This window comes from Eublepharis macularius, chromosome 16 (genome assembly GCF_028583425.1).
Source record: "Eublepharis macularius isolate TG4126 chromosome 16, MPM_Emac_v1.0, whole genome shotgun sequence".
In the NCBI taxonomy this organism is placed as follows: domain Eukaryota; kingdom Metazoa; phylum Chordata; class Lepidosauria; order Squamata; family Eublepharidae; genus Eublepharis; species Eublepharis macularius.
The window spans coordinates 13,542,234-13,664,129 of record NC_072805.1 but is presented as its reverse complement, the minus strand read 5'-3'; the positions used below and the strand labels follow the sequence as shown (position 1 = coordinate 13,664,129).

At 48.2% G+C, this 121,896-nt stretch overlaps 2 protein-coding genes across 2 annotated transcripts; one reads left to right on the top strand and one right to left on the bottom strand.

Annotated features, from left to right (window-relative positions):
- Positions 1-932: 932 nt before the first annotated feature.
- MLKL (mixed lineage kinase domain like pseudokinase) lies at positions 933-23,754 on the bottom strand. Its single transcript, XM_055000685.1, has 11 exons — positions 23,653-23,754; positions 18,754-19,206; positions 17,048-17,143; positions 15,646-15,814; positions 13,877-13,974; positions 12,199-12,334; positions 11,952-12,036; positions 9,746-9,897; positions 6,428-6,477; positions 3,579-3,719; positions 933-1,426 (listed from the first exon to the last, which is right to left on the bottom strand). Exons 2-11 carry the CDS (start codon positions 19,202-19,204, stop codon positions 1,368-1,370), a joined length of 1,437 nt encoding a protein of 478 aa, XP_054856660.1. The 5' UTR covers positions 19,205-19,206; positions 23,653-23,754; the 3' UTR covers positions 933-1,367.
- A 17,463-nt stretch (positions 23,755-41,217) lies between these two features.
- Positions 41,218-65,929, top strand: LOC129344019 (cytochrome P450 2J2-like). The gene is made up of 10 exons (XM_055000489.1): positions 41,218-41,421; positions 43,215-43,377; positions 48,685-48,837; positions 49,412-49,572; positions 51,395-51,568; positions 53,051-53,189; positions 55,069-55,206; positions 61,645-61,694; positions 64,448-64,589; positions 65,132-65,929. Exons 1-10 carry the CDS (start codon positions 41,260-41,262, stop codon positions 65,317-65,319), a joined length of 1,470 nt encoding a protein of 489 aa, XP_054856464.1. The 5' UTR covers positions 41,218-41,259; the 3' UTR covers positions 65,320-65,929.
- The last annotated feature ends 55,967 nt before the right edge of the window (positions 65,930-121,896 follow it).

Here is a 121,896-nt window from a genome sequence, read left to right as displayed (position 1 = left end):
AGGCTCCATCCCCAAATCTCCAGGAATTTCTCATCCTGGAGCTGGGAACCCTAATTGTAGCACAGGTTGGCTTAACGCCAGGGCTCTTGCTTCCCTCCCGCTCTGACTGTGTTGTTTGCTCTTTGTTCTCATTGGTGTTCCATGTAGCCATTTAATCCTGATCGCCTGAGTACCTGGGCCGTTTGGCCTTTCCATAGTAATAGTCTGCACTCCTCACCCACCCTCTCTAACTCCATTGTACCTGTGTATAAATTTATTGATGTGTTTATTTATACACAGTCCACTTTTCTTGCCGAGACTCAACACAGTTTACAAAATTAAAAGCAATGCAATAAAAAACAGTATCACTTGAAGTATCATAAATAACTAGGGTTGCCAAACTCCAGATGGGACCTAGAGTGCTGCAGAATTGTAACTGACCCCCCCCCTCCGCCAAGGCTATAAAGATCAGTTCCCTTGTATAAAAGGGAAGTGTGTGTGTGTGTGTGTGTGTGTTTAAATGCTTGGTGTGATGCAGATGAAGAGTGGGGATGAGGGAGTGAGATGACTGGCTGACGACTAAGAGTGTGGGCAGAGTCAATGCTGTTTGTAGTTACTGGGCAGAGAGAAAACCTTCAGTCTGGGCAAAGCAGGCAAGCTGTGTACAGCCTGAGAGTGTCTAAGCATTTCTGAGAGAAATATTCTAGTTCAGTTAGGCAACCTGTGTAGAAGCCTGAACTGTGTGTGTCTGTGAGAGAACATTCTGTCTTAAGCAGGCAAACTGTGTGTGCATCTGTATTTGAGTGAGAAATTGATTATCTGAAGTGGGCAAACTGTGTGTGAGCCTGAGAGGGAAAGTTTGTGTATATCTGTGTGATTAGTCTATGAAGAGAAACTTTAACTGATAATTATTTTTGACATTATCAAGCTTAATTAACAGTATGAAACCGATATGCTTCTTGTAAAAATAAAAGTTTATTTTGTTTGTTTTCATCGCAGGGTGTCTGTAATTCCTATATATCCCATTCCTATCCTCAGGGCCACATAGTCCCACGAAGGAGCCTGATGCTTGGGCATGTTATTGAAGGGGAAATTTAAATTAATTAGTTTGGAATATAATTCCTGGTGGCAGCAATCTACCCAGAGGGTGTAAGAAGAGGATTAAAGGCAAAATCTAACGGAGAAAGAAAGGGGGGTGTAACAGGCAGTTTTACAGGATGGACTCTATGGCAGTACAACCCTATTGAACTCCCTTCCCCAGATCTCCAGGAATTTTCCAACCATGAGATGGCAACATTATTACAAAACAAAAACTAGGTCAGCAACACGGTTCCATAGTTTTTTCAGAGAAGTTCTCGTTTTCTGCTGGAACATCGCAGCTTGTCTTTTCATGACATCAATATGTCAGTTGTAGTGGAAGAGATAGTCCAGAGAGAATCCACAATTGCTTCAATACAAAAAAAAAAAAAGGCAAGATGATTTTTCAGAACGGAACATTCCAAATACCAATGTTTTATCTCATCTCTGGTTTTGCAGCTGCAGCCTCCAAGCAAGCAAGCAAGCAGGCATGAAGCCTGTCTGAGCCAGTGTTGCTTATGGGAAAATGAGGCCATAACGTGGACTGGACTAGTCAAACCAGGTTGGCCTTAACAACAGACAGCCACAAAAAGAGAAACCAACAGCCACAAAAAGAGAAAAGGGTCCCAACAAAGCCAATTACCACCAAGGGCAAGATGCCCTAGGAACCCAATAAATTATTTACTCAAAATATTATTATTATTCGTGTCTTGCTCACCATGTGAATAAAAGATATACAATCAGTCAAATATTTACAATGTGTACATATACAATTACATAAATACACACATATGTCCCATAATAGCTGCAAAGAGACAATGATAATTCTATAACTTCCTATACAAATTTGCTGGAGTAATGACAGTTCTTGGAATGATTCTTCCTCGTGTCCTCACACTCCAAATATGTGGTGATGCCAACAGGATGGTCAGTATAAGGTAAGTGTTCAAACACAGCAATGTCAGAAGAGCCTGATAGGATCCCTCTGGATCTCCAGGTAGGTGGCAACGAGCCTGCCAGCTTAGAGTTGCTCGTTTCGGTTTCCCTTCATCCTGGCCTCCTCTCTAACATAAAAGCATTAACAAATATAAACCACCCTTGCTTAGTATATTGAACATTGTATAGTATTCCTTACACACAGTGTAAAACCTTGTATAAAATTCTTACATACATTGCATAACATAACATTCAGAATGAACTGTACAACCCCATATGGATTAAACAGAGATCAATTTTGCAGTATTTTTGTAATTAACAGATTTATTGAGGTATGGTACCTTTAAGAGAAGTGAATGCAGGCATGTAGCCAGGATTACAAAAAGAGCTCGTTACTACAGACAAGCACCTGCTGTAAATTAGCGTTGATTGGAATTGGAAAGTTTCTATCTGGAGAGTGTGACTAGGACTATTATGTGCATGTAAGTATGTTATGCAATGTATGTAAGAATTTTATACAAGGTTTTACACTGTGTGTAAGGAATACTATACAATGTTCAATATACTAAGCAAGGGTGGTTTATATTTGTTAATGCTTTTATGTTAGAGAGGAGGCCAGGATGAAGGGAAACCGAAACGAGCAACTCTAAGCTGGCGGGCTCGTTGCCACCTACCTGGAGATCCAGAGGGATCCTATCAGGCTCTTCTGACATTGCTGTGTTTGAACACTTACCTTATACTGACCATCCTGTTGGCATCACCACATATTTGGAGTGTGAGGACACGAGGAAGAATCATTCCAAGAACTGTCATTACTCCAGCAAATTTGTATAGGAAGTTATAGAATTATCATTGTCTCTTTGCAGCTATTATGGGACATATGTGTGTATTTATGTAATTGTATATGTACACATTGTAAATATTTGACTGATTGTATATCTTTTATTCACATGGTGAGCAAGACACAAATAATAATATTTTGAGTAAATAATTTATTGATTTATTGGGTTCCTAGGGCATCTTGCCCTTGGTGGTAATTGGCCTTAACAACAGGCCAACATTATTTAATTTAATTTATTACATTTATATTCCGCCCTCCTCGCTTTCGCGGGCTCAGGGTGGATAACAAAAATACAAACATTAATACCATTAAAAACATTAAAAAACACTATATCTAATCATTAAAATTACAACAATGTATATAAATGTCATTTATTTCTTAAAGTGTTTGTATCTTCCCTCTCTATTTTGGCTCAAGCTGGTTTACAAAACTAAACTTAAAATACGCAAGACACAGTAAAACTCCCGATGGACTCCACAACCCACACTACATTAAAAGCTCTAGCATGTAAAATCACCTTGCAACACCTAAAAATTTCCAAAGACAGTGATCCACTTCATCTCGGAGAACCAGTTCCATAGTGTGGGAACTACGATGGGGAAAGCACGGGGTCTGTTTGATACCAGGTAATCCACCTTAAGTAGGCAACAGTCAGTAGGTGGCAGCCTAAGGACCATAGTTGGCTCATAGAGAAATACTGGAGAAGAGAGGGTCCTTTTCATATTGGGGGGGGGGGGGGTCCTACCTTCAGCTGTTGGGCGCTTAGAAGGCTGGAAGTTCCGGCACTGGTTGATGACCTCCTGCAGGTCAGAGGGGCAATCTTCTCCTAGAGGTTCTTGGTAGCCTTCCTTATACACTTTCTGATAGATCTCCTGTGAAGTACAGCCTAAAGCAGAAAGCAAAATCACACCCATATACCCACATACAGTAACAGCCCTTCTCCCTCCTATGGTTTAAATAAACATATTAAAATCTAAGGCAGCTTCTTGGTATAAACTAATCAAATCTGACCATTCAAGATCTCCCTACCTAGCCAGTATTTCTCATTACAACCTCAGAGTGTCTTTCACTGCTCTGCACTTCCAGATGATGCACACAGCTTTTTTGGCAGGGCGTTATTCTCACACCCCTATGGAACATCGCACCTGCATTTGTGGATTACCTACAGTGGAGAACCTTTCCCACTACCTACTTTATTGTCCATTCTATAGTGTACCCACAGCTAAATTCTTGGCCAGAATCCTATCAGTCACAAACACATACTCTGAAATCGAGAAGATTGTGTTTTTGTTATCTGACACTGATAATCATATGTCCTACAGAGTCTCTCAGTTTGTACTCTCAGCCAAAAAGATAAGATCTAAGGTACTGAATGAGGCTGTTGCATGATTCCTGGGATAGTTTGGTATACTGTACTGTTTTAATTAATTAACTTTTACAAACTGTGATAATGGTTTTAACTGTTTATTAGTTGATGTTTGGTAAATTGTGACGGCCTAAGGCTATAGACAATAAATTCTCTTTGGAAATAAACTTGCACATTCTGATGGATGCCACAGTAGGGGAAAAGCTGCTTTTGAAGAGGAGGCTCATCCATTTCTCCAGTTCCTTTTTCTGCAGCAACTTGCCTACCCCCTCCCCCTCTGTTGTTTTTCTCTCCATACAGAACTAGTGTTTATTTACTGTTGAAAATACATCTGCATCATCCCACAGGGGGAAAAGCAGCCCTTGAATGATGGGTGGAAGGGTGTGTGGTGGTCAAATGATGCCTTCCCATGCCTTCTAAATACAGCTGGGGAAACGTTACAGAATTGAGAGTCTGGGTCTTCTTGTAATCCAAGCAGTGGGGGGAAATGGCTGCAGGAAAGTTTATTCATTTAAATTTATACCATTACCAATCCTTCTTCCCAATGAGGAGCCAAAGTGGCTTACCACATTGATCTCTACTTCTTCCATGTTATTCTCTCGCAACAACAGCACCCCGTGAGGTAGATTACTGCAAAAGAAGTTACTAGCCCAAGTAGGGTTGCCAGGCCCCCTCAACCTCCGGGCAGGGGATAGGGGCTTAGCACTTACCTTGGGGGAGGGGGGGGGGTGCGCGCGTGCGAAGCGCGCGCGCACACACACACACACAGGCACAATGACGTCACTTCAGAAGTGTCGTCATCGCGCAGCCCCTGGGAGCATGTCCAGGCTCCGCAGGGGCTCAAAACAGGCCCGATCCGTGCCAAAATGGGCTGTTTTGAGGAGCAAGGAGTGCTCCTGCACTCCGCAGCTCCTGAAAACAAATCCCTTTGCTGCAGATTGGGCCCGTTTTCAGGTGCTGCGGAGCACAGAAGCGCTACCGTGCTCTGCAGTGGCCCTGATCCAGGACAAAACGGGGCCGATCCGGGTGGCTGCTGTGCATGGGAGCATGCAGCGCCACGGGGGAACGCGCAGGGAAGGTGTGCGCCCCCCGCTTGTTAGGTAAGTGAGGGTGGGGTGGGGGGAGCGGGGGCGGGGGATTCCCCGCCCCCACCGGGGGTCTGGGATCCCTAAGCCCAAGGTCACCCAATGAGTTTCCATGGCACAGTGGGATTTCAAACTTGGGTCTCACAGATCCTTTTCCCTGTGTGTGTGTGTGCCATCAAGACACATCTGACTTAGGGCAAACCTATAGAGTTTTAAAAGCAAGAGCTGCTTATCTTCTGAGATCTGAAGAGATCAGGCTACCTGGACCATCCAGGCAAGATCCAGTCCCAAACTAACCATTATACCACATTGTCTCCTGAGTTAGCAGAAAAAGGCCTCAAGTTGCACAGAACACGCAGCTGAAAAGGTCTATAGATGGGGGAACATAACCACTTCCCAACCCCCATATATGTCTGACTTCCTCATAAGGTAATACGAGCAAATATTTTCATTCAGCTTAGCCTGAAACGTGATTTGAGAGCAAGACTAACAGCTGAACCACTGGTGGGCTTTGCTGATATGTATATGTGTAAACCTAGATAGAAAAATCAAGATCACATTGTGGGTGAGCTATGCCCCCTGTGGCAAAGTTATATCTGTCTTCACTCTGCTAATCCTGAACTGTGAGAAGTGTACATGGATTCCTGCTTTACTACTGATATCCTTTTCTAGACTCTAAAAACAAACAACAAATTTTCAATGCTCATAGGCCAATGGAGGGAAAGGGCAATCCTGAGAGCATATCTCATGTGTTTGAATCTTGCTACACAACTGAGACACACAGCATTTCCTTTTGTTCAAGGTGTATATGATAGGATGCATCTGACGAAAACAGCTTTGGGTCTCGAAAGCTTATGCTACAATAAAGTTGGTTAGTCTTAAAGGTGCTACTGGACTCTTTTACTATTTTGCCACTACAGACTAACACGGCTAACCCCTCTGGATCTATGATAGGATGTAATCCTTCAGAGCACAATTGTGTATTCTGCTTAATACACTTCAGCAATGAATGCTACTCAGTTTTACCCCTACCAATGGCACAAGGTATGGTCAGCCCTGATCCTTATTACAATTCTGGATCTGCAGAATATGTTGTTGATGTTCCACAGCCCTATAATCTAATCCCTCCCATTTGTGTCTTACCTTTAAAAGGGATCTTGCCAGTTATGATCTCCCAAAGCACAACCCCAAAGCTGAAAATAAGTAAACAGGAATGTTAGATGAGCAGGAATTTTAAGCCTCTCTTGTCCCTCAAGGACGGGACGGGTGTTTTGATGGGTTCCTGCCTGCCATCAGCTACATCTGGGGGTTGAGAAATCATAGAAGCAAATAGGTGGACGGCACCAAAGCTTACCTAATCCCGCTGTCCGCTTTACCACAATCACTTGACAAAAACAGTTTTTTCTAACCAGCAAATGTGACAGGGGATGGGCACAGAGTTGCCAACCTCCAAGTGTGGCCTGGAGACCTCTTGTTACAACTGATCAGAAGAAACGGCGGGGGGTCTTTTAAGGCCTCAGATTCCTGCTGAGCAATTTGACTCTTTCCCCTTCCCAGACTCTGCCCATCCCAGGCACTGCCCCCAAATCTCCCCAAATTTCTCAAGCTAGATTTGGCACTCCGCAGACCTTGTGGCTCTGCTTCTCATTTTTTGTCACCCGATGTAGCTGTATCAGAGTGCAGAAGGAATTAAGATTTTAATTCGGAAAACTTTCAAGGAGCTTCCAAATGGATCCTCTGCTGTAAGGAGACCTGGTGGTCTCTAAAGAGCAGGCAAGTCAGGATAGTGATTGACAACACAACAAGCCTGATCATCGCTGACCTAATCCATTCCACCCTGTTTCCGTGAGGCAAAGCCACTCAGAGCCAAGCTACAAGTGACTTTTTTCACATGTACAACACTTGATCATTTTCGCAAGTTTTCCTGGGAACTGAAGTCCGAGTGTCCTTCCCCCCTCTGTTAGAATCGCTGCTGGGCAGCTGCTACTTTCTCTCAGGGTGTCCTGCTCCTGGGGAGCTGCTCTGGAGAAAGCGGCTGTGTCGGTGAAGCTCCAGCCGCAGTGACAGTGGAAGAATCTGCTGCTGCTCTAACATGCCCTCATTCCAGTTTTTCTCCAGGAGCTCAGGAGCAAGGGAAGGGCGGCTTTCTCCAGAGCAGCTCCCCGAGAGCAGGACACCCAGGGAGAAAGTAGCAGCTGCCCGCCCCCAAACAGTTGTTGAGAGCAGCCTTGTGACTGGAGGAACAATTTGCCGCCAGCTTTATCTGGCTCTTCAGGCAGCGATTCTAACAGAGAGAGGAAGGACACTGGGACTTCAGTTTCCAGAAAAACTTGCAAAAACAATTAAGTATTCTACACGTGAAAAAAGTCACTTGTAGCTTGGCTCCTAGAGCCAAGCTACAAGTGAGGAATGACACTTGCCTGGCAAGTGAACAGACTCACGTGTATTCCTCCCTGTTCACTTGCCATTCACTTGCGCTCCACTTGATCAAGTGGAGCGCAAGTGGAGGGCAAGTGAACAGGGAGGGATACACGTGAGTCTGTTCACTTGCCAGGCAAGTGTCATTCCTCACTTGTAGCTTGGCTCTCATTCACCAGCCCCTAACCACCACAAGCACATGCAGTTAAGGTTAAATTGCACGCCATGTAAATAGAGATTGCCCTGCAGAAAGATCTTTGCAGTCCATATCATTCCTAAGAAGGTCTATCCTTTTCAAGTTTATTCAATGGGCTTACTCCCAGGAAAGAGTTGTATTGCACTGCTAGGCATGTTACACCTTCCTTTTCACAAGAAGAATTTTTTAAAAAATTGTCTGAAGTTTATGCTGGAATAAAATGTTGTTAGTGTTTAAGATGCCCCCGTTTCTTTTTGCTGTAACAGACTAACAAAGCTACCCACGAGGAGCTAAAAGTCCACAAGTGAGGGCCCATGAGCAAAAAAAGAGCAATGATGTGCAGAGTATTTCCCCTCTCATCTCTCTCCCGTAAGTAATAACTCTACATGCATTCAGAGCAGCAACAAAGCACCCATAGGCAGTTTCCCTCTGCATTTTATTCAGCTCATCCCCCTGTGACACCTTCTCCCCAACCAGCACTGGAAGTAGGGTTGCCATCTCCAGCTTGGGAAATTCCTGGAGATTTGAAAGTAGAACCTGGGGAGAGTAGAGTCTGGGAAGTGGAGGGAACTCAACAGGGATGTGATGCTATAGAGACCACCACCCAAAGCTGCCATTTCCCTCAGAGGAACTGATCTCTGTAGTCTGGAGATCACTTGTAATTCAGGGAGAACTCCAGGCCCCACCTAGATGTTGGCAATCCTAACTGGAGGGCTTTGGGAGCAATTTTTTTTTAAAAAAAATCAGTAATTGACATATTGCTTTAGTGGTAAGCTACAGCAATGTATCAATTACCTATTTTAAGTTCTATGCCAAACAGGAGTAAAACCTCCACATGGAAGCAACATTTCTCAGAAAGATGGGTAGTTCATGTTGGAAATGCAATGTCTTGCGCACAGAGAAGGCAGAAGACACAGAATACCTGCAGGGGGCAGCAAATCGGACAGTTAACAGAATAAGATCTTTGGCCCTTTTCACACTACTTACTTGCTTCCGGAACATCGCGAAAAGTAGCGCAAAAAATGTGGAAGATAGCGTCTTTTCACGAGAGTTTTGTGCGATGTCGCACAAAACTCTCGTGAGAAGACGCTATCTTCCGCGTTTTTTGCGCTACTTTTCGCGATGTTCCAGAAGCAAGTAAGTAGTGTGAAAAGGGCCTTTCTCTCTTCCTCTCTTCTGTCCTTCTTGCGTGTCTCCAGATTGCCACTTTCTGCTTCTTCCCGGAATTCTCGCGTGTATTCCTCTCTGCAAGTGGAGCACAAGAGAACAGGGAGGAATACACGTGAGTCTGTTCACTTGCTGTTCAAATGCCATTCATCACTTGTAGCTTGGCCCTCAGTTTAGTAAGGTAACTAGCATCTATTCTGTTTCACTGCTTTCTATCAGAGTTGTTGTTCTCGAATAAACTCTCTTCATTCACTCCTTAATCAGACTCAAGATCATTCCTAAGATATACCATACCTTACAGTTCGGACAGCTGGAACCCTTTGGACTCACGAAATGGAGATTTTTTTCAGAGCAAAAGGGCAAAACGTATCTAATGGGAGGTGTGTGGCTAATATTCACCCACATCACCTTGTGTAATGTCTGGTTTACCAAGAATTGTCATGCAACATTATCACGTACAACTCTTCCTTGCCACGTCCAAGCAGAAGCCACTGAAGGAGGCTGAGAACAAAGGAACTCTGAATCCCAACAATGATGTGGGTTGATGGCAGCCACGAGTCCCCAGTTCTTGAGTGATCAAAGGAGGTTGCTGTTGACCGAAAGACCGAAAGACCGAAAGAAGACCGAAAGAAGCAAAGCGGCGAAGAGTCGACAGGGTGGCAATTCCTATGCAAGCTTACCTATAGATTTCACTTGGCGCATCATATATATGGTTCACTGATGCCAGGCCCTGAGGGGAGACGTAGGCTGAAGGAGAGACTTCTTTCTGTTTTTTCTCCTTGTGTTTCTGTCGGAAAGATGACTCTGTTCGAGACAGTTCGAATCCTGATAGCTGGAGGAGAAGGGAGAACACACTCAAACACCATTGCTAAAGGTCAAAATGTTAACACTCTTTGGGGGGTTAGGCTCCTGACAGCGTAATCATAAGCAAAGTTGCACTCTTTTCAGTCAATTGTAGTTAACACGTAGAATTGCACTGTGAAACACTAAAGTATGGGCTGTAGGGAATACCCCTTGGCAACAGCATTCATGTTTAGGGGAAATGTCTCTGTTGGAAACGTTTCTGCTTCCCCACCAAGGACTCCAATTTAATACAAAAAGCAGATACCAAAAATGTGCCCCAAGTCTAAAGTAAGGGGGGGGGGCGTTCAAATCTTAAAAGTACATAGAGAAAGTCTTGTAACCCCCTGAACGAGATGCGGGTGTTTTAATTGTGTTTGTCCCACAAAATGAGACATACAAAACCAAGCAGAATAATTGAGAGTATCAGAGAGAGCCACCGTGGTGTAGTGGTTAAAGTATGTGGGAGACCTAGGTTTGAATCCCCACTCTGCTATGGAAGCTTGCTGGGTGATCGTGGGCCAGTCACACACTCTCGGCCTAACCTACCTCGCAGGATTGTTGCAAGTATAAAATGGAGGAAAGGAAAACAACATGAGTCACTTTGAGTCCCCACTGGAGATAAAGGTGAGGTATAAATGAACTAAATAATTAAAAAATCATTGGGCCAGTCAGTGATTGAAGGACATTTCTTGATACATACAGAGCAAAGTAGAATAATTTAAACCAAAATTATATGTTCACATTGGGCTGGTAGTGCTCATATAAACCCCTTTTATAGGAATAAGTGGCTCTTCAGGCATATCTACAATACAAATTTATATCACTTTTATCAGGCATGTTTCCCCCAAAGAATCCAGATATGGGTGCTGGGAAACTTCTCTTAAGAGTTCCCTTGGCCATCACAGAATTAAAGCTTCTAGGGTCCAATGGGGGCCCTTATTAAACTAGTTAAGTCTGTAGAGAAAGGGTTCAAGCAGCGTCCTTGTTCAACCATAAAGTACAAACTGCAGGCTTATACAGCCTCGATTTGCCACAGGAATGTGTAGAGAAGAATGAGGGGGATTAACCCTTCAATTTCCATTACTGAAAGCTGGCTTCCTCACTCATTTAAAAAGACATATCCCTGGCCTAGTTACACAAACATTAAACTCATGCGTGACTGAAGGAAATCCCAACTCAACTTGAGTTTAACATGTGACTGCACTCACCTTCAAAATGGTTTAGGGGAAGGAAAAAGAGCTCCCTTGCATGCTTGTGGAGGCAGGAAATGCTCCATCTGTCCGTGCTTTTCATCCAACATGCTTGCTCTCTTTCCCTTGTTTTTTGCGCAGAAGAGGCATGGAATGGGCAGTAAGAGAAACAGCCCGCCGCCTAGCATTGCCAGGTACCCCTCACCTCCCGTCGAGAGGGTAGATTCCCCGGCACATACCTTTGGGGCCCAAATCAGCCCCAAATTAAGCATGGGAATGCTCCTGTGGGCGGTGCAACAATGTGCACACTGAGTATGCACACAGCATGCACCTCCGAGAGCTTGTCCCCTCCCACCAATCGCTGGGCAATCAGTGGACAAGGGGCCAAATCCCCGGAAGTTTGCCCACCACTGGCGGGCACCTGGAACCCTACCGCTACAGCCCCCCCCCGGCTCTTTTCTATCTGCGAAAGCATGCTGGATGGAAAGCAGAGACAAATGAAGCCTCTCTTGCCTCCCCAAGCATGCATGGGAGCCCTTTCCCCCCAGAACCACTTTGCTGGTGAGTGCGGTCACACGTTAAACTCGAGTTGAGTTGGGGTTTCCCCCAAGCCCACGTGTAACCAGATCCTCATGTTAAAACAGGCATTTTTTCTTAGCTAGCAACAAACTAGGGAACCTCCGTTCAAAATAATGAAACAGAGCAAAGGCTGAAAAGTTAAAACCCTTCTCCTTTCCCTGCATGGTCTCAAGGTAAATTGAGGCTTCATAATCTTGCAGCTTTGTCTCCTTGCGTGGGCCTGAAATGTGCTCTTCTAAACCTCCCCTGGGGCCAGGGCACATGAAGTTCTCACTTTTACATTGTAGCCTTCGGCAACCAGGAACTTGCTGCTGTTGATACAGCCGTGCAGCTGAGATTTGTCCCCAGTCTGGTGCAACCTGCAGCCAATAAAAGACAGAAGACACACAATGCCCCTTGTGTGCAAGATGTTTCCCCACATAAAGACTGAGCTGTATTTCCTTGTGTTGCCCCCCCCCCTACAAGATGGGCCCTCAGAAGAAGCCGTTGACTCCCCCTTTCCGCTAGGTGGGGTGCTGTACCTGTACAAGCCGATAGCAGCATGAAGTGCCATCTGAATGCGAATCTTCCAGGGTATATCTGGTTCGTTCTTCAATACGTCCCACAGGGTGCCTTTCTCACAATATTCTGTGACAATGGAGAATTCGGGTCTTGAACCTGGTACGGAAAGACACTTGATGAATAACTACAGTCTCTGGTTTCTCCTTTCTCATTGAGCTATCAGTTTGCCTTTGAGTTCTGATTCGGAAGCTGATGAAGCTGTTCTTAGAGTTCCGTTCAGGAAAAGCAAGGGTTTTTTTTCTGTTGAAGCCCCAAAGTTTTGGAATGCACTCCTCTAGGAGTTCAGGTTCATTTTCAAGGGACTGACCAGAATATTTCTGTCACACTCTTAATAACGGCTCTCCATAATTTTAAACCATTTTAATAACATACGCCATATGGAATTAAGTTTGGTCTCTGATGCCGTTTGATCTGATCTGTTGGTTTGATTTACTGATTGGCCATTTTGTGATTTTAGTGATTTATGGGGGTTTTATTGTAAGGATTTTTTATTGCTGTATACCAGTTTGTATTTTTTTTTAACTTGGAAGAGTTGTATTAAATATGGATAATAAATAAATAAATGGCTTCCATTCTGGTCTAGTCTGCCACAATGACAAACTTTGCGATTTTAAGAACACTTTCCTAGGTGTAAGCCTCACTGAATAGGATTCTGAGTAGACCTCCTTAGGATAGCTCTCAAAGATGTTTAACTCTAGCCTGACAACACTCAGGTTGGGATCTGCTGCAGCCTCAAGTCATGACTCCACAGGCGCCATTTTAGCTTGGAAAAATGTTAGCGTTCCCTGCAAAACAGGCCTTGTGTCATACCCAGAGGCTGAGCTTGGGGTGCCCAGCAAGCAAGGCAGCTTATGAATAGGTCAGGCAGTCTGAGGTCGTTCACGAGCCAGGCAGTCCAAAAGCAAGTCCAATGGCCCAAGTCAACACAGAGGCAGGTGCAAGTCTGGGAGTTGAGTCAAGGTTGTAAACCAAGAGGTCAGTCCAAGAGAAACAAGGTACAAGGTGGGGTCAGGAGCTCCTAGGCACAGAGGCGTCAGTCGCAGGGAGTAGTGAGCTAGGTTGCTTCCACGCCGAGCCCTGCTCGGAGTCCACCTTTTATCCTTGCGCTCAGGTAGTAAATAGGCTGTGGCGCAGGTGTTTCTTCTTCATCCGATTGCAGCGCCTCGCTCTCAGAGCTCAGTCCTGCCCAGTGCGGAGCTTGCAAGCATGTGCTCCTGCGTCTTTCCCAAACAGCCGCCCTTGCCCGGTTCCTCTGTCTTGTGGCTGGCTTGGGGGGCGGGGCTGAGGCCTCCCAGGTGCCGGTTTCTCCTCTGCTCTGTGTGAGCCCTCACCCAAACCAGCTTCCCCAGAGGTCCCTGGCTGCGTTACTGGCCACTCCACCGAAAGCTCTTCCAGTGCCGTGGCAGGGTCTAGTGCAGGCTCCTCTGGTGTCAAGGCTGGGTCTGCTGGCTCCTCTAACGCCTCATCCTCCGAAGAGGACTTGACTGTAGATAGTACGGTGCCAGGCCGAGGTTGGCCCACGACACCTTGGATGGCTGGAACCTGGTGAAGAGGAGCTCGCAAAACCATGTCCTAGTTCACACAAACATACACACACTCTTCCAAGCTGATGTACTCACAAAAGACAAAAGGTCTTACCGCTCTCGTCTATGCAGATGCCATACAGACGAAGGATGTGGGGGGACTCAAATCTTTTCATGGCTTTGATCTCCTTTCTGAACACATCCCTCACTTTCCTGTGGGAGGCAGCAGAGTGGTCAGTCTCTGTCAGGGCTCGGAGTTAAAACCTTTCTACCACATCTGCCCACCAGCCAGACTCAGGTGGGGACTGTAGCTCACTGGGATCAAAGTCAGGCCACATGGGATCAGCGGCGCAGTGTGGGTTAGGGGCAGCAGCGGCGCCAGGGTTTTCAGTGCCTGCAGCAGGCCGAGCTCCCCTGCGCGCGTGCACACACACACACGCACCAGCTGCGTCATCACGGGTGTGCGCGCGCCGCTGGCCCAATCGCTGCGGCGGGTGGCTGGGACGGTGCGTGGGTGGCCTCCAAGCTCTCCCGCTCGGTTGCCCTGCACCGCCGCAGATGCCTGCCCGCAGCTGCTGCGCCCGGCTGGGGGCGTGTGCTGGCGGCGGCAGTGGCGCAGGGTGGGAGGGCTAGGAGGCTGCAGCTCCGTGGCGCACGCTCCCACCCCCCACGCCTCCTCCGGTGCCCCCTCCGGCACCTCGCACCCTGAGGCCACCGCCTACCTGGCCTCAATGGGCGCGCCGGCCCTAGTTAGGGGCGCCCAGGGCAGGAGTTGGTGTCCCTGGTTCCGTGCGCAAAATGACGCGCACTCTGGGCCTTATGTGATTACATCACTTCCTGCTCCTGATATCATCATGCAGGGGCACTCCCCCGCCCCTCAGAGTGCTCCCACGGTTTGGGCTGCTCACCTCACCGCCCCTTACCACTTTACTGCAGCTGCCCATACCACTGCTCGTCACCGAGCTGATGCCGGCAGCTGATGCTGGTGGCAGCGAAGAGGTAAGGGTTGGGGGAGGCAAGCGGTCTGAACTGGAGGAGCAGAGAGGGGCGGGGAGACAAGTGGGGAGGCAGGCTGCTTGCTGTGCCGCCTGCTGCGCTGCCGGAGCGTCTGGCTCGCTGGGTGCCCGAGCTGGTGGCGGTGGCGTGGGCGGCTGTTGTGAAGGGGTGGGGAGATGAGCAGGGAGGCAGACTGCCTGCCACACCGCCTGCCATACTGCTGGCAAGCTGGCAACGGTGGCGCAGGCAGCTGTCGTGAAGGGGCGGGGAGGCGGGCCAGAAGTGCTCCCAGGGAGGAGCCATGGACATGGTGCCCCCTCAAAATTTTGTACCCATGGCAGCTGTCCCCCTGGCCTCCCCACGTTATGCCACTGCATGGGATGGTAGGGCCTTGGTAGGGTTACCAGCCCCTCACTAGAGGTGGGGGATCCCACGCTCCCACCCTTTGCCTCCACCACCACTTACCTAGCCAGTGAGTGGAAAAGGTGGGGGAATGCGCCTCCTGGGGTGCACTCCTGGGCAGCACAGCCCACTCATGCACACTGCAGTGGACAAATTTGGGGCCTAAATGGGCCGAATCGGGGCCGTTTGAGGCCTAAATGGGCCTGCTGTGGATCGGCCCACTTGTCTCTTCAGCTGACAAGAAGATTTGACAGATCAAAACCTGCCCCTCTCTGAACAAACAGCTTAGAAATAAACCTTCTTTCAGTGGTACATTTAGACTCTTCTTCGTGACCTTTAAAGCTGTCTGGAGGAAGGGGATGTTGGAGACCGGAATGAGTTGCTACTTTCCCCTGGCTGAGTGGTCTCAGGATGAAGCGGGCCTGTGTTTTTGTCAGTGGGGTGCACGACAAACCAAGGCTTCCGTTCCTTTGCAGAGCCACTCACTGTGTGCTGGTGATCACCGGGGTTTTGAAGACTTTGATAGCCACGGAGGACTTGTGGTACTCTCCTTTGTACAGCACGTGGCTTTCAAACTCCTTCAAAAAGGTCCACTTCGTGAGAAACCTCTTTTCTATCTCAGTTATTTCCACATCCATTATCGTAGATTTGGGTCCTTAAAAAGGAGGAGAAGGAAAGCAGTTAGAACCCGTAAGTAAATGAAATGGTCACATCACGGATGACAATATTTTTAGGAGCATTCGTGAGAAAGCATAGATCTCTTCTGATATTGCAGAGGATGCTATGGGGTACATGTCTCGGCTACATTATGGCTGCTTCCACGCACGTTGGATAATCCACTTTCAATACTCTTTAGTGAACATCTGAAACTGATTTTCCATGTGTGGAACAAAAAATCCACTTCAAAAGGATTGTGAAAGTGCATTGAAAGTGCATTATTCAACGTGTGTGGAAATGGCCTATATGTCTGAGGGTCACACTACAAGCGACGAATGACACTTGCTTGGCAAGTGAACACTCACGTGTATTCCTCCCTGTTCACTTGCCATTCACTTGCACTCCACTTGATCAAGTGGAGCGCAAGTGAACGGCAAGTGAACAGGGAGGAATACACGTGAGTCTGTTCACTTGCCAGGCAAGTGTCATTCGTCGCTTGTAGCTTGGCCCTGAACGAACTTCCACACTCCAGCTTTCTAGGGTATCTGGTTGGAAGCTAAGCAAGAAACAACTCAACTCACTACCAATGTCTATTCCCCTTTCAAATGGAATCAGGGCTCAATTTGTGCTGGGGACTCCCAGAATGTGTGAAATAACAGAAACATTTACAAGGGTGTCTAGGCATGTGTATTTCCTTCAGTAACAAACTGAACACACTAAAATGTAAGGCTTAGGGCTCCTGGAGAAGGCAGTCCAGAATCCAGGCAGGCTTCATCTCCAGTACCTCTGCACAGAATCATAAAACTGCAGGGGTGGGAAACAACAGGCTTTAATCTACCCCATAATGGAGGCATGGGGCAAGATCTACTCTCCACAGGCGTCTGGATGATAGAACCCCAAACAGACCTCACCACAAGAAGCACCGAATAGTTAGGAACTGAATAGGGTTGCCAGCCTCCAGGTAGTGGCTGGAGATCTCCCGGAATTACAACTGGTCTCCTGGCCACAGAGATCAGTTCACCTGGAGAAAATGGCTACTTTGGGGGGGGGGGTGGACTCTATGTAATTATTCCATGCCAAGGTCCTTTCCCTCCCCAAACCCCACTTTCTCTAGGTTTCTCCAGGTTTCACCCCCCAGGTCTCCAGGAATTTCCCAACTTGTAGCTGGCAACCCTAGAACTGAAAGAAGTGAAACCATCCCTTGAGGCGATGAGCAAGAAAAAAACCTTACTTTTATCCAATTTTTGCAAAACTTCTTCCAGTTTGCTCTGCATTTGTGTTACTCCATACCAGATGTTTTCTACGCCATCCCTGACTTCCTTACTGTCTGTAGGTAAGGAAGAAGGAGAAAGGACAGTACGTTACAAAGTTCATTTATACAATCAAGGATCGGACAAGGTTGTCAACCCCAGTCTTGTCATTTCAAGGTTGTCATCCTGAAAAAGAACCCTCCTAAGGAATCTGGATCACCTTCTACATAAAGGAAGTCTGAAGAGTTTGGAGCTTTTTAGCTTAGAAAAGAGGCAATTTGGAGGCTCAGACTCATAAGATAAACATCACATGGCTCACTCTGTCCATTAAATGCATTGCCAAATTTCTGCAGCTGGACAGGCTGGCTTATTTTTTATCTTGTGCTTTTCTTCTATGTTATCCTCACAACAACCCTATGAGATAGATTAGGTGATAACAACAACAACTGCACTTATATACCGCTCTTCTTGACAGAGTAGTGCCTCACCCAGAGCAGTGAACAAGTTAGTGTTATTATCAGAGGTCATTTCGTAGAAAAAGAGCAGGAGGAACTCATTAGCATACCTCATTAGCATAAGTCATTAGCATTTGCCATGTCTCTTGGCATCACCAGAAACGTGTCATTAGCATAACTGATTTGCATATGCCGCACCCCCTGACACCACCAATCCTGGCTGCTTTGGACCCAATCCTGGCCGTTCAGGACTGAAATTGGGTCCAAAATGGCAAAAAGGGGCTGAAAATGGCCGAAAAGGGGCCCAAAATAGTCAGGATAGGGCCGCTGCTGAACAGGAGAGTGATCCTGGAGAGTGATCCACCACCCGTCAGCGGCCCGATCCAGGCCGTTTCGGCCCCAATCCAGGATGAAATGGGCCCAAAATGGCCAAGGGTCAAGTGGGCAGAGCCACCTGACATGTGACCTCTTTGGGGAACTGCCAGAACTGCGTTCCTGTGCATTCCCTCTCGAAATGAGCCCTGGTTATTATTATCCCTACAATACATCTGGGGAGCTGGGACTGAGAGGAGTGGTTTACCCAAGGCCACCTACTGAGCTCATGGCAGTCGCGGGATTTGAACCAGTGGACTGCTGGTTCGCAGCCAAATCACTTAACCATTGTGCTACAGCAGAGAAAGATGGGCTCAGGATCACTCAGCCAGTGACATGGTAGGTTTGAATCTGGCTCTCCGCAGTACTAGTCTGGCACTCTAACGTCTTTGTCGTACTAATTCTGTCAGGATGTGCCCGTCTCCTTCCCACCCTCCGCTCTCATTCCACCCAGCTTATCATAAAAGTCCTGCAAGTCAGGTCAAGCAAGCCTTTATTGGCATATATAAAATATAAAATTTTTAAATACAGAGACTCCATACAAAATGAGATTAAAATACAGATAGGAGCAGGGCAACAGTGCAGCAAAACCAGTACAGAATATTCCTTGTCGTGGTGTATAGCCATGGCACTATAGAGAAACTTAGCTACTATTTCAGTTATTTCCCCATCTGGGTTGTCAAGCAGGAACTGAACTTTAAAATCATCAGAAAACTCTGAAAGTTGGGCTAATATAGGATGTAGAAGATCCCGGCATGGCGCCAGATAAAAAGGGCACTGGAGAAGAACATGGGAAACAGTTTCAACACAGTCCATCAAACAAGGACAACACCTGCTATGATAAGGAATTCCATGCATACTTTTGAGCATCTCCTCCCAGGACATCCTGTCAGCCTCAAAGTCTTGGTCGTTCTCCCGATGCAGGACGTCTCTCTGAAAACTTTCTTTGAAAGTTTGCTCCACTTGCAGTAGCAGCGATAGCCCTTCAGCGGCATCACTGAGATGCTCGTTCACACTTGAAAACTCTTCCAATATTTCACTCGCTTTTAGGAATTTCTGCAGCCAGTTCTTGCGGCTGTATTTCACCAGCAGCCTCTTGGCCTTCTCCAGGGAGCTCAACAGTTTTTGCAGCATGTCTTCCAGCTGGGGTGAGACTGTTTTGGTGGGCTGGGCCTGGAAGGTTTCGATGGGCCACATCAGAATATGAATGCGCTCCACAAGGCGCCGGCTTTGGCACTTACAGCATTTCACCTGCTCGCACTGAGCATAGATGGCTTGCGCAACACTCAGAACATCCTTCACAGTGTCCATGACTGTAAGGGAGAGAAAGGCATTGTGAGCAAAACAGGAAACATCTGGAGAAGATTGTGAAGGGGGTCTCAGGATCTGCACACTAGGCCTGCAGAGGTTCTCCAATGAGCATATTAGCTCTATGGTTGTTGTGGGTTTTCCGGGCTGTATTGCCGTGGTCTTGGCATTGTAGTTCCTGACGTTTCGCCAGCAGCTGCTGGCGAAACGTCAGGAACTACAATGCCAAGACCACGGCAATACAGCCCGGAAAACCCACAACAACCATCGTTCTCCGGCCGTGAAAGCCTTCGACAATACATATTAGCTCTGTTCGTCAACTAAACTTTTAGCCAGCCTGCCCTCCAAGGAACTTAGGACAAATCACACAGTTCTTCCTTCTCCATTTTATCCTCACAACAACCACATGAAGCAGCAGTAACAGTGGCAGCAGCAGCAGCAGCAGCAACAACAACATTCAGTTTGTATACTGCCCTTCAGGACAACTTAACGCCCACTCAGAGCAGTTCACAAAGTATGCCATTATTATCCCCACAACAATCAGCCTGTGAGGTGGGTGGGGCTGAGAGAGCTCCAAAGAGCTGTGACTAGCCCAAGGTCACCCAGCTGGCTTCAAGCGGAGGAGCGGGGAATCAAACCCGGTTCTCCAGATTAGAGTCCTGCTGCTCTTAGCTACTGCACCAAACTGGCAAGTTGAGCTGAGAGAGTGTGATTGGCTCAAGGTCACCCATTTGGTTTCATGACAGAGCCGGGATTTGAACCCAGGTCTTTCAGGTCCTACTTTGGCACTTCAGTTACTACACCACACTGGTATACTTGTCTATACTAAAAATTTAAACAGCCAACCAAGAAACAGTGGGAACTGTAGTTCCATGAAAGGTATGTGACCTATATGAGAGAACTTTCATCATCCTCATAAATTACAGTTCACAACGTTCTTTCAGACTGGTTTTAGCGGAATCCTAAGTGCAAACTAACACTTTAACAGTGCAGTTGTTAAACTGGTTTTTATGCTGTTATGATATTTTTAATTGTACATTCTTGTTGTAAGCCACCCTGAGCCCGCTTGTGGGAAGGGTGGGGTATAAACGGAATAAAATAAATAAAATATACATGAAGCTCCCTTGCCTTGAGTCAGACCATTGATCTAGCAAGGTCATTATTGTTTACTCTGACTGGCAGTGACTCACCAGGATCTCAGGGTTTCACCTTATGATTTTGCCATAGAGTTTCTGGTGATTCCTAGAGAGTTGTGATGCCACTTCTGGGTTTTCCTGGAAGTAACATCACACTGTTGCTTATGCCTCCCCATGTACCCGCCCTACCTGGTCTCCTACTGACAACCCTACTATACCAGTAATCCTACAGTGTACACATGTGCAATCTATGGCCTGTGTACATTTGATTGTTCTTTTATTATTATTGTTGTTATTTATTTATAGTTTGCCTTTCTCACTGAGACCCAAGGCAGATTACATACTGCAAGTGAATTCAATATAATCAATAGTTAGGACATTCACAGAGCAAAATACAATAAAATCAGCAGTTAGGGCTTTCAGTGAAAACAGATACAATTGAAAACTAGTTGAATACAGTATTGAAACTAGTTTTCAATACAGTTGAAAACTAGCCTAAAGCTTGAACACATAGATGAAACCTTTCTGAGTTAAAGCGTAAGTAATTAACATGATCTCTCTGGCAATGCTGAATTATATATGTTGAATAATTCTCAGGTAACAGTCAATACATGTACAGGTGAACGGGTCATACAGACTCCACATTTATCCAGGTACTGGCCTCCAGTTTCGTTTGCAAAGTGAACAAGCACTGGCTCTTTCTTACAAACAGAGGTACGCACATATAGGCAGAATGTATGCACATTTACTGTAATGTGAACAGGGCTACTATTAGCTTGGGGACAGCCAGTGTGGTGTAGTGGTTAGAGTGTTGGTCTAAGATCTGGAAGAACCAAGTTCAGCTCCCCACTCTGCCATGGAAGCTTGCTGGGTGACCTTGGGCCTGTCACACGTTCTCAGCCTCACCTACCTCACAGGGTTGTTATGGAGATAAAACGAAGGAGAGGAGAATTATGTAAGTCACACCTTTAGTCCCCATTGGGGAGAAAGGTAGGCTATAAATAAAGTAAATACAAATTTAAAAAAAATATTCAGTATTTAACTGTCAAGTGTTCAAGACTTGGCAGAGAAATGAGGACCTCCTACATAAGAACTTCTATTGCATAAACAGACACATAAGAGCTTCTATTGCATATTACTTGACTAAAAGCAGAGCAAAGTACTGCTGGCATAACAAAAGCAGGGTCATAGGGCTTTTCTCCATTGCTCTGTCTCTCTGACAATTTTTCCTGCTGCCTCAAAAGACCGTGAGAGTATGTGACCTCAGACCAGTCACATAATCTCAGCCTAAGCTATCTTGCAAGGTTGTAGTGAGGATAAAAATGGAGAAGAGAATGACGTTATAAGCTGCTTCGGTCCCCATTGGGAGAAAACCAGGATATAAATAGCTCAATAACCACAGAAATCAATAAATGTGGGGCCAGATGAGCAAACTTCCAAAGTGCATTTCACAAAGGGGATAAGCGTTTTGTCCTTTTTGCAGTAACAGCTTTTCAGGGATGTCTAGCTAACCAACTAGACAGGTCTGAGTCTGACATTCCACCTCTCCCCACCTGGGGGAGCAAACAAGAAGGGAAAATTTGCACAAAATTAGCATATGCCAATTTAGATGCCTAGATGCAAACAGACACAATCTTTACTATCACTGAAATAGAAATGCTGAGCTCTTCACTCAAGCCTTTACGAAAACCTTTGTCAGCAAAACCAAAACCTCATTGCAACCAGTTTTACTGGACGGAAGCAGAACATGGATATTTCAGAGTCAAGCCTCGATCAAGAGGGCTGTCATCTGAAGGAAAGGACGTTCAACCACCATAAATCAGGGATTGGCATCTGTAGGCAACTACTGCGGATCTCGAGCTTTACGAGGGTCCACCACTGAACAGGATCTGTGCAGAATCCCAGCTGGCCCTCAGTCTGTGGAAAGACTGCCCCCCACCAGCAAGGATTAGGTCTATTCAGGATGGCCGACATCCAAGTAGGGCCTGGAGATTTCCTGGAATAACAAATGATCTCCAGATCATATCAGACAAAATAGCTGCTTTAAAAGGTGGACTCTATGGCATTATACCTCTCCCCTCCCCAATCTCCTTCTTCCCATGCTCCATCTCAAAATTCCAGGAATTTTCCAACCCCCTTTGGTTGGCAACAAGTGGGTGGGGACCATGGGGGGGAATGACATCACACGGATAGTGGAATGTTGCTTCCAATTAGGTCTGCCAGTCCTGTGGTGAGGGCATAGTTAGTCGGGCACGGTTACACATAGCTTTTTGGTTGGTTGCTCCGTGCCTCTCTCGTTTTGGTATTGTTTAGTCCTGTGGTGAGGGCAGGGAATCCCCTGCTCTCAGCATCTGCCCCTCGCCACTACTTACCTGGCTGGTGGAGGGAAAGGCACAGGGAACAGGCCCAGGAGGCAAAGAACCTCCCAGGCCAGAGCGCAGCAGGAGCGCTCCCGATGGGCATGGCGATGTCACTTCCTCATGTGATGTCATCATGCCTGGGGATGGGCATGCTCCCATGCTTTGCAGGGGCCAATTTTGGCCTCCAGCAGACTGAATTGGCCCCACGTAAAGTGCGGGAGCAAGCCGGTGTTATGATGTCGCTTCCTGCAAGTGATGTAATCTCATCAGTGCTGGGAGCAGAGGGCAAGGTGTTATCTATAGGTGAGTGCTGAATACCCCTCTCCCGCTGGGAGGGTATAGAGACCTGGCAACCTTCCAATGAATACCAGAAAGTGATGTCATGTCAACAGTGTGATGTCAATGCAACACTTAGGACTCGGGCAAAACTGATTTTTAAAGAAAACTTCTTCCTGCTGGCTCTTAGTGGGCCAGTGGGTGACAGCAGGGAGACCAAGAGGTCTTCCAAACTCCCCTCCCGCCTTCTCTTGGCATGCACATCTTCCTCTTTTTTAAAGCCCAGTGAGTGTTTGAAGGATGGGGAAAGATAACAATCCATAGGAAAGGAGGCGCTAGCCAGATCAATGTGTCAGGGGTATGGGGGAAGCAGAGCTTGCTCTGTTCCTGTAATATGTCTGCCAGCTCCTAGTTAGGAAATAACCTGGAGATTTGGGGGGTAGGGCCTGGGAGAGTGGGGTTTGGAAGGGGCTGGAGCTCAGCAAGTTAAAATGTCATACAGCCTCTCCTCCAAAGCAGCTGTTTTGTCCAGGGGGGGCTGATCTCTGTCAGCTGGAGATCAGTTGTAATTCCAGGATATCTCTAGGTTCCACCTGGAGGTGGGCAAACCTACCCTTGTAAAGAGGCACCTGGAGAGTTTCCAGTGGCCAGGTTCCTGTGAGGCCCGATGCAAACCTACCTGGCCGATGTGTGTTTTCTCCTTCGTGCTGTGTGATCGTTTGCTTTCAGAGTTTCAGGAAACCCCTTCAACTTCTCTTCTCTCAGTGTGCGGCTCCTCCTTCCTGCAAATGATGACGAAGGGGGCTTGTGCAGTTGTGTGCAAGCTTTCTGCACCATAGATTTGCTTTCGTTTTCCATGCCCCCTGTGCATCTCTATGAGGTGGTTTGAGTCACACCCTCTGACACACCCAAATGAACAGCACGGTACTGTGAAGAAAGGTTGAAAAATAATCCGGTGACTCTGAACATTGAACCTGGGCTTCTAGAAGGCTTCTGGATGATTACTCTTGTGTTATCTGACTGAAGTGATTCCCCCATAGGCCATCTGCGCAAAGGTTCCCTGGTGCCCACAAAGCATCTCTTGACCAAAACAGGGCTTTTTTTCTGGGAAAAGAGGTGGTGGAACTTTGTGTATACCCTCGGAGAAAACGGTCACATGGTTGGTGGCCCCGCCCCCTGTTCTCCAGACAGAGGGGAGTTGAGATTGACCTCCGCGCCGCTCAGCGGTGTGGAGGGCAGTCTAAACTCCCCTCTGTCTGGAGATCAGAGGACGGGGCCACCAGTCATGTGACCGTTTTCGAGAGGTTCCGGAACTCCGTTCCACCGCGTTCCAGCTGAAAAAAAGCCCTGGACCAAAGCAAAGATCAAATCCTAGATTTTCTTCCACATCACTGGAGCAAGCGATGCACCAGAAGAACCTAGAAGAGCACATCACCAATATGTTTGGAGGAAGCATTAAGGTTGCCAACCTCCTGGTAGTGGCTGGAGATCCGGAATTACAACTGATCTCCCGATCACAGAGGAGAAAATGGCTGCTTTAGAGGGAGGAGTCTATGGCATTATAGCCCAAACCCCACCCTCTCCATGCTCTACCCCTTGGCTTCCCAAGTGTCCACTAGTGGCAGGCAAACTTCTGGCAGTTTGCCCCCATGCCTGCCAGTCACTGGCAATTGGAGGTGGCAAGCTGCCTGGTGATCACTTGCCACCAGCAGGCAATCTGGGCGAGTGCACAATGGATGTGCTCCAGGTGGATTGCAACAATGACACTTCTTGAGTTGTTGTCATTGTGCTGGTTGTTGTTATTGCGCTGGTTGCGGGAGTTCTCCCGAGCTTCGTAGAGACCTCAAACAGGCCGATTTTCAAAGAATCAGCCCCATGCATTTCCAGAATGCTGTTCTGTTGTGTTGTTGTTGTTATTGCCCTGTTTGGGGATGGGGATTAACAACAACAACAGCATTTGATTTATATACCGCCCTTCAGGACAATTTAACACCCACTCAGAGCGGTTTACAAAGTATGTTATTATTATCCCCACAACAAACATCCTGTGAGGTGGGTGGGGCTGAGAGAGCTCTGAGAGAGCTGTGACTAACCCAAGGTCACCCAACTGGCTCCAAACGGAGGAGTGGGGAATCAAACCTGGCTCTCCAGATAAGACTCCCACACTCTTAACCACTATACCAAACTCGCTCTTCACCTCCCAGCTCCAAACAGTGGTGGGAGAAAAATAAAATTAAAAAATGGCTGTCTGGCCTATGGCACAATGTCACTTCTGGAAGCAATTTCATGTCTTTCTAGAGGAGCGACTGTAGAGTTTCTGCCGATTCCTAAAGAGGTGTGATGTTATTTCTGGGTTTTCCCTGTAAGTGCTATCACGCTATTGCTGATGGCTGCCCCCGTGTCCCCACCCCCTGGGTATCTCACTGGTTGTCAAGTGGAGGAGAAAACACTATTATATAAAAGGTCATTGAGGGATCTGTCCAAAACTGGAAACACAGACCTCGCAACCAAGCATAATGGGAAAGCAGTGCACATTACCTGTGGTAGAGGTGTAGTGGTTATTCTCAAGGCTTTTTTTCTGGGAAAAGAGGTGGAACTCCGTGGGTTTCCCTCAGAGAAAATGGTCACATGGCTGGTGGCCCCGCCCCCTGATCTCCAGACAGAGGGGAGTTGAGATTGCCCTCTGCGCTGCTGAGTGGCGTGGAGGGCAATCTCAGCTCCCCTCTGCCTGGAGATCAGGGGGCGGGGCCACCAGCCATGTGACCATTTTCAAGAGGTTCCGGAACTCCATTCCACTGCGTTCCCGCTGAAAAAAAGCCCTGGTTATTCTGTCAGACTCGGATCTAATCCCCACTCTGCAATGAAAGCTTGCTGAGCGAACTTGGTCCAATCACAGGCTCTCAGTTTAATCTACCTTATTAGATGGTTGTGAGGATAAAAGGAAGGAGAGAATAAAAGGATAAAAGGAAGGAGAAAAGAATGATGAAAGTCACTTTGCGTTGCCATTATGGAGAAAGGTGGCATATAAATGAAGTTGATAAATACATTCACAATATTATTTATTGTTTATTTATTTATTTTATTTGACTTATATCCCGCCCTCCCCACGAATGGGCTCAGAGCAGCTCACATCATAATTAAAACACAATAATTTAATAGTCAACTTTAAAAGCAGATTTTAAAACTTATATTAAAATACTCTGGCGCCATTATATATAGACTACTTTGGATACTAATAAAAGACCTGCATAGGTCATAGCTGTGGGTAAAACGTATAGCCAAGGGCAGTCATAGGAGAGGTAGCGATCGTAGATAGGATAAGAGGGAACACCCGCAGGTCCTCAACCAAAGGCCTGGTGGAACATCTCCATTTTACAGGCCCTGCGAACACGCACAGCTGCGATTTCATGAGAACAGGGTGATGTACCGATTTCCCATGTATCTACAGCTACAGTTTCTTGTCTGTGTGTACAGAAGCAGTACACGCATGGAAAATCTGTGTGTTTCCTCATTCACATATTACATTTGCCAACCCTCTGATGGCAATCCCTAGGAGTGTTTCAAGGATGCAACCTAAGGACAGAGAGCGTCATAGACACCACCAAATTATTAGAAATAGTTGTATTTTCTTTCATAACAGAGTGTACCTAGGGCACCAGTGTAGTGTCCCTGTCACTCATGACAGCTTGGGGTATGTTTCCCTGCCTCACCACTACACCCCTGACCTAAGCTGAAGTCCCCTTGTGGCTCTTTTTTCAAATGTTAAAAAAAATATTATGAGACCCAAGTATGGCTGTCTTAGAGCAGAACTACAAGTGACAAAAGGCACAGGTTGGACACTTGTCAGCTTCCCTCAAGTTTTGGCGGGAAATGTAGGCAGCTTGGCAGAATGTTGGACAAGTGACAGTTGAAAAGTCCATTGGGCAGCAGTCGGAGAGCCAAGCTGCAAGACCAGGACGCCTACATTTCCCATCACAACTTGAGGGAAGCTGACAAGTGTCCAACCTGTGCCTTTTGTCACTTGTAGTTCCGCTCTCATATAATGTGTATGGACATTCCGTACGGAGTGTGTAGACCAAAAATCCAGTCCCCCAACTCTGTCACTCTGACCTGGATGGCCCAGGCTAGCCTGATATCATCAGATCTCCAAAGCTAAGCAGGGTTGGCCCTTCTTGGAACTTGGATAGGAGACCATCAAGGAACTCCAGGATTGCTATGCAGAAGCAAGCAATGATGAACCACTTCTGTTTATCTTTTGCCTTGAAAACCCTATGGAGTCAACATAAGTTGACTGCAACTTGGCAGTACTTTACTTGCACACAATTGGATCGCGTCAGGTGTGACCAAGAAATAGAACCCGGGATGGAATTTGCAGATAGGAGCCAACTTGGATTTTAATGGTTAGGAGCAGGGCTCATTTTGAGGGGAAACGCGCAAGAATTCAGTTCCAGTAGTTCCCCAAAGAGGTCACGTGTCAGGTGGCTCTGCCCACCTGACTCTTGGCCATTTTGGGCTCATTTCATCCTGGCTTGGGGCTGAAATGGCCCAGATTGGGCCTCTGATGGGTGGTGGATCACTCTCCTGTTCAGCAGTGGCCCGATCCTGACCATTTTGGGCCCCTTTTCGGCCCTTTTCAGCCCCTTTTGGCCATTCTGGGCCCACTTTCGGCCCTGAATGGCCAGGATTGGGTCCAAAGCAGCCAGGATAGGTGATGTCAGGGGGTGTGGCATATGCAAATCAATTATGCTAATGACACATTTCCAGCGATGTCAAGGGGCGTGGCATATGCTAATGAGTTGTGCTAATAAGTTTCTCCAGCTCTTTTTCTACGAAATGACCCCTGGTTAGGAGGATCAACAGGTTGAGCAAGCACTCCAACAGAATCACCAGGTACATCCTTTTATTACCTACTCCAGTAGCAATGATTACTTTCAGTTCTCCCCTTGCTGCCTTTAAGATGAGCCATCCTCAGAACAGGCAGAAAATCAATGCAGCTCCTCAGAGGCAGGTAATTCTTTTTCACACTCTAATTGCTGGATCCTATTATTTCCTTCCACCCAGTGTTCTTCCAACAGACAAAGACTTCCTTCGCCAAAGAAAGATATCTCTTTATCAGAGGAAGCCTTTCTCTGTCAGAAAGAGTCATTCCCCTTTGCAGGATTTCTTTCTCGGTTGAAGAAATACTTAATAGAAGAGTCTTGTAGGATCTAACTCAGCAGATACAGTTCAGGGAGGCAAGGTGGAGAAGAGGTATAAGAAAATTTCCCTGCCTCCATTCTGGTGGCTAGGGTTACCCATCTCAAAGTCAAGTATGGAGTTCTCCTGGAATTATAACTGATCTCCAGACTATAGAGATCAGTTCTTCTAGAGGAAATGGGAGCTTTAGCGGATGGACTCTGTGGTATTCCATAGATTCTAAGGGCCAAGCTACAAGTGACGCCTGACACAGGTTGGACACTAGTCAGCTTCCCTCAAGTTTTGATGGGAAATGTAGGCATCCTGGTCTTGCAGCTTGGCTCTCTGACTGCTGTCCAATGGACTTTTCAACTGTCACTTGTCCAATATTCGGCCAAGCTGCCTACATTTCCCATCAAAACTTGAAGGAAGCTGACAAGTGTCCAACCTGTGTCATTTGTCACTTGTAGTTTGGCCCTAAGTGAAACAGAAGTCCTAGAGTGTCACCATATCCCCACTGACCTTTCTCTGCTCCTCAGACCCCCTTCCTCAGGCACCACAACCTACAAATCTCCAGGAATTTCCCCACACCAGTGTTGGCTAACCACAGAAAGGCCCTGTGCTCCTTCTTTGCTGGCCTCTTCCTTCCTCTTTCTTTGGTAAATGGCTCCTCAGGCACTTCTGTTTCCTAACTTCCCTGCCTCGTTCAAGAGTAGCTCAGTTGACTCATCATTTCATTGTCCTGAAACTAAACTGGCTAGTATGGAGGAACCAACTGTCCATCACTTGCATAGCTGAGTTGCTTTTATCTCCCAGGCACTGCCAGCGCCAGGGTTTCTGGCGCCTGCGGGCACCCCCCCCATGCGCACGTGCACTGTACGCACGCACCACGTACTGCATGATGACATCATGTGATGACATCATCACGCAGCGCAAACCGGAGGCATTGGCCAGCAGATGGCTGGGGTGGCGGGTGGATGCTGCTTCGTGCTCCGCATGCTGCCCTGGCAGCGGCTTGTGGCTGCTGTGCCCGGCTGGGGGTGTGTGGCAGCGGCAGTGGCATGGGGCTGGCTGGCAGCGGCGTGCAGCCATGCCAGCTCCGCAGCGCACACCTCTGCCCCCGACACCCCCTCCAGCGCCACTCCAGTGCCCTCGCGCCCTGAGGCCACTGCCTACCTGGCCTCAATGGGCACGCTGGCCCTGGTCCCAGGCTCCCCTCTCTGCTCAGCCATCACATTTTTCTTCCCATTTTCTCAACCCCATTGGCCAAGGATAGGGTTACCAACCTCCAGGTTTCCTTGGAATTATAACTGCTCTCCAGATTACAGAGCAGGGAATGACAGTTGTCAGTCCCTGGCAATTGGGTCCCTCAAGCCCTCCACAGTTAACAGTCAGGTGTTCCAGCTGAAGCAACTTTATTGAGATCCATACAGTACAGGTGTTCACCCAAAGGTAGTAATTGGCATGTGACAATTCAAACAAAGGCATATACCTAAATATAGAGAAACTTCCCGCCTCTGGGGTCCATTGACATTCTGGTGAGAAACCCCCAAGAGGTTGCATGGGAACAGTTTAGTTTAGGCTACATGGAGTACAAAGCAAAATATCCCAGTCTCTGGGAAAAGATACGTGTGCTGCTAGCAGCTCTCCTTCAAGGCCACTTGCTTGTAGAAACGAAAGTACATATTTTCAACAGATAATGGAGAGGCCCACTGGCTCTCCTGCAATTAATATTGGCAGTTAAAACACTCTCAGAGGATCTACACAGAATACAGTATATAACTCTGGCAAACAGCAATGACCAGTACAAAATGCAGAATACAATTATGACAGGTATGCTGGCATACATGACAACATTTTTGGAAGGCAGATTCTCTGGTATCTTATCTCTGCTGAGCTCCTTCCTCTTCCTAGGCTCAGACCTCCGCAGCCACTGCCCCCAAATCTCCAGGAATTTCCAAGCTGTTACTGGCAACCCTACACGTGCATCTGGAGGGCTGGGCAGTGTGTCCCATGAACCTAAACAGCCAGGAAAAACAACAGCAGTGTATTCGCTTCTTTTATTTCCCAGTTTTATACGAGGACAGAGATTTTTCTGGGCAAGAAACAGAAAAAAGTCAAAATGAGGTGCACCTCTGCTGCGCTGATCAGAGCAAAGCCCTCTGAAGGCCTCACCCTGTAAAGGGCTGCCATCAACAGCTTCCCTTACCAGCACTTTCTCGGTTGTGGCTCTTGCTGAGCGGAACGGCCTGCCTTGATGAAGTCAGCGAGGCTCCCATGCTTACACGGTTCTGTAGAAGGTCTTTTTAAAAAAGTCCAGGAGGCCATTTTTAAAAAGGGAATGGAGTTGCAGTTTTAATGTCCATATTGTATTGTATGAAAAAAATGAAATCTTGCCCTCAAGTCATTGTTGACTTATGGTGATCCCAGTGGAGTTTTCATGGCAAGAGACTAACAGTGCCTGCCTCTGCAACCCTGGTCTTCATTGGAAGTCTCCCATCCAATTTACTAACCAAGGCCAACCTTGCTTAGCTTCTGAGATCTAATGAGATCAGAATCTCCTGGGCTACCCAGGTCAAGGCATTGTATATTGGGTGTATAATTACACTGTTTTATTTCACTGAGCTGTACCCTGACCTGGATGGCCCTGGAAGGACTGATCTCATCAGATCTTAGAAGCTAAGCATGGTCAGCCCTGGTTAGTACTTGCATGGGAAGTCCCAAGGAAGTCCAGAGTCTTTATGCAGAGTCAGGTGATGGCAAACCACCTCGGAATGTCCCTTGCCTTGAAGAGTTGCCTTGTGTTGGCTGTGGTTTGACATTGACAGCACTTTGCATGAGCATTTCTGCACACACACAGAGTCAGCGGAGGGAAAGGGGGGGGTGCCTGGTGGGAGTCCAATTCCTGCACTCCCCTCCTGACTGCATGTTCTCCCTCCCATAGACTGCCACTCTGTAAATGTCAATTAAATGGAGAGCCATGCTGCAAGACCAGAACGCCTACATTTCCCATCAAAACTTGAGGGAAGCTGACAAGTGTCCAACCTGTGTCAGGCATCACTTGTAGCTTGGCTCTGAGAGCCACTGAATTGAGAGTCCATGCACACTGAGCTAGATAGGGTAATGCTCTAACTCAGTGGTCCCCAACCCCTGGGTCGCGGACTGGCCCCAGTCCATGGCCTGTTAGCTACCGGGCCACGGCGAAGGGTCAGGAAGGCGAGCAGTGAGGCAGCTTGCTTCCTTGCTTGCCTCCCGGCTTCCTCGTCTGCTGCGCTGCCGGAGAGCCTGACAGCGCCGGCAAAGAAGCGGGAAGGCAAGCGCGAGGCAGCTCGCTTCCCCACTTGCCTCTCCGCTTCCCTGTTTGCCATGCCGCTGGAGCGCCCGGCTCCCATCATGCCTCTGGGTCTCTCCTCCCGCTCCCAGCCGGCACATGCGCAGTTGCTGCCTCGTGCTGTGGTCGATGTGGCTGTGCTTGCTGGAGCTGCTGCTGCTGCCCTGCCCTCATGCCTTTGTGTGCCGAGTCACTGCCAGGCCCGCCAGGCAGCCATCCCCCCTGAGCATCGCCAAAAATGAGTAAAAAACAAACATCGCTGAAGAGCTTCTTTGAAAAGGGGGAACTACCCAATGATGAGACAGCAGAAGACTCTCAGACTGCCAACAAAAAGAAAGCTGCATTGAAAAGAAAATACCAAGAGTCCTCCTATCACCCCCAGATGGGACTGCCTAGTTGCAGGAAAACAAGCTCAGGGCTCCCACTGATTCTGCACTGTGGTGAGTTGTATAATTATTTCATTATATAATGTAATAATAGAAATAAAGTGTGCAATTGTATCATCCCGAAACCATCCCCTGCCCCCCGCTAGTCCATGGAAAAATTGTTGTCCCTGATGCCAAAAAGGTTGGGGACCACTTCTCTAACTTAAAGCAGCTTTGAATATTTCTGGAAAGTCTATTAACCAGAAGGGACTTGTGGTCCTTCACTGCCACCCAGTGATAAAATGATGGTACAACTTCAAAGAGGCTGCAAAGGACAAGAGATGTTTAATACATTCATGGATTCTTTCAGATGGAATTACTTGTGAGTGTGTGGAATCAGCACGCCTGACGTTCCCAATCCATTCATCTGAAGAATCATATTATTTATGGGACTGTTGGAAAGTTTTGCAATGGAGCCAACAGTGACTCAGTTTAAAGTGGAGGAACCAGCACAGAAAGGAGAAGGCAGTTACCCCTTTAATGCTAGAACCCTGGTCACAAAGGGGGAAAGGCTTGTGTGAGTCTGGGAGGCACAAAAGTCCCATTCAAGGGGCAGAAAGTTATGCCACCAAAAAAGCTGATATAGTCCACTGGGTCTCATGTAATGGAAAAAGTTGACTGCCCTTGCCATGCACAGCCCTGCCCAAATGGACTGGAGGAGCACAGGATGGGTGGCCAATCTGCTTGTGCCCCACAGCGGCCAAGCCCCCCCCCCGGCACCCAATCACACACACACACCCTACTTAAACCCCAGCCGCCTATGGACTCAGTAAGTAGGGGGCACAGCAGTAGGCTCTGTCTGAGAGCCCTCTGCTGTGGGGGGACTTAGAGAGTGATGCACCTCATTGGCTGGGAGAGCACAAGAGTTGGTCTTTTGCAAAACTGGCCAAGCACTTTGCACTCACAGCCCAAGGTGCAGCGGAGTCCAGAATGTCTGACTGACATCTCCCATTCCAGACTCCTTACAGGTACCTAGGGTTGCCAGCCTCCAGGTATCGGCTGGAGATCTCCTGGAATTACAACTGGTCTCCAGGCCACAGAGATCAGTTCACCTGGAGAAAATGGGTACTTTTGGGGGGGGGTGGACCCTATGGAATTATGCCATGCCAAGGTCCTTTCCCTCCCCAAAACCCACTTTCTCCAGGTTTCTCCCCCCAAGATCTCCAGGAATTTCCCAACATGGAGCTGGCAACCCTACAGGTAACCCCTCTCCAGAGTCTCAGCTCAAAGGGGTGAGGACACACTGACAGGTAAGAAGGAGCTGGGGAACCGGCTGCTCTGGCTCTCCCACATCCGCCTCCCAGTTCCCCTTGCACAAGGCCCCAAATTGCTGGCCTCCACAACAGAGCCCAGCAGCATGTGGAGGGCGTGGAGGCCTGACCCTGGCCATCTTGCCACCATGGCCCATGTCTAGCAAAGGGAGAAGTTCCCAGGGAAGCACACTCACCAGAACGGCCTCAGACAGGCGGGAGACGGGGAGGGATGCTTGCAGCCCGAACAAAGCTGTGTGCAGGCCTGCTAGGGCAGAAAACAGGGCACCACTGTGATTCAGGGCGCCTAGGGGCTAGCTTTCTGCACTCCCCTGTTAAGGTGGCCAAACAACCCCTAGACTCGCTCCCTCACAGGATCAGAGCTCCATGCAGCAGCAACGGAAGCAAAGCAAGCTGATGCAGTCGCTGGCATTTCAATCGGACGCCAGCAACCTCTGCCTCATGGGAGTCTCCTGTTTTCCCACGGGGCCATGGGCCCTCCCAAGGTGCAGCAGACTTGGCCTGGCTATTGCTGCATGTGTTTCTGTTTTTGTTCAGGCAGATAGCAATCCGACAGGGAGACGTGGGAACGTAGCAGTCACAGTCCCTGGCAATCCTGCATTTTCAGCATGGCTCAAGGAGAATTCTCCCTCAAGCAGCCATTTGACCTGCGCGTTTGCCTCGCTTGCTCGAAAGCAGCACAAAGGATGGCTCAACCTGCCTCCAAAAGGCTCCTGGGAACAGCATGCACAGGCACAGTTGCCACCCTGGATGAAGGGAGTTGGCAACCTGTGTCCAGACATTCCCTTTACACTTGGCAGTTCAATAAAGTCTGTGTTATACCACAACTCTCTCCCTGTCTGTTTACTTGCATGTGGATGACAGTAGAACACACTCCTCCTCGCCCCAACTCTCCCCCACCATTTGTCACCCCCCCGTAGGGCTCACCTTAACAGATCACAAAGGATGGCCTCTGGCTCAGGCCTGGTAATGGTGGAGTGGCTCCTGAAGTTTTACAGGTGCCGTTGGACCTCTGTTTTGTTCTGCTGCACAATGCAGCAGCGGTCCAGTGGCACCTTGGAGACTGAAGCCACACTTAGTTTTCCACCCTTTCTCCTCCCCCCTCAAGCACACTGCAGAGACGTGAAGTGTTGTCTGTGTGTGCCTGCCTGAGTGGGGCACTAAATAGCAACAACAACAACATTCATTTTATATATCACCCTTCAGGACAACTTAACGCCCACTCAGAGCGGTTATCAAAGTATGTCATTATTATCCCCACAACAATCATCTGGTGAGGTGGGTGGGGCTGAGAGAGTTCTGAGAGAGCTGTGACTGACCCAAGGTCACCCAGCTGGCTTCAAGTGGAGGAGTGGGGAATCAAACCTGGTTCTCCAGATTAGAGTCCCGCGCTCTTAACACTATACCAAACTGGGTCCCACACTCTCCCACAGCACTGCTGGCATCTGATAAGCCATGCAGATAGTTAGCACATGAGGGGAAATCCAAGATCAACACAAGGCTGTCTCTGCCAAAGATGCACAGAGGGGGACTTGTTGAGCCATGTGCCACCCCAAATTATGAACCTCTGGGGCACCTCATTGGCTAGGCCAGCCTGCTCCCCTTTTTGCTGTTTGCAGGTGGTGGGGAGTTAGAACCTGGACATTAGCCAGCCTCTCTTACCATGTGGGGTTTGCACTGGGAGCCCCAGATATGCTATCCCAGCGCCTTTCCACAGAGAGTCTCTCTGCACCAGACGTCTTACACGAGAATGCTCAAGTGTAATGAGATGCAATGCTGGCTGGGAAGGCCAAAGGCTCAGGAGCTGGCGGCGATCGCTCCACAGGGGGTTTGTTAACCCTATGACCGTCCCGGTGTGCGCTAAATATATTGCACATGAAAGTTTTTCGGGTTCATTAGTGAACATTATTCCTGCATTGGTGGAAACAAGAATAGCCCCTGAGGAAGTGGATGTGCTGTGAAGCAAGCTGAACGATCAAGCCAGCAGCTTGTAGGGGCAGGCGGGGCGGGGGTCCTGGTTGGGCTCTCCTTCCATCCTTGAGATCCACCTGTTAAAAAAAGAGAGATACAAGCAGGGGCAGCGCCAGGGGTTTCGGTGCTCACGGCCGGCCTGCCAGGCTCCCCCACGCGTGCGCATGCACGCACTGGCTGCCTGATGACATCACGTGTGATGTCATCACAGGCGCATGCACGCCTCCGGCACAATCGCTGCGGCGGGCAGCTGGGATGGTGCGTGGGTAGCCTCCGAGCTCTCCCGCTTGGTTGCCTGCGCCGCCGCAGACACCTGCCTGCAGTGGCTGCGCCCGGCCAAGGGAGTGTGCTGGCGGTGGTGGCAGCGTGGGGCGGGAGGGATAGGAGGCTCCAGCTCTGTGGCGTGTGCTTCTGCCCCCCGCGCCTCCTCCGGCGCTCCCTCCGGCACCCTACGCCTGAGGCCACCGCCTACCTGGCCTCAATGGGCATGCTGGCCCTGGATACAAGATTAGTCGATATCAACTCTGCTACAATATCATCTTACTTACCTTCCTTCTTTGATGATAAGATTTCCGGTTCCAGTCGGATCTTTGCCTTTCTACTATTTGTCCATAATAGATTATATACTGGACATTCTTTCGTCATTCATCCAACAGTCTTTATAAGGGAGTCTCCGGTCTTCGAAGAAAAGAATAAACGTATGCTTGAGGACTTTTTCACTGGGGGACTGCCTTAAAGGGACACGGTCGATATTTGTCTTTTGCAATTGATTCGTAAGAATGTTGTATAATAGTGTTTGTTAAGAAATTGAGTAAGTTTTTGGTATCACATTTTGGCACTGAGCACTTTAAGTAGATCAAATATTTTCTATGAGTTTGTAGTAAGTGGTTGATTATATCTTATTGCAAGTGCCTGACCTTTGCCAGCAATAGGGTGAGTGCCCTGTCTGCTGCTTGGGTGTGTGTCCCCTCCAAGCTGGGGAGGGGGCCTCTCAAGCCAACTGTCATTATTGGGGTGCTGTGGTCAAGGGGTCATTGAACCCTGTCCACCTGCTCTCTGCTGGGGATGGGAGTGGCGTTGGCAGGTGGCAGTCACAATCGCTGCCAGAGATTGGCTCTGCCGTCACCTGCCACTCATGGCGCTGTCAGGGCAGCTCTCATGTGACTGGTGGAGGCTGCTGGAATTTCCATGGAAACAAGAGAGTATACTCTTCAGGGCCGTTTTCACGATACTCATGGAAGGCTGCCAGCTTCCTGGCGCGATTTCTGATGCCATCCATTTACAAAACGGAGGCGGGCAGTGATGATGGTGGTGCTTTTGTGGTGTTTTGTAAACAGATGGCATCAAAATAGGGCGAGGAAACCGACAGCCTTCCCTGAGTATTGCGCTATTTCAAAGACATGTGAAAACGGCCCAGGCCGTGCCTGGCCAGGCTTGCCCGTCAATGCATCTCCCTGCCAAAAGTCCCTGGGGATTAGACTGGAGCCGCTAAAGTTGCACAGGCAGCCGCACGCCACTGCCCCAGTAGGGCTTAGGATTGCGCTGTTATTTATTTGTGCCTCACATTTTAATCTTGCCCTTCCATTTGGAGTATCATACATGGTTCTCTCTTCCATTTTATCCTCACAACAATAACCTTGTGAGGTAGGTCACAAGAGAGTGACTAGCCCAAGGCTAGCAGTGTTAGTCTATTGTAGCAAAACAAAACAGATGTCCAGTGGCCCTTTAAAGATATTTCCTCCAGTTTGAGCTTTCATGAGACACAGCTCACTTATCTGATTGGCTCTGCCTCTCATGGTAGCCATTTTGTGGTTGGCTCCATCTCCCATGGTGGTAGGGTTGCTAGCCTCCACATGGCGGTTGAGGATCTCCTGGAATTACATCTGATCTCCAGGCCATAGAGATTAGTTCCCGTGGAGAAAATGGCTGCTTTGGAGGGTGGACTCTGTCATCATTATACCCCACTGAAACCCCTCCCCTCCCCAAATCCTGCCTCTCCAGGCTTCTCCCTTCAAATCTCCAAGAATTTCCCTACCTGGAGATGGCAACCCTACATGGTGGCCATTTTGTGGTCTCATTCACCACCCTGTGTCAGAATTCCAGAGGGTCCCACAGACTCAAAAGGTCTCTGGTGATGTTTTCTGCCTGGTTCCACAAAGAGATTAATGCAAAGCAAGAGATACTTAGGCTGTGTATAAGCAGTGTGCAGTCAGAAATAGTTCCTTGTTCTTTTCTTTCTGCATTTTTGTTGAAATGTGAGACTAATCTTGTTTTTCAAACCAATAGAGCACCTGGTCAAAGTTCTTTAACCTCTTTGTTTAAAAAAAACCCAAACCTTGTATAACAGGTACATCTTGAATGAGCTCGCAAATGCATATGAAATGACTCTGTGAAACTTTAGATGAGTTAACAATAAAAACCTCTATTTTTGCTCTGTGCCACCATTCTTTGCCAAAATAGATCATGACATTTCTCGCTCAAGCAGCTACTTGTCTAGATTTTTCAGTAAAGATAGGAAGGGGTCTCAGGCAGGGCAGCTACTTTTACATAAAAAATTATAGCAAGCAAGATTGCATATGTTTGTTGCAGTTACTCAACATAAATTGCACGTCACTTTTATAAACATGCCGATTTTTTCCCAGTGTTCTTGTTCAGAAACCTCTACTCCCAAATGCAAATATTTTGATTCATTCTGCTAAGCCTATGTGCTTATTTAAACGTATAATCATTTCAAATTAAATATGTTGGATTATATTTTTCTTGGCATTCATCTCGGCTTTTCACTGTTCCAGGGATGCAGTTAAGTGTTAAGATGGAGGCTAGATATGTGACTTTAAAAAGCCAGTGCTTGCATTGGTTTGTGTTCCTTTCTGTCCCCTTTTTCCTTTCATATATAAATGTCGAAAGCCTTTGATGCAATGGCCGAGTCTATATAAATTAGCGCTTGACAGTAACTCGGGAGCCACATGTGGCTCTTTTTAGTATGTCACCTGTGGCTGTTCTGAGAACTGTTCCCACTGCCAGCGCCAGGGTTTCTGGCGCATGTGGACAACCCCCACATGCGCGGGTGCAGCATGCCCGCCCGCCACAGACTGCATGATGATGTCATCATGCAGCGCAAGCCAGGGGCATTGGCCGGCGGATGGCTGGGGTGGTGGGCGGAGGCTGCTCCGCACTCCACATGCTGTCCCAGAAGCGGCACGGGGCTGGCTGGCTGCAGCAGCAGTGGCCCAGCCACGCCAGCTCTGCAGTGCGCGCCTCAGCCCCCGACACCCCCTCCGGCGCCCCTCGAGTGCCCTCGCACCCTGAGGCCACTGCCTACCTGGCCTCAATGGGCGCGCTGGCCCTGACTGTTCCCCAAAATGGCAACTACCCTATGTGCCAAGAAAGTGAGCAAGACAATTGCCCGGTAGGACTTGTGGTTTGCAGGTGGTTCTTACCTTGAAAGAGCCATGGCAGGGACTGGAAGACAGGTAAGGTGCAATCCTCCTTGAGCTGCAGGCCTCATGCCAAGGATAGAAGTAGGGTTGCCAACTCCTGGTTGGGAAATTCCTGGAAATTTGGGGAACAGAGCCTAAAGAGGGTGAAGTTTGTGAAGGGGAGGGTATAATGCCATAGAGTCAACCTTTTAATGCAGCCATTTTCTGCAGGGGAACTGATCTGTGGCCTGGAGGTCAGTTGTAATTGCGGGAGATCTCCAGCCCCCACCTGGAGGTTAGCAAGCCTAGATGGAAGTAAAGGTCCCATACTCTCCAATACTGCTGCCCCCCCCATCTCCCCCGCCTCTGTGCTCTCATCTCAGCACCTGAGCAGCTGCTGGGAGGAAAGCAAACTGGCTGCAGAGAAGAGGGAATAAAACTACCACAGCAGGCACTTGTGAAAAGAACAAACAGGTTCCAGTGAGAGCCAGTCTGGTGTAGTGGTTAAGAGCAGCGGGACTCTAATCTGGAGAACAGGGTTTGATTCCCCACTCCTCCGCTTGAAGCCAGCTGGGTGACCTTAGATCAGTCACAGCTCTCTCTGAGCTCTCTCAGCCCCACCTACCTCCCAGGGTGATTGTCGTGAGGATAATAATAACACACTTTGTACATTGCTCTGAGTGGGCATTAAGTTGTCCTGAAGGGCGGTATATAAATCGAATGTTGTTGTCGTTGTTAGTTGTAATCCCTTTCTTCAGGACCAGGTAGCCCTCCTAATGCTGTGTGTCATTCTGAGGAAAGAGCAAGACGGCTGAGAGGGAAGCCCTTCCCCCCAGTCAAGGCCCAGAAGGGCCGGCTAAGGTTCGGCAGCAGTTGGGAGAGACAAACCTACATGCTCAGTATTCTGGAAATTAAAAAGAGTATAGTTGCATTTGCATATTTAATATTAATAGTTATATCTATTGTCTATGTATTTCTGGTGAGGTGGTGCACAGAGTCTACAGTAGCCATGTTCTGTTTTGGTTGGTGGCAGGTGGCTCTCTGTGAGTGAGCGAGAACCACTGATATGAATGTAAGCCTGTACTGGAGAAGGGGTTTGGGGCCTAGGACCTAGGTCTGATTGATAAACTGCAGATACATAGACCAGACTAACAGATAACTGAGCTGTGTACCTAGGGTTGTTTAATTTGCATGTTTAGCAAAGGCCCATGGGGCATGTATATAAAAAAAGAGGTCACCATGACTACGAGGAGTGGTGTTATACAGGACTAGGCTAGGTGGAAATACTAGAGAAAGAAGAGCTGAAGCTGTTGCTGTTTGGAAGGCAAAGCTTGTTTTCAAGCTTTGGAGCTAAGAAGATCACAGAGCTGACTCTGCTAGCTGGGAGAGCGGAACCCTTCTCCTTGGGAGAACTACAATAAGTGACAAGAGCTGAAGAAGTAAGGAAGAGCAAAGAGCAGGAATTGCAGGCAGCTGCACTCGTTGACTCTTTGAGACCAGCACCCTAGCACAGAGCTGCCCCACTTCATCTTGCTAGCAGAAAAGGGGAACTGCTCCTAGGGCAACAAGCAAGCTCCAGGATTCAGACAGCAACTTCCCAAAAAGAGTCCTGCTGTGGCAAGGCCTTTTGGATATTTCGGACTCTGTTCCAGCCATAGCCTCTGGCCAAATCCACAGAACTGTCTGTACTTTACCAAGGGATTGTGAGTAGGACTTGGCGCTGGAGTCACTGGTTACTGATCCAGTATTGATAACTTTGGGAATGTTTCATAGTTGTGTTTAAATAAATTGCATTTATATTTTGAATTGATAAACATTGAACCTGGTCCTCTTGACTCTGGGGGTTACATAAATGTACCAAATGAATAAGAAAGATGGGGAAACTCATGGGTTTGCAAACTGCACAGAAACACACATATGGGTGAATTAGAACGTTTTGTAGAGAAATCCTAATAGGAACTTGAGAACTGTTTTAGAGACGAAGAGAAGAGGACTTCTCTAATGGATGGTCCCCTGCATCCTTTCTGTAGCCAAGCAAGACTGAAGATTCACGATTAAAGATTTCCAGGGTATAAGCTTTCAAGTGTCTAATCTGCCTTTATCAGGTATCTGACAGAGGGAGCTTTGACTTTCAGATCTGGATATCTTGTTGGCCTTTAAGGTCAAATCTTGCTCTTCTATTGCAGACCAACGCAACTACCCAACTGAAACTATCTGTAGCCAATAACTTTTTTCCCTGCAGCCCTGTTCGCAGATGTTTAACCATTAAAACTTTGTAAGATGCTTCTCTTCTGCCTTTCATCCAATGGACTGGTTTCTGGGAGGAATGGCGTCGACCACGAGGCAGGTGGGCTGGGCGCTCCGCCCCTCCTGACTGACCCGCCTCCACTGCATCCTTCACAACGGCGACAACCCAGCCCGCCAGTAAGTCAGCGAGCTTCTCTTCTCAAAGCAAGGAGACTCTCCTGTTCCAAGCCATTGAACAGTCCCTAAATTGATGAGCTGACACTGCTTTGCAGTTGTATCCGAGGCTTCTTGCAGGTCAAACTATAGTTGCACAATCAGCCCTTTCCTGTTCAAAGTTCACCTTCTCATATGAACAAGGAAGTATAGTGTTTGAGGCATTCCCTTTACTCGCCCACAATAAAAGCTCTCTGTGCATTTGTTGATGTTGTCTGCTTTCTCGCTTTCACCATGGAAGTTTTCAGCTTGCTTCTGCTCATTTCTTTCATATTATACCTTTTCTGGAGGACCGGTCGTCGTTCCAAACAATTCCCCCCAGGACCAAGGCCTCTGCCGTTGATTGGAAACTTGTTGCAGTTTGACATGCGTAATCCCTTGAAGGACTTTGATAAGGTATGTTCCTTTTCAACTACCTTTAAACTCTCTGAAAGAGTCTGCAGAAAAGGTGAGATCCGGGAAGATTGACTAGAGTAGTTCCAATGGACTGCGGCAGAATATAAAAAGGTTTGTCTGGATTCTGGAATCATTCTGCGTAAGATTGAATGGCTGTTTTCTTTAGGGGGTGTGTGCTCAAAATATAAAGAGAGTTTTTACACCTGTTAAAATATCGCACATGAATTTGGTTTAAGGCAGCATTTGGGAATCTATTGCTGCCAATGGAGATCACCATTGAGACTTCATGTACTGGCTTTTATGCTCAGACAGGTTATGATGAGTAGTCATGCTGGCTTTCAATATATAATTTTCTGTACAGAATAGTGAGGTGGTTCATGTCCCATTTTCCAAATTAATATTCAGTTAAAAATGTGAGAATATTATTTTAAAATATTCTATACTATCTTTCTTCAAAAGATATACTATACTATCTTTCTTCAGATAACTGTGTTCAAGTCCACTAACGTACATCAGTAAAACAACCAGGGCTTTTTTTCAGCTGGAATGCAGTGGAACGGAGTTCCGGCTCCTCTTGAAAATGGTCACATGGCCGGTGGCTCCGACCCCTGATCTCCAGACAGAGGGGAGTTTAGATTGCCCTCTGCACCGCTGTGGCGCGGAGGGCAGCCTAAACTCCCCTCTGTCTGGAGATCAGGGGGCAGGCCACCGGTCATGTGACCATTTTCACTGAGGGCGATTTAAACTTTAAAAAACTCCCCCCTTGTTCCAGCTGACCCAAAGTGACGTCATCGTGCAGTCCTGAGTTCCGCCACTGAGTTCCACCACCGCTTTCCCCAGAAAAAAGCCCTGAAAACAGCATTTGAAGATAAGTTGAGAAGAATGACGTCAGAAGCAGAAGATGAAAGCAGCTCTGAGCAGCTTGCGATACCATGAAAAGAACTTCCAAAAACCCATTTCTATATCATTGGGAAAATTAAATAATGCAATGGGTGCTGATGTTCATTCACACAGCAAACCAAGACCCAACTCATATCCATTCTTCAATATTTTTATTCTAATTGGACTGGAATAATTTATGACATTAAAAAAAAAATGAAACCCTACCCTTGAGTCATAGCTGACTCATGGTGACCCCTGGAGGGGTTTTCATGGCAAGAGACTAACAGACCAGTCCTAAGCAGAGTTACTCCAGTCTAAGTCCATTGACCTCAATGGGCTAGGATGGGAGTAACTCTTCTTAGGATTGCACTGTAACAGAGGTAGTTTGCTTGCCTCTGTTGCCTGAGCATTGCCTGCCTCTGCAGCTGTGATCTTTGTGGGAGGTCTCCCATCGAATTATTAACCAAGCTTCCAAGATCTGATGAGCTCAGGCTCACCTGGGCCATTCATCCAGGTCAGAGCTTTATGACATTTAATAACAATCAAATGGTTGGAACTGTCACTTTGATGCCTCTGAATCCATCCATTCTAATTAATAGTCCCACTGCTTTCCATTGCCCCTCCTGTTGTTTGTGCTAGAAGAAGGCCAAGAATGTCCTCCTCAGCTACTTCCCACCCCTTTCAAAGGGTAAGTATGAAATGGCACATCTTCCGTGGAGGCCTTCAATCTCCCACAGAACCTGGGGCTCCTGTGGGATGATGGAGTGCTGGGTGTTTCTTCCTGACTGCCACCATTCTCTGCCACAGCAAGAAATCCCCTAAAGCTGCATGGGTCCACACCATTGCAGCGACTACTTCCAGTAGCTCTTGATTCAGTGCTTCTGTTAACCACTGTTTGTTTTTAATTTCAGTTAGCACAAAAATATGGCCCCATCTTCAGTTTGCACATGGGAGGAACTCTCTTCGTGTTTGTTCATGGGTTCCCACTGGTGAAAGAGGTCCTTGTGACGAGAGGAACGGAATTCGCTGGAAGGCCACAAAACCCTGTTATTGAGGTCATCACTAAGAGAAAAGGTATAAGATCACTTCCAAATTGCAGTTTCCTTTCTTTGGTCATCCCCCTGTTTCTTCGTTGTGAGAGCATTGTTTTTCCCACTGTACTGGAGATGAAGTCCATTTCTTCCTTTGCAATTCTGCTTCAGTGGAGCAAGTCACAACTTAGGGGATGTTCAGGGGAGCTTTTATCATGAGGCTTAATGCTGATTCTTTTGCAGAAGAGCCTTGTTGGAAAGAAAGGACTGTGCAAAGTCACTTAATGTTGTTGGAACAGGTGACTCAGCATGCCTTGGACATTGTGGGGCGCTGCATGTCTCTGTATGTAAGTGTAACTCTAGTAAGTTATTTAGATTTCTATTCCGCCCTCCCCACAAAGGGCTCAGGGCGGATTACAGCATATTAAAACACATTAAAGTTAATTTATACATTTCAAACCATAATAGATTGATTGAAAACATATAATATACTCACATATAAAAATATATATTCAGATGGCGGCAATCAATAGCAGCAGACACAACTCGACACGATAAGGTGGTGAACAACCTTAGTAGGAAGAGGTTCAGATTTTATTCTTCTCCATTTTTCTCCATTTTTCAGCCGGTCGAGGCCAAGCCTGACCTCAACCATATGCCTGGCGGAACATCTCTGTCTTACAGGCCCGGCAAAATGGTAACACATCCTGCTGGGCCCTGGTCTCAGTGGACAGAGAGTTCCACCGGGCTGGGCCAGGACCGAGAATGCCCTGGCTCTGGTTGAGGCCAGGCGGGCCTCCTTGGGGCCAGGGACCACCAACAGATGTTCCTCTCCTCTGGGGCACATATGGGGAGAGGTGATCTTGTAGATAGGCTGGTCCCAGTCCACATACGGCTTTATAGGTTAGTACCAAAACTTTGAGTCTGATCTGGTACTCCATTGGCAGCCAATGAAGCTGGCGCAGTATAGGTGTTATATGCACTCCAGTTGGCACTCCTACAATAACATGCGCTGTTGCATTTTGAACCAGCTGCAGTTTCTGGGTCAGGCTCAAGGGAAGCCCCACGTAGAGCGAGTTACAGTAGTCCAGCCTAGAGATGACCATTGCCTGGATCACTGTAGTTAAGTTGCTGGTCCGTCACAGGTGGAAAAAAGAGGACCTGGCAACTGCTGTGACTTGAGCCTCCATTTTCAAGGAGGCATCCAGAATCACCCCCAAACTCCTAACCGACGACACTGGCCCCCTCTGGAGTCGGAGTCCAGCACCTAACCCCCCGCGACTCAAATACAGGACACTCCGTCTTCATAGGATTTAATTTCAGTCGACTCTGTTTCACCCAACCAGTCACGGCATCAAAGGCACGCTCCAGGACATCCAGGGCTGAGCCAGGCTGGCCATCCATCATCAGGTATAACTGGTATTCTTTTATCTAAGGTGGAAATGCCTCCTGTCCTGACTCTTCTTTCTTGTCTCTGTGCCCCTGGGAGATCTCTTTCTGGCCTCGCGGTTCTAGAAGGAGAAAGATGAAACCCTGCATGCTGCGCCGTGAAGGCCTTGTCCACAAACTCACACCTCTCAGCCTTGCTGTCTAGTTTCAGGCTGTGGTTTAGATTTAGGGGATGTAACTCTTTAGATTAGGACCTTTCCCTCTTCTCCAAGATATTGCTATAGAAGGAATCTACTTCAATAAAACTGTAAGTTGTATTTTTCTATGATTTTTTCTGAAGACTAATTAATGCACGTTTGAGGTTTAAATGCTTCTGCCTAAATAACACTGCTGTGTTACCATAAAGGTATCACTCACTTAACTATATACGATTTAACAAAAATCCCAGTAAATGCTAGCACAGACATCGGAGGGCAGGAGTAAAGGGCTGGAGAAGTTCAGGAGTTTTTATCATGAGGTTTAATGCTGATTCTTTCGCAAATGAGCCTTGCAGTTGTTGGAAAAAATGGATTGTGCAGCGTTGCTTAATTCTGGCACAAACATTGGAGGGCAGTAGAGGGCTAGATAAGCTGCTCCCTGACCTATCCTTTGCCCACATCTGCTGCTGTCCCAGTATTCTACTCTCACAATTCCTTCCAGTCACTTCCCTTCTCTCTCTCCCTTTGCCCACCATGAAGCTGGACATGCTTTTTACAATCTCTCTCCATCCTAGTTTAGACAGCTTGCTAGAAGCCAAGAATTTCTAGTTCTTTTCTAAGTGACAAGCTTCAGTGTGAACTTATTCCTCAAGCAGCCACGCTTTAGAATTCTGCTGTGCAGAGACTCGGCTTTGCTTTCAGTACTTTGGAGAGCCATCGGGTTGTGGAAAACTTGCAGTGTTGCCATGACCCTTTAGCTGGAGTGCAAGTGGAGCGCAAGTGAACAGGAAGGAATACACGGGAGTCACTTGCCATTCAAGTGTAATTCATCACTTCTAGCTTGGCCCGAAGTCTTCAAGTTTCTTAGTCTAGCTATCATGATGTAGCCAGTCAGTGTTTGTTGTTTTTCCTACCGAACGTACCCTTATGTAGTAAAGTATTTTTATAGAGCTAGAATCACAGAAGTCTGTCTACTTATTTCCACTGCGCTAATATACTCTGCTATCATACTCTGCTAACTTATCATTATTGAATATGCTGTACCCCAACACTCTCTGTTTCAATATTCTGTATCTCGGCACTCTTCCAGTTTGTCTGGGAGCTTCATCTTGTTTAAACAAACCCTGGGTGTCATCCTGTCAACATTGGGAGTGATAAGTGAAACCTGCAGTTCGGTTTGAAGGGGACGGATAGGTGGCAGAAGAAAGAGTTGTGCTGTGCTCGGTTTCCCCAGAGTGATTTTTGTCCCACTTTAAGTATGTGCTCCTATGTACTACCTGTTGCTTCAAGTATGACCCTACTGGGTGATGTGAGATTTTTTGGTGCTTGGGGGGTGTCCCGGTCTCCCCCCCTGGCAGCCCCTCGGTTCGTTATGGCTTCTGAGACTACTCACTAAGGTTCCCGGGGGGAGTGTGAATCAAAAGTAGCGTACCTCCCCTGTTCTCTCTCCGTTCGCCGGTCTAACACAGTGACGTGAGCAGACAACACTCCACAGAAAGGTTCTTAACTATCCTCAAGGTGCATTTTGAATAACAAAATGGCACAGTGGAATGTTACATACAGTTCTGAATTCTGATGGTATTCAGTCAAACTGCCCGTACAGATTTCAGGTGCTGGGCAGGACAGGCAATGGTTACAGAAAGTATTAAGATAGAGTCTTAACCTATGAACCTTATAACAAAAGAAGAGAATTCTATCTTGGCAGAATATTACAGTCCTAAAACAAACCCCTATATAAACTTAACAGCTAAAGGAAACCTAAGATCTTAATTCTTAACTATAACTTACACTTTAAACTAAGTCCTTAACACAGAAAAATTCTAACACTTAACTCCAAAAGCTAGCTTGAAAAATCCCCTTACAAGTACTTGAATTTCCCTTCTGGAAAGCCCCTCTGGACCAACTTGGGTCTCTTGTGGGCTTCCCAGAGACCACCTGTTGGCAGACACAAACGCGTGTGTCTTCCCAAGAAATGGCAAGGGCCTAGCTGCTGTGCTAGTCTTTTTATAGGAAAATCCCCAATGTTCTGATTGGTTGGTAGCTGATTGGCTGTCACCTGGTTTCCAGGTTAATTGGTTGTTGCTCCCCTAATGCAGGTGTCACTCCAACTTTCCTGAATCCCTATTGGTCCGTAACACTTCTGACCAGGTGACTCTGGCTAGCCAATGAAATCACTTCTGAAATTCCTCAGGTGTGCTCGTCCTTGAGGACTAGGAGTCGCTTTTTGGAACTTTTCCCAGAATTATTGGAATGCAGTTATCAGCAATTTACCTATAATGAAAATAACTATTTCTCTCTGCGTAGCTAGAAGGGAGGGGGAAAGAGTGAACTTTCACCTAGTGCAGGCTTTTCTCTATATTAGTCTTATATGTCAAAACCAGATTTCTTTCTTAATTTTAATGCTCTTTAATTAATTATACTTAATTTATGCTTAAAGTGAACTGCTGCAGACTTCTGCCAGCTCTCCCATAGGTTTTTAGTGCACATGAACCTAAAGTAAGAACTTTTGGAAGTTGCTTTATGCCTTAAGGTTGGATTTGATTATGGGGTTTGGGTTCAAAACAAGCCAAACTTCTAAAAATTCTTTCCACACTGGGTAGTTCTACATTGTCTAATGTCAGTCCTAGAATTGCTTATGCTCTGTTTCAGCATTTCTTCAACTCTGTGTTGGATTCTTGCTAATGTTATGTCTTTGTAAACTTGCATTTATTTACTCTGTGGCATTGTTTATGGAAATGTCCTTGTGCTAGGCTCACAGTATGTAATCTGCCTTGAGTCTCAGTGAGAAAGGCAGACTATAAATGACATAAATAATAATGATAACGAGGGCTTTTTTGCAGCTGGAACGTGGTGGAACGGAGTTCCGGCACCTCTTGAAAATGGTCACATGGATGGTGGCCCCGCCCCCTGATCTCCAGGCAGAGGGGAGTTTAGAATGTAAACTCCCCTCTGTCTGGAGATCAGGGGGTGGGGCCTCTGGCCATGTGACCATTTCCACCAAGGGTCATTTAAACTTTAAAAAACTCCCCCCTTGTTCCAGCTGACCCAAAGTGATGTCATTGTGTGGTCCCGAGTTCCACCACCTTTTTCCCAGAAAAAAAAGCCCTGATGATAACACATAATGCCCGGAGAGTGGGAGCTCTCGTAACCTCATCAAGCAGGTCATTCCATAAGATGAATGAAGTCTCTCTCTCTCTCTCTCTCTCTCTCTCTCTCTCTCTCTCTCTCTCTCTCTCTCTCTGTGTATATCATACATGTACACAGAGATAGAGAACATATATAACTTGTACAGTTTCATGGCAACATGTGAGGTGCTTTTTCAGTTCTTTCTGTCATACACCTACCATATATCACATCAATCATGAAAGCATAGTAACTCCAAAAAATTTGATACAGATAATACAGTTCAGCTTTCTGAGGATCTTAGAGTCCATGTTTTTTAAAAAGTTTCTAACCTTTGTGATGATGCAACCATAATTCCAAGTGAACGGACAGTACTACTTGGTAAATCTGAGAAGTAGATTAATTGCACAGTAGGCAAAGTGGAAAATAATAAACTGAATTAATTCTGCAAAATAAGGGAGACTGTGACTGATTTCTACCCGAAACAGAATTCCTGTTTCCTTGGACAGGAGAAGCTGGAGGATATGAAGAAAAGGATGAATTAGCCGGCTTTCCCTGTGACCTAGGTACTGGTAGACCACCGAAGGTGCAGATTGAGGATTTGGTGAGCCTTTGAAATCTCCTGTTGTGCATTCCTGCAGGCATCATTTCTGTGCCCTATGGGCAGGTGTGGAAGGAGCAACGAAGATTTTCACTGATGGTTCTAAGGAATTTTGGACTGGGCAAGAGGTCGGTAGAGGAAAGGATCCTGGATGAGGCCACTGTCTTGATGCAAAGCTTTGAGGAAAACATGAGTGAGTTACACAGCTGAAAGGGTGCTTATGGTGGATTCTGTCCCCCCCCCCATAGGTAAAGGTAAAGGTAGCCCCCTGTGCAAGCACCGAGTCATTACTGACCCATAGGGGGGCGTTGCATCATGATGTTTTCTTGGCAGACTTTTTACGGTGTGGTTTGCCATTGCCTTCCCCAGTCTTCTACACTTTACCCCCAGGAAACTGGGTACTCATTTTACCGACCTCGGAAGGATGGAAGGCTGAGTCAACCTTGAGCTGGCTTTCTGAACCTGGCTTCTGCCAGGATCGAACTCAGGTCGCGAGCAGAGCTTGGGCTGCAGTACTGCCGCTTACCACTCTGCGCTGCGGGGCTCCATATCACTCTTCTAAATTTTCAACAAAAGAAGAAGTGGTGTTGAGCAGGTACAGGCCCAGCAACCTGGTGGAATGCTCCCCTTCCTCAAATATCCAGAAGCACAACTGATGGGATAAAAACCCAGTTGTCTAAAAAGATACTGGTGTTCACAAAGCTTTAGAAAATAATGCATGAGGAAATTCAACTGCTACCCTTCCTTCTCTTGTTTTCATGTCACAGGGGAACCTTTTGATCCCTTTTGTTTCATCGACAATGCAGTGACCAACATCATTTCTAACTTTCTTTTTGGGAAGCGTTTTGGATACGATGATCACTCCCTAAGAAATATCTTGGACTTGGTGCATCAGAATATGAAACTGGCGGCTGGACTTTGGGCACAGGTAGCTGAGGATAGAACTAGACATTTCATATAGTTCAAGTATTTTTTTTTAATTACACAGTAGATCTGCATAAGGCTGCAACTTGGTTGAGGGGAGAAAAGCTATTCAACCCTTTCCCAATTTTCTGCTGAAAATCCCCCCCCCAGCTGCATGGAAGAAACTAGGGCAGGAGAAAGACTTTCAGACCTATGCAGAGCCTGAAAATCTCAACGCATTTGCATTTTATAAAAGTCGGTAACAGGAATCTGCACGTGAATTCCAGCAAGTTTATAGCATTACAGAAAATATAACTTAGATGTTTCTAGCCAGCAGGTGGCACATTCTTGCTGTTAACATTTCAGTGTTCTAAGATCTGATGGTGCTATGTGGTGCTAAGAGCCAATTAGACACTTCTGTCCCCCTGAAAATATATTTTGCATGCTGTATGGCAGATAGGGAGTCAAATTCTGAAGGGCCTGTATTCAATTAGTCTCACTTGACTTATTTTTTAACTCTCTGTAATTGGAGTAGCACTGGAAAGAGGATAGTTTTATTTCACACCACTGTAGCATGTGTAGTTTCATTAATGGAGAGTACATGATCCAATATTGATATCATTGCTCATGGTCAAATGAGTTTCTGTATCCTTGGGAGCCATCCTTCTCTGCAGACAATAGTTTGGGCCAGATGGTGTGTTGCAACATATTTCATCCCCCTGGCAAATGAAGCTATCCAGGCAAAAATCCATCAACCGTAGGTGAGTAAAGCACTCTGCCCCCCTCCCAGATTCAAGCAGGTAAAATGGAGGGAGGGTGAAATTTGGCTTGGAGGCAAGCAGAGGTCATGGTCAGGGTATCTTTATGTCGAAACTTTGAAGAAATTGGCATGTTCAGCTTGGAGAAGAGAATGCTGAGTAGGGACATGGTAGAATTCTACAGGTATCTGAAGGGCAGCAGCATTGGAAGAGGACAATTGACTAATTCTCTGTTGCTCTGGAGGGCAAGATTAAATCTTCAGTTTCAGGAGGGTAAATTTCAGTCAAGCATTAGGAGACGCTTCCTAATGGTAAGAGCAGTTTAGCAGTGGATCCAGTTACCTAGAAGAATGGTGAAGGTCTCTAGGGAGGGAGAGCCTAAAAGGTTGGACAGCCACCTGTCTGGGATCCTGTAACGGGTTTTTCTGCACTGAGCAGGGATTGGTCTAACTTGATAAGTAAATCATATGTTGGGCCCAGAAACCTAATTAAGGGATTCTATGTTTGGGCTGTTAGCAGAGTCTATCGTTTAGCAGAGGAAGTGTGATTACAGGTGGTTGTGAGCTGGTTCTGCTGGCTGGTGTGTGTGCAGGAGAAAAATAACAAAACATACACTTGCTTATATTTAAAAGGAAATAAGAGTTCTTTATTGTAGGAACTCCATACTCTGATAGGAAAGGAGGAGAGACAGATCCTAACTACCTGTCTAGTCTAAGGACGGACATGGATGGCAGGACAAGGCCTGCATCCATGCTGCCAAGATGGAGGGAGGAGAAGGAGAGAGGTGTTGCCTGGAACAAAGCCAGGAAGAGAAGAAGTGAGAGGGAGGATGTCTGGAGGAGGAAATCCTTAAGATAGCAATCTACATATCAAAGGACAGCCAGAACAGTAAACAGAGTGCCCTGACCTCTCTATCTTTGGTTTGTCCCCCTCTGAAACCTGAGGAAAGGGACAGCGCTGAATCCTCTTCTTCCAACACAAGTGGCCTATAAAGCCCTTTCCAACTCTTATTATCAATCACTAGATTCTTGCCCAACCACACAAGATGTTGATGGCAAGTGAATAACTGGCTCCTCTGCTTGCTGACAGCTGTACAACGCGGTGCCGTTGGTGAGGGGCCTTCCTCTACCTCATCAGACCATACTCAACAATGCGGTGAAGGTCATGGCTTTCTTTTCAAAAGAGCTGGAAGAACACAAGGCAACTCTTGTTTCTGGAGAGCACCGCGACTACATTGATGCATATTTGGAAGAAATGCAGAAGGTATTGCTCTTCTGGCCCCAAGTTTGCATGCAATTGTGCGTGAAAACGTTCTTGAACAGGTTACTTTTTTTATATACCAAGATGTGGAATGTACTCCAAAACCTGAACAAGTGCCCAGAATTTATAAGCCCCTCAGATTCAAAATTCAGATTTGAAGTTCTTTGAGTTTTCACCGAATTTTCATGTGCAAATTTAAATTGTGTCTTTTGTTTTCAGACGTTATTAAGTTTTACAGATCAAAGGGTTTTTAGTATCAGTACAGTGGCTTTCAACCTTATTGAGCCTGTCAGCACATAGGGAATGGGTGTTACAATAACATAGCTGCCACAGAGGTAGTGGGACCAGCCACAAAATGTTGAGTTTCCACAGAAAGTTAGGAGATTCCAAGCCAAACATCCTTCTGTGATGTTCTCAAATAGATGTTCCCTGCAGACACAATTTTTTTAATAAAGAAATTTTATTGAAAAAGAAAAGGTGAAAATAGAAAGTGTATAATAAAAGATTATACGAACACTACATTGAAAATTTGAGACTTATACCATCTTATATAATCAGTACATTTGGAATTGGTTTGAGACTTCTACAAGCACCGCTTTTATGAATAAGATTACATTGAACTAATAAAAGAATACATTCAAAATTTGCTATAACCAAACATAAGTAAATAATAGCTCACCTTCCCTCTCTTTGGTTACTTTTAGTTATTCAACATGGTATAGGAAAACCTTTTGCGTCAACAGTTGAGCGGTCTCTTAAATGCCATCCGCATTACTGTGGCATAAGCCTTTGTAGATGAAGCAGTTTAGAAAGAAGAACATTGAAAGTTACAAAATAATATAATCAGTTGTTAATATTTATGGTGCTACGGACATGAACTGCAGATGCATCTTGTCTGTAGTTTGGGCTAACTCGGAACCCAGTTCTGGCTCCTCCCTATCTTGGCCTTGTGTCTTGTGGATTCTGACTCTGACCCTTCTTCTGTCTGGCCTTGGACTTCCCCTCCATGGATCCTGGCCTTTGGCCTGACCCCCAAAGTTCTCTCTGTGCACTCTCTTGATAAGGACCTCTGACCTCCTCTGACCTTTGACTTTACCTAAGATTGACATCACCTTCTATCTCAGTGCATGACAGGTGCACGATGTCTCTGTCAGTCAAATATTTGATAAGTCTGTCTTCCATTGCTTTCCTTTCCACTACCTAGGAAACTGCAAGCGCGTAGTGAGGAGCGAGAATATGCTCAGATTCAAACATCCTTTGCTTAGTTATATTAACCATTTTAAAGAATGGACATGGTTCAAGTCCTGTTTGGATTCTTGATTATCCAGCTATAAGTCTGTATTGGCCATGCAGTTACTTTACCAAATATTCAGGTTGGGCTGCCTGCCTTCTTGCCATACTACCATATCTGGGGAATCAGTCCTTAGACTCTGTTCAGCCATGCCTCTGATTGAAAAATAACTTTCTCCTATCTTTTCATGAAAGCCAGAGAATAAAGGATCAAGTTTTGAAGAGGAGGGCCTGTTTATTATACTGTCTGATCTGTTCATTGCCGGATCGGAGACGACCTCATCAACACTTTTGTGGGCTTTGCTCTACATGATGACTTTTCCAGAGGTCCAAGGTTGGTAAAGCAGCCTCAATAGCCCGGACTAGCAGCCTCAATAGCCCGGACTAGCCCCTGGCTTGTCAGAGCACAGAAGCTAAGCAGGGTCGGCCCTACCATTCTTCGATTACATTACTGAAAAAGAGATACAAACACCCAACCAAATATACCAATCTATTCTTAACTCATAATTGAATAAATATAAACACAATGTCAAACCTACTACTAATAATCACACGACAGTAAAAAGTTAAAGTTAAAGGTGAATATTGTAAACTTATATTCAAAGTTTTTGTATCTAGTTAATATTGCACTGTAATGCTTATTTCAAAAAAAATTTGTCCTCACTTTATGTATTAAAATTATGCTCATTTAGTAATTTTTTTAAAAAAGCAGGGTCAGCCCTGCTTAGCACTTGGATGGGAGACCACCAAGAAAGGCCAGAGTTGCTATGCAGAGGCAGCCAATGGCAAACCACAGCTCCTAATCTCTTGCCTTGAAAACCTCATGAGGGGTTGCCATAAGTGGGTTGAGAGTTGATGACTCTTAACTATTAATTGTAAGGTTGGTAGATATGAGGCTAGTGAGAGCCAGTTTGGTGTAGTGGTTAAAAGTGTGGGACTCTAATCTGGAGAGCCGGGTTTGATTCCCCACTCCTCCACTTGAAACCAGCTGGGTGACCTTGGGTCAAGAGCAGCAGGACTCTCATCTGGAGAGCCGGGTTTGATTCCCCACTCCTCCACTTGAAACCAGCTGGGTGACCTTGGGCTAGTCACGGCTCTCTGGAGCTCTCCCAGCCCCACCCACCTCACAGGGTGTTTGTTGTGGGGATAATAATAACATACTTTGTAAACCGCTCTGAGTGGGTATTAAGTTCTCCTGAAGAGCAGTATGTAAATTGAATGTTATTATTATTATTATAAAACCAGAAGTAGATTGAGGTTACTCGCCATTGTCATCATCCTCTTGAAACGCTTCCGTTTAGGTATAGATGGATCTGATGATCTGCAGATATGCTGGTTTATAATGGATGGGAGGAGCTGCTTCCTACAGGCAGGTGATTTGGAAATGTAATCACTGTTCCCTGAGACAGAGATTGCCATAGTACTCACTCACCTGCCCAGTATTCAAGGGCAAGGGTAGGCAGGATTCATTTGCCCAGTTCCTAGATAGGGGCCGTTTCCACACGGCTTACCTTGTTCCGGAAAACTGAAATCTAGCTCAAAATCACGCGAGAAGACGCTGTCATTGCATGAAATCACGCGAGAAGACGCGATAACAGCATCTTCTTGCGAGATTTCACTATTTTCTGGAACAAGGTAAGCCATGTGGAAAAGGCCAAGAATAGGTAAAGAATTGGTGCAATATAGACCAGTGCAAGGGATAGAACAGACCTGATCCTGCTGCCACTTCCCAGAGAAGTACCCAAATTATTCTCTGTTGACAAATGTTGGTAGTCTTTTCGGGGCTGTTTCGGTCCTGGTTCCCACCTGGTGGAACGCTCTGTCTGCTGATATCAGGGCCTGGCAGGACCTACTATCTTTTCGCTGAGCCTTCAAGACAGAGTTGTTCCGCCAGACATATGGTTGAGGCTGGGCCTCTGCTGGCCTAAAAAAAAGAGGGGTGTATTAAATCTTAACCCTCCCTGTGAAGGCTGTCCACCATCCTGTTTTAAATGTGTTGTTTTTAATGTACATGAATTTTTTAATTGTATTTTTAATATGTTGTTATCCGCCCTGAGCCTGCTCGCAGGGAGGGCGGAATACAAATCTGAAATAAATAAATAAAATAAATAAAAATAGTCAAACATGGGGAGGAAGAAGAAGAAAAAAGTAAAGCTGATAATGCCCATAATGCCAATTACAGTTGCCATTTACATTCCATCTTTGTTGCTTAGAGAAATGTCAAGCGGAACTCGATGCTGTTCTCGGAAACAATTCAGACATCAAGTATGAAGATCGGGACAAGCTGCCTTACACAAATGCTGTCATTCATGAAATCCAGCGCTTTGCAAATGTGGTGCCTCTAGGAGTCGTGTGAGGCCCCGCCCCGCCGGCCGCGCCTTCCCCGCGTCCTGCCGTCCCGGGGGTGACCACCAGGGGGAGGTTGAAGGTGCTCCCTCGGCCTCAGACTGGATAGGGGCAGTGGTTCAAGCACCAAGCTCTGCCTCCTATCTGGCGTTCTGGAATATACTCGCTCTCTCTCTGTGTCCAACCTTCCAACTAGCCGTCTCCTCCCCGGCGTCACTGGGAGCTCCCTTCTTATAGTCCCTCCTGGCTCTGCCCCCTGGCTTTCCACCAACCCTCTCCCCTGGCTCATCTGCCCTAGTCGCTAACACCTGGCTACTCCCGCCTGGTTGGTTCCCCTGCCCTTCCGTCACCCTTCCTCCCCCTGCCCTCTCTCTAGTGCCTGTTTCTTCCCTCCACCACCCTTCACCAATCCCCGGTGCCGCTTCAGACCGGGGAGCCCTCCCAGGAGCCATCCAGCCAACCCAGAGCGGGGATGTCTCGCTGGGCGTCCCTCCTTCCGCCCGCCCCATCTGGGCTTTCCCCCTCCCCGCGCTGGGCCGCGCTCGCCCCGGAGCCACCTCCCCGGGTGGCTGCGGCGGCGTCGGAGCTACTCTCCTCCGTCCGCCGCTCCCGCTTCTCTGCCGCGCGGCCGTCATCCCGCCGGGCAGCCCGCCCGGCTCCGGCCGCTCCGCGGTCGCGAGAGGCGGCCGCGGCCGCGGCCGGCCCCGCCGCGGCAACGGCGGCGCCGGGCTCAACTCTCCCGGCGGCGGCGGCGGCGGCGGCAGACCCGGCGGTTCTCGCAGCGGCGGCGGCGGGCCCCGCTGCCCCTGTGAAGGCTGCGTCGGTGGCGGCAGGTCTCGCGGCTCCCGCGGCGGCGGGGGCGCAAGCGGGAGCGCGGCCGGGAAGCCGAGGGTCGACGTCCCCTCCGAACCCTGTGCCGTGGGCTCCCAGGTAGGTTGGGGGGCTGGGCGGGGCTCGGGGGGCTGGTGGTGGGCTCCCGAGGGGGTGGGGGGTCGGGTCCAGTCCGGGGGGGGAGGGCCCACCCCGGACACACCCCCCCCCTGGGGGTCGGGAGCCTCCTGGTCCGTGGAATGTTCCGGGATTCGCGACATGTAGTCCGCATTCGCATGGAGCCGTCCCGGACGGTGTCGGAGCTGGAAGCTGAAAGGGAGCAGAGAGAGGTACCACCTGAGAACCCGTGGGTTGTGGTCCTTCATGCGGGCCATCCATAGCAGGGGGGCGTGGTCCGTGACCAGGGTGAAGGGGTTGTTGGCAAGGTAAAACTGAAGTGCCCCCACTGCCCACTTCACCGCCAGGGCCTCTTTCTCTACGGTAGCGTATCTGACTTCTGCCGGTTGCAGCTTCCGGCTGATAAACAACACGGGGTACTCTTGACCGTCGACTTCCTGGGAGAGGACCGCCCCCAGCCCCACGTCGGAGGCGTCCGTGTGTACGAGGAACGGTTGCTCAAAGTCGGGGTTCCGCAACACGGGGGCCCCTGACAGGGACCGGCGTAGGGCTTCAAAGGCACGGAGCCGGTCGGGGTCCCAGTGTATGGTAGCCGGTTGGTCCTTGCGCAGGCAGTTGGAGAGTGGGCTGGCCTGGCTGGCGAAGTGGGGTATGAATTTACTGTAGTAGCCCACCAGCCCCAAGAAGCGCCGCATCTGCCGCTTGGTTCGAGGACGGGGGCTCTGCTCCAACGTCGTGACTTTGTCGGGTACGGGGCGTAAGACCCCGCGACCCACCTGGAATCCCAAGTACGTGAGTTCCTGGAACCCGATCCGGCTCTTGCGCGGGTTGACTCGCAAGCCGGCCCCGGCTAGGGCTGCCAGGACCGCACTCAGGTGCTGTAGATGTGACGTCCAGTCCGGGCTAAAGATGATGATGTCATCTATATAGGCTCGGGCGAACCCCTGGCAGTGGGCCAGCACCTGGTCCACGAGGCGTTGAAAGGTGGCGGCGGCCCCATGCAGCCCGAAGGGCATGACTTTGAATTGGAACAGGCCTTGGGGGGTCGCGAAGGCCGTTTTCTCCCGGTCTTCGGGTGCCATGGGTATTTGCCAATACCCCTTTGTGAGGTCCAGGGCTGACAGGTAGCGCGCCGTTCCGAGTTGGTCGATCAGTACGTCAGCCCGGGGCATGGGATAGGCATCGAAGGTGGCGATGGCATTGACCTGCCGGTAGTCCACACAGAAGCGTACGGAGCCGTCCGGTTTCCCCACTAGCACAATGGGGCTCCGCCACGCACTACGAGAGGGCTCGATGACGTCGAGGCGGAGCATGTCCTCCACTTCCTTGGCCACGACTTCCCACCGTTTTAGGGGGAGTGGCCTCCAGGGGGTCCTTGCCACTTGCCCCGGGGGTGTAGGTATGTGGTGAGACAGCATAGTGGTCCGGCCCGGTCGGCAGGAGAAAAGACCTGGGTTCTGTCGGATCACTGCCCTTGCCTGCGCCCGTTGATCGTCCTGGAGGTCCGTGTCCAGGACGGGCTCCTCTTCGGCGAGTCCGCTCGGGGTCCACGGCAACTCGCCAGCGGGGAGTTCTAGGGGGTCGGGCGACAGGTTGCACTGGTGCGCCTCCGCCTCGTGCCAGGCTTTCAGGTCATTAATGTGCAGTCTCTTCCGGTGTCGGGGGCTCGGCCCGCACTGGACTTCATACGACAGGGCCCCCCGCACTTTGGTGACGGGGTAGGGTCCCCGCCACGGGGCCCCTGGGCCCGGCCCCATGACCCGATGGTGGACAAGGACCTTCGCCCCCACCTGGAATGTCCGAGCTTTGGCTCCCCGGTCGTAGTAGGCCTTCTGGGCCCGCTGGGCTTCCCGTAGATGTTCCCGGGCGGCGGCCCGACAGGTCTCCAGCCGGTCTTGGAGGTCCTGAACATACTCGGGGGCGGGTCGTCCCTCGGGGTCGGCCCTCGGGGCCCACTGCTCCCCCACCAGTCCCAGTATCCCCCGGGGTCGCCGCCCATACAGGAGCTCGAAGGGGGCATATCCCGTAGAGGCCTGGGGTGTCTCGCGGACCGCGAAGAGCAAGGGGTCTATGTACAAATCCCACTGGCGGGGGCGGTCATGGGCTAACTTGCGGATCATCGCCTTCAGAGTCTGGTTGAACCTCTCCACCAGCCCGTCGGTTTGGGGGTGGTAGACACTGGTGAAGATTTGTCGTACTTGCAGCGTACGGCACAGATGTCTGGTGAGCTGGGCCGTGAAAGGCTTCCCGCAGTCCGACAGCAGCTCCCGGGGCAATCCTACCTGAGCGAAGAATCGCAGCAGCACCCGGGCGACCCCCGGGGCCTTCATGTCGCGCAGGGGAATGGCTTCAGGGTACCGGGTAGCATAGTCCATCAGGACCAGGATGTAACGGGCTCCCCGTGGCGTCCGTGGCAACGGGCCGACGAAGTCCATGGCCACTCTGGAGAAGGGCTCCTCGATGATGGGTAGCGGGGCCAACGGGGCCCGGGCTGGACGGCGGCTGGCTTGCCGCTGGCACAGCGGGCAAGCCTGACAGTAGCGTTTGACCTCCTTGGCTAGCCCCGGCCAGAAGAAGTGGGCTTCAATCCGGGCCGCAGTGCTTCGCGCACCCTGATGGCCGCCCCAGGGGTGGTCGTGGGCGGCCTTGAGGACCTCTGGGCGGTAGGCAGTTGGGACCAACAGCTGGGCCACTTCCCCTGGTCCTCCTTTCACTAAGTGGTACCAGCGCCCTCCTACTTGGATGACCCGCGGTAGCCGTCCTGCTCGGCGGGGATCAAGGACCCGTCCCTCACTTACCGCGGTCATCCGGCGTAGGCTTTCCAGCGAGGGATCCTCGGCCTGGGCGGCGGCGAATCGGGGCTCGGTTCCCCATCCCCGGCGGAGTTGGGCTGGGACATCCCCGATTCCATTCTCCTCCGGGTGTCCCTCGGCGTCTCCTTCGTCGTCCCCGACCATGACCTCCCCAACTTCCTCCAGATCCGGGGGAAGGGCCGTCTTCATGGCGGGGCGGAAGTGGGGGGAATCCCTCCCCAGCAAGACTGGGTAGGGGAGAGCCTGTACCCGGGCCAAGGGCGTCTCGCAGGTCTGGCCCCGGTACGTCACTGGGGCCAAGACGACGGGGCATTCCTCCACATGGTTGTGGACACAGGCGATGACGGCCTGACGGACCACCGGGAGGTCTGCGGGCAGGAGGTGGGAGCGGATCATTGACACGGAGCTCCCGCTGTCGAGGAGTGCCGTCAACTTCCTACCCATCACCGAGACCAAGACAAGCATAGGGGGAGGCCGGGGGGCCCGGCTCGTTGCGGGCAGGGCCGTGTCCCAGCCCAGGTCGCACTCCATGAGGGGGCATTCTCTTTTCCAGTGCCCCCGTTGCCCGCAGGTGAAGCACGGCCCTTTGTCTCCCGGCTCCCTAGCTGAGCTGCCGGGCTTAGGCGTAGCGGGGGTTACGGGCGGCGGGAGAGCTAGTCGGGGCCCGGCCGAGGGTCCTCCGGTTGCTCGATTCAGCGGGGCAGGGGCGGGGTGCCGGGGTCCCGCCCGCGCCCGTCCCCCCTTTTCGCCTGTGCTGCGGCTCCCGTCGCTGCCGGGGCGGGGCTCCGGCTTCCCAGGCTCCCGGGGCTCCACGGCCATCACGTTTTCCCACAGCGTGGTGGCTTCTTTCAGGGTGGCGGGCTTATTATAGGCCACCCAGTTTCGAGCCCGCGTCGGAATCACCTGGAGCAGCTGCTCGAGGACCACTTGGTCAGCAATCCTCCGGCCGTCATCCGAGGTGGGCTTCAGCCAGCGGTAGGCGGCATCCTGGAGATTGGCCACCAGGGTGCGAGGCCGGTCAGTCTTCTGGAAGGCGATGGACCGGAACTTCTGCCGGTAAGTCTCCGGGGTGATTTCGTAGCGATCCAATATCGCCTCCTTAAGCCTCGCGTAGTCCGCGCTTTCGGCCTTGGGAAGGGCCTTCAGGGCGGCCTGCGCCTCCCCCGTAAGGTAAGGCCCGATGATGAAGGCCCACTGGCCCGGTGCCCACCCTGCCGCCTCGGCGGTACGCTCGAAGGCCTCCAAGAACGCATCCACGTCATCCTCCGGGCCTAGCTTAGCGAGGTGGAACGGCGGCCTGGGGTTGGGTCCGGCGCCTCCGGCGGCCCCGGCCCCGGCGCCAGCCAACGCCTGTTGAAGGTTCTGGATGAGGTTTGCCTGGGCGTCCTGCTGCTGACGCGCGAGAGCGGCTTGCGCATCCAGTTGCTGTTGGGCCACCTCCTTCAATAGTTGCCCCTGGTGCTCGGCTAGCCACTGGCCAAACTGCGTGAGATCCATCGTGGAGCCTGCAGTCTCGGCAGGGGTCTCCACACTCGCCGCTTTCAACACCGCCGGGCGCAGGAGGGGTCGGGGGCTGCTCCAGCCGGCTGGAGTGGGCAGGTGCGGGCGCGGGTGCCTCACGGGGCTGCCAGTGCCTGCATTCTCCACCAGTTTGTGAGGCCCCGCCCCGCCGGCCGCGCCTTCCCCGCGTCCTGCCGTCCCGGGGGTGACCACCAGGGGGAGGTTGAAGGTGCTCCCTCGGCCTCAGACTGGATAGGGGCAGTGGTTCAAGCACCAAGCTCTGCCTCCTATCTGGCGTTCTGGAATATACTCGCTCTCTCTCTGTGTCCAACCTTCCAACTAGCCGTCTCCTCCCCGGCGTCACTGGGAGCTCCCTTCTTATAGTCCCTCCTGGCTCTGCCCCCTGGCTTTCCACCAACCCTCTCCCCTGGCTCATCTGCCCTAGTCGCTAACACCTGGCTACTCCCGCCTGGTTGGTTCCCCTGCCCTTCCGTCACCCTTCCTCCCCCTGCCCTCTCTCTAGTGCCTGTTTCTTCCCTCCACCACCCTTCACCAATCCCCGGTGCCGCTTCAGACCGGGGAGCCCTCCCAGGAGCCATCCAGCCAACCCAGAGCGGGGATGTCTCGCTGGGCGTCCCTCCTTCCGCCCGCCCCATCTGGGCTTTCCCCCTCCCCGCGCTGGGCCGCGCTCGCCCCGGAGCCACCTCCCCGGGTGGCTGCGGCGGCGTCGGAGCTACTCTCCTCCGTCCGCCGCTCCCGCTTCTCTGCCGCGCGGCCGTCATCCCACCGGGCAGCCCGCCCGGCTCCGGCCGCTCCACGGTCGCGAGAGGCGGCCGCGGCCGCGGCCGGCCCCGCCGCGGCAACGGCGGCGCCGGGCTCAACTCTCCCGGCGGCGGCGGTGGCGGCGGCAGACCCGGCGGTTCTCGCAGCGGCGGCGGCGGGCCCCGCTGCCCCTGTGAAGGCTGCGTCGGTGGCGGCAGGTCTCGCGGCTCCCGCGGCGGCGGGGGCGCAAGCGGGAGCGCGGCCGGGAAGCCGAGGGTCGACGTCCCCTCCGAACCCTGTGCCGTGGGCTCCCAGGTAGGTTGGGGGGCTGGGCGGGGCTCGGGGGGCTGGTGGTGGGCTCCCGAGGGGGTGGGGGGTCGGGTCCAGTCCGGGGGGGGAGGGCCCACCCCGGACAAGTCGCACATGCCCCTATCAAAGACATGCAGCTTTGGGGTTATACAATCCCCAAGGTAAAACCTGAAGCAGCGGGACATAGCTGTGGCGTTTTGGTGTGTATGAATCAATGACTTGAGGGAATCAATGACCTGAGGGAAGCTTGAGGGGGAAATGCAGTTTAGTTGACATCAAAAGTGTCACAGATGAATGAAACAACTGGGTTAAGCACATTCCTCCCCCTGTCCCTTTCCTCTCTCCCTGATTGCAGCCTCATGTGGCTGCATTTGGGGAGGGGGAATTGGGGACCCCTTCTAGTTGGCAAATGTCTGCACTCCACTCCTGTTCAGTAGCCCTTCAATTGCTGATGGTCTTTGCCTGTCCCTTGCAATTCTGTTAGTGGCAGGCCAGATAGTTGAAAATGTATTCTAGTTTTTTGAAAGAGGCTCTTTTTAACAGGCAGACAATGGCCATTTCCAAACGGCTTACCTTGTTCCGGAAAACAGCAAAATCTCGCGAGAAGATGCTGTTATCGCGTCTTCTCGCACTATAACAGCGTCTTCTCGCACGATTTTGCGCGATAACAGCATCTTCTTACACGATTTTGTGTGAGATTTCGCTGTTTTCTGGAACAAGGAAAGCCGTGTGGAAACAGCCAATGTACAGCAGGACCCATCAAAGCATTGCATGCAGACTAGTGTGGGATTACTTCACCTTCTTCCAACACATGAACAAATAAATCTTAAGAACAGTAGGATTTTATTTTATTTTTTTTTGGCTATAGAACTCTGGCTCATTAACATTATTTTCTGGATTTATGAGAAATAATAATCTTAAAATTCTGTGAAACTGGATATTAATTATATTAAAATAATTGGATTTTATTGGAATTGAACAGAGAAAGAATTTAACTCAAGGGGCTAGTTAAAAAGAAGAAAAAGGGAAGAGAAAATAATAATAAAAATGGTTGAGGTTTTTGTTTGCCCCCATAGGATATACCCAAAGAGTGGAAATGGACCGGATTGGAATGTTTTGAGTCTACATCAGATAGATAGCTCAGATGTGAAGTTGGAATATAAAATTTGCATTGGATTGGCAGCCTAAATGGCAATGAAGTGTATAATAATAAAAGAAAAATAAATTAATACGAGAAGCCACAAATCAGGTTGTGAAGAGTTGAAAGAATGGGAAGAAAGATCGTTCTGGAGCAGAAGATGATAGGACAGTCATGAAGATGTCAATAAAGAACTTTGGGAATAAATAAATAAGGGATGAAGGGTAAATAAAGGGGCCACAAATGTGTTTTGTAAAATTTATTTTAAAAGGAATTCCTAATAAAAATGTGATGATCAGGGCTCATTTTGAGGGGGAACACACAGGAACGCAGTTCCAGCAGTTCCCCAAAGAGGTCACATGTCAGGTGGCCCCACCCACCTGATTCGGCCATTTGGGGCCCATTTCAGCCTGGATTGGGGCTGAAATGGCCTGGATCGGGCCTCTGACGGGTGGTGGATCACTCTCCTGCTCATCAGCAGCCCAGTCCTGACCATTTTGGGCCCCTTTTCAGCCATTTTCAGCCCCTTTTTGCCATTTTGGGCCCAATTTTGGCCCTGAATGGCCAGGATTGAATCCAAAACAGCCAGAATAGGTGATGTCAGGGGGTGTGGCATATGCAAATCAGTTATACTAATGACACTTCCGGTGATGGCAAGGGGTGTGGCATATGCTAATGAGTTATGCTAATGAGTTCCTCCAGCTCTTTTTCTACGAAATGACCCCTGGTGATGATACAGGCTTTTATAAAATAGTCAACAAGATGAAAGGTTTATAAATTAAAAATTAGAAAGGGAATAGAAGTATTATTCTGTTATTTTGGGTGGTTAATGTATAATTGAAAGATCAATTTGTCGCTTAGACCAGAGTTGAATTTGCCGGGGAATATGACAGGGGAGAAGGGGAAGAGAACGTATGGAGAAATCTTAAAGCGGCTTGTCTGTTGTTAATAGAGGGATTGGATTTGAATGATGTGGACTCTAATTGGGATCTTCAAATTTATAATTATATAAGGGATATTGTTTGTAAACATAGCAAATTGGAAACCCTTGTTGACTCTCTGTGATTGAAGAAGAAAATGGATTAATGACCAAGCTATCTTAAAAGGTGGAGTTGAGATGTTAAAGAGACAAGATAAGATATATATATTGTATTAAAGGGAAAAAGGAAAAAGGAAATTAATTAGACCACAAGCTGATGGATGTGAAGTGTTGTAGGGGAAAAGCTGTAATGATTAACAATTTCAGTTGGTTCTCTTTTTTAGTTCACTTTGTATAAGCCACTCTAGGCCTTTATTAGTTAGAGGGTTTTTTTACCTTTTTCTGTGTATTTTTCTTTTTTCTGTTACTATTTTTCCACAATAAAATAAAAAGTTGTACTTAAAAAAAAAAAGAAAAAAGAACAGCAGGATTTGAGTCTAGTGGCACATAGAGACCAACACGATTTTTAAGCTTTCGAGAGTCAAAACCCCCTTCTTCAGTTTTGACTCTCGAAAGCTTATACAATAAAAAACTTGTTGATTTCTAAGGTGCCCCTGGGCTCTGATCCTGCTGTTCTAGGCAGACCACCACAGCTAGCTACCTGAGTTTCTAAAGGGTATTTTCTTCTATTAAAAGTGAGGACTAAAATTATCACAGTTACTGAAATTGCCTGCTGAAATAGTTGTCATGTGGTATTGGTGTCTTGTGAGTGTGTTACTCTGCCACGGCTGCTTCCCTGATTTATGCTTGTACTTCTTGCATCCGTCAGCATGATTTGGTTTTCTTGGTTTTTGCAGGAAGCCTCAGTTATAACCAATCTCATTTCTGTCCATCGTGATCAGTCTCAATGGAAGTATCCATATGAATTCAACCCCTCCAACTTCCTGAATGAGAAGGGAGAGTTTGTGAAATCCGAAGCCTTTCTAGCATTCTCGGCAGGTAAGTTCCTTCTATTACCATATAAAGGGCAGAAGTCAGTAGTTGTCTCGTCACAGAGAAATGCAATCATCTGATTTCAAAACTTTGAATCTTGGGCCATTTCCACACATCCTTAAAGGGACGGCCCACTCACCGAATGCTCCTGGCTTTTCCCCTTCACTCCGCATGCCTCCGATTTCAAAACAGTAGCAACTGTTTGGCTTCCGTTTTGTTGACGCCTTTTCAGGGACCGTGGGGAAAGTGCGTTCTCAGAAAAGTTGCTGAAAAAATGGAAGCCAAACAGCCTGCTACTGTTGTGAAATTGGAGATGTGTGGAGTGAAGGGGGAAAACTGGCAGTGTTCGGTGAGTAGGCCATCCCTTTAAAGGATGTGTGCCAACGGCCTTGGTTAGCAGGTGTGCTTGTTTTTCATTTGAAAAGCTATTGGTAGCGTTTTATCCATGGCTTTGATGTAACTGAAAAAGGCTACTGGCACCGTTACGTAGATGCCGAGCTTTCACAGCTTTTATTACCACTGGTTTCCTTTCATTGCTTTATTTTCAGGTCCAAGGGGTTGCTTAGGGGTGAGCCTGGCCCGTATGGAACTATTCCTCTTCTTCACCAGTATTCTGAGAAAATTCAAGCTGGTGTGGCCAGATGGATCAAAGGTGCCAGACCTGACAGCCTCCTATGGAATCACACTCTCCCCTCCGGCATTTAAAATGGCAATAAAATGTCGCAGGCAAACATGAACACTGCTAAGTGGGATTTGGCTCGTTTAGGGCCTCTGTAGTGACTTGAAGCTGTGTGTGTGTTGAAGGATCCATTACAGCACCATTAATTAATGTTAAGAAAGCAGGTGGTTACATACGCAGAATTCTAATATCTTGTATACGTTGGGTTAACATTTTAATGATACCTGCAATACTGGTTTAATATTGAAATCAGGACTTCATATAAATTCTCCAGAGTTTGTTGATTTCTTCTCTGTCTGTACTACTCTGAGCAATGTTTAATGTTTCTATAGTTAAATATTCTGTAAGTCATCAGGAAAGTGAAGCATGTTCCGCTATAGTTTTATGTTCTTTGTAACCAGCATGGTTTAGTGTTTAGAGTGTCCGACTGGGATCTGGGAGGCCCTGCTTTGAATCTCACTTTCTCACTGCTGTGAATGACATTGGCAACACAATATTAACACAGGATTTTTCTGCACGTTTTCTATGTATTTACCTCCAGCCTTTCCCCTCCACCGGCCAGGTGAGTGGGGGGGGGGGGGGTGGAGGGTAGGAATTTAATGCAAGCTTGCTGAAATTCTGTTTGTATTATGCATTCAATAAAGCTATAGCTGCTTTCACGACATAAGGGTGTCTTGCCCGTTTCTTCCTCTCCTGCTGGCACCTTGAGCTCAAACCGAATCACAGTATAAATTGCTTGTTTTCCTTTGGTGTAAGCCCTGGTCCTGCCTTTCGCCCTCCTCTTTCCCATCCTGGATGTCAATCTGTTGAACAGCAATGTATGTCATGCCCCTTTACCCCCCCCATTCTTTCCAGCTGATCTCGTCCTGTTGCCATTATGGATGGCAGTTGTGGTTTCTTAACCTTTGCAATTTGCGTGAAATCATCAAGCAACAGAAGCATCCTTTTTCATCATACTTGGTGCCTTTCCTATTATTTTTGTCTTACTCTTCCCCTTCTTTTTCATTTTGAGAGAGAGAGCCAGTTTGATGTAGGGTTAAGGGCGGCAGGACTCTAATCTGGAGAACTGGGTTTGAGTCCCCACTTCTCCGCTTGAAGCCAGCTGGGTGACCTTGGGTCAGTCACATCTCTCTCAGAGCTCTCCCAGCCCCTCCCACCTCACAAAGTGTTTGTCATGGGGATAATAATAACACACTTTGGGTGTTATTATCTGAGTGGGCATTAAGTTGTCCTGAAGGATGGTATATAAATCAAATGTTGTTGTTGCTGCTGCTATTGTTATTATTAATTTATTTTAAAACAATGCAATGTTGTAACATTGGAATAATACAATGTTGCACAATCTTCAAACAAAGAATTCTCCAGTTCCCTAACCACGCGTTTAAAAACAGAGTTTTCTTTCGTGAAAGTCTCCCCTCCCTTTGGATTCCACTGTGACATTTTTGGGCATGCATGATTCTCCAGTGTCATAGCTGAATTGCTCACTACGTTCGCGTGGCTGGAATTGTCCCACCGCCAAACATTTGAACTAACATAGTTGAGTAAGGGCCAAGCTACAAGTGATCAAGTGGAGCGCAAGCTACTTCGTCATCAAGTGGAGTGCAAGTGGAGCACAAGTGAACAGGGAGGAATACACGTGAGTCTGTTCACTTGCCGTTCAAGTGTCATTCGTCACTTGTAGCTTGGCCCTTATTGTCACCATGTTTAGCCTTTGTATTGCAACAGTTTACACCCAGAATGGCAGACTTAAAGAGAGTCGGTGTCAGAGAGGTCTCAGGCCCAGAGAAGGAGATCCAGGACCTGAGATTTGGGGGAGGAGAAAATGCAGGAGGTTCTGTCAGTCTCACAGAAACAGACATCTTTGGAAAGGTGGCTGTGCAGGTGGCAGAAAGGGGACACAAGCGAACGGCCATCGAGTGTAGAACGGCGTTGAAAGTTCTGCTCTAGGAGTACAAGTGGGTGATAATAACCCGTAACAGCAGCTCTGGTAAATCCCCAGCATAGTGTCCCTTCTTCCAGGACCTTGACTGAGTGCAAAGGGGAGATGCTTCCATCACCCACAGACGTGTTGCCAGAAGCGTCATCTTCCAGACCCTGGAATTTTCTGTTGGGCAAATAGAGGAGTTGATGGAGGGGTCAGAGGAACCATTCAGCCATGACCTGTCCACGGTTAAACTGCACGGTTAAACTGCATGAACTACCGTACAGCTCCCCCCCCTCCAGGTAGGTAATCCTTCATGTGGTCCCTCCCCTATTTTTCATTCAATCATGACATTTGTATTTCGTAAATCTCTAGGTCTGCATTTCCAGCACCGCCTTCCAAGGAGCCCAGTCCAGCACCGACGAGCCCACTCAGTATTTTGAGGTCCAGCAGGCGAGCTCAGACAGAGGTGTGCATGTCCATATGGGTGACAGTGAAGGCTGTTTTGAAGAGTTCTCTGTTAGACCTTTTCCAGTGTCTGTGTGCCAAGATGCCATGACGAGAGTGGACTGTCTCTCGGTTCAGCGTTCCCCTCCCTCAAGCTTGTTGCTATTACTGCACTAAATAGTTTAGCTTCATAATAACAACAGTGGCCTCACTTGAGACATTTGAGCACGTATCCAGCAGTGCATGCTTGCGGCACTTTTGAGAGCCCCTCCTTCAGATTCTCAGAGCTTAATTTTATAGTCCTCCATCACATATCCTCTATCCGCCCCCAGTCGTGTGTGTGTGTGTGTGTGAGAGAGAGAGAGAGAGAGAGAGAGAGAGAGAGAGAGAGAGAGAGAGAGAGAGAGAGAGAGAGAGAGAACTAAAAAGCCCTGGCCTCCTTCAGCCTTTTCTGACTGGAAAGGTGCGCTGACCCCTTAATCATGAGAAGGGAAAGAGCTCTCAGTGTGACCCCCAGGGTTGCTGGTGTAAAATGGGGCGTGTCTTGGGGCAGGGGAAGAGGATGACGGGGAGGCTTTTGCGGAGAGCTGCCTGAGAAGAGTGACTCACTCTCCTTTCTGCCCCACAGGCAACCTGGCTGCCCTGGGCAATTGCAGGAGCAAATACAGGCTGCAGAAGAAGGTCATGGCCCCTTCGACTGTCCAGCGCACGATGGAGGGACTCCAGCCTCATGTCTGTGGGCAACGTCTGGCTGGGGCTGGAGGTGCATCTTAACAAAGCAGCCAAGGATGCAGGAGGTCTTGCAAAGGATTCTGGCAGAAACAGAGGAGAGTTCAGCCAGCAGTCTCCACCCCCCTGTAGAAACCACAGCAGGGCTTGGCATCCAGGGTGCTGAGGAACAAGCCCCCCATGGCTGCATCGGAGATGGGAAGTGGAGCTCAGTGGTCCTTCCTAGGTAGGAATAAGAGCCATGGTCTATTCCATTGCAAGCTGGATGACCCACCAAGCTCAGTTGTGTGTGTGTGTGTGTGTGTGTGTGTGTGTGTGTGTTATTTACTGGGTGGAAGGGTAGCATAGACGTGTTTTTTAAAAAAATGTTCTGATCGATTTCTGCTGCAGCCTGAAAATGTATTCATCAGCCTTCCTTCCTTTCAGGGACTGGGAAACTTCAGCCTCCACACGGTTGAGGAAGATGCAGCTGGCTTCCAAATGCAGCTTGTGGAAGAGGACCTCCCATGAGTAGAGCAGTAGGTGCTGCAGCTGTGAGCCCTTCTTGGGCCTCTACTAGCCGCCCCCCCTTTCCCTCTGTTATATCTGATCTCTGCAGTAGCCCTTGGGAGAGGAAGAGGGCTGCTTTCAAAGGAGTCTGTCATCAAAGTCTCCTCCCTATAAAATGTCCGGACCCCATCAGGCTGTGCTGAACTGCCGTCGCCTCTGCTTCACCCCACCCCTCTTCCCCATCTATGGTAAGAAGCTCTGCAGGTGACTTGGGAATTCACCTAGGATTGCCTGCAGGACGGGAGATGCTGCTGGACCAGATGGTTGTGGTGGGCTCTCCATTTTCCCACTTTTGCTGAAGCAACAGCACACTCACAAGAAATGTTTTGTGAGATGCACTTGGAGGATGAGGGCCTTGCCCTGTCTGGTGACCCAAATCACAGCAGCTCGAAGACTCCTCGCAGAGGCAGGGTGGCTGAGGCGAGGGTGGGCTGAAGGGCCTTGCTGGCTTCCGGGCTTTGGAATCTCTGCCTCGGGTTCTTTCCCAGGACCTGCCCTCGTGGTCCACCTCTCCAGCTTCCTCCTGGTGCAATGAGTGTCAGTCAGGCAGATTGATGGGTTTGGGTGACAGGGGCGGGCTGCTTGTTGCAGACCAATACTTACTATTCCACAGGAGCAGGAGTGTGAAATGGTTCTAGTCCCATTAAGAGCATCTTCCATAGCAGCTGATTTGTTTCTTTCCACCTTCCCCTTCTAGGCAGCCTCCTGTTTGAGTAAAAGTTCTGCCTGCCTTTTCTTTTTAGTTCACAAGGCTCCCCCCCCCCCCCGTTGTGTTCCAGGGTCATCCCAAGCCTCTCTCACTCTCTGTTCAGCTCCTAATTTTTCTCCTCTTATCCTTCCTTCCTTCTCATTTCTCAAGCTGTCTCGTCTCACCCCCCTCCAATCCCTGCCATCACTTAACCGTTTCCGACTGAGAATTCTTACCTCCTGGCCAATTCCCATGATGCCATGTCAGATCAAGTCCTATGAAGCTAATAGAAGTGTGAGTATGGCATGAGTTGCATAAAACTAAGAAGAGATCTAATAAAGGAACCTGGGTAGAAAAGGAGGATTGGACCAATTCCACAATTTATTGGGTGAAAAGAACTGCCTTGGTGGACCTGCTGTTCGCGCCGAGGTTCAAATTGGATGAACGAGGAATGATGCCGCAGTTTTTGTTTCTCCTGCCAATAACCAAGTAGTTCTCTTTAAAAAGTTAACATTTCATGACCAAAAACAAATTTCTACAATTTCACACTAAGAAAATGATTTATTTTTTCAAAATCACCAAGAGAAAATATAAAACATAAAAATTCCTTATAAAACCTCTTTCAAATTTATTCTGTGTTACATCAATTATAAAAATAAAATATATTAAAAACTGTGTGAAAACTTTGTCAAATATAGAAACCAATATGCGATCAATGAAAAACATGAACATGGTAAGATTTATAAACATGCAGAAGTTATAAATTGACAAACACATGGAAAACCCAGAGTGTGGATTTCAGAAGGTGGTGCGGCCGGACTGCTGCTCTGTCCCTTGGCCTCTGGTCTGTTGTGTCCTGCAGGGCTCCATCTTGTCCCTGGTGCTTTTCAACATCTACATGAAACCACTGAGCAACATCATTCGGATATTTGAGCTGGGTTAATAACCAAAAAGTGGGGGACGCTCAGCTCTGTCTTGCACTTCTGGCCAACCCCAGAGAGTCTTAGGAAACCCTGAGCTAGTAGATGGAGGCAGTTTGGGAATGGATACAGGCTAATAAATTGAAGTTTAATCCCGACAGGATGGAAGTGCTAGTGGTGAGTGGAAGGTCTGACTCAGGACTTAAGGAGCTGCCAGTTCTGGATAGGGTTACACTCTCGATGAAGGAACAGGTCTTTCGTCTGGGGATGCTGCTGGATCCGGTCCTTCTGCCAGATAAGCAAGAGGCAGCTGTGACCACTGGCTAGGGGTGGCTTTTAGCCAGCTGTGGCCTTTCCTGGGACACTGTGGTGCATGCCCTAGTTATATCTAGATTAGATTTAGGGTTGCACTTAGGAGGCTGGCTTCAGTCAGACTCCATTGCCCCTAAGTATCAGGGAGCTCAGGACTTTTCTCTGGTTCCATCTTTGGAACATCTGGAAGCCCCAAAGTTAAGGGCTCCCCCACTATCTTGGTACCGCAAAGAATTCTGTACGTGAGGAACCTGTGACAACCTACATAAAGTGAACTTAGCTAAATCAGCCTAATATTATTGCTTTTATTTGAGAGACTGTATGGATGCTTTAAGTTTGCAGGTGGCTGGTTTGATAGGTTGGGACACTTGTCCTCTGTGCTCTGCCTAGACACTGCTAATTTTAACTTTTAGAAGTTTTTGAACATTTGCTTTTTGTTTTGTTTTTCCTCTTATCTTCCTTCTTTCTTATTCTGTACTTGGTTTTTCTGTCTTTGTTTTGTGCTTCTCTTATTTTAAAAAACAGGTGTAGTTAGTTACATAGCTACTGTCCTCCCCTATTTGGAGCACTTTATCTTACTTTAAGTTTTGGTTTATTGCCCTTGCCAGACAACAAAGGAAAACATTTTAACATATAAGACCAACTTAATTACATCTTTCTTCTTTCTATGAATCACCATTGCTTTATTATTTTATATTAATCCTTGTATTAATCCGTATTTAATATTTAACTCTAGTTTATAGTTATATTTAGTTTTATATAGATAGGTATATATAACTCCTACTAAATATTACACTCTCCTATTAAATCTAGGATGGGGATTAAACATAAATATAATGCAGAACAAAACAGAGCAGGCTAGAGGATTTGGGTGGGGGGGATAGAAATAAGAAGTCTTTTCAATGTTTTGGCTGCTTCTGAAAAGAGTTTCAGCAAGATAGTGATCAAGAGCTGGAGGACAGCATAGGATTTAGGGAAGCCATCAAGGGAAGAAGCGAGCTGCAATTACAATGCTCCCTATTCAGTGGTACAGATGTTGAGCAGGAGTTGGAGGAGTGCCTGGGACCTAGAGAAGCATCCAAAGGAAGAAGTGTGATAGACTTTAAAATGAGGGAAGATAACTTTAGTTTCTTGGCAGACCAAACATATTTATCTCTTGAGAAAATTGATGGAAAAATTAGATGTTCTAAGTTCTCATATCCTTCATAATAAGAAGCAAGAGAAGGAAGTAGCTAGAAGTCAATTGAATTCTCATTCATCTAAGTATCCATCTAAGTACTGGGAACCAAGATGAGCCAACAAAATATGATTTTTAAACCATGTAAAATTATCCTTGACATTTTCCAAGGCTGACATATAAGCTGGCAGAATAAGAGGCAAGCTAAAACAGCTATTTATTAGAGAAACTCTTAAGGAATTATGGGAATTAGAATGCTTAAGTGGCCCAATATATCAACAATCAGTTTTGTTAATTTTCCACTCTAGACATATCCCACAATTGTTATGGCTGACAAGTTTGAAATGAGGCCTTTTGGTCTGTGTATTAAAATACATTTTCACCACTCCACACTGGGCTCCCTTCTGGAGAAGAAGGAAATAAGACCAAGGAGGAAGGTAAAGCAACCAGGGAAGAGTCAGGCGCCTACCCACCATTCAAGAGAAGATCAGAGGAAGCCCCCAATATTATTCAAGGAGACAATGATAAAAAGAGGAAAACTCCCTAGAGCTAATTTAATAACAATGAGAAAAAGCAGGACCCACAGAACTATTGGCCAATTAGGCTCCCCTCAGCTATTAGGAAATGGTATGAAACTTACTTAAGCATAACACTGAAAGAATGAATGGAGGAGTCAGGAATTTTAAGTGAAGAACAAGGTGGTTCCACCAAGGATGCTCTGAAGTTGATCCCTGCCTGGTTTTGGCCCATTTGGATGAAAAGTATACCTCTACAGTAAATAATCATCTATATAGCCTTCACTGACTTACTGACAGCATTTGAGCGCCTATCGAGAACTAGACTACGGCAGAAGCTAAAGGAAACCAAGAGCAACAGATGCTTGCTATGGCTATTGACTAGATTATATCACTACCCAGAAGTGAAAATCAGATGTAGCCCTGAAGGCCAGACAACAGATTCCATCCCAACCTCCAAAGGTGTCCCACAAGGTTCTCTTTTAGCTCCTTATTGATTTAATCAATACATCAATGATACCGTTAAAGCAGTTTCAGGACCTACTCACCGTGCATCTATCCTTAATAATCAAGCCCCTGTTTTTACCACTGATCAATAAGCCTGCTGAGGCACGCAGGAGACAAAGAAAATTCTACTGCCGAGTCAACTTTGAACTCGAGAGTTTTGAGTTTAGTAAATAGTAAATAGTGTTGTCAACTAAGTATGAATGGATGTCATGAAGCTGCCAGCAGGATTCAGAGTAAATATCTCCAGATTATACTTGAAAACTCTGTTTAAGTGACCACCTAACTAAAGAATTTAATCCTCTCCTTCCCTTATCCCATTTTCCTTCAAGTGTGTTTATATGAATGTCCTGCAGGCTGCTTTGCATTCTGTACATTGACAAATCCTGATAACTTAATAAATTGGCTATTTCATGGAATGCTTCCTGAGAAACAAAGATTTTTCAAACTTAATTTATGCTGATGATACTTATTTCGCACATCAGCAGTGTTGAAATGCACGTTGACAAGTTTTAGCTCCTCCCGTGCTGATGACGGCTTAAGTATAAATGCTGAGAAATCCAAATTAGTTGTGTTTGTAAGAGGATGCTGACTGACGAAAAAGGGCTGGAGGATGGCAAACACCAAATAACTGAACAAGTGACAAAATTTAGATATTTAGGAATGATATTCTCCCAAGACCTATCTTGGACAAATCAGTTTCAAACTATCTCTTATAAGAGAACACCATATTTAAATGCCGTGACACATTTTTTTTACACAGAGGGAGGGAAATAGTCCCAACAGGTATAAGGACTTTTGGGGGTAACATAAACTTTATGTTACTTTATGGTGCTCGAGTGTAGGTAGAAGGTATATCTGAGACTACTGATTCTTTCTTACTAAATTTCCTGAGAAAAATAACCAGGTTACTAAACTGTGTATCCAGTATAGCTATGTGCTAAGAATTTGCAATTCCTTCATTAGAATCAGTAGCTTGGCAGGATGCATATAGACTCAGAATGAAGATTCTTTTAAACTATAGATCTAAACTCCTTTTTATTCTAAGGGCCAAGCTACAAGTGATGAAGTCTCTGGAGTTAAACCCGTGCGTGCTGACTCAATTTTGAACTGATACGTAATTTTGCAACGGAGAGCTGCGAGGACCCCTCCAGAACAGGGGAACAGCGGGGAAGCCCTAGTCGAGTTTCCTTGCTGACCAGCCAGCTCGCCCGAGGAAGATGCAGGAGGAAGACGGAAGCTCCTCTCCATGCAATTCTCATCCTAAGATGGATGAGCCCTGCCTGCCTGCCTGCCTCCCCTTGCTGAGCTTAGCTTTGAATCTGCATGCAGAGAGGGGAAGGCTTGGAGCCAAGCTACAAGTGACGAATTACCCTTGCCAGGCAAGTGAACAGACTCACGAGTATCCCTCCCTGTCCACTTGCCATTCACTTGCTCTCCACTTGAACAAGTGGAGCGCAACTGAACGGCAAGTGAACAGGGGGGAATACCCGTGGGCCTGTTCAGGACAGTAACATGCTCAGGAATCACTCTGTGCTTTTCCTGAAGAACCTTTGATCTTGCTTTTCAAAAAAAGGAAATACAAAGCAGCTCCTACTACAAAATCTATGCATTTACGTACACAGTAAGGCTTGAGAAGGGATACCCCTTGAACTATTAACGGAGGGGAGACAGCGGCAAGGCTCATCGGCCAGGTTGACCATTTTCCTCCTGTGAAAGGAGGAGAGAACAGCAGGAAAGCAACCACGTAAGACTACAGGTGCCCCGCTGAGGGCAAGTCTGAGTCTTCCCCACTCCGCGTGTTGCCTGCCTCCCCTCTCCAGCCTAGCGTTGGACAGTGGGGCAGCCCTCTTCTTTTAGACTGGAAAGGTGGGGTGGGGGAGGTTGCATTGTGGAAACACCTGAATGAAAACACAGATTCATCACAGAAGTGCCTTGTCCAGGGGACCTCAAGGCTGCTATAGATCTCACCAAGGTGTATCTCCACGTGCCCATTCCCCCAGCTCACGGCAGGTTTTTGAGACTCATTAAGCACCAGAGATATCAGACCTTGTCCCATGGAGAATTTGCAATGGATGGAGTGATAACATTCCTAATACTTTAGGCCTGGATTGTTTATAACTGTGTCTTGTGATACCTGGTCCAGGGAAAAGGTTTGTTCAGCAGCCAGGTTATTAATCTGGCCTGATAAATCAGAAGAGCTAGGACCTGATCTGGCCTTGAAATCTCTGCACAGAATGAGCGAGAGTCAAGGATTATGGACAGAAGATCCCCAAAGTTTTCAGTGCTCTGGTGTTTCCAGAGATTAGGTGGAATGTTAATGTAAAGGAGACGGCCAATATGTTGTGTTGGGATCATTAGTCCTGAAACCCACCTTCCAAAGTCTGTAGATCAACTTTTAAGGCAGACAGACATGAATAATCCCAGACCCTCACTCCATTGTCCCCTGACAGAAGTTTTGACAGCTGGTATTGCAAAGGGGTGGTAACCCTGAAAGGGGGGGAGACTGGACACCTGGGACCCCATTTCCTGCAGACATAGGGTATCAAACTGCTGCAGGAATGAGAAGAATTCAGGGTAATGGGGTTTATTCCCCCACCAGCAGGTGTAATTTTCAATTGGACCTCTATTCTATCCAGACCCTTTGAAAAATTGATAAAAATGCAAACAGTTTTGAGGGAAGACACTTGATGTGGGTCAGGGGATTGGACAACCGCAATCTGAGCCACAGTCCCTGTTCTTCCCAACTCAGAGTCCTGAGGGAAACGGTTAGGCGTCATCTCCATTCCCTTTGCTCTGTTGGCGGGATGGGTACAGATGTGTTCTGTGGGCGGGAAACACACTGTCTACAAGGGTGGTCTCCATTGGGTTGGGCGAATGCGAGGAAGGGGGGCTACGGCTGACTTTACCAGAACCGCCTCGGCATTCACCCCTCTGGGGAGGGAGGTCTCCGGCGCTGGTAATGGCCATTCCTCCTTGATTTCTGGAGGTCTGGCCCTCAAGTGTTCCCATCTGTGGGTGATCGCCCTCTGCTCTGGAACTGGGAGAGCAGTAAAAGTACGTCTATGAAATCCTTCTCCAGAACATCATGAGGAGGAGAGATCTCTACGTCCGTTTCTGTGTGGGTCTCTGAGAAAGCGGGGAGGGGGAGAAGGGTCAGCCCAACCGATGAGGTGGGTCATGCGATGAAACGCTGATCGGTCCTCCCTTCAGGTGCTTCTCTTCAACTGCAGAGCTCAAGAGGTGCAGCGTTTTCCAGCTGAAGAGCGGCGATTGTATTGTGTTCATAAAAATTGGGGACAATTCTCTGATTTTAGGAAGTCTTTCTGTTGAACTAATAATGAGGGGATAGCTGGGCTATCAAAAGTTAGTAAAGCTTTACAAGCCGGGCGAAAGTGATTAAGGAGCTCAACTCATCCTGCTGCCCAACAATGTTCTCAGGTATGGCTGGGTGTGATGTTTTATAGTCCAAAGGGGGATGGAGCCATTGAATGGGCAGACTTTCAAGCAAACCTTGTGACGCTGGAGAAGGAACTGTGAGAAACCTCCCCTGCTATCAGACAGGGAAGAGTTGGAATGGCTCCCACGTTCTTTTGGTGCTTCCCCTGGAGTGTCAATCCAGCGTGTACTCCTGGGTTTGAAAGAGCAGATGGAGTTGATCTGAGTTGATCTGTGGATTAGGAAGTCAAGCTTCGAGAGCACCAGTCCTAGCTGCTCAAAAATACTTTCTGTCGTTTGAGCAGTTAGGAAGTCCAGGATTTGGGCCCTTCGAACTCTTCATGCCCATACATCAAGATGGGCGGCAGAGCTTAGGAAAGGGGTTGGAGCAGATCTGTAGGCGCTGCGGGGCCAGTAGAGAACGATGGAACACTGGAGGTATTGGGAAGGAGGGAGGGAGGGAGGGAAGGCTAAATGATAGGCCACAGGGTTCTCTTGTCCTGTGACTGTGAAAGGTCTGACTAAACTGCTGTAGCACAGTGGTTAAGTGGTTTGGCTGCAAAACAACACTCTACTGGTTTGAATCCTACTACTGCCCTGAACTCAGTGGGTGGCCTTAGGTAAGCCACTCCTCTGAGCCCCAGCTCCCCAGCTGTATTATGGAGATAATAATAAGACTAACTTGTTTACCACTCCGGGTTGAGGCCCTAATCTGTCTAGAAGAGCAGTATATAAGTGCAGTTATTATTATTATTAACCGAGCATCTATCATCTGGGAGAGACATTGGTTCTGGAGGTATCATATGTTAAGCCAAATCTGATCTCGAAGGTCCTCACTGGCTCAACACCTCCGGTCTAGGCCCGCTTTATACACTTGCTTTTCCTGTTGCAGTTGTTCCCGGAGGACGGTGTGCAAGGCTCGAAGCTCACCTACAAAACCATTGGCAGCAGGGACGGCTGAAGCTGGTAAGGCCCGAGGCAGGAACCATGAGTGATAGCCATGATTGGCCCTAAGGTGTGTCTAGTAATTGGAAGCAGGCACTGCATTCTTATACGTGAATTTGGCAAGGGTAGCTAGCCCGACCAGTCATCCTTTTGGTGATTCACACAAAATCGGAAGTATTGTTCTAACGTGAAATTAGTCCGCTCTGCCTGACCATTTGATTGGGGGCAGTGAGCCAATGAGAGGTGCACTCAGGTACCCAACAAGGAGTGTAGCGCCCTACAGAAGTGGGGTGTAAACTGTGCCCTACAATCTGATACTAGGTTTGCCGCTAATCCATGGAGTCGGAAGATGGTCTGCAGGTGCCGCTGGGTGGTTTCACACGGTGTGGGAAGGCAAATGCATGGGATGAAATGAAATGGGGCAGAACAGCCCCGATCCCGATACTGGAGGCACCCATCTCCATCATGAACAGTAGGCTGGGGTCTAGGTGGCGCAGCAGAGGCTCGGTGGCAAACCATCCTTTTAGATCCTGGAAGGCCTGCTGGGCAGCTGGTGTCCACTGGAATGGCTCCTGAGGCTGTAGCAGCCTGGTTAGGGGCACCACTAGGGGGGTGGTAACCACAATGTAATAATTGGCAAAGCTCAGGAACAGCTGGGCATCTTTGGGGTGGTGAGGAGCCGGCCAGGACAGTATTGCCTCTGCTTTGGTAGGTGCCGTCTGAATTCCCTGCAGCGAGATGCAGTGGCCAGGTAATTCCACCAAGGACAGGTCAAAGGCCATGTTCTGCTTACAGCCCATGTTGCCACAGGCGCCGCAAAACTGTCCAGAGGTCTTCAGGGTGCTTCGCAGGATCCTGGGAGTATATCAGGATATCGTAAAGGTATATGATGACAAACCGGTCCACCAGGTCTTGGAAGATGTCGTTCATGAACCGGTGGATCATACGAGGGTGCTGGACAGGCCAAAATACCAGGCATTCAAAATCCCCATACTGGGTGCACAATACAGTCTTCAACTCGTCCCCTGCCTGTATGTCCGTATCAGAGTGTAGGCCCCACAGAGATCGTTTGGTTTAAACTGTGGCCCCCTTCAGTTGCTCTTGCTGCTTGGGAATCAAACATAGTGGTCATGGACCATGACCATATTACGAGCCCAATAATTGTTGCACAGGCGCAGCTCTTCACTCTTCTGTTTACGAACGAGACAGGTGCCGCCATTGGGGAGGTTGATGGGTGTATAAAACTCCGCTGTAGGTTCTTGGTCAAAAAGTCCCTCAGTGCCTCTCCTTCTGGCCCAAACAGGGAATAAAAGCGCCCAGCAGTCAGGGGTGCTTCTGATACTAAATTCATTGTGCAATCATAGGGTTGATGTTGGGGGAGCTGATCTGCCCCCTTCTCCTTAAGACATTCTGGAACTTCGCTTGGGTTTCGTCCATGACAGGGCTAGATCGCAGAAGCCGCCTGTCAATGGCTTCAACTTGCATGAGGGTCTCTTTGCAGTATAATGGGACCTCGTCTTGTTCAGCAAAATTGGCATCCTTATAGGAGCATGATGCCTCAGAGTCCAGCAATGCGTATATCAGTGTCCAGCAGTCTTCAGGTGAGCCTTACTGGGACCAGGAGGGGTCAAGGACCTGAGCTGTGGGGAGGTGCTACTTGATTCAGCTGCTCTCCCCACGTAGCACGGCCCGTGCCAACTTGGGGCATGGAATATAACGCTTGCTGCTGGGACTTCTCTTTCTCAGGGCAGCAGCTTGCATGGTGCCCTACACCTCTACGATATAGGCAGAGGTTCAAGGAACGGCGCCTCTCCTTCTCCTCCCTTGAGAGCTGCAGTTGAACAGCCCCCAGCTGCATGGGTTCCCCTGCCATCTCCGGGGGCAGGAGCAGGCAGAGGGGCTGAGGGAAGCCTCTGCTCCACTGGTCTAGGGTGAGTCGCGAGGGAGGCCTGCCTCTGGTTCTCCAGGCTCCCATCAATTCGCATGCAGGTCTGGATCAGAGTAGCAAGAGTTGTGGGGGGTCTCCCGAGCCACTTCAGCCAACACCTCCTTGGACAGCTCCTCTAGCTACTGGCCAGTCAGAGCAGCCTCATTCCACCCCAAGTCTTGGGCCAATTCCGTGGTATAGTCTGCCACTGAGCCTCTCCCCTGATGTAAACGTCCTTCTGAGGGTCGGCGAGGTCTGCGCTCAAGTGGTGTAGAAAGCCTGAAAAGCTTGTCAGCATTGGGGAGCTGGATAGAAGCAGCGGAGTGGCCTGATTGGCTCCCTTCCTCTTTAAGAAGCTCAGAGTGAAGCCGACCTTGGTCTTGTCATTAGGAAAATGCCTTTCCTGAAGCTTAATGTACAGTTTGCACTGTGTCAGGAAAGCAGAAAATTCTTCTTGATCATCACCCGCAACTTCTCTGGGGGCTCATGGGTATTTTCCGGGGGGGGGGGGTGTAGCAGGAGCTGCAGCAGAATCAGCATCCCCAGGCCCAGTAATAGCAACTTGTTCTTGAAGCACAGCTACAGCATTCGCCGGTTCATGTATCCGGCCTTGTAGTGCTTGGTTCTGGGCATCTGCATTTTCCATACTGCTGCTCAATGAAGTGGATGCAAACTGTGCTGGTTGCCGGGCTCCAGTATCAGGTTACAGGGTCTCTTCCAGTCTCTCTTAATAGCAAGGCCAGGGAAAGTTCCAAAGTCAGGTCATTCAAGCTGAGCTCAGGTCTTCCAATAACCAGTCCAGGTAGCGCCAGCAGGTCAGCATCTCAATGTTGACGTTGCCTCATCCGGAGGCTTTATAGTCTGCATGCCCATTCATCACGCAACCAGCCAGCTTCTCAGGCACAGTCCTGTAAAGACTCGTGTTCACTGTCGGGCGGCAGGTGGCGTCGAGCCAACAGATGTGCCCTGTGCATTCCTGCCTGTAATTCTGCCCTGTCTTCTCCTATAGCCTTCTAGAGTCACTGGTGTTCCTGGAGGGCTGGGAGTGGCTAGCTGGCCGTCACCTGTTGGGCAGAGCTGGAAGATGGAGGTGCTTCCGACCCAGCTTCTGGCCGTAGGTCCTGGCATGCCTGCGCCTCCTGCTGCTGCTGCTGATCGGCTCCTGTCTTCGCTGGGCTGGTTATCTAGGCCCCCTCCTCCTCTGAGGAGCCCTCCCTGTCCCTGAGCCCTGGCTGCACATGACACTCCTCCCCAGTTGTTTGCAAAAGGCCTTGCTAATAGAGTGGTTGATGTCTCCAGTATCTGCATGTCTGCAAATCCCACGCAGGCAGCTTCTTCCAGCAACAAACACAGGATGAAATAGCCTGTCCTCAGGCACTTCCCGGATGGAAATATTTATCCACGGTCTCTCCACAACGTTTGTGAGGAGTGTTATAGGTGTTATAAGAGAGCGCTCGGAGAATAAATGTCCATCATCATTGCTGGAGCTCTGCCCTCCCTACTACTAAATAGGTTTTAAAAGGGGTACAAACTACTAAACTACTACTAAATAGCTAATTAAAGGGGTTCAAACTACTAAACTACTAATAAAAAACTTAAAATACTACAAACTACTATACTGAGAGCCAGTTTGGTGTAGTGGTTCAGAGCAGGGGACTCTAATCTGGAGAGCCGGGTTTGATTCCCCACTCCTCCACGAAGCCAGCTGGGTGACCTTGAGCGAGTCACAGTTCTCGGGAGCTCTCTCAGCCCCACCCACGTCACAGGGTGATTGTTGTGGGGTAATAATAACACTATAAACCGCTCTGAGTGGGCATTAAGTTGTCCTGAAGGGCGGTATATAAATCAGATGTTGTTGTTGTTGTTGTTGTTATAATACTAATAATACTAAAGCACTAAATCTACTTCTAAAACATTTTTTTATATTTTTTATTTTATTTTATCCTAAACGCTAAAAACTAACTACTACTAAAGCACTAAATCTACTTTTAAAATATTTTTTTATATTTTTTATTTTATTTTATCCTAAACACTAAAAACTAACTGCTACTAAAGCACTAAATCTACTTCTGAAACATTTTTTAATGTATTTTTTAAAATTTTATCCTATACACTAAAAACGAACTACTACTAAAGGTCTAAATCTACTTCTAAAATATTTTTTTTATTTTTTATTTTATTTTATCCTAAACACTAAAAACTAACTACTACTAAAGCACTAAATCTACTTCTGAAACTTTTTTTATGTATTTTTTTAATTTTATCCTATACACTAAAAACTAACTACTACTAAAGGTCTAAATCTACTTCTAAATTTTTTTTATATTTTTTATTTTATTTTATCCTAAACACTAAAAACTAACTACTACTAAAGCACTAAATCTACTTCTGAAACCTTTTTTTGGTATTTTTTTATTTTATTTTATCCTAAACACTAAAAACTACCTACTTATTCTAAAGGGGTTTTATTTCTGGGGGCCGGGGAGCCATTCCATCTCCTCGGGATTAAGGGAGAGGGTGGTGTGAAAAGAGAGGGTGGACAGTTGGGTGCTGGGATTGGGATTGGGGGTGGGAAAAGAGAAAAGGAGGGAAGGAAGGGGTGGTGGAGGGTTGGGTTGGGGTCCGGGAAGCCACTCCATCTCCTCCTCGGGATTAAGGGAGAGGGTGGTGTGGGCAGAGAGGGTGGACAGTTGGGGGCTGGGATTGGGATTGGGGGTGGGCAAAGAGAAAAGTAGGGAAGGAAGGGGTGGTGGAGGGTTGGGTTGGGGTCCGGGAAGCCACTCCATGGGCTCGACCTGGCGCCATCTTCTTTTCTGTTGGGACATAAAATTGGAGAGGAGAGAATTGAGAAGACCCTGGGACACAATGAGGAAAGATCACCTGCGAGGAGTAAAGCTTTACCATCGCTCTGCCTCCCTATCTCTCCCGTCAGCCCTCCACACATATTTCTGCAAACTTCTTGAGATCTCCTGCCTACGACTTCAGTTCACGAAGCTGAGGCCTAGCCTGCTTCATCACAGGTAATGCTGCAATACTTCCTCCAAACTTATCTGCAGGGACATACCTGAAGAGAAGCCCTTAAATGCTTTGAGATTATTTCAGGAAAACTCTTCTTTGGGATAAATATTTATTTTGTGTATGCTTTCCCCACATAGAAATTGATCTCGGGACTCGTCCTAGACCAGTGGAGCAGAGGCTTCCCACAGCTCCTCAGCAGGGCAGGCGAGTAGCGCAGACAGCCTCCCAGCCCTCCTGGCCATTCGCCTGCCCGGCTGAGGTGGGGGCCAGCTTGCCGTACTTCCTGTCCTGCGGGGCAGGTGATGGCGCGGGCTGGCCCCCACCTCAGCCAGGCAGGCGAATGACAAGGAGAGCTGGGAGGCCACCCGCGCTACGCACCTGCCCTGCTGAGGGGGCGGCCAGCTTGCTGCGTGCTCCCTGTCCTGCTGGGCAAGCAAGTGGCACGGAGGGCTGGGAGGCTACCCGCACCATTCGCCTGCTTTGCTTGGCTGCAGAGCACACGGCGGGGATCTGCAGCCTCGTTCGCCCACCAGTGTCAGGGCCGAGGAGTTCCTCAACCCCGAAATCAGCAGGCAAACGGAACTCCCATTGGGCAGGTTGCAGGCTCTGACACCGGCAGGCGAATGAGGCAGCAGGGATGCAGGCATAAGCCTGCACCTCCCCGCCGTGTGCTCTGCAGCCAAGCAAAGGTAAAGGGGGGGCTGGGGGCTGGGTGTTGTGAGGTTTTTAAAGGGCCTTACTGCTAGCAAGTGGCAGGACAAGGCCCTTTATACTATCAGGTGGCAGGGGAGTGGATGTGGGTGTGGGTGCTGAAAAACCCAGCCCCCGGAATGATTTTGGAATGCTTTACGGAGCATTCCGAAGTAATTCAAATTCAAATACCCGAATCCAAAGCGCTGCACACCCCTAATTCAAATCCTTTGATAATTCAAACACCATTTGAGTTTTATAAGGTTCTCCATTAAGAAGAGAAACACTAAAAGGCCACATACCAAGAGGTCTATACCTGTATGAAAACGGAAGGGCTGGAGGAACAGGAGCCTGATCAGAAATAACAATTACATCTGTGTCTCAGGCTACAATCTGGGGCAGCAAAGAAGCCTAGACAAGATCAGAAACAAACGAGATGAGGCAAGAAACAAACGTCTAATCTCTATCCCTTGGGTGCAAAATACGCCAAGCATCCGTCAGACAAGAGCAGCTGAAGGTGTGTCTGAAAGCACACGTTGATCCAGGCACTGGTCCCTGGTTGCATTTGTCAGAGGAACGCATGTTGTCTGTCTTGTAGAAACAGGTGTCCACATGTGTATGGCAGGAGGGACCTCACTCCACCCTGACACTCCAGGTAACTTACAGATCTCCCAGATCTGGGCATGTTTGAGAAGCTGAGACTGGCAAACTCCACCTGCAAACTCCACTCCGCCTGCAGCTCCTCTGAGCCCAACGGTCAACGGAAGCATCTTTTAGAGTCCTCGGTCTCCGTGGAGGCCGGAACCCTGGCATTGTGACCTTGTGTCCAGGGAACTTATCATCTGCAGGGAGGGGTCTCTGGGATGAGAGGCCACGAACTGAGTTCTTGGGAATCAAGAGGGGTGACAATTGCATCCCTACGTGAGGAATGCAATGGAAGTGGTTTGCTGTCTGCTTCCTGCTTTCTCTTGGGCGGTGTGGCTAAGCTCACTGAAGTGACATGGAACCGTTTTGCTCAGCATGTGCCATTGGAGATAGGCCTGCTCTCTGTCTATGGCCCACTGTGGTCCGGACCAGAGTGCATGCGCTGGTTGACCTGGACCTCGGGTGGAATTACGGTCTCTGGACTGTCCTGCTTTGGGAGCAGGCGCTTGGATCAGAAAGTGTATCGCTTCTTTCCCGTTCTTCTTAGAAAGACTCTAACAGCAATGCTTCATTGGTGAGGGACTTTTTCTTGCTGCAAACCGGCATTTTGTAAGAAGACAGACGCTGCCTAAACCTGCAGCTCTTTTATTTCTTACAGTAATGAAGCTCTTGCCTTAGTGCTTCACTACACACTGCAAAATCTTTGAAAGGTTTGGTTCTTGTACATCTCCTTGCAAATAGAAAATAAGTAGCAAAAGAAGAAGATCTTTCAAGTACTCACACCATAAGGTTGCCAGACTCCAGGTGGTGGCTGGAGATTTCCCAGAATTACCATAGATCTCCAGGCTATAGAGATCCTCCCCCCCCCTCCCCGTAATGATTTTAAGTAAATGTGTGCTTGTGCCATTAAATGCTTGGTGTGATATAGGTGAAGAGGGGGGTGAAAGAGGGGGGTGAGTGAGTGATATGATTGGTTGTTGACTGAGAGTGTGGGCGGAGTCAATGCAGGTTTTAGACTTAGAGAAAAAATATTTGGTCAGGGCAAGAGAGGCAAGCTGTGTGCAGCCTGAGCGTGTTTAAGCATGTCTGAGAGAAATAGAACCTGTGTGGAAGCCTGAACTGTGTATGTTTGTGAAAGAACATCCAGTCAGGGAAAAGCAGGCAAACTATGTGTGCGCCTCAGAGAAGGTCTGTGTGACTGGGTTTAAGTAAAGTAACCTTAAGAATTGAGAACTACTCTTTTGAAACCATCAGGTTTTAGAGATAATATGAAACTGATATGTTTCTTACAAAAATGAACGTTTATTTTGGTTTTTTTCATATCCCAGTGTGTCTGTCATTGCTGTATCCCATTCCTATCCTCAGGGCCACATAGACCCATGAAGAAGCCTGACGCTTGGGCACGTTACTAAAGGGGAATTTAAATAAAATATCTTGGAGTATAAGATTCCTGGTGGCAGGAATCTACGTAGAGGGTGCAAGAGAAAGATTAAAGGGAAAACCTACCCAAGAGAAAGGAAGGGTCGTAAGTTACACCCCCCAACACCCAAAGAGAATTCAGGCCTGGATTTCTGCCACCTGCCGCATGAAGAGGCAGAAGGTAGTTGCGGGCGGCTCCTCCGCTTGATTTTGATGCACGTGTACCGGAGAGCTGATCGTGTGCAGGTCAGGAACAGAGTCTGAGTGAGGTTTCTTTGCAAGGGAGCATGTGCTGAACGGAACGAAGCCTCCTTAGCGCCAACGAGGACACGGGACGTGGCAGACTTTTGATGCGGAGCCTCTTCCAAGCTGCCTTCTAGGAACTGTGATTTCTCGAGTCCTCCCTGACAATTAGGTTTAAGTGGCTCTTTTCCTACTTGGTTATTATAGATGTGTTGCATGGACTGTATTCCACGCACTGGGGCTACAGGCTTGCAGATGGCTAGTCCCGAGTATTTTTGGAGTATATATATTGGAATACTTACCTTGCACTTTTTGCGCTCATTGCATTGGCACTTTCATTAAAATTGCATTATTGTTATTATCTATCCGGTTTCTGTAGACCGGTTGGTCCTTGTTTGGCAATAAATCCCTCGGAGAAAACGGCTGCTCTGGAGGCTGGACTCTATGGCAGTCTGCCCTGCTGGGGTCCTTCTTCTCTCCTTGTCCCACCTTCTCCAGGAGGGTTTCAACTTCCACTTGGGCAGTTCCTGGTGATATGGAGGCAGAGCCTGGAGAAGGGCCTCAGAAGGGTGTGTTTCTATAGCGTAAACCTCCCATAGCAGCCATGTTCCTGCAGGGGAACTGACCTCGGTCATCTGGAGAGTGTTTATAATTCCAGGATACCTCCAGGCCCCACCTGGATGTTGGCAACCATAACCCCAAGGCGACATTTCCCCCCCCCCCCCCCCGCAAATCTCCAGGAATTTCCCAGCCCAGAATTTGCAGTTGTGGCAGAGTGGATTCTTCCGTGGCTGTGTCCCTCATTTTTATTCTTCACTTGCGCAAATAGCTTGCTTTTGCTGTCCTACCTTTTGGGGCTGGCTGTTCACGACCCTAGCCTGGAAAGGGTTATGGTCGTGACTCTGGCACCCTCTCTTCACCATGAGCTGCAACTTCTTCCCTAGGCCTAGTTTGTCTTTAAAATGAAAGAAACTGGTTTGTGACTAGGGACATGGGCTGAGTTCTTTCCACGTGTTTTTTCTTGTTCCTGTACTTCCTCAGAAAGCCAAATGTGTCCGTTCTCAGGCGTTGATACAGACTTGTGCTGGGAAGTCGCGCTGCAGCACAGCCTCTGGGACATGGGCCAGTTCTGAAAGACAGCATGCCATGATTTCTTTACTCTCCATGCAAGCTGCTACTGAAAGCAGCTTTTATGCAGGTCAAACAAGACGTGTTGCAAAAAGAGGAGGGGAGGTGTGCACTTTCCCCAATTCTGTTGGTAGAATGATGGTTCCTTCCTCAGACTGACTTTATGCCGCTTTATATTATCCTCGAAACTACATCCTACTCCAGGGATCCTCGTAAGGTTCCCAGGTACCTGCTGGCGGTGGGCAAACTCCTGGGGATTTGCCACCTCGTCCTCCAATCACCCAGCGATCGGTGGGAGGGGGCAAATTCCCACAGCTTGCCCACCAATGGCAGGAACCTCAGGATTGCGCGCCATCTGCGTGCTCCCACCTGGTGCGGCAACATCACTTCCGTGAGTAACGTTGTTGCACGGGCCCTAGGAGCATCCCTGCACTCATTTTAACTCCACACATACCAAGTAGATCTCAAAGCGAGGTGCTTAGATGCCTCCAGAAACTTCCCCAGAAGCCCCTGCAGTGTTTTCAAGGCTCTGGCCTGGGAAGAGTTGAAAGAAAGCTGTTCTCTTGCTCTTCGGATCCTCCACTGCCGCTGGATGCTGCCTCCATTGCCAGCGTGAGCCTCTCCCGTTGGTGGAGAGCTCTCTTGTACGGAGTGGGCCATAGCAGGTGCCCACAACCGTGGCAGCCTCTAATGCTGACTGTGGGCACTTTGGGGGGCTGTGTGGTCAGTACTAGAAGCTTTTGGCTCATGGGTGAAGAAGGACTTCCGCTTTCTTATTTATGTTTCCATCTGGGTTTGTTGCTGACCCACATTTTTATAATTATCCTCATTCCTGGTGCTACAAGGCAGGGCTGATTTGATGAACATTAGCCCCTTGGGCTGGGCTCCAGGGGACCTGGCAACCCTAAGTGTGTGTGATAGGCCCAAAGTCTCCAAGCCAGCCTCCATGGCAGAGCTGGGATTTGAACCTGCTTCTCCCAGATCCTAGTCCTGAATTCTAATCTCTGTATCACACTGTCTCTCCAAACCACACGTCAAGTAAATTATATAGGCTTCATGCTGAATGGATTAGAGCTTAAGCAATAATTAAATATGTGTTGAAGTTGTGACTACCAAAACAAACAACCTCCCATTTTCAGTCCCCTGTTAGTTTAGGCAACCATTCCATTCCCCTGTGCATGTCCATACGTGTCCAGTTTATTTCCACAATTTGGCAGATTTCTCTCTGAAGTTCGTTCTTACTTTGTCCGACTTCCACTGTGTATCTTAGACAATTTTTGCAATCAAGAAGAGGCTCCTAATACTTTTATATTGCAATGTTGGATTAATTCCAGCAAAATTACTTCAGAATTGTTTATTGTTTTACCTGTTTTTTATTGTTGGTGCACAGAGCCCTTCAGATCTGCCTAGTGCGCAGAACATTCTGTGTACCCGTTGGATTGTGGTGGTGGTGGTGGTGGGGAGGTATCTGCAGAGGCTGTTTTTCTCTCATGTCCTATAGGATTATTCATATTTAAAAACTTATACTCCACCCCTTATATATTACCTTCAACGTTCAAAAATCCAAGTTAGAAATCCTGTAAGAGAAAATTAAGGAGACCCACATTTTAAAAAAGGGTAAGAACTAAAACCCGGCATATTAGAGCAAGATACGCAGTGCTGCCGGAAGGAAGGAAGGAACAAACAAACAAACAAACCACTAGTGCCATCAGGGACAGCAGGGAAAAGAGAAGTCCATTCACTGGTACCTGAAAGTCATCCAGCTCAGCTGAGAGGGAGAATTCCACAGTTCAGGGGCTACAACAGAGGAGTCCCAGCCCTTTGTGCATGCCCATGTAGCTAGGGTTGCCAGGTGCAGATTGGAAAATTCCTGGAGATTTTGGGGGTGGAGCCTAGAGAGGGTGGGGTTTGGGGAGAGGAGAGACCTCCAGGTATAATGCCGTACAGTTCACCCTTCATAGCAGCCATTTTCTCTAGGGGAGCTGATCTCTGTGGCCTGGAGATCTAATTCCGGGAGATCTCCAGCTACCACCTGGAGGCTGGCAACCCTACATCTACCTTCAGCAGGAGCAGGCATAGGGTCTGAGGATGCTCTGCACCCCAAAGTTCCCAGAGGGGGGGGCCTCACTTGAGGTTCTTAGCTGACAGGTAGGCCTTGAGCTCATTCTGGCCACATGTCCCGTGGCAAAGGCCAAGTCTGTACTCCAGACAGTCGGAGCAAAGCGCACCGCTCTGTAGTGCCCTCCCTGCCTTTGGCAGAACACCTTCCAGAGCTCTCGCTTGCAACAAGGAGGGAGAGGAACCAAACCACGTCAGAGCCTCAGACAATAAGGGCATTTGGACCCACCGGTTTCTTTGCTGCAGCTCTCCGGGAACTGTATGCTCGCCTACGGGCTAGAGGTTGGGCACGGGACCATTCCTGCATCACAAAATGGGGTCCCGAATAACTTATCTTGTTGACTGGGGCAAAATTCTTTCCGCTTGGGATGAAGAACTCATAGAGTGGTGAGCAGAAGCTGCACAGAAAACAATTGGCATTGTAATGTTTTGCACATAATTAAGTTTGAGTGCTTAATATCTACTTGTTAGTCCAGGGGTTTTCAAGTTGTTGCTGTTAGTTGAAATGTATGCCTCTGAGGAAAGCAGGAGAGGGGCAGGATGGGAAAGTGGAGTGTGAGGTCATTGGATGGTAGCTGTAGCCGAAGGGGCAGCGAGAACCGCAGTTTTAGTCAGAGACCCGAGAGAAAAGAGAATTAGCAACCCCCCAGCGCCAGTTCTCAGCCCCCAAGCGTGTAAGGAGTGGGGGAGAAAATGGCCTCTGTGGAGTGGCATGTTAGGAATTTCTCCTTACCACAGAGACGAGGGGAGGCAGCCTAGAGTGTCACCTGGAACTTAATGTCCCCCCGATTAGAAAAGATCTTCTCGGAAGTCTCCTTACGGCACCAAAACCAGAAATCATATCAAGACGGGATGCTAAAACAACGGCAACTATAGACAAGTGGTATGAAAACAATATGGGACCGTAATCCCCTATGGATTGCGGAAAAAATCACAGAAGACATACAATGTTCTCTTGGAAAAGAAAACAACAGGATTCTATGAAAAATGGCAACCGTTTATTGAGTATATCACAACCAATGACTTGCACCTAGGGTTACCAGCTCCAAGTTGGGAAATTCCTGGAGATCTGGGGGGTGAACCCTGGAGAAACCTGGAGAATGGGTTTGGGGGAGGGAAAGGACCTTGGCATGGCATAATTCCATAAAGTCCACCCCGCAAACTAGCCATTTTCTCCAGGTGAACTGATCTCTGTGGCCTGGAGACCAGTTGTAATTCCGGGAGATCTCCAGCCACTACCTGGAGGCTGGCAACCCTACTTGCACCCTACAAATACCATTTACCAGTCAATACAAAATGCATAAATAACGGTGTAATAGGTAGAGCTTACCTATGTTTTCAGGTTCAATAAATATGTTTTACCTATGTTTTCAGGTTCAATAACTCTCTTTTTTCCCTTCTTTATTGTAAAAAGAAAACTGGAATGTAATAAGGAACAGGCTCTGCCTGGGCTGTATTGTTCTCATGAACAATCAGATTGAATACCAAAGAGGAGCAATATCAGTGTGTTGCACCAAAACCAAACCGGGTTCTAGTTTCAAGTTATTGCAAGGCAAGGTATAGGGAGTTGCTGTTATCCATGACCCCACCCTCTGCATCCTCTAGCTGCCAGGAAGGGAGGCTGATGGCGCATCTGGTTGCCTTGTCTACTCTTTTCTTGCAGGATGTTCTAAGGAACTGGTATGCCAGGCTGCCCACTATTGTCCAGAATGCCAACGCTCTTGTGAGCAACGCAGAGGAGTGTGCCCGTGCCCTTCAACAAGGTACAGCCCAGCTTGTTCGGGGAGGGGGGCACAGCGAGCCATACCAAAGGTACGGAGAGAACAGACCAAGAGGTTTAGACCTCAACAAAACCCATACAATTTGTATATATCACAACAGATAAAATTATGTGTAATGCATGGAAACTTAGTTTAAAACATGTAAAATATGTTTTACAACATATAAAAAATGTCCACACATATATCTTGCCATAAAGCAATGAAAGGCGTACTTAGTTTCATAAAATTCTGCAACAGACATAATTCACAACTGAAGGAACATAATATTATCACCCGTTATTATCACAGAAGAACTGATTTATTACACCAGGGATGACCAAGGGCCTTTCATTCTGTGAATTCTACGGTCAACTGTTATGTTTTATTGACTTTGTATTACCACATGGTTGGAATATCGGGTGTCTTGAAGATTGAATGGCATTACAAAGACTGGTGTTTGTATGGTGCTAATGAGCATTTGCACTTTATTCATATCTGCAATTGGAATGATAAGAAGCACTTTGAGCACACAGCACTTTATTGTTATTAATGTAGAGAAGATAATAGACACCTGAGCAAATGTAATTTCTGACTTGTTGTTTTCTTGCATGTGGTTTCCTTCCTATGATATTCATTAATTGATTTATATATGTGTATATAATTAGGAATAAAATTGTAGACTTAAGTTACAGCGTGGGCAATTATTTCCTTGTATAGTTAGCCCCCCAGTGGGGGCAGGGGATTCCCTGCTCCCACTTTTCACCCCACTGACCAGGTTGATGGGGAGAAGGAGGGGGCAGGCATGCCAGGACCCCTGGAACACGAAGCGAAATGGCACACTCGCTTTGGAGGCCAGAAGACATCACTTCTGGTTCTATAACCGGAAGTGACATCTTGGGGCCTCTGGAACTCACGTGTGCAAAGAGGGTAAATTGGGGGGCGCTTTCTGCCTGCCAACCTCTTCTCCCCATCTATCAAGGTAAGGGGGCAGGAAATCCTATGCACAGTCCATCTGCCTCTTGAACATTCCCAGAAGGGGGGCAGATGGTGAATGTGAAAGCCCCAAATCAGGTCCAAGTGCAATAACTGCTTCATATAAAAACGTAAGGGCAGCCCTACTGGATCAGACTGTTGGTCCATCTGGTCCAGCTTTCCGTTCACATGGTGGCTGACCTGTTGCCTGAAGGGCCAACAAGCAAGGAATGGAGCACCCCTCAGACATTGACTCCAGGAGACTAGGGGTTTCAGAGGTTGACTGCCTCTGGATAGGGAGGATCTCTTTGCAAGTAGCCACTGATGGACCTGCCTAATCTTCTTGTAATGCTATCTACATTTGTGAGCATCACTCTATCCACTAGCAGCGAATCCCACATTTTATCCACTCATTGAGCAAAGAAACATTTCCTTTGGCCACCCATCAGCTTCACTGGGTGCTCTCAGGTTCTTGTGTTATGGGAGACGGAGAAAAGGTGCACTCTCTCCACCCTGTGCATAGCTTTATAGTCCTCCATCACATATCCTTTTTTGTGTGTTAACTGAAAAGCCCCCGACTCCAGCCGTTTCTGATTGGAAAGGTGCTCCGACCCCTTAATCATGATAAGGGAAAGAGCTCTCGGTATGACCCCAGGGTTGCTGGTGTCAAATGGGGCATGCCTTGTGGCAGGAGATGACTGGGAGGCTTTTGCAGAGAGCTGCCCGAGTAGAGTGTCTCATTCTTCTTTCTGCCCAATGTCAGGTCCAGTATATATCTTAACTATACTGACTCCATTTTCTAATGCTTTTAGTGTTTAAGTGTTTTCTCCTCAGGTGCACCAGTTCCCAGGCAGCATTCCCACCAGAGGACTGTTTTGTCTAACACCGTTCCACCAGGCATTGGCCTTGAAGGAGAGCAGCTTCCCAGGACTGAAAGATGTTGTTTTGAGAACTGTGGGGGGAGGCTGTTCCAGATGGATATTGTTACTCTGTATCCTATGCTTGCTCTTCATTGGTAACAATGATCATGTACCATCCTGAGTCTCCTATTCAGGACAGTGGACTATAATGGACCTTTTCTGCAATAAAACTTCCTTTGCTAGACATTGGACTTATTCTTGCTTCTAAAGGGAATCTTGCAGAGAGTACCTTATCTAGCCACAGTCTGACATTTTGTTACCAATCATGTCTGCGTCGGGCCCAGCGGAATCCAAGGTTGTCCCGGATAGGGATCCTTTGTTTGATCCGTATGCGTCTCCCGACAATCAACCGGTGCAAACCCAAGACTCCCAGGAGCTGGGAGCAACCGGGAACGGAACCGGAGCCTCCACTTCTACCCTGCCTCTCATCGACTTCAGTACTCGAAACGAGACCGAAAGCAATCTCGGGGCAAGGCCGAAAGCAACCGCTCTCCCCTTGATCTCGGTGCCCACCCCGTCGGAGTGGGGAGCCAGACCCCGAGAAACCAGAGAGCGCCGGGCAGGTGGACTCCATCCACGAGTCTCGATGGACGGGCGCCGAAGCCTAGAAACCGTCCCGGAACTAGATAGCAGCCAACCATGGCGATATTGGAACAGGACGTTTGAGCAGATGGAGGGGGACACGTCTCGCCGAGGCGCCCTGAGTTGGGATTATTCCGAACTTGCCCCGTGGAAGGAGCCAACGGAAGTCCCTGAACCAAGTTGGGAGCAGATACGAGGTCGCACCTATGCGGTAGATACCAGCATCTCGGCCGTGACGGGTATGGCCAAGGGAATTCTAGCCGCGAGGTCGCGAATAGTTCAAGGGGACCCTCCTCCGTGGGGCCCTTTCTCCCCGGTGAGTACAGCGAATGAAGGTTCCCTGAGCGAACAACCAGGGCCAAGTCGTATACAACAATTAGAAGCTAAGCTGATGGATATGGAAGAAAGCTTGGCTCACGCCATTCATTTAATTTCCTCAATGGGGGCAGGGGAAAGACTGTCTCCTGAAGAGATGGCGATACAGATAGCTACCCTTCAAAGTGTCATCTCCTATCCGATGGAGGAAGTTCAGCAGCGGTCGTCGCCTACCGGCGGGGGGGGGGCACCTATCCTGGCGAATCGGGAGAACAACCCAAGGAACTTCCCCCTCAGCGGGAAACTCCACCGAGAAGGGACCACCCGGTTGTGCCATCCGGTGAGACTCCCATCGAACCTCCTATCACGGGAGGGGATGTGCCGCCAGACGAGACCCCCGTTGAGAGGCCTACGGAAGGGGAGGAAAAGCCAAGTGATACACCGGTGATACCCCCCCATACTTCCCCGAAAACGGTCCGGCCGGACCAAGCGGGAGCACCCGTGGCTCCATCAGGGGGGGGAGCCCCTGGTCAACCGCGCGAAACTGTTCCCGTCGGGCAACCTCCGGGAGATGGGCTACCAGCGCCAAAAGGCCAGCCGACGCTTCCCAGAACAACAACGCCCGGAGGGGCAAGCCCGCGCGGCCTTCCACCCATTCGGCCTTCGCCGCTGCGGCCCCTTCCGCTTCGACCACAACTAACCCCGCCGCTGCAGCCGATACGTTTGCCACTGGAACAACCCGTAAGACCGCCTCCGACCCAACCGATGGGACCTACACCACTACGACCCCACCAACCCACCCCTCAGCGGCCGATTATTACTCCGCCACACCAACCTCAACCGCTACGGCCAGCACCTCCGGCATTGCCACCAGCCCTGCCGAGAGCACCGCCACCAGCCCTGCCGAGAGCACCACCGCCAGCCCAGCCGAGGCCGGCACCCCCGGCTCAACCGGTGAGGCCACCGCCAGCACAACCGGGACCCCTCATACCTCAAGTGCCATTGAGGCTTCCGGCGGACTTCTACCCAGCCCCGGCTCCGAGGCAAGACCTCCCAATGGGTTGGGTAAAACTAGACGCCACTTTTGACGGGGATCCCTCCAAACTGGGCTTTTTTCTAGTGCAAGTCGTGCAATTCTTCAACCGGTGGGGACACCTCTTCGGCAGTGAGGCCAGCCAAATTGAACACCTCGGCTCCCGCTTACAAGGGAAAGCAGCGGACTGGTACGTAGGACTATATAATATCGGGGCCCCAGAACTCGATACTCTCCAGGGGTTGGTGGATGCTATTAGAGCACAATATGAAGATCCCTTAGAGGAAACCAGGGCCCGAACAGAATTGCAGGCCATTAAGCAGGGCAGCATGGCAGCGAGAGACTATATCACGAAATTCCGACAATTGGCTGCCAAGTGCCCCAGGTGTGAGGAGTCCACAAAAATTATTCTGTTCAAACAAGGACTTAATCCGAGACTTTTGGACAGAGCCCTCATGCAAGACAATCCCCCTACGCTGTTAGGTTGGATTCAACTTGTTTGCGAAGTGGAAAATCGCATTTTAGAAGTCCGTTTGGTTGAGCAACAACAACAAACGGGACAAAGAAGACCATTGACCTTACAGAAGGGAGCTCGGGGAGCTGGCTACGCCACCCGTGGAGCGAGAGATGCTAGATGGCAACAAGGGCTGTGTTTGCAATGCGGACAGGCTGGTCACTTTGCAGCACAATGCCCCTACCGGCCTGTGCAAAGACCTCCGCTCCAATTACGGCGTCCAACCCTTGCTCCGTTCCCTACGCTCCAACGCCCGACTCCAGCTCCACGAGCAAACAGAGGCCGCGGCGCTTCCCAAAGGCCAGCCTCAGAAAGAGGGCTAGAAGCGGAAGAAGTTATGGAATACGATCCCGCTTCCCCATCTGCAGAAGTCAATCCAGAAAGTCCCCAGTCGGGAAACGAGATGGATCTGTCGTAAAAGGGCCCAAACGACAGATCCGCCCCAAGCCCGTCCCTGCACGGAACCGGCCACCTGGGTCCATTTTATTCATGCCAGTGACTTTAATCAACCCAGAGAGAAAAATGCACATTCGGGTGCAAGCTCTTATTGACTCGGGTTGCTCAAGAGACATCATAGCCCCAGCTCTAGTCAATGGACTGGTCTTACCAACTCGGGATTTACAAAATCCAGTAATTTTTGAACAAATGGATGGTACTAACATGAATCCGGTCACGACTGAAACCATCCCGGTGATCACAGGCATGGGACAACATTGGGAAAAGAGGTCCTTTGTCATCAGCTCTACTGCCAAGTACCCGTTAATTCTGGGCAGCAAATGGCTATGTGATCACAATCCCTACATAGACTGGGCTCAAGGATGTATTACCTTCAATCATGCCAACTGTAAAAATCACCGTTGGAATCAAAACTGGGGCGAAGACCCAACTTATAAAGAAAAGGCCCTCCTCACCCAAGAAGAAGTCAACCAAATACCCGAACCGTACTGGCCTTTTCTAAATGCTTTCTCGGAGGAGGAAGCTGATACTCTACCCCCGCACCGACGAACGGACTGTGCGGTGGAAATCTTACCCGGAGCCTCATTGCCTAAAGGACGACTCTATCCCATGAGTCTCCATGAACGTGAAGAGCTCCGGAAATTCATTGACACCAACCTCCAACGAGGGTTCATCCGCCCAGCCTCTAGCTCCCACGCCGCTCCAGTTCTCTTCGTGAAAAAGAAGGATGGGGGGCTCAGACTGTGCACGGATTTCCGAGGACTAAATGCAGTGTCCACCAACAACGCCTATCCTATACCGCTCATCCGAGACCTTCTCAACGTCGTGGCCCAAGGTAAGATCTTTACGAAATTAGATCTAAAAGATGCTTACTTCCACGTTCGTATCAAGGCAGGGGATGAGTGGAAAACCGCGTTTAATACGCCCCTCGGACAATATGAATACTTAGTTATGCCTTTTGGATTGGCGGGAGCCCCGTCTGTATTCATGTCCATGATAAACGAAGTTCTACATGAATTTCTGTACAAAGGGGTGGTGGTGTACCTTGATGATGTTTTAATTTATTCTGACACCGAGGAAGAACATGTTCAAATGGTACAAAAGGTCCTGGCCACCTTGATGAGGAATAAACTGCCCATCAAATTGTCCAAATGTGAATTCCATAAAACCGAACTCACTTACCTTGGGTATTGTATCTCACAAGAGGGGTTGAAAATGGATCCAGCCAAAATACAGGCGATCCAGGATTGGCAAACACCCACCACCCGCAAAGAACTGCAATCCTTCCTGGGTTTTGCCAACTTCTATAGAGACTTCATAGCAAATTTCGCCCAAATCACACTCCCCTTAACAGAATTGCTGAAAACCAAAGAGAAAGGGGACCAAGCCAAAAAACCCTCTGCTAAACTACAATGGACCCCCGATTGCCAAACGGCCTTCGAATGCCTTAAAAAGCAATTTGTAACGGAACCCATCCTCTCCCACCCCAACGAACAGTCCCCCTTCATAGTACAGGTCGACGCCAGCGATACGGCGATAGGGGGGGTTTTGCTGCAGAAGGGGGAGGATGGGAAATTGCGGCCTTGTGCATTCTTGTCTAGAAAGTTCTCAGAGGCAGAAAGGAATTGGAATGTGTGGGAGAAGGAGGCCTTTGCAGTGAAAGCAGCTCTCACTAACTGGAGGCATTGGCTGGAGGGGGCGAGATACCCTTTCGAGGTCTGGACAGATCATAAAAATTTGGAGGCCCTCCGAAGCCCCCGCAGACTGAATGCCAAGCAATTGCGGTGGGCGGAATTCTTTTCCAAATTCAACTTCACCCTCAATTATCTCCCGGGCAAAACTAACTTTTTGGCGGACGCCCTGTCGCGCATGCCCCAACATAAGAGCAAACGGGCGGAGACTATCGACACGGTCTTCTCGCCTAAGCAACTTGGGGGCGTGGTGACTACTCGCAGCCGCGCTAAGCAACCCCTCCCGGCCGACCAAGAATGGAAATCGAAACTTAAAACTGAAGTGGAGAAGGAGGGGAATAAAGCTCCGCGAAACAAACTAACCCAATCCCCACAGGGGGATTGGCTAGCTGGGAGCAAGTTTTATGTCCCGGACAGCCTTAAGTTGGAAATCTTGCAGCGCTGTCATGATGCTCCCACTGCTGGACATTATGGGTATCTGAAAACTTTACACCTAGTTCAAAGACAATTCTGGTGGCCGGGCATGCGCAAAGACATTTCCCAATACGTTAGTTCCTGCCCTGTTTGCCTCAGCGCTAAAACCAGAAAAGGGAAACCTCCGGGTCTCCTGCAACCATTGGAAACACCGAACAGGCCCTGGGAAGTAATCTCCATGGACTTTATCACTGATCTGCCTCTTTCAAAAGGACATAATTGTATTTTAGTTGTGGTAGATCTGTTCTCCAAACAAGCCCATTTTATCCCCTGTACTACTATACCCTCCGCTCGAAAGCTAGCGGATTTGTTTCTAAAACACATCGTAAAATTACATTCTTTTCCGTCCAAGGTGATTTCGGATCGCGGCGGACAGTTCGTTGCCAACTTCTGGCGGGAGCTTTTGAAAATGTTGAATATTGAACAAGGTATCAGTTCAAGCCACCACCCACAAACCGACGGGCAATCCGAAAAAACAAACCAAATATTAGAACAGTTCCTTCGTTGCTACATCAATTTTCAACAAGATAACTGGGTGGACCTTCTCCCTCTAGCCGAATTCTCCTATAACAACAGTGTACACGCTTCAACGGGAGAAGCCCCCTTCAAAATTGTATATGGGACTCACTTCAATCCCTTCCCTTTGGACGCACCCCCTCTCCATTCCTCTAAATTGCCAGATGTATCCTCATGGTGGGGGGAGGCGGTGCAGCAATGGACTATCATTAAGAGACACCTTGAAAAAGCCAAACTGGATTACAAAAAGTACGCAGATCGCCATCGTGTGGCCGAATGGGAATTACAACCAGGAGACCATGTGTATATTTCCACAAGGAACCTAAAGCTAGCTCAGACAAGCCGCAAACTCGCTCTGAAATTCTTAGGACCTTTTCCTGTGCGCAAAGTAATAAATAAAGTGACTGTTGCTGTAACATTGCCCAAGAACCTTCGCCATGTGCATGATACGTTCCATGTCAGCCTTTTGAAGAAAGCTCCCACCGACAACAAATGGCATATCAAAGCTCCACCCATTCCAACTTTAATTGACGACCAAATACACTATGAGGTACAACAAATTTTGGACTCCAAAATCAAGAGAAATCAGCTTTTTTACCTCATTAGGTGGAAGGACTTTGATTCTGGTTACGATGAATGGGTGAACTCTGCACATGTTCATGCTCCTAGATTAACCAAAGCTTTTCATACTCGCTACCCATATAAACCAGGGGGGGATCTATTTTAAGGGGGGCAGAAATGTCAGGTCCAGTATATATCTTAACTATACTGACTCCATTTTCTAATGCTTTTAGTGTTTAAGTGTTTTCTCCTCAGGTGCACCAGTTCCCAGGCAGCATTCCCACCAGAGGACTGTTTTGTCTAACACCGTTCCACCAGGCATTGGCCTTGAAGGAGAGCAGCTTCCCAGGACTGAAAGATGTTGTTTTGAGAACTGTGGGGGGAGGCTGTTCCAGATGGATATTGTTACTCTGTATCCTATGCTTGCTCTTCATTGGTAACAATGATCATGTACCATCCTGAGTCTCCTATTCAGGACAGTGGACTATAATGGACCTTTTCTGCAATAAAACTTCCTTTGCTAGACATTGGACTTATTCTTGCTTCTAAAGGGAATCTTGCAGAGAGTACCTTATCTAGCCACAGTCTGACACCCAACAGGCAACCTGGCTGTCCTGGGCAATTGCATGAGCAATTACAGACTGCAGAAGAAGGTCATGGCCCCCGGGTGCGAGCCTTTGGCTGTCCAGTGCATGATGGAGGCCCTCGAGCCTCATGTCTACGGGCAATGTCTGGCTGGGGCTGGAGGCGGGGGCTTTCTCTGTGTCTTAACAAAGCAGCCAAGGATGCAGGAGGTCTTGCAAAGGATTCTGGCAGAAGCAGAGGAGAGTTCAGCCAGCAGTCTCCATCCCCCTGTAGAAAGCACAGCAGGGCTTGGCATCCAGGAGGCTGAGGAACAAGCCCTACATGGCTGCTGCGTAGGAGAAAGGAAACGGATTGGTTCTTCTTAGGTAGGAATAGGAGCCATGGTCGATTCCATTGCAAGCTGGATGACTCACCAAGATAAACTGTGTGTGTGTGTATTTTATATAGTGGGTGGAAAGGTAGCATAGACATGTTTGAATCACAATTTTCAGACTGATTTCTGCTGCAGACTAAAAATGTATTCATCAGCCTGCCTTCCTTTCAGGGACTGGGAAACTTCAGCCTCCACACGGTTGAGGTAGATGCAGCTGACTTCCAAATGCAGCTTCTGGAAGAGGACCTCCCATGAGTAGAGCAGTAGGTGCTGCAGCTGTGAGCCCTTCTTGTTCCTCTACTAGCCCCCCCCCCCCCCGCCTTCCATCTGTCATATCTGATCTCTGCAGTAGCCCTCGGGAGAGGAAGAGGGCTGCTTTCAAAGGAGACTGCCATCAAAGTCTCTTCCCTATAAAATGATCAGACCCCATCAGGCTGTGATGAACGTCCGTTGCCTCTGTTGCACTCCATCCCTCTTCCCCTCTTCTTTCATTTCTGGCAGATAATTGTATAATGGAGAAATTATATAATTAAGATAGAATGAATATAAGTAAGGTGGAAAAAATATATAGTAACATACGGAATACAAGTTAAATTGATTGACTTATGCTGAATGTATATTGTGTTTACAGAAGTACTTAGAAATGTGCAGAGTATGGGTCAATTGGATTGATTATTTTTGGTAGACAGCTGTATAATGGAGAACCTACATAATTAAAATAGCATGAAGATAAGATATGCAGAAGGAAGTAAAGAGTAACATATAGAGTATAAGTTAAATTGATTGACTTATATTGAATGTATACAATGTTTATAGAAGTACTTAAAGTTATGTAGAATGAGGGACAAATTGTTTGTCCCATATTGAAGACGAGATTAGAATGAGTAAGATAGAGTACAGAGTACCAAAATTAGACAAATGATGATTATTATTAAAGAATATATGCCAGGAATGTAATATGTAGTTGAGAAGTTAAGTGGGAAAGGAAATAGAGATAGCACTGTGTTACAATAGATAAGCTTAGAAGAGAGTGAAAGTATATGTTTAATAGATAAAATAAGTTTGAAACGAGTAGGGGAAAAAATGGATAAGGGGTTGGAAAACTGTTGGAAGTCAACAAAAGGGGGGGAAGGGAGGGGGTTAGAACAGGAATATTTAAAGGAAATTGATTGTAATGAGCATTATATTGATTTCTAATCCAATAAAAAATTTTTTTAAAAAGTCTCTTCCCTATAAAATGATCAGACCCCATCAGGCTGTGATGAACGTCCGTTGCCTCTGTTGCACTCCATCCCTCTTCCCCATTCGTGGTAGGAAGCTCTGGAGGCGACTTGGGAATTCACCTAGGATTGCCTGCAGGACAAGAGATGCTGCTGGCCAGGATTGTTTTGGTGGGTTCTACGTTCTTCCACGTCTGCCGAAGCAACAGCACACTCACAAGAAATATTTTGTGAGATGCACTTGGAGGATGAAGGCCTTGCCCTGTCTGGTATCCAGTATCAGAGCAGCTCACAGGCTTCCCGCACAGGCAGGGTAGCTGAGGTGAGAGAGGGCTGAAGGGCCTTGCTGGCTTCCGGGCTTTGGAATCTCTGCCTCAGGTTCTTTCCCAGGACCTGCCCTGTAGTTCGTCTCTCCAGCTTCCTCCTGGTGCAATGAGTGTCAGTCAGGCAGATTGATAGGTTTGGGTGACAGGGGCAGGCTGCTTGTTGCAGACCAATACTTACTATTCCACGGGAGCAGGAGTGTGAAATGGTTCTAGTCCCATTAAGAACATCTTCCATAGCAGTTGATTTGTTTCTTTCCACCTTCCCCTTCTAGGCAGCCTCCTGTTTGAGTAAAAGTTCTGCCTGCCTTTTCCTTTTAGTTCACAAGACTCCCCCAGTTGTGTTCCAGGGTCATCCCAAGCCTCTCTCACTCTCTGTTCAGCTCCTAATTTTTCTGCTCCATCCTTCCTTCCTTCTCATTTCTCAGGTTGTCATATCCCACCCACCCCCTCCGTTCCCTGCCATCACTTAAACGTTTCCCACTGAGAATTCTTAACTCCTGGCCAATTCCCATAATGCCACGTCAGATCCAGTGGTATTAAGCTAACAGAAGTGTGAGTTTATATCAAGTGGTATAAAGGTAACAGAAGTGTGAGTATGGCTTGAGCTGCATAAAACTAAGAAGAGATCTAATAAAGGAACCTGGGTAGAAAAGGAGGATTGGACCAACTCCACAATTTTTGGGATGAAAAGAACTGCCTTGGTGGACCTTCCGTTCGCGCCGAGGTTCAAATAGGATGAACAGGGAATGATGTCGCAGTTTTTGTTTCTCCTGCCAATTACCAAGGTGTCCTCTTTAAAAAGTTAAAATTTCATGATCCACAACAAATTTCTACAATTATACACTATGAAATGGATTACTTTTTATATAATCACCCACAGAAAACATACAACATAAAAATTCTTCATAAAAACATTTACAAATTTATTATGTATTACATAAATTATAAAAATAAAATCTATACAAAAACTTGGTCAAAACGTTGTTAAATATAGAAAGCAATATGCAATGCATGAAAAATGTGAACATTGTAAGATTTATAAGCATGCCGAAGTTATAAATTGACAAACACATGGAAAACCCGGAGTGTGGATTTCAGAAGGTGCTGCCGTCCCTTGGCCTCTGGTTTGTTGTGACCTGCAGGGCTTCATCTTGTCCCTGGTGCTTTTCAACATCACTGAGCCATGTCATTCGGATATTTGGGCTTGGTTAATAAACAAGTTATATCGATATAACTATATATAGTTATATTTAAGGCTAATTCAATATTATACTCTCCTATTAAGGCTAGGATGGGGATTAAATACATTTATGCCTCTGAAGAAGGAATACAACGCGTAACAAAACAGCAGGCTAGAGGATTTGGGGGAGGGGCTAAAAACAAGAAATCGTTTCAAAGTTTTGGACGCTCCTGAAAAGAGTTACAGCAAGATAGTGATGAAGAGTTGGAGGAGAGTATAGGAAGCCATCAAGGGAAGAAGCGAGCTACGATTACAATGCTCCCTATTAGGTGATGTAGATGTTGAAACAGGTGATCAGGAGTTGGAGGAATGCCTGGGACCTAGAGAAGCATCCAAGGGAAGAAGTGATAATAGACTTTAAACCAGGGAAGATAATTTAGTTTATTAGCAGACCAAAAAACATCTTATTGCCAAATCTCTTGATAAAATTTGTGGAAAAATTAGATGTACTACTCATATCCTTCATAATAAGCAAGAGAAGGAAGTAGCTAGAAGTCCATTGAATTCTCATTCATCTAAGTACTGGGAACCAAGATGAGCCAACAAAATTTGATTTTTAAACCATGCAAAATTATCCTTAACATTTTCCAAGGCTGAGATATAAGCTGGCAGAATAAGAGGCAAGCTAAAAGACACCTTAGCTATTTATTAGAGATACCAATAAGGGAACATGTTTATGGAATGCTTAATTGGCCCAATATATCAACAATCAGTGCTGGTAATTTTCCACTCTAGACATATCCCACAATTGTTAGGGCTGACAAGTTTGAAATGAAGCCTTTTGGTCTGTGTATTAAAAGACATTTTCGCAACTCCAGGCTGGGCTCCCTTCTGGAGAACAAAGAAATAAGACCAAGGTGGAAGGTAAAGTAGCCAGCAAAGGCACCTACTCACCATTCAAGAGAAGAACAGGAGAACCCCTTGTATTATCCGAGGAGACTATGATAAAGAGAGGAAAACTCCCTGGAGCTAGATTAAATCAACTAGAAATGGGAGATATGGCCACTAAACCCCAATTGAGTGATCTCACTACACCTTTAAAACTCCCCAAAATACAACAACTAACACCAGGCAACTGAAAACAACATCTCATAGCCCCCCCCCCCAAGAATGACCCTTTTCTAATGGAGGGTGAGATAATAGCTTCCTTAGTTTAGGTAGCAGCATAAGTCCAAGGAAGTGTCCTTTCACTATTACAAACTGTACTCAATTGAAGTTGGAGGGGCTAGAGAGGGAAGATAAAAGACCATTCGCCCAAGAGGAGAAAAACACAGAAACTGACCCACGATTCAACCAAGATGTCATGTCCTCCCCTTCAAGCAGTGGTACTATCGAGGAAGTGGTACACTTGAACTGTAAATATCTCTGGCCAAAAGGAATTGTGAAGTCTAGTTTTAATAAGGAACAGGAGGTTATAAATACCATTTGACTAGAGGAAAGCCTAACACTAAAACATTTTTCAGGGAATACTACATTCAAACCCGAAGTGGTGGGCAGAAGACCCTTCTATTTTCTATAATAAATAACTCAGGGTGCATTCCCTCCATCTGGAAGAAGGCTCTGGAGGTACTGATTTTTAAGAATAGAGAGAAAAAGCAGGACCCACAGAACTACTGCCCCATTAAGCTCCTCTCAGCTATTAGGAAATGGTATGAAACTTATTTAAGCATAACACTGAAAGAATGAATGGAGGAGTCAGAAATTTTAAGTGAAGAACAAGGTGGTTCCGCCAAGGATGCTCTGAAGTTGATCCCTGCCTGGTTTTGGCCCATTTGGATGAAAAGTATACCTCTACAGTAAATAATCATCTATATAGCCTTCATTGACTTACTGACAGCATTTGAGCGCCTATCGAGAACTAGACTACGGCAGAAGCTAAAGGAAACCACGAGCAACAGATGCTTGCTGTGGCTATTGACTAGATTATATCACTACCCAGAAGTGAAAATCAGATGTAGCCCTGAAGCCCAGACAACGGATTCCATCCCAACCTCCAAAGGTGTCCCACAAGGTTCTCTTTTAGCTCCGTATTGATTTAATCAATACATCAATGATACCATTAAAGCAGTTTCAGGACCTACTCACCGTGCATCTATCATTAATAATCAAGCCCCTGTTTTTACCACCGATCAATAAGCCCGCTGAGGCACGCAGGAGACAAAGAAAATTCTATTGCCGAGTCAACTTTGAACTCGAGAGTTTTGAGTTTAGTAAATAGTAAATAGCGTTGTCAACTAAGTATGAATGGATGTCATGAAGCTGCCAGCAGGATTCAGAGTAAATATCTCCAGATTATACTTGAAAACTCTGTTTAAGTGACCACCTAACTAAAGAATTTAATCCTCTCCTTCCCTTATCCCATTTTCCTTCAAGTGTGTTTATATGAATGCCATGCAGGCTGCTTTGCATTCTGTACATTGACAAATCCTGATAACTTAATAAATTGGCTATTTCATGGAATGCTTCCTGAGAAACAAAGATTTTTCAAACTTAATTTATGCTGACGATACTTATTTCACACATCAGCAGCATTGAAATGCATGTTGACGAGTTTTAGCTCCTGCCGTGCTGATGACGGCTTAAGTATAAATGCTGAGAAATCCAAAGTAGTTGTGTTTGTAACAGGATGCTGACTGACAAAAAAGGGCTGGAGGATGGCAAACACCAAATAACTGGACAAGTGACAAAATTTAGATATTTAGGAATGATATTCTCCCAAGACCTATCTTGGACAAATCAGTTTCAAACTCTCTCTTATAAGAGAACACCATATTTAAATGCCGTGACACATTTTTTTTACACAGAGGGAGGGAAATAGTCCCAACAGGTATAAGGACTTTTGGGGGTAACATAAACTTTATGTTACTTTATGGTGCTCGAGTGTAGGTAGAAGGTATATCTGAGACTACTGATTCTTTCTTACTAAATTTCCTGAGAAAAATAACCAGGTTACTAAACTGTGTATCCAGTATAGCTATGTGCTAAGAATTTGCAATTCCTTCATTAGAATCAGTAGCTTGGCAGGATGCATACAGACTCAGAATGAAGATTCTTTTAAACTATAGATCTAAACTCCTTTTTATTCTAAGGGCCAAGATTCTTTTAAACTATAGATCTAAACTCCTTTTTATTCTAAGGGCCAAGCTACAAGTGATGAAGTCTCTGGAGTTAAACCCGTGCGTGCTGACTCAATTTTGAACTGATACGTAGTTTTGAAACGGAGAGCTGCGAGGACCCCTGCGAGGACAGGGGAACAGCGGGGAAGCCCTAGCTGAGTTTCCTTGCTGACCAGCCAGCTCGCCCGAGGAAGATGCAGGAGGAAGACGGAAGCTCCTCTCCATGCCACTCTGATCCTAAGATGGATGAGCCCTGCCTGCCTCCCCTTGCTGAGCTTAGCTTTGAATCTGCATGCAGAGAGGGGAAGGCTTAGAGCCAAGCTACAAGTGACAAATTACCCTTGCCCGGCAAGTGAACAGACTCACGTGTATTCCTCCCTGTTCACTTGCCATTCACTTGCTCTCCACTTGAACAAGTGGAGCGCAACTGAACGGCAAGTGAACAGGGAGGAATACTCGTGGGCCTGTTCAGGACAGTAACATGCTCAGGAATCACTCTGTGCTTTTCCTGAAGAACCTTTGATCCTGCTTTTCAAAAAAAGTAAATACAAAGCAGCTCCTACTACAAAATCTATGCATTTATGTACACAGTAAGGCTTGAGAAGGGATACCCCTTGAACTATTAACGGTGGGGAGACAGCGGCAAGGCTCATCGGCCAGGTCGACCATTTTCCTCCTGTGAAAGGAGGAGAGAACAGCAGGAAAGCAACCGCGTAAGACTACAGCTGCCCCGCTGAGGGCAAGTCTGAGTCTTCCCCACTCCGCGTGTTGCCTGCCTCCCCTCTCCAGCCTAGCGTTGGACAGTGGGGCAGCCCTATTCTTTTAGACTGAAAAGGTGGGGGGAGGTTGCATTGTGAAAACACCCGAATGAAAGCACAGATTCATCACAGAAGTGCCTTGTCCAGGGGACCTCAAGGCTGCTATAGATCTCACCCAGGTCTATCTCCACATACCCATTCTCCCAGCTCACTGCAGGTTTTTGAGACTCATTAGCCACCAGAGATATCAGACCTTGTCCCATGGAGAATTTGCAACGGATGGAGTGATAACATTTCTAATACTTTAGGCCTGGATTGTTTATAACTGTGTCTTGTGATGCCTGGTCCAGGGAAAAAGTTTGTTCAGCAGCCAGGTTATTAATCTGGCCTGATAAATCAGAAGAGCTAGGACCTGATCTGGCCTTGAAATCTCTGCACAGAATGAGCAAGAGTGTCAAGGATGATGGACAGAAGATCCCCAAAGTTTTCAGTGCTCTGGGGTTTCCAGAGATTAGGTGGAAGGTTAATGGAAAGGAGACGGCCAATATGTTGTGTTGGGATCATTCGTCCTGAAACCCACCTTCCAAAGTCTGTAGATCAACTTTTAAGGCAGACAGACATGAATAATCTCAGACCCTCACTCCCTTGTCCCCTGACAGAAGTTTTGACAGCTGGTATTGCAAAGGGGTGGTAACCCTGAAAGGGGGGAGACTGGACACCTGGGACCCCATTTCCTGCAGACATAGCGTATCAAACTGCTGCAGCAATGAGAAGAATTCAGGGTAATGGTGTTTATTCCACCACCAGCAGGTGTAATTTTCAATTAGACCTCTATTCTATCCAGACCCTTTGAAAAATTGATAAAAATGCAAACAGTTTTGAGGGAAGACACTTGATGTGGGTCAGGGGATTGGACAACCGCAATCTGAGCCACAGTCCCTGTTCTTCCCAACTCAGAGTCCTGAGGGAAACGGTTAGGCGTCATCTCCATTCCCTTTCCTCTGTTGGCGGGATGGGTACAGATGTGTTCTGTGGGCGGGAAACACACTGTCTGCAAGGGTGGTCTCCATTGGGTTGGGCGAATGCGAGGAAGGGGGGCTACGGCTGACTTTACCAGAACCGCCTCGGCATTCACCCCTCTGGGGAGGGAGGTCTCCGGCGCTGGTAATGGCCATTCCTCCTTGATTTCTGGAGGTCTGGCCCTCAAGTGTTCCCATCTGTGGGTGATCGCCCTCTGCTCTGGAACTGGGAGAGCAGTAAAAGAACGTCTATGAAATCCTTCTCCAGAACATCATGAGGAGGAGAGATCTCTACGTCCGTTTCTGTGGGGGTCTCTGACAAAGCGGGGAGGGGGAGAAGGGTCAGCCCAACCGATGAGGTGGGTCATGCGATGAAACGCTGATCGGTCCTCCCTTCAGGTGCTTATCTTCAACTGCAGCGCTAAAGAGGTGCAGCGTTTTCCAGCTGAAGAGCGGAGATTGTATTGTGTTCATAAAAATTGGGGACAATTCTCTGATTTTAGGAAGTCTTTCTGTTGAACGAATAATGAGGGGATAGCTGGGCTATCAAATGTTAGTAAAGCTTTACAAGCCGGGCGAAAGTGATTAAGGAGCTCAACTCATCCTGCTGCCAAACAATGTTCTCAGGTATGGCCTGGTGTGATGTTTTATATTCCAAAGGGGGATGGAGCCATTGAATGGGCAGACTTTCAAGCAAACCTTGTGACGCTGGAGAAGGAACTGTGAGAAACCTCCCCTGCTATCAGACAGGGAAGAGCTGGAATGGCTCCCACGTTCTTTTGGTGCTTCCCCTGGAGTGTCGATCCAGCGTGTACTCCTGGGTTTGAAAGAGCAGATGGAGTTGATCTGAGTTGATCTGTGGATTAGGAAGTCAAGCTTCGAGAGCACCAGTCCTAGCTGCACAAAAATACTTTCCACCGTTTGAGCAGTTAGGAAAGAAGGTTCGCTTAGCGTATTATCAGCATCGTTGACATTTCCTACGTCTTCCCTTAAAGAGGAGGAAGGGTTTCCACATTCATCTCCAAGCAAACTATCACTCTGGGAGACCTCAGAGATGGGAGATGAAGCTGCAAGACAGTTTGAGGTAGAAATCTTGCTTTGCTGGGAAGCAGGTGGGGAGATTGTCACCTGGCCCATACGGGCGCTTTTGGACCCCCCTCACTTCACGTACTTTGTTTCCAGTACAAATGCCTCTCCTAAGATGACTCCATGCAGCACTGCTAGAGACGGGTGAAAAGAGAATGCCAACAATGCAAACAGCTTACTCAGAGATTCAGATGTCAGGAATGTTTGAGGTTCCCTTCTTCTAATGCTGCAATATTAGCTGTGAAGTCTGAAGCTAACCCTTGGCAATTAAGTTCAAGCAGCAGTCCGAGAAGACAGCTGAAGCTGGAGAAACACCCGATTTCTAAGCCCAGGGTGGACACGTCTGGATTCGATGTCGAGCTCCTTGTACTGACTGCTGCGCTCTGGTACCAGGTCACAGCGTGTCTTCCAGTCACTCAGAATAACAAGGCCAGGGGAAGTTCCATGGTCAGGTAGTTCGGTCTGTGGTCAGGACTTCCAGCAATCAGTCTCTTAAAATAACAAGATGGGGGGGCGGTGTCTGAAATTCAGAGTTGTTCAGGCTGAGGTCAGGTCCTCTAGTAACCAATCAGGAGTGTTGGTAGGTCAGCGTCTCAACATACACATTGCGTCCACACCCAGAAGTGTCTCTCATAGTGTGCTCGCCCATACGTCACGCACCTAGCTGGCTTCTCAGGCACAGTCCTGTAAAGACTCATCTTCCCTGTGGGCAGGCAGTGGCGTCAATCCAACAGGCCAGCACTGTGCCTTCTTGCCTGTAATTCTGCTCTTAATCTTCTTCATACTCTCTCTAGTTGACCAGGTAATGGAAGAGCACATGTCGTTTTCAGGAGTCCAGGATTTGGGCCACTTCGAACTCTTCATGGCCGTACATCAAGATGGGTGGCGGAGCTTAGGAAAGGGGTTGGAGCAGACCTGGAGGCCCTGCGGGGCTAGTAGAGAATGATGGAACACTGGAGATATTGGGAAGGAGGGAGGGAAGGAGTGAGGGAGGGAGGGAGGGAGGGAAGGCTAAATGATAGGCCACAGGGTTCTCTTGTCCTGTGACTGTGAAAGGTCTGACTAAACTGCTGTAGCACAGTGGTTAAGTGGTTTGACTGCAAAACAGCACTCTACTGGTTTGAATCCCACTACTGCCCTGAACTCAGTGGGTGGCCTTAGGTAAGCCACTCCTCTGAGCCCCAGCTCCCCAGCTTTATTATGGAGATAATAATAAGACTAACTTGTTTACCACTCCGGGTTGAGGCCCTAATCTGTCTAGAAGAGCAGTATATAAGTGCAGTTATTATTATTATTAACCGAGCATCTATCATCTGGGAGAGACATTGGTTATGGAGGTATCATATGTTAAGCCAAGTCTGATCTCGAAGGTCCTCACTGGCTCAACATCTCTGGTCTAGGCCCGCTTTATACACTTGCTTTGCCTGTTGCAGTTGTTCCCGGAGGACGGTGTGCAAGGCCCGAAGCTCACCTACAAAGCCATTGACAGCAGGGATGGCTGAAGCTGGTAAGGCCCGAGGCAGGAACCATGAGTGATAGCCATGATTGGCCCTAAGGTGTGTCTAGTAATTGGAAGCAGGCACTGCATTCTTATACGTGGATTTGGCAAGGGTAGCTAGCCCGACCAGTCATCCTTTTGGTGATTCACACAAAACCGGAAGTATTGTTCTAACGTGAAATTAGTCCGCTCTGCCTGACCATTTGATTGGGGGCGGTGAGCCAATGAGAGGTGCACTCAGGTACCCAACAAGGAGTGTAGCGCCCTACAGAAGTGGGGTGTAAACTGTGCCCTACAATCTGATACTAGGTGTGCCGCTAATCCATAGAGTTGGAAGATGTTCTGCAGGTGCCGCTGGGTGGTTTCACACGGTGTGGGAAGGCAAATGCATGAGATGAAATGAAATGGAGCAGAACACACCCAATTGCGATACTGGAGGCACCCATTTCCATCATGAACAGTAGGCTGGGATCTAGGTGGCGCAGCAGAGGCTCGGTGGCAAACCATCCTTTTAGATCCTGGAAGGCCTGCTGGGAAGCTGGTGTCCACTTGAATGGCTCCTGAGGCTGTAGCAGCCTGGTTAGGGGCACCACTAGGGGGGTGGTAACCACAATGTAATAATTGGCAAAGCTCAGGAACAGCTGGGCATCTTTGGGGTGGTGAGGAGCCGGCCAGGACAGTATTGCCTCTGCTTTGGTAGGTGCCGTCTGAATTCCCTGCAGCGAGATGCAGTGGCCAGGTAATTCCACCAAGGACAGGTCAAAGGCCATGTTCTGCTTACAGCCCATGTTGCCACAGGCGCCGCAAAACTGTCCAGAGGTCTTCAGGGTGCTTCGCAGGATCCTGGGAGTATATCAGGATATCGTAAAGGTATATGATGACAAACCGGTCCACCAGGTCTTGGAAGATGTCGTTCATGAACCGGTGGATCATACGAGGGTGCTGGACAGGCCAAAATACCAGGCATTCAAAATCCCCATACTGGGTGCACAATACAGTCTTCAACTCGTCCCCTGCCTGTATGTCCGTATCAGAGTGTAGGCCCCACAGAGATCGTTTGGTTTAAACTGTGGCCCCCTTCAGTTGCTCTTGCTGCTTGGGAATCAAACATAGTGGTCATGGACCATGACCATATTACGAGCCCAATAATTGTTGCACAGGCGCAGCTCTTCACTCTTCTGTTTACGAACGAGACAGGTGCCGCCATTGGGGAGGTTGATGGGTGTATAAAACTCCGCTGTAGGTTCTTGGTCAAAAAGTCCCTCAGTGCCTCTCCTTCTGGCCCAAACAGGGAATAAAAGCGCCCAGCAGTCAGGGGTGCTTCTGGTACCAAATTCATTGTGCAATCATAGGGTTGATATGGGGGGAGCTGATCTGCCCCCTTCTCCTTGAAGACCTTCTGGAACTTCGCTTGGGTTTCGTCCATGACAGGGCTAGATCGCAGAAGCCGCCCGTCAATGGCTTCAACTTGTATGAGGGTCTCTTTGTAGTATAATGGGACATCGTCTTGTTCAGCAAAATTGGCATCCTTATAGGAGCACGATGCCTCAGAGTCCAGCAATGCGTATATCAGTGTCCAGCAGTCTTCAGGGGAGCCTTACTGGGACCAGGAGGGGTCAAGGACCTGAGCTGTGGGGAGGTGCTGCTTGATTCAGCTGCTCTCCCCACGTAGCACGGCTCGTGCCAACTTGGGGCATGGAATTTAACGCTTGCTGCTGGGACTTCTCTTTCTCAGGGCAGCAGCTTGCATGGTGCCCTACGCCTCTACGATATAGGCAGAGGTTCAAGGAACGGCGCCTCTCCTTCTCCTCCCTTGAGAGCTGCAGTTGAACAGCCCCCAGCTGCATGGGTTCCCCTGCCATCTCCGGGGGCAGGAGCAGGCAGAGGGGCTGAGGGAAGCCTCTGCTCCACTGGTCTAGGGCGAGTCGCGAAGGAGGCCTGCCTCTGGTTCTCCAGGCTCCCGCCAATTCGCATGCAGGTCTGGATCAGAGTAGCAAGAGTTGTGGGGGGTCCCCCGAGCCACTTCAGCCAACACCTCCTTGGACAGCTCCTCTAGCTACTGGTCAGTCAGAGCAGCCTCATTCCACCCCAAGTCTTGGGCCAATTCCGTGGTATAGTCTGCCACTGAGCCTCTCCCCTGATGTAAACGTCCTTCTGTGGGTCGGCGAAGTCTGCGCTCAAGTGGTGTAGAAAGCCTGAAAAGCTTGTCAGCATTGGGGAGCTGGATAGAAGCAGCGGAGTGGCCTGATTGGCTCCCTTCCTCTTTAAGAAGCTCAGAATGAAGCCGACCTTGGTCTTATCATTAGGAAAATGCCTTTCCTGAAGCTTAATGTACAGTTTGCACTGTGTCAGGAAAGCAGAAAATTCTTCTTGACCATCACCTGCAACTTCTCTGGGGGCTCATGGGTATTTTCCGGGGGTGGGGGGTGTAGCAGGAGCTGCAGCTGAATCAGCAGCCCCAGGCCCAGTAATAGCAACTTGTTCTTGAAGCACAGCTACAGCATTCGCCAGTTCCTGTATCCGGCCTTGTAGTGCTTGGTTCTGGGCAGCTGCATTTTCCATACTGCTGCTCAATGAAGTGGATGCAAACTGTGCTGGTTGCCGGGCTCCAGTATCAGGTTACAGGGTCTCTTCCAGTCTCTCTTAATAGCAAGGCCAGGGAAAGTTCCAAAGTCAGGTCATTCAAGCTGAGCTCAGGTCTTCCAATAACCAGTCCAGGTAGCGCCAGCAGGTCAGCATCTCAATGTTGACGTTGCCTCATCCGGAGGCTTTATAGTCTGCATGCCCATACATCACGCAACCAGCCAGCCTCTCAGGCACAGTCCTGTAAAGACTCATGTTCACTGTCGGGCGGCAGGTGGCGTCGAGCCAACAGATGTGCTCTGTGCATTCCTGCCTGTAATTCTGCCCTGTCTTCTCCTATAGCCTTCTAGAGTCACTGGTGTTCCTGGAGGGCTGGGAGTGGCTAGCCTTGTCATTAGGAAAATGCCTTTCCTGAAGCTTAATGTACAGTTTGCACTGTGTCAGGAAAGAGCTGGAAGATGGAGGTGCTTCTGACCCAGCTTCTGGCGGTAGGTCCTGGCATGCCTGCGCCTCCTCCTGCTGCTGCTGATCGGCTCCTGTCTTCGCTGGGCTGGGTATCTAGGCCCCCTCCTCCTCTGAGGAGCCCTCGCTGACCCTGAGCCCTGGCTGTACATGACACTCCTCCCCAGTTGTTTGCAGAAGGCTTTGCTAATAGAGCGGTTGATGTCTCCAGTATCTGCATGTCTGCAAATCCCACGCAGGCAGCTTCTTCCAGCCACAAACACAGGATGAAATAGCCTGTCCTCAGACACTTCCCGGATGGAAATATTTATCCACGGTCTCTCCACAACTTTTGTGAGGAGTGTTATAGGTGTTATAAGAGAGCGCTCGGAGAATAAACGTCCATCATCATTGCTGGAGCTCCGCCCTCCCTACTACTAAATAGCTATTAAAAGGGGTACAAACTACTAAACTACTACTAAATAGCTAATTAAAGGGGTTCAAACTACTAAACTACTACTAAAAAACTTTAAAATACTACAAACTACTATACTGAGAGCCAGTTTGGTGTAGTGGTAAAGAGCAGGGGACTCTAATCTGGAGAGCCGGGTTTGATTCCCCACTCCTCCACGAAGCCAGCTGGGTGACCTTGAGCGAGTCACAGTTCTCGGGAGCTCTCTCAGCCCCACCCACCTCACAGGGTGATTGTTGTGGGGTAATAATAACACTGTAAACTGCTCTGAGTGGGCATTAAGTTGTCCTGAAGGGCGGTTTATAAATCAGATGTTGTTGTTGTTGTTGTTGTTGTTGTTATAATACTAATAATACTAAAGCACTAAATCTACTTCTAAAACATTTTTTTACATTTTTTATTTTATTTTATCCTAAACACTAAAAACTAACTACTACTAAAGCACTAAATCTACTTCTAAAACATTTTTTTATATTTTTTATTTTATTTTATCCTAAACACTATAAACTAACTACTACTAAAGCACTAAATCTACTTCTGAAACATTTTTAATGTATTTTTTAAAATTTTATCCTATACACTAAAAACGAACTACTACTAAAGGTCTAAATCTACTTCTAAAATATTTTTTTTATTTTTTATTTTATTTTATCCTAAACACTAAAAACTAACTACTACTAAAGCACTAAATCTACTTCTGAAACATTTTTTATGTATTTTTTTAATTTTATCCTATACACTAAAAACTAACTACTACTAAAGGTCTAAATCTACTTCTAAATTTTTTTTTATATTTTTTATTTTATTTTATCCTAAACACTAAAAACTAACTACTACTAAAGCACTAAATCTACTTCTGAAACCTTTTTTTTGTATTTTTTTATTTTATTTTATCCTAAACACTAAAAACTACCTACTTATTCCAAAGGGGTTTTATTTCTGGGGGCCGGGGAGCCATTCCATCTCCTCGGGATTAAGGGAGAGGGTGGTGTGGGCAGAGAGGGTGGGCAGTTGGGTGCTGGGATTGGGATTGGGGGTGGGAAAAGAGAAAAGGAGGGAAGGAAGGGGTGGTGGAGGGTTGGGTTGGGGTCCGGGAAGCCACTCCATGGGCTCGACCTGGCGCCATCTTCTTTTCTGTTGGGACATAAAATTGGAGAGGAGAGAATTGAGAAGACCCTGGGACACAATGAGGAAAGATCACCTGCGAGGAGTAAAGCTTTACCATCCCTCTGCCTCCCTATCTCTCCCGTCAGCCCTCCAGACATATTTCTGCAAACTTCTTGAGATCTCCTGCCTACGACTTCAGTTCACGAAGCTGAGGCCTAGCCTGCTTCATCACAGGTAATGCTGCAATACTTCCTCCAAACTTATCTGCATGGACATACCTGAAGAGAAGCCCTTAAATGCTTTGAGATTATTTCAGGAAAACTCTTCTTTGGGATAAATATTTATTTTGTGTATGCTTTCCACACATAGAAATTGACCTCGGGACTCGTCCTAGACCAGTGGAGCAGAGACTTCCCACAGCTCCTCAGCAGGGCAGGCGAGTAGCGCAGACAGCCTCCCAGCCCTCCTGGCCATTCGCCTGCCCGGCTGAGGTGGGGGCCAGCTTGCCGTACTTCCTGTCCTGCGGGGCAGGTGATGGCGCGGGCTGGCCCCCACCTCAGCCAGGCAGGCGAATAACAAGGAGAGCTGGGAGGCCGTCCGCGCTTCGCACGTGCCCTGCTGAGGGGGCGGCCGGCTGGCCATGCTCCCTGTCTTGCAGGGCAGGTGAATGGCACAGGCAGCCTCCCAGCCCTCCATGCCATTTGCCTGCCCTGCTGAGGGGGCGCCCAGCTTGCTGCACACTCCCTGTCCTGCTGGGCAAGCAAGTGGCACGGAGGGCTGGGAAACTACCCGCACCATTCGCCTGCTTTGCTTGGCTGCAGAGCACACGGCGGGGATCTGCAGCCTCGTTCGCCCACCAGTGTCAGGGCCGAGGAGTTCCTCAACCCCGAAATCAACAGGCAAACGGAACTCCCTTTGGGCAGGTTGCAGGCTCTGACACCGGCAGGTGAATGAGGCAGCAGGGATGCAGGCATAAGCCTGCACCTCCCCGCCGTGTGCTCTGCAGCCAAGCAAAGTTAAGGGGGGGCTGGGGGCTGGGTGTTGTGAGGTTTTTAAAGGGCCTTACTGCTTGCAAGTGGCTGGACAAGGCCCTTTATACTATCAGGTGGCAGGGGGAATCCCCCCTGCCAGCTGATAGGGAGGGAGGGCTAAGTGGGGGGAGGTTGGGAGTGGGTGTGGGTGTGGGTGCTGAAAAACCCAGCCCCCGGAATGATTTTGGAATGCTTTACGGAGCATTCCGAAGTAATTCAAATTTAAATACCCGAATCCAAAGCGGTGCACACCCCTAATTCAAATCCTCTGATAATTCAAACACCATTTGAGTTTTATAAGGTTCTCCATTAAGAAGAGAAACACAAAAAGGCCACATACCAAGAGGTCTATGCCTGTATGAAAACGGAAGGGCTGGAGGAACGGGAGCCTGATCAGAAATAACAATTACATCTGTGTCTCAGGCTACAATCTGGGGCAGCAAAGAAGCCTAGACAAGATCAGAAACAAACGAGATGAGGCAAGAAACAAACGTCTAATCTCTATCCCTTGGGTGCAAAATACGCCAAGCATCCGTCAGACAAGAGCAGCTGAAGGTGTGTCTGAAAGCACACGTTGATCCAGGCACTGGTCCCTGGTTGCATTTGTCAGAGGAACGCATGTTGTCTGTCTTGTAGAAACAGGTGTCCACATGTGCATGGCAGGAGGGTCCTCACTCAACCCTAACACTCCAGGTAACTTACAGATCTCCCAGATCTGGGCATCTTTGAGAAGCTGAGACTGGCAAACTCCACCTGCAAACTCCACTCTGTCTGCAGCTCCTCTGAGCCCAACGGTCAACGGAAGCATCTTTTAGAGTCCTCTGTCTCCGTGGAGGCCGGAACCCTGGCATTGTGACCTTGTGTCCGTGGAACTTATCATCCGGAGGGAGGGGTGTCTGGGATCAGAGGCCACGAACTGAGTTCTTGGGAATCAAGAGGGGTGACAATTGCATCCCTACGTGAGGAATGCAATGGAAGTGGTTTGCTGTCTGCTTCCTGCTTTCTCTTGGGCGGTGTGGCTAAGCTCACTGAAGTGACATGGAACCGTTTTGCTCAGCATGTGCCATTGGAGATAGGCCTGCTCTCTGTCTATGGCCCACTGTGGTCCGGACCAGAGTGCATGCGCTGGTTGACCTGGACCTTGGGTGGAATTACGGTCTCTGGACTGTCCTGCTTTGGGAGCAGGCGCTTGGATCAGAAAGTGTATCGCTTCTTTCCTGTTCTTCTTAGAAAGACTCTAACAGCAATGCTTCATTGGTGAGGGACTTTTTCTTGCTGCAAACCGGCACTTTGTAAGAAGACAGATGCTGCCTTAACTTGCAGCTCTTTTATTTCTTACAGTACTGAAGCTCTTGCCTTAGTGCTTCACTACACACTGCAAAATCTTTGAAAGGTTTGGTTCTTGTACATCTCCTTGAAAGTAGAAAATAAGTAGCAAAAGAAGAAGATCTTTCAAGTACTCACACTATAAGGTTGCCAGACTCCAGGTGGTGGCTGGAGATTTCCCAGAATTACCATAGATCTCCAGGCCATAGAGATTCCCCCCCCCCCCGTAATGATTTTAAGTAAATATGTGCACGTGCCATTAAATGTGTGCCATTAAATGCTTGGTGTGATATAGGTGAAGAGGGGGGTGAGTGAGTGATATGATTGGTTGTTGACTGAGAGTGTGGGCGGAGTCAATGCAGGTTTTAGACTTAGAGAAAAAATATTTGGTCAGGGCAAGAGAGGCAAGCTGTGTGCAGCCTTAGCGTGTTTAAGCATGTCTGAGAGAAATAGAACCTGTGTGGAAGCCTGAACTGTGTATGTTTGTGAAAGAACATTCAGTCAGGGAAAAGCAGGCAAACTGTGTGTGCGCCTCAGAGACTGGGTTTAAGTAAAGTGACTGGGTTTAAGTAAAGTAACCTTAAGAATTGAGAACTACTCTTTTGAAACCATCAGGTTTTAGAAATAATATGAAACTGATATGTTTCTTACAAAAATGAACGTTTATTTTGTTTTTTTCCATATCCCAGCGTGTCTGTCATTGCTGTATCCCATTCCTATCCTCAGGGCCACATAGACCCATGAAGAAGCCTGACACTTGGGCACGTTACTAAAGGGGAATTTAAATAAAATATCTTGGAGTATAATATTCCTGGTGGCAGGAATCTACGTAGAGGGTGCAAGAGAAAGATTAAAGGGAACACCTACCCAAGAGAAAGGAAGGGTCGTAAGTTACACCCCCCACACCCAACGAGAGTCCAGGCCTGGATTTCTGCCCCCTGCCGCATGAAGAGGCAGAAGGTAGTTGCGGGCAGCTTCTTCGCTTGATTTTGATGCACGTGTACCGGAGAGCTGATCGTGTGCCGGTCAGGAACAGAGTCTGAGTGAGTTTTCTTTGCAAGGGAGCATCTGCTGAGCTGAACGAAGCCTCCTTAGCGCCAACGAGGACACGGGACGTGGCAGACTTTTGATGCGGAGCCTCTTCCAAGCCGCCTTCTAGGAACTGTGATTTCTCGAGTCCTCCCTGACAATTAGGTTTAGGTGGCTCTTTTCCTACCTGGTTATTATACACGTGTTGCATGGACTGTATTCCACGCACTGGGGCTACAGGCTTGCAGATGGATAGTCCCGAGTATTTTTGGAGTATATATATTGGAATACTTACCTTGCACTTTTTGCGCACATTGCATTGGCACTTTCATTAAAATTGCATTATTGTTATTATCTATCCGGTTTCTGTAGACCGGTTGGTCCTTGTTTGGCAATAAATCCCTCGGAGAAAATGGCTGCTCTGGAGGCTGGACTCTATGGCAGTCTGCCCTGCTGGGGTCCTTCTTCTCTCCTTGTCCCACCTTCTCCAGGAGGGTTTCAACTTCCACTCGGGATGTTCCTGGTGATATGGAGGCAGAGCCTGGAGAAGGGCCTCAGAAGGGTGTGTTTCTATAGCGTAAACCTCCCATAGCAGCCATGTTCCTGCAGGGGAACTGACCTCGGTCATCTGGAGAGTGTTTATAATTCGAGGATACCTCCAGGCCCCACCTGGATGTTGGCAACCATAACCCCAAGGCGACATTCCCTCTCCCCCGCCCCGCAAATCTCCAGGAATTTCCCAGCCCAGAATTTGCAATCGTGGCAGAGTGGATTCTTCCGTGGCTGTGTCCCTCATTTTTATTCTTCACTTGCGCAAATAGCTTGCTTTTCCTGTCCTACCTTTTGGGGCTGGCTGTTCACGACCCTTGCCTGGAAAGGGTTATGGTCGTGACTCTGGCACCCTCTCTTCACCATGAGCTGTAACTTCTTCCCTAGGCCTAGTTTGTCTTTAAAATGAAAGAAACTGGTTTGTGACTGGGACATGGGCTGAGTTCTTTCCACGTGTTTTTTCTTGTTCCTGTACTTCCTCAGAAAGCCAAATGTGTCCGTTCTCAGGCGTTGATACAGACTTGTGCTGGGAAGTCGCGCTGCAGCACAGCCTCTGGGACATGGGCCAGTTCTGAAAGACAGCATGCCATGATTTTTTTACTCTCCATGCAAGCTGCTACTGAAAGCAGCTTTTATGCAGGTCAAACAAGACGTGTTGCAAAAAGAGGAGGGGAGGTGTGCACTTTCCCCAATTCTGTTGGTAGAATGATGGTTCCTTCCTCAGACTGACTTTATGCCGCTTTATATTATCCTCGAAACTACATCCTACTCCAGGGATCCTCGTAAGGTTCCCAGGTACCTGCTGGCGGTGGGCAAACTTCTGGGGATTTGCCACCTCGTCCTCCAATCACCCAGCGATCGGTGGGAGGGGGCAAATTCCCACAGCTTGCCCACCAATGGCAGGAACCTCAGGATTGCGCGCCATCTGCGTGCTCCCACCTGGTGCGGCAACATCACTTCCGTGAGTAACGTTGTTGCACGGGCCCTAGGAGCATCCCTGCACTCATTTTAACTCTACACGGACCAACAGATCTCAAAGCGAGGTGCTGAGATGCCTCCAGAAACCTCCCCAGAAGCCCCTGCAGTGTTTTCAAGGCTCTGGCCTGGGAAGAGTTGCAAGAAAGCTGTTCTCTTGCTCTTCTGTTCCTCCACTGCCGCTGGATGCTGCCTCCATTGCCAGCGTGAGCCTCTCCAGTTGGTGGAGAGCTCTCTTGTACGGAGTGCGCCATAGCAGGTGCCCACAACCGTGGCAGCCTCTAATGCTGACTGTGGGCACTTTGGGGGGCTGTGTGGTCAGTACTAGAAGCTTTTGGCTCATGGCTGAAGAAGGACTTCCGCTTTCTTATTTATGTTTCCATCTGGGTTTGTTGCTGACCCACATTTTTATAATTACCCTCATTCCTGGTGCTACAAGGCAGGGCTGATTTGATGAACATTAGCCCCTTGGGCTGGGCTCCAGGGGACCTGGCAACCCTAAGTGTGTGTGATAGGCCCAAAGTCTCCAAGCCAGCCTCCATGGCAGAGCTGGGATTTGAACCTGCTTCTCCCAGATCCTAGTCCTGAATTCTAACCTCTGTATCACACTGTCTCTCTACGCCACACGTCAAGTAAATTATATAGGCTTCATGCTGAATGGATTAAAGCTTAAGCAATAATTAAATATGTGTTGAAGTTGTGACTACCAAAACAAACAACCTCCCATTTTCAGTCCCCTGTTAGTTTAGGCAACCATTCCATTCCCCTGTGCATGTCCATACGTGTCCAGTTTATTTCCACAATTTGGCAGGTTTCTCTCTGAAGTTCGTTCTTACTTTGTCCGACTTCCACTGTGTATCTTAGACAATTTTTGCAATCAAGAACAGGCTCCTAATACTTTTATATTGCAATGTTGGATTAATTCCAGCAAAATTACTTCAGAATTGTTTATTGTTTTACCTGTTTTTTATTGTTGGTGCACAGAGCCCTTCAGATCTGCCTAGTGCGCAGAACATTCTGTGTACCCATTGGATTGTGGTGGTGGTGGTGGTGGGGAGGTATCTGCAGAGGCTGTTTTTCTCTCATGTCCTATAGGATTATTCATATTTAAAAACTTATACTCCACCCCTTATATATTACCTTCAACGTTCAAAAATCCAAGTTAGAAATCCTGTAAGAGAAAATTAAGGAGACCCACATTTTAAAAAAGGGTAAGGACTAAAACCCGGCATATTAGAGCAAGATACGCAGTGCTGCCGGAAGGAAGGAAGGAACAAACAAACAAACAAACCACTAGTGCCATCAGGGACAGCAGGGAAAAGAGAAGTCCATTCACTGGTACCTGAAAGTCATCCAGCTCAGCTGAGAGGGAGAATTCCACAGTTCAGGGGCTACAACAGAGGAGTCCCAGCCCTTTGTGCATGCCCATGTAGCTAGGGTTGCCAGGTGCAGATTGGAAAATTCCTGGAGATTTTGGGGGTGGAGCCTAGAGAGGGTGGGGTTTGGGGAGAGGAGAGACCTCCAGGTATAATGCCGTACAGTTCACCCTTCATAGCAGCCATTTTCTCTAGGGGAGCTGATCTCTGTGGCCTGGAGATCCGTTGTGATTCTGGGAGATCTCCAGCTACCACCTGGAGGCTGGCAACCCTACATCTACCTTCAGCAGGAGCAGGCATAGGGTCTGAGGATGCTCTGCACCCCAAAGTTCCCAGAGGGGGGGGCCTCACTTGAGGTTCTTAGCTGACAGGTAGGCCTTGAGCTCATTCTGGCCACATGTCCCGTGGCAAAGGCCAAGTCTGTACTCCAGACAGTCGGAGCAAAGCGCACCACTCTGTAGTGCCCTCCCTGCCTTTGGCAGTACACCTTCCAGAGCTCTCGCTTGCAACAAGGAGGGAGAGGAACCAAACCACGTCAGAGCCTCAGACAATAAGGGCATTTGGACCCACCGGTTTCTTTGCTGCAGCTCTCCGGGAACTGTATGCTCGCCTACGGGCTAGAGGTTGGGCACGGGACCATTCCTGCATCACAAAATGGGGTCCAGAATAACTTATCTTGTTGACTGGGGCAAAATTCTTTCCTCTTGGGATGAAGAACTCATAAAGTGGTGAGCAGAAGCTGCACAGACAACAACTGGCATTGTAACGTTTTGCACATAATTAAGTTTGAGTGCTTAATATCTACTTGTTAGTCCAGGGGTTTTCAAGTTGTTGCTGTTAGTTGAAATGTATGCCTCTGAGGAAAGCAGGAGAGGGGCAGGATGGGAAAGTGGAGTGTGAGGTCATTGGATGGTAGCTGTAGCCGAAGGGGCAGCGAGAACCGCAGTTTTAGTCAGAGACCCCAGAGAAAAAAGAATTAGCACCCCCCAGCCCCAGTTCTCAGCCCCCAAGCGTGTAAGGAGTGGGGGAGAAAATGGCCTCCGTGGTGTGACATGTTAGGAATTTCTCCTTACCACAGAGACGAGGGGAGGCAGCCTAGAGTGTCGCCTGGAACTTAATGTCCCCCCGATTAGAAAAGATCTTCTCGGAAGTCTCCTTACAGCACCAAAACCAGAAATCATATCAAGACGGAATGATAAAACAACGGCAACTATAGACAAGTGGTATGAAAACAATATGGGACCGTAATCCCCTATGGATTGCAGAAAAAATCACAGAAGGCATACAACGTTCTCTTGGAAAAGAAAACAACAACAGGATTCTATGAAAAATGGCAACCGTTTATTGAGTATATCACAACCAATGACTTGCACCTAGGGTTGCCAGCTCCAAGTTGG

Coding starts and splice junctions, on each gene's coding strand:
- MLKL (XM_055000685.1), bottom strand. CDS start 19,204: ATGGACACTGTGAAGGATGTTCTGAGTGTTGCGCAAGCCATCTATGCT. Junction 3,720..6,427: donor TGGCAAGATCCCTTTTAAAG/GTAAGACACAAA, acceptor TTTCTGCTTTAG/GCTGTACTTCACAGGAGATC. Junction 1,427..3,578: donor TAAGCGCCCAACAGCTGAAG/GTAGGACCCCCC, acceptor TTTGTATTGAAG/CAATTGTGGATTCTCTCTGG.
- LOC129344019 (XM_055000489.1), top strand. CDS start 41,260: ATGGAAGTTTTCAGCTTGCTTCTGCTCATTTCTTTCATATTATACCTT. Junction 48,838..49,411: donor AAGCTTTGAGGAAAACATGA/GTGAGTTACACA, acceptor TTCATGTCACAG/GGGAACCTTTTGATCCCTTT. Junction 49,573..51,394: donor CGGCTGGACTTTGGGCACAG/GTAGCTGAGGAT, acceptor GCTTGCTGACAG/CTGTACAACGCGGTGCCGTT.